General features: G+C 50.4%; 1 protein-coding gene across 15 annotated transcripts; it reads left to right on the top strand.

Moving 5' to 3' along the window:
• Nucleotides 1-17592: 17592 nt before the first annotated feature.
• Nucleotides 17593-107006, top strand: LCMT2 (leucine carboxyl methyltransferase 2). Of its 15 annotated transcripts, XR_004420799.2 has the most exons (21): nt 17593-17750; nt 18054-18178; nt 19422-19503; nt 19826-20006; nt 22250-22406; nt 22813-23002; nt 23602-23709; nt 25750-25840; nt 27673-27930; nt 29981-30211; nt 31229-31326; nt 33029-33216; nt 33418-33553; nt 35492-35772; nt 43621-43693; nt 44130-44274; nt 45015-45090; nt 94584-94635; nt 95169-95287; nt 95413-95471; nt 95698-95883. XR_004420799.2 is itself a non-coding variant. In XM_033086118.1 (14 exons), exons 1-14 carry the CDS (start codon nt 17619-17621, stop codon nt 35657-35659), a joined length of 2145 nt encoding a protein of 714 aa, XP_032942009.1. In that variant the 5' UTR covers nt 17593-17618; the 3' UTR covers nt 35660-35873. The 15 variants fall into 15 exon arrangements, 2 of the variants coding, with proteins under 2 accessions (XP_032942009.1, XP_032942023.1); XR_004420800.2 differs by lacking the exon at nt 45015-45090; XR_004420801.2 differs by lacking the exon at nt 45015-45090 and having other exon boundaries at nt 95212-95287.
• Nucleotides 107007-111044: the final 4038 nt, after the last annotated feature.

The raw sequence follows: 111044 nt of genomic DNA on the forward strand, positions 1-111044 counted from the left end.
ATCTTCAAATAAGTAGATCTGCTTCCAAACAATAAATCCTCCTCATGTGGTCTTTCTGAAAGAATCAGATCAGAGAGTATTGAACCCTGACAACTGACCAAACAAGCTAGAAATTTATTTCTCAGCTGATGGCCCAGTATAAAGCAGGGGAGATAGACAATCTGGATGAATTGGGTTTCACCTTGCAGCAGTAGCTTGAACTACTGCTTGTGCATGAAGAGCTCTCTCAGAAACCACAGACAAGCCTGTTTGCTCCACAGCTTCCTCCTCCTCCTGGATTCCCCCACAGCAGTAACCACAGCTCCCTCAGAGCAATCTTGCCCCAAACTGCGTTCCCACAGTGGGCAGGTTCCAGCATGCCGACCAGCCAAGGCATCTCCTGGTGCTCCCTTCGCAGCAGCAGCTCTCCTAGTGCAGCGGTCCTTCAGCACTCTGATTCCCACTCTGTATTCCAGCAGTCTGAAACTGCAACCAGTTTTGTTTGCTGTAGTGGAACTGAGGCCCCATACTGTGCTGTCCTTGGCTGAGGCATCAGACTTCCCTGTAGGAATAACTACTTGGAAAAGGTAGCAGAGAGAAACCTAGAATCCACAGAAATGAAGAGGCTGATTTCTATACCTGAGAAGCATGGTGTTAATAGCACAGGTGCAAGTAGGGTGTGGAAATTCTCATTTCTCTGATGGAAACAATTAGAATTTAATTTAAATTAGATTCTTACATTGTCTCTATTCCAGAATGGACAGGATGGGCATACATAACTGCAGCAATTGATAATGGAAACAATTTTTAATTAATTCTACCATATTAGAGGTGAAATAGTTGGTAAATATCCAGTGCAGTAGATATATTTAGGAGAGATTTCTTAAAAAGTGTTTTGAACAATTACTGGTCTGTTAGCTTGAATGCAATGGAACGAAAAACTGTCCTGGATGCAATCTTACAAAACAGACCAATTCAGCTCAAAAGCAGGATACATAATTTAACAGCCCAAGTAATTAACCATATGAGCAACTCAACTAACAATGTTGTAAATTTCTGCTGACTGGTAACTCGTCGGTGAAAACATCTGCATGGGGCTTTGCTTTGTGTTTCTTTTTGTTTTGTTTTAATTTTTTGTTTGTTTGTGTTTTGGTGGGTTTTGTTTGTGTGTTAGGGTGCCCCCCCCCCCCCCCCCAAATGTATGTTATTAAATCAAGGAAAAGATAATTCAGTGAAGTTCCATGATCTGTGTTTTACAGGATGACAATCCAATTCATAGTACTCTTTTTGTTGGTTTGGGAGTTATGACTGGTAGCAACTGCATCTGAGTCATTTAAATCCTACAGTTCTGAAGATAAACCCCACAGTTACATGTGTGTTTAGACTGTAGATCTTATAATTGCAAGACATAATAAAACAAAAGGGTCAAGAAGACTCAAGGATTAGAGTTTTCCAAGGATAAGAATATTCAGTGTTACATTATCATGGATTGCAAACAAAAACCACCCAGCCTTAATTATGTGAACATGTGTCTGCTATGTCCCATCAAAATCTGCCCTCTTTAAAACCATTATTCCATGTCCTGTCCCTGCAGGCCTTGCTAAAAAGTCTCTTTGTTTTTCTTATCAGCCCCTTTTAAGTATTGAAAAGCTGTGACGAGGTGTCCTTGGAGCCTCCTCTCCTGGCTGGACAGCCCCAGCTCTCCCAGCCTGTGTCCAGGGTGGAGGGTGCAGCCTTGGGACCATCCCTGTGGCTCCTCCACATCCTCCTGCTGTTGGTCCCAGAGCTCTGCAGTGGGCAGAGAAGGGGGGAATTGCTTCTGTTATAGATAATAACCAAATCAAGTCGAATTAAATAGCAAAACAGCAATTTTTATTTTTGCGACCGAAAATACGGTCCTGGGACGCCACAAGCGAAAACACGACAGTGCCGAGCCCGGGGTGGGCACTGGGTGGACACACACGCTGATCTGACCTCTATTGCATCAGACCCCCCTGTGTTCACACCCTGCTATTTCGGAGAGTCCAACTTTATACAGTTTTTTCTGGCTTGAGGTGAGAGTTTCCTTTGTTTCTGCTGCAAATTCTCATATTTAAATTAAATCCTTTTCTGGTGCTGCCCTGGACAAAAGTGCTTCCTGCATGCTGATGAAGGCTTTGTCTGCTCCTATTGATGTGTAATGAAGTGCTGTCTTCTCGCTAATGGGAGCCATCGGAGGTGATGGGTCCTTTGGCAGGTATTTTATCGGTGATCTCTTTCTGTCTGTGGTGGAGATCACCGGGCTAGGTCTGTTGATATGCTAATTACGGCCGTTGTCTATGGCCCCGGGTGCTTGGTGTTTAAGAGATTCTTTTTATTTCATTTTATTTCATACCACCTTTTATATAAACACGAATTATAACATATATCACACTTCCCTGCACCTGACCCAGACCTGATCCCTTTTCTGGGCTGCCAGCACACACGCCCAGCGTTTCATCCACTGCTGTCCTCAGTCTTGGCAGGACTGCTCTCAACCTCTCCATCCCCGGCCTCCACTGATTCCAAAGGCTGCCCCACTCCAGGTTCTGTGGTTCCTTAATGAAGGCAAAGTATGATCTTCAGCTACTGAACATTCTCCTTTCATCCTGGATCTGACAAACCTGAAAAAGTGTTCAAAGTAAAATCATGTGAGCAGGCAGCACAACAGTAGAGGAATGAGAAAAATCTGAGTTGTTTTTTAACCTGGGGAGGGAGGTTAAGATGATATTAGGAAGCATTTCCTTAGCAGAAAGGCTGGTCAAACACTGTCACAAATTTCTAGAGAGATGGTCAATGCCCCAGGCCTCTCAGTGTTTGAGAGGCATTTGGACATTGCCCTTAGTGCCTTAAAGCTTTAACTTTTGGTCAGCCCTGAAGTAGTCAGGCAACTGGACTGGATGATCTCTGCAGGTCCCTTCCCAGTGGAACTATTCCATTCTAATATAGAATAAGAATAATATCTTGTGGTTTCATTGCTGTCAAAGGTGAAAGACTCTTCTTAGCACTTTCCCAGGTTCCATCCCATGTCCAGATCTGTATTTATAAAGGCAATATTCAACATTACTGACCTAAGAAACCCTGGGACCTGCAGTGGTTTTAGCAGCCTCTGTCACAGCCACGGGACAGAATGAACAATACAAACTTTCAGAGCTCCGTGATTTTGAGAAACATTATCCTTCATCTGTCTTACAACTGCGATCTTCTGTTTTGTTTGTATAATTGATTATTTCTCAAATAAAGAAGCAAAACACAAGGGTTAAGTGCTGTTTACAGAAAATTAGCACATCTCACAGCACTTTGTGCCGGAGTGATTTTGTGCATCGCAGGTTTTAGTTGGCTCTTGCTGCCGCCGGTAGCCTTGGAGTCACAGAGCTCACTGTGCTGCAAAGCCACTACCTGTTGTGCAAGCACTACCTGCAAACTTCATCTTCCCTTCTAGAGCAAACGATTAGTCACATAAATTCTTTGAAATTCTGCACTTGAAATCCTCAGAGTATGTTACTTGAGGTTACAATAACAAAATAGGAAAGAACAATATAAGACATTTCTGTATTAGTGATGGGGATAAGAAAGAGAAGAATGAAACAAGACAAAGAAGTTATTTCCAGTTCCTTTCCTGTGGGAGGAAGCAGAGAGCTCTTACAAAGAAACAACTGAACACAGGAGGCGGAAAGAGTTTGAGGAATGAGCTAAAACAGGTCAAATTCATCTGAAATGAAGGACAAGGAGTAAGCCAAACTTTGACCCATTCTAAATTAGGAGATAGTAAAGTGAAAGTGGGAGGAACAAGTGCAGGAGGTGAGGGAGATCCTAGAAGTCTTTAAAGGCTGAGGACTTTCATTGCTTAGATTGTAGTGGAAGAGAAGGAGAAAATTAATCAAGAGTAGAGAACATAATAGCATGAAGAGAATAAGCCAGTGGAGAAGTGTGAACCATGGCTGAGCAGAAAAAGAGAAAGAGCCAGAAACTGAAAAAAGAAAGGCTGGCAGAGTGGATCTGGTGACAGCAAGACCAAAAAGCTGAACACAGCACTGCTCTGAAGAGAAGATGAAAGGAAGCAGAGTAGAGGGAAAGGCAGCAATGGAAGAGCAGCAGTGCAGTACTCCCCTGGCACCTGACTCAGTTCAAACAACACAAGTTATCCATTTAGAATTGAGACGTGTCAAATAAAGGCACTGAAGCTGCTAAAGGACTCAGCACATAAACAGGGAGACCATGAAGGTGCCAGAGACAGATCCATTTCTTACAAAGTGCATTTCAGAAACAGCAGGAAAAAGCAAGGTGATATTAAAATCAGTGACACGAGCAGTTGAATAAGCAGAAAAGGTGGAGGTAAATATCAATCAAATTAAGGGGGACAGAAGGAAGCAGAAACTCTTGCAAATGGATGCAGAATTTAAATTTATACTTACTATGGGAAAACAAAAACAAGGCAGAGAAAGGATCTAGCAAAGGCAATGGGAACCACTAACAGATAAGGGTAACAAGATAGAGAAATAGCAGCAGCAAGACAGAATGAAAAAAGCAAGAATGGCACATAAACAAGAACCCTCCCTCAAAGCATTTGAAAAATACTAAGCAGACAATTGCCATAGTAGGGCCTCAGGGTGGAGGATGTAAGAGCCTAAAATGAGGGTTGGGACTCTAGATGGGCTCTTTAAAATGCTGTTTATTGTATCCAAACGATGCGGCAATTCACGGGTCGTGGGTGACGAGAGCCCAGCCCAGCCCACAGCCTGTCAGCCCAGCTGTGGGTTCGCCTGAAAGCTCCCTCTAGTTCTGGTTACAATACATGGTTTACTTTTCACTGTAGATCATCTTAATACATGACAACCAATCAATACCTTTACTATTACCTATAGCCTATCACAACTACTGACATTTCCATATTCCCGTTACCATTTTCCAATCACAAAAGATTAGTGTGTTACAGTTTAAGCTAGAAGTTGTTTTTCAGTTTTCTTGCAGTGGAAAATTCTGAGATCTTTTCTCTACTTGCAACATGGTATTTTTGTTTGTCTGTGAAAATGTTTGAGGTGGATTTTTCCTTTGCTCACAGTCATAAAAGCCCCTTCCAACTCACTTGTTCTTTGCCTTCTTAGCCACCCAGTGAGACTGGCTCAGCATTTCTTTTCCTCTATATCAGAACTTGCTATCACTTCTATACCTTCTTCAGATTCTACATTCAAAGATCTCTCTGAAGACATGCATATCTGTTAAATCCTTATCCTTCCCAACATCAGGACTGTACCAGATGAAAAGTTTCTGATTACAGGGGAAGGCATAAAAAATTAAGACTAAACAGAATTTCATTAATGTATTCTTAAGGTTTTGTTAAAGTACAGGAGATGGCAAGAAAAGTACTAGAAGTTATAGCTATGTATTAACAGTCCACAAAACTAAAAATTTATCAAAAATTTATAAAAAGCAAAAATCTTTAGGCAGCACTCCAGCAAGGACCCTTTCCCACAGGATAACAACATGCTCCGTTCCTGCAGTCCCCCTCCCTGTGACAGACTGGATCAGGACTGCACTGTTTATCAACCGCTGCACTGCCAGCAAACTGTCTGCTCAGCACTGTGGCAGAAGATTAAAACCTTCCTTGGTGCTGCTTTCTCCTCTCAGAATAGAAAGTGCCTTCCTCCCCATTATGAAACCCATTTCCAGGCCAGAACAAAGGCTGGAAGTTTCTGGCAACTACAGATCTCACCACAAGAAAGCAGGGGCCAGCAGAATTTATATTGTTTCCTCCCTTGCCATCCATGTGTGGGGCCCCATGGTGATGACATTGTGGCTCAGATGCTATAAGGCCAAATTTATAGACCAGAGACTCCCTGGAGACTGAGTAGATGTCTGTGTCAGGTTAGGAGATCCTGGAAGCAGAAATAAGAGCAGCAGGAAACTGAGAGAAGATGCTGCAGAACTGGGAGTCAGAACATTGAAGAGGGACTTTCCCTTAGTCCCATTCATCTAAGCCTCCTGGGAATAAATTGGTATATGTGATTCTGGTTTAAATACCGTGTGGACAGGGAATTCTAGCTTGGGGAAAGCAGCACTACATCTGCTGACAAACACTGTAATACTGGTGATCCTTGAAACATAGGAAATTGGTTGGAATAATGTCATCTGCCAGCAGAGTAGAGGCATCATGGAGCTGGGAGCTTGACAAAATCTGCTCACAATCCAAATGCACATTGGATTTCATTTTCTGAAAGTCCTGTCATAGATCCATACTAATCAATTTTACAACCATTTTACAACCAAAGAGACCCTGTGCCCTCAACTTCTGAATATGGGGGAGACCTCAAACTACAACTCCTTTCAACTTGTAACCAAGAGGGGTTTGAAATGCTGATCCCAGAACACTGACATTGTGCCAGCAATCATTTTAATGAAATAAATGTAAGTAATGCCAATCCTTCTTGCAGTTGAACTAGATTATTACTGATCTCTTTCAACTGTTGTATTCTGCTTTTTCATATATGGTTCAAAACACCTTTTGGTCTGGCTGTTTCATTAAAGTGGAACCTCTGCTTTGTTGGTCACCTAATGCAATCACTAATTCCTGCTTTCCAGGACACAGACACCAATCTGTACCCATGAACTGTTCTGTAGCATTCTTCTAGAAACAGCCCTACAGCTGACAACCATCTATTGGAAAATCAGCAACAGAGTTTAAGTCAAAAGTTGATTAATTACTGCTCAGTGTTTAATCAGCTCTTCATTTACTACTGAAGAGCCCCATTTTAAAGACAGGGAATTGAGATAGAGGTGAGGAGGAAACAATGTAAGAGCCATATTTTTGAAAGCTTTCAAGTCACCAAAGAAACTGTGAAACAATCAGCGTGTAACTTGCATATTTGGAGAGAAGAACAAGGCAGGGTCTTTATCTCTTAAATACAAATGGAGCTCTGAGAGGCTTGAGTCTGCTGATCAAAGCAGCTGCAGGGACAGTACCACAAACACCAGGTCCTTAAACATAGGCATAAAGGTTACTTCTGGAACTTCAACTTCCCTCAGTGGAAGTTACAGGCTCCTGTCTTGCTCAAAACCTCTTTGAAAAAAATCCACACTGTCCAATAACTCAAACTGGTTTGGCCTGTTTAGAGAGCAGAAGTAAATTGAGCCAGTGTCTCTCTGAACAGCACAGACGTATCTGTAGCTCAGCAGCACAAGTGACAGTTTATCAGGAGTACCATGCCATGAGTACAATCCATGTTTATTCACAAAATGCAGGGAATCACTGAATGTAAACGCAACAGATACATTTGTAATGTGTCCTTAAAACAGGGAAAGCAGCAGGTAGCACAGGAGTTCTGTGAGAGGTGAGGAGATGAAGAGTGCTCCCACTGAGCAGAAGGAAGGCAGGTGGAGGTCGGCATCCCTTGATGCTTATGAGTGTCCTCATGCAAGAAGAGGTAATTTTCAAAGCTCTAGTAATTTTTCCAAAACTTCTGATTCCAGCAGTGCCTAAAATCAAGCTCTTGTCCTTCAACATGAAATGGATAACACAACTTTAAGAAGTTCTGAATTATGAACACATAGATTTTAAAAGACTACAGTATTGTGTAAGAATAAAACAGGGAAGCAAAATATCCAGGGATAGCAACGTGCCTCCACTGGTAGTATTCCAAACAGGCAAAAGTTACATTTCTTGGAAATGTACGTTGGCTGTAGAGGTAATGGCAGTCATCATTCCCTCTGACAATGTGTGGCCAACCCTTCCACTGTTCTGTCCAGGCTGATACTGACACAAACAATTTCACAAGACATGTCATTTTCATCCTATAAATATCAGCACACTGCTACTTCCCCAGATCCCCTGGTCCAAGTTCTCTGCAAAACATAAACAGAAAAACAAAACCCCCATCTTCAACATTCTTGTTCACCACATCTGCTCAACTGTTGATTCACATATCTACATCCTTATAATACCAGGCAAAACCTATCCCTCCAGGAGAGTATTTTAGCACATCCATATCTCACTTCCTCCTTCTCTACTGCAGTATTCACAAGGCAATAAAACAAACCATTCTTGAAAGTCCTCACAACTGTTTCCTGCACTTCCTAACTTCTGTGACAAGACACAGGATTATTGTTTCTTCTCTCCACTTCTGACATCACTGGCATTATATCTAAAGATATCTTCTAAAATTCCTTACCGTCACTGTTTTTGATGGAGACAAGGTTCCAAAGAACATTAAAGAATGAGAAAACCACAGTATTTTCCTTGACAGTGATGGGATTTTTTGGAGATGTTTACTTTCTTAACAATGACCAGGAAGCAAGTCTCCTGTGACCAAGTTCCTGTGATTGCATTCAGTGATCAAGGCCAGGTGGATGGGTTTTAAGCAACTGGGTCTAGTGAAAGATGTCCTTTGTCCCGGTTTAAAGGGACAGTATTGCCAGGAAAAGGGAATTCAGGAACTCGCAGGCACTAAAAAGGTATAGGTTGGGAATAACAGTTCTTTACTGAAATATTCATAAGACAAACAAAAACAGCATCAGCTATACGAAAGAAAAAAAAACAGTGACAGAACAGAATGGAATTCAGTCCCAGTCCCTTTGTCAGTCACCGATGACTCTCCGATGGACCAGGGCGGGCGGCTTCTTAGTCGCGGCTGCTGCAGGGGCAGGGGAGGGGGCCAGGTGGCCTCACCACCCCAGGTGGAAGAAAAGGGTGAGAGGAAGGAAACTCTGCTCACCGTGGGCGTCCCAGTTCCCAGTTGTTCAGAGGAAGCAGAAAACTTTAGCAGTCCAAATCCAAGAAGCCTGATCCCAACAGGAGAAACGGAACCTCTCTCCTCCAGTTCGGCCGGCGAGCTGTGTAGTTCTCCTACCCCCAGTGTCCTCTTACTTGCCGAAGACAAAAGCAGGACTCCACCTTTCCCTAATGGGCCATCATTGCTTCAAGTAGTCCTTGGTCTCCAGCTCTTAACGGCTAATAGGAGAGCCATCCCGGCTAGCTTAACATAATAATGGGAAAAAATTTCTAAACCTCGCCAACCCACAACATTATCCACCCCAAATTTTTTCCATGCTAACATACTACATTAAATTAGAACCTTTAAATTACATACATACATGCAGTTACAGACACAGTATCATAGGTAGTTCACCCCAGAACAAGGTCTCCTTGGGGTATGCATCGGGTTTCTCCATCCTTTTGCATCACCCACCAGGTACAACCTGGTCCTTGAGCAAAAACCACCCCACGGACAGGATTGTCTTTGCTGGAGGCAGAGTTTACCCAAACAGTTTTCCCTAGCATACCTCTCATGTGTACCACTGGAACCTTATCCCCATCTGGTGTTCCCAAGAGCTCAGATTGGGCAGGGCCTGCTCGGTTAGTGGAACCTCGGGTATTCACTAACCACGTGGCCTTTGGTAGATTACTTTCCCAGTTCTTGAAAGTCCCCCCACCAAGTGCCTTCAAGGTGGTTTTAAGCAGGCCATTGCACCGTTCGACCTTCCCAGCTGCAGGTGCATGGTAGGGGATATGGTACACCCACTCAATGCCGTGTTCCCTAGCCCAGCTGTTTATGAGGCTGTTCTTGAAATGAGTCCCGTTGTCTGACTCAATTCTCTCAGGGGTACCATGCCTCCAAAGGACCTGTTTCTCAAGGCCCAGGATGGTGTTCCGAGCAGTGGCATGAGGCACAGGGTAGGTCTCCAACCATCCGGTGGTGGCTTCCACCATGGTCAGCACGTAGCGCTTGCCTTGGCGGGTCTGAGGCAGTGTGATATAGTCAATCTGCCAGGCCTCCCCGTACTTATATTTGGACCAACGCCCACCATACCAGAGGGGCTTCACTCGCTTGGCCTGTTTGATGGCAGCGCACGTATCACAGTCATGGATGACTTGAGAGATACTGTCCATGGTTAGATCCACCCCTCGGTCTCGTGCCCACTTATATGTGGCATCTCTGCCCTGATGACCTGAGGCGTCATGGGCCCATCGAGCCAGGAACAATTCTCCCTTGTGTTGCCAATCCAGGTCTATTTGTGACACCTCTATCTTTGAGGCCTGATCAACCTGCTCGTTGTGTTGGTGTTCCTCATTAGCCCGACTCTTGGGGACATGGGCATCCACGTGACGAACTTTCACAGGTAGCTTCTCTACCCGGGTGGCAATGTCTTTCCACTCGTCGGCAGCCCAGATTGGTTTTCCCCTACGTTGCCAGTTTGCCTTTTTCCACCTTTCCAGCCAACCCCACAGAGCATTGGCTACCATCCACGAGTCAGTATAAAGGTAGAGCTTTGGCCACTTCTCTCTTTCAGCAATGTCCAGGGCCAGCTGAACAGCTTTGAGTTCAGCAAATTGACTTGATCCACCTTCTCCTTCAGTAGCTTGTGCAACCTGTCGTGTGGGGCTCCATACGGCGGCTTTCCACTTCCGGTTCATCCCCACGACGCGGCAGGAGCCGTCGGTGAAAAGAGCGTAGCATGTTTCATCTGCTGGCAGTTGGTTATACGGTGGGGCTTCCTCAGCGCGGCTCACTTGTTCTTGCTCCTCATCATCGGCGAGACCAAAATTTTCACCTTCTGGCCAGTTCGTAATTATCTCCAAAATCCCAGGGCGATTTGGGTTTCCGATGCGGGCGCGTTGCGTGATGAGGGCAATCCACTTGCTCCATGTGGCGTCGGTGGCGTGGTGGGTAGAGGGAACCTTTCCTTTGAACATCCACCCCAGCACTGGTAGTCGGGGTGCCAGGAGGAGTTGTGCTTCCGTCCCAATCACCTCTGAGGCAGCTTGGACTCCCTCATAGGCAGCCAAGATCTCCTTCTCTGTGGGAGTGTAGTTGGCTTCAGACCCTCTGTAGCTCCGGCTCCAGAATCCCAGAGGTCGGCCTCGAGTCTCCCCAGGCACCTTCTGCCAAAGGCTCCAGGACAAGCCATGGTTCCCGGCTGCAGAATAAAGCACATTCTTTACCTCTGGTCCCGTCCTGACTGGGCCAAGGGCCACTGCATGAGCGATCTCCTGCTTGATCTGGGCAAAGGCTTGCTGTTGCTCAGCACCCCAGTGGAAATCGTTCTTCTTACGGGTGACCAGGTAGAGAGGGCTCACAATCTGGCTGTACTCAGGAATGTGCATTCTCCAAAAGCCTATGGCACCTAGGAAAGCTTGTGTTTCCTTCTTGCTGGTTGGTGGGGACATTGCGGTGATCTTATTGATGACCTCAGTGGGGATCTGGCGCCGTCCATCTTGCCACTTTACTCCCAGGAACTGGATCTCTCGGGCAGGTCCTTTGACTTTGCTCTTTTTAATGGCAAAGCCGGCTCTCAGCAGAATCTGTATGATCTTTTCTCCTTTCTCAAATACCTCCACTGCCGTGTTCCCCCACACAATGATGTCATCTATGTATTGCAGGTGTTCTGGAGCCTCACCCTTTTCCAGTGCAGCCTGGATCAGTCCATGACAGATGGTGGGGCTGTGTTTCCACCCCTGGGGCAGACGATTCCAGGTGTACTGCACGCCCCTCCATGTAAAGGCAAACTGAGGCCTGCACTCTGCTGCCAGGGGAATGGAGAAAAATGCGTTGGCAATGTCAATGGTGGCATACCACCTTGCTGCCTTGGACTCCAGCTCGTACTGGAGCTCCAGCATGTCCGGCACGGCAGCGCTCAGTGGTGGAGTCACTTCGTTCAACGCACGATAGTCCACAGTCAATCTCCATTCTCCATCAGACTTGCGCACGGGCCAGATGGGGCTGTTGAAGGGTGAGTGGGTTTTGCTGACCACCCCTTGGCTCTCCAGCTCACGGATCATCTTGTGGATGGGGATCACAGCATCTCGATTCGTCCGGTACTGCCGGCGGTGCACTGTTGAGGTGGCAATTGGCACTTGTTGCTCTTCCACCTTCAGGAGTCCCACTGCAGATGGGTTTTCTGACAGTCCAGGCAAGGTGTTCAACTGCTTAATGCCCTCTGCCACTACAGCAGCTATTCCAAAAGCCCATCTGTATCCCTTTGGGTCTTTGTAGTAGCCACTCCTGAGAAAATCTATGCCTAGAATGGGCGGTGCCTCTGGGCCAGTTACAATCGGATGTTTCTGCCACCCCTCTCCTGTCAGGCTCACCTCAGCTTCCAGCAAAGACAATTCCTGTGATCCCCCCGTCACCCCAACAATGGAAACACGCTCTTCCCCCACATGTTCTGATGGTATTAGGGTGCATTGTGAACCAGTATCAACTAATACCCTGTATTCTTGTGGTTCTGATGTGCCAGGCCATCGGACCCACACCATCCAATAGACTCTGTTATCCCGTGCCTCTCCCTGGCTAGAGGCAGGGCCCCTCTAGCCCTGGCTATTATTCCTTTCCTGAACATACATAGTGGAGGTTCCTTCAAGTGGGTCTGACAGATCATCTTCCCTTCTGTAATGCCCAGCACCTTGGTCATGGGAGGTTGAGGCTACCTTCACTTTAGTGTAGCTCCCTCGGTTAGCATTTCCCTCCCTGAGTTGACGCACCCGTGCTGCCAAGACAGAAGTGGGTTTCCCGTCCCATTTTCCCATGTCTTCCCCATGGTCACGCAGGAAAAACCATAGGTCAGCTCGTGGGGTGTACCCTTTTCCACTAGCTGAGGGGCGTGGGGCTGTAACCTTGGGGTACGAGGCTCGCACTGGTGCTGCCTTGATCTTCCTGATCTCCTCCCTCATCTCACTTATGTCACCTCTCATGCCCCTCACCTCCCTGATCTCCTCCCTCATCCCCCTCATCTCCTGGACCACGGAAGAAACCTGGGCCTGCACTACGCCATTCATCATACTGTGAAAATCCCTAAGCTTGTTAGCAACAGAGCTCACTGTTTCTCGGTGCTCATCAGCATTAATCATTGCAATGAAGGTGGTGTATTGAGATGGCCCTCGGTTTGCCAGGTTCCACAGCATGTGACCTGTGCACCTGACCTTGTCAGGGTCATTGTCATGCTGTCCATCCCTCCCAAAGAGTACCTCCAGTACCGCCACCTCTCTCAGCTGTTGAATCCCTTCCTCAACGGTTTTCCAATGCACTCTATTATGGTACTCCTGCATTCTTTCTTTGTTGACAAACCTCTCTCTTACACTCATTAAAAGCCGCTCCCAGAGGGGAAGTGGGCCTGGCTCCCTTACGAATATTTGGTCCACACCTGAGTCCTGGGACAAGGATCCCAAATTCCTTGCCTCTGTACCATCCAAGTGCACACCTGTACCCATAAGGTCCCAGACCCGAAGTAACCAAGTTGTCAAAGCCTCCCGGCCCCGTCGTGCAATATCTTTCCGCAGATTGCGGAGATTTTCATAAGACAGGGACTCAGTGATGATTTCAACCTCTGGCTCCCCTGCTGGTTGTGAGGGCCCTCCTCTCTGGTCCTCTTTGTCTAGGTGCCTTGCTTTCATTTTAGACTTCCTAGTTTCTACAGGGGCGACTGCTGCTGGCTGTGAGTGCCCTTGCAATTCAGCTGGACCCTGGGCAGATGTAACACCTAGGGGTTCCACTACAGCATCACTGGATTCTCCCCCTTTATGGCAGGGCTTGTCACCAGCTGGGGAGAGGTACTCCTTCATCATCTGGCCCATCTCACTCATCTGCTTCACTAGAAGCCCCACCCACTCCGGGTGGTTTCTTTCTGAGATGGGCTGTGGGGCAGGGTCAGGCTCTGGGGCAGCATCCCTAGTCTTTGGGGCAGGGTCAGGCTCTGGGGCAGCATCCCTAGTCTTTGGGGCAGGGTCAGGCTCTGTGGCAGCATCCCTGGTCTCTGGGGCAGGGTCAGGCTCTGTGGCAGCATCCCTAGTCTCTGGGACAGGGTCAGGCTCTGTGGCAGCATCCCTAGTCTCTGGGGCAGGGTCAGTCTCTGTGGCCGCATCCCTAGTCTCTGGGGCAGAGTCAGGCTCTGGGGCAGCACCCCTATTTCCTGGAGTAGGTATCAGAGTTGTTATCCAGCTCAATCCCCCGTTATCTCTTAATGTTAAATAGGACAAGCCTATCAGTAACACCAGCCACTGTACGATATCATTAGCATTCAGAGGAAATCTGAACCCTTCAAAAACTGGTGGGGTAGACCCAAAAATTTGGGTGAGGGGTTGGGAGAAAATTTCCCCTGGTGTTATTCCCTCACAGTAGGTGCCATTATTAAAGTAATCCCAAAAACATGCATTTAGTGTGTGGTATCCCTGAATCCATGTACCCGCCGTCCAAAGGAAGTTAAAAATCCATGAATTCCTCACCTTATCAACCCATAAAGCAAGTTCGATAACAGTTACAGTAGCCTTAGTTACAGGGCCCATGCTTATGTAAGGGTTTGCAAATGGGAGATATACATGTATGAACACGTGCAGCCCAAACCAGATTAAACTGGACCACATGTTGCTAGCACACACAAAAAAAAAAAAAAAACCAGTCTCAGGCAACCGAAGAACTGTTATTCCTTAACCTCCTGCCACACGTTCGGGCGCCAAAATCTGTCCCGGTTTAAAGGGACAGTATTGCCAGGAAAAGGGAATTCAGGAACTCGCAGGCACTAAAAAGGTATAGGTTGGGAATAACAGTTCTTTACTGAAATATTCATAAGACAAACAAAAACAGCATCAGCTATACGAAAGAAAAAAAAACAGTGACAGAACAGAATGGAATTCAGTCCCAGTCCCTTTGTCAGTCACCGATGACTCTCCGATGGACCAGGGCGGGCGGCTTCTTAGTCGCGGCTGCTGCAGGGGCAGGGGAGGGGGCCAGGTGGCCTCACCACCCCAGGTGGAAGAAAAGGGTGAGAGGAAGGAAACTCTGCTCACCGTGGGCGTCCCAGTTCCCAGTTGTTCAGAGGAAGCAGAAAACTTTAGCAGTCCAAATCCAAGAAGCCTGATCCCAACAGGAGAAACGGAACCTCTCTCCTCCAGTTCGGCCGGCGAGCTGTGTAGTTCTCCTACCCCCAGTGTCCTCTTACTTGCCGAAGACAAAAGCAGGACTCCACCTTTCCCTAATGGGCCATCATTGCTTCAAGTAGTCCTTGGTCTCCAGCTCTTAACGGCTAATAGGAGAGCCATCCCGGCTAGCTTAACATAATAATGGGAAAAAATTTCTAAACCTCGCCAACCCACAACATCCTTGCTCTTGGCAGAGGGGTGGACTAGATGATTCTTGAAAGTCTTCTCTAACCTAAATATTCTGTGATTCTGTGACTGTATCTTATTTTATTAATCACAGCCTTTTTGATGACACAGATGTGTTTTGTACAGTATTTATGTTGTACACCCACGGTTCCATGAGCATAACTCACAAGTTGTGTTGTTTATCTATTTTACTGCACCACCCTTAGCCAGTCTCGCCCTATCACTGAGGCCTCTCTGTGATGTTACATTACAATAAAATGACTGAGATCTGAGACTCAACCATATGTTCTCCCAGATCAAATTCTTACTACATTTTCCCAGACTGGCAGATGAATCCAGCCCTCTACTCTTGCAATAAAGGGGAGCAACAGGACAGTATCCTTAATGCTGCAACCAAGGATTGTCGGTAGCAAGGCACAGGCCTCCTGCTCAGGAAAATACAGACCTGTAACTGCTTCACAGGTGCAAGCTGACAGAGACACCACGCTGATAACCAACTGACAACCTTCAGCTTGCACCCCAGTGGCTAAGAAAGCAGAACACGAAGGGGAAAATGGTTATGGAGGATCAGAAGATCTTGTGTTGGTGAGTCAGCCCATGGACTCAAATTGGTTCACCTGGAATTGAGGCGCCTTCATCCTGTGGAGACAGAGTACCCACGTGTGGGGACATTGTTCCCTGTCCTTCAGCGGGCTGGCGTGTCCCTCCCAGGCTGGGTACCTGGCTGTGACTCTCTGGAGCACTCCCTGCTCCTCCTTGGGGTTCTCTAACGTCAGCTCTGAGGTCAGGCAGGCAGGGCCCCCTCCCAAACACCACGGACTATAGATAGCTGCTGCAGCAAATGCTTTTCATTATGTACCTCCCCCTCTCAACCCAGCGCGGGTGGGAGCAGCATGGGGCCCCCCTGCTGCTCTGCTGTGTTTTCTGTTATTTGGGGTGAGCTGCACATTCCTCACATGATTTGAATGTCATGCAGAGCCCTGGGGGAATCCTTAGACGAGTGGGACATACAAGAAATCTGGAGATTTCTAGCTATGGCAGCAATCGGGCTCCAAAACTTCCAAACTACGAAGGACACAGAAACAAAAATCCCATCTGCTTTCCAATGAGAGCCTGCTAAAGTCGTGAGTGATTACAGAATTTTGTATCTGTGGCAGCTAAGATCAGACACTCACAGACCCAAGAAGGGCTGCACACTGCCTTCTCTTCCTTTACCACGGAAATCTGACCCACACTTCCTTCCTGGAGTGCAAATGTGGTACCTTGTATTAAGGACAGGAAAGTAATTTCCCAGCCTGCTCTGCCCCCATCCCCTCAAAACAATTTGGGTCTGCGTTAAACCCAAGATGCCCAGTTCGTGTTTCAGCGTCAGAGATTGCACAGAAGATTGTTACAGATCTAGAAACAGGACTGAAAGGACCTCAGTGGCCATTCCCAGCTTGCTGCCATGCATTTTATTCCACCACAATTTTTGGGCTGCTGGTGCAATTGGAAACCCTGCAGGTTCTGAAGGGCCAGCAGGACAGGTTAGCATTCCCTACACATTTTAACCTGTAACTAAAGCAAAATATAATTCCCAGAGCTATGACAAGAACAACAAAATGATGCACAGTTAGGAAAAGGGAAATCAAAGGAAAGGGAGACCTTCATGCCTGCGGGAACTGAACACACATCTAAAATACAAATAGAAGTACACGACCTCCTATAAAGTTCTGCATCCCATGCTGTAACTGTGGCCTCTGTGCTGGTACCTCAGAATCTGCCAGGAATCACCTGGAAGGCAACACTAATAAATTACACATCAGAGAAACTCTTTCAGGCGATTTTTTTATTAAATCTAGCACTGGGCTGAGGACTGAGCTTTATGGTCCCAGTAATAAATATACATACTGACCACTCTCTTTAAAAGTGACATTTTGAGACTGTAACTTACTTAGAGCAAAATACACTAATTTGTGGATTGCAAGACGTGTGGAGACACTGAATAGAACCGCATGTGCAACACCCAAGGCATCTCACATATCTCAGACTACCACGGCTCTTCTGTAACGCCCAGTAAAAATCCCAAAGAGCCGTAACATGAAACATTCACCACGGCTGCCACGGACACTTCTCTGCCCTGCCCACCGGTCCCCAGCAGAGCCAGCCCGGGCAGCCCAGCTGGGAACCAGCACAGCCGTGCAGCGTGCGGTCACCGGAGCCACCGCCACCCCGAACGCAGCCCGGGGGACAGCGCCCGGTGCCTAGTGCGTGGTGCGCGGTGCCCGGTGCGCGGTGCCCCGTGCGCGGTGCCCGGTGCCCGGTGGGCAGTGCCCGGTGCCCGATGCCCAGTGCCCGATGCCCCGTGCCCGGTGCGTTCCGCCGCGGTCCCGACGAGCGGCTCCGCCCGACGAGCGGCTCCGCCCGACGCCGCCGCCGCACCGGTGGGAGGCACCGGCAGTGCCGGGGCGGGTCCGCGAGGGGGCGCCAGCTCCGCCCCCTCTGCATCCGGTGCTGCGCTCCCACTTCCGGTCGGCGCGGCGTGCGCAGGATGGGCCCCGGGCGTCCCGACGCCGTGAGAGACACCCGGGCCGCGAGTGACCCCGGGCCGCGAGTGACTCCCGGCGCCGTGAGTGACCCCCGGGCCGCGAGTGACCCCGGGCTGCGAGTGACTCCCGGCGCCGTGAGTGATCCCCGGGCCGCGAGTGACCCCCGGGCCGTGAGTGACCCCCGGGCCGTGAGTGACCCCCGGGCCGCGAGTGACCCCCGGGCCGTGAGTGACGCTGGCTGCCCGCTGCCGCGGGGAATGGCCCGGGGAGCCTCGGCCCGCCCGCTTCGCAGAGCGAGGGGAAGCGGAGGCTGGGATGGAGAGGGGTTCGACGGTGGCGAGCACTGCCGTCTCCTCCCTTCCCGCGGCGGGAGGCCCGTCCCGTCTCGGGACGCGGTGTTGGTGGGAAGCAGCAGCGCCGTATCATTGTCCCGGCAGGTCCAGGGCACCGGCGGCAGCAGCGCCATCAGCAAGTGCTCGGCGGCTGCACGGGGCTATTTCCAGGACCGGTTCCTTCGGCTTCTGGCGGGGCGGCGGCGGCGGCGAGCGCCGCTTATCCACAGGTGAGGACAGAGAGCTTCGCCGGACGTTTCGCTGCTCCGGCTGCTGAGCCCCGGTGCCTGCGAGGCGTGGAGGGGATCTCAGCCTCTGGGACTGCGGTGGGGCCAGGAGTGACAGGACAGGGGGAGGAATGGCTTTAAGCTGAAAGAGAGTAGGTTTAGGTTACAAATAGGGAAGGTCTTCCCTGTGAGGATGGCGAGGCCCTGGCTCTCAGGTTGACCAGAGAAGTTGTGGCTCCATGCCTGGAAGTGTCCAAGGCCAGGCAGGATGGGACTTGGACCAACTTGGTCCAGTGGAAGGATTGTCCTGGGTAAAATATGCCACCAGACTGGTTCCTAACTCCAGTGTTCATTGTTGCTAAAAACTTTGTAATATTTGAAAACATACTAATAATGTAATAACACCAGTAGTTTTCTCATTAGTTCTCCAGAATGATACACTTTTTGTAAGGTATTTGGTGTCTCTGGGAAGCAATATCTTTTGAGTCAGTGATGTCTGACCAGGAGGACTTCTCCAGAGCTTTGTAAAACACAAGAATGTTTTAATGTGTGTTTGCAGAGGGCTCTAGGCTGATGACATGGAAATTACATAATTTGAGGTGAATAGTTTAATGCAATTCAAATAACTGTGAATTGCCAAAGGAGTTTCCTTCTGGGGAAAATCAAACAGTGGTGTTCAAGCAGAAGCTTGCTGGCATCCTTCCATGCCAGACTAGGTAAATGGTAAGTCCTTTTCATGAGTTAGTCTGACTTAGTTCCATTTATTTAAAAAACAGAGAACAGAATTCCTCTCTGACTTTGCTTTTCGTCCCTTTTTTGTTCTCTTCTCACTGCCTTAGCACGCACTCATTCATTTTGTTGTTATGGCATATGGTTTGGGGCAGGAACTGGGGCATCAGCCATCTGTATTGCCAGGGAGCATCCTCACTGTCTGGATTCATACATTTTCATTCAGCAAATATTTACTTATGCAAAACATAACAGCTCCAGCTGGGATATCTGCATGTTTTCTCTGGGTTATCCATTGTCCTGATGGTTAATATGCACACTGATTGCAGAAGATCTGTATTTATTAGCAAGCTCTAGAGATGACAAAATCATCTCCCAGTGCAGGTCTGTAAACAGGGAATTATTGGGTAGAAACTTAGAGAAAAAAAAATCTTTATTTTTTTTTTTAAATTGAAGTTGTCAGTGCTGGAGAAATCAGGTTCATGGACAGTGAGCACAACTGAATTTGCTCCTACAGGGGTTATTACATCCGTGCCCGTGCTGTAGATCACTGTGTTCAGGACTTCCTGCTGAAGACACAAAGACTATCCAGGAGACAGGTACATTTTCTCTGAGGCTTCTGGTGTCTCTCACTAAATGTGTGTGAAGTCTTTATGGCATCTGGGCAGTAACTCGTTAGTGCATCTGTTGGGATCCATTCCCAGCAGGGCACAGAAATCTGACTGGCAGTACTGTGGCTGTCCATGTGTCACTTCGGCAGAAGTATCTGGGAGGGGGCAGTATGTACACAAAATTCTTCTGCTTTTTGCAGGAGGTTGCTTGATTTTATCACTCTACAGATGATATCTAATGTTTTTCACATCTAGATGCTCAAGATGTTGCTGGAGTTGAGTATAACTTTTTCTGATACTTTCTCTTCAGATCCTGTCTTTAGGAGCTGGCTTTGATTCTTTATACTTCCGTTTGAAGGATATGGGCCTTCTGCATCACACTGTGGTATATGAGGTAGATTTCCCAAATGTGGCATGCCAAAAAGCTGCTCTGATCAAAGGAATGAAGGAGTTGTCAGCACTGGTGGGAGACACTGGAGGGGAAGGAAAAGGTATGGCATTGATAGAAGATTGTTTTTTGCACAAAATGTTTAGAAGAAGTAAACATAGCTTCAGCCTTCAGAAAACGAGAGATTATAGTAGAGGAGCTATGAAATTGTAGATGAAAAGGATGTTCATTTTATGAAAAATATTGAAACAGAACATTTGTAAGCATTGGGAGGTAACAAGAAGCCAGAATGGATTTGTCAGGAGCTGATTATATCAAACCAAGGTCAGTTTTTTTCTGTTGCAATTTCTGAAAGGATGTGTCCAGCTTGGAGCATACCAGTCCAAAACCAGTGGCAAACTGTAGCGTGTCCAGTGGGAGGTGATGGGGATGATGAAGTGATGGAGCAGGTGATGAAGGAGGGGAGGCTGAGAGAACTGGGTTTGTTCTGCCATGGGGAGGAGTTTGGGAGGAAGGTGAGACTTACAGCACTCTTCAGCTTACCTGTTGCGAGAGGTTAGAAAAGACAAAGCCACACTTTTCTTGGAGGCATAAAGCAAATAGTCAAGGGACAATGGTTGAAAGTTGCGAAAAAAAAGGAAATTCCAGTGATGTATAATTAAAATGTTTGGGGGGAAGTTGTGCCACATGAGTAGTTAAAAATGGGAACAGATTGGTTAGAAAGGTGATGGAATCTCCAGCCTTGGAGATAGAGCTTGACTGGACAAAGCTTTGAGCACTATGACACAGATAATTGCCTTGCGAAAGTATTTGGACCAGATGACTTTTAAATGTCCCTTTCACCCTAAGTTATACAATGATTTATGAGCTTAATGGGTAGGAGAGAAGATTTGACTCTTGAATGCCTTGATTCTAATAAAACATTAGTTATTTTGTCTACTGACTTTGTTATTTGCCCTCCAATGCAGGAGAAAATGAGCCTTGTGAAACTACTGCAGAATATTGGGCCAGCTAAGTGCTAAGGGACAAAAGGAAGAATGTAAAGTATGTGGATCACTAGAAGTTTCTCCCGCATCTGTTTTCCTGGAGCATTTCCAGTAATGCTCTAGATGATACACTATAGAAAATGAACCTGCACGAAACATGGGGGCTTGCAATAAGATGAGTGAGAGTAGGAGTTTGACAGAGTATACGAATGGTCTGGAAAACGTGGAATAAAATGCAGTAGGGGCATATGTAAACTGCTGCATTTAGATGTTATTAATCAATTTAAATATGGATGGAAGACAGCTATAGAGTGTGAGTTCCTAACTCCCAGGTCTTAGTGAGTAGCTCTTCCATGAGTTTATTAATTTTTTCCTGAATTCATTCACATTTTTGATATTGGCAGAGTCCTGTTGCAAGGAACTCTGTCCATACCAAGAATGTTCAGGTACTTAAAGAAATGGTGTCAGATAGCTGGAAACACCTTGTTATCTGTGACGAGAGGTCAGCAAAGGATGAATGCACAAGTTAGAAGAAATTAGAGCAGAACTCTCTGATGGACTTCTGAGAAAAGCCATTTTGCCTCCAGAAAAATCTCCAGTGTAGGTTGACTGTCCTCAGGATAGATGCAGTCATTGGATTACAGAGACAGAGTAGGTGATATCTAAAGGTACTTCACAGTTTGCTTTGTTAATGATGTGGTTTTGCCTGAAAAGGTCAACAGGCTGTAATTGATCATATTCTGATGGGGTGCAGAGGTATGATAATGCTTGCAGATCGTAAACTGGAACTTATTTCTGAGGATGGTGATCTGTGAGTCAGGTCCTGGTGTTTGCCAAGAGCTAGCATGTGCAGTTTCTGGACTCAGTGCCATTTTATAGAAATGAAATCTGTTTAACAAACAAATCAACTAAGCCTAGGAAACCTTAGAATGGTTTTCTGATTGTGAGGGAAGCCATTGAAATTCTATCAAATAAATGGTGCTTTCTTAGCCTAAAGTAAAAGGTGTATAAATGAGAGTCTGTTAGGTTTGATTTTGAATCAGTTAGTGGTTCTAAAAAATTCTCTTAAAGTAAATGTAATAAAGTTTTGTTTTTATAGTAGGTGTAATGATTCTATGAGAAATCTGTAGGTGAAATTTGCATTAGGAATAATGGAGTTCTAGACCTGCAGTTAATGGATCACATGGCACTATCCCTTCATGGGTCATGTGGTGATGGGGATTTTCTTGTACATGTTCCAGAGAAATATAATTGATGGACATAGCCTTGTGAGTGATTGCCCATGGCAATCATGTTTGTCTCTTTTGGTCTCAGCATTGCAGCAGCACCATAGTGAGGTTGTATTATTTTTGTCTCCCAGGAGCCGTTACCTTTTCTGGAGAGGATTATAAATTACTGGGAGTGGATTTATCAGACCTGTCTGAGCTGGAGAGAACTCTGGAGGAAGCAGGACTCAACAATGAAATCCCCACCCTCTTCATTGCAGAGGTGGTGCTCACCTACATGGAGAACACCAGGTCAGCTGGGTTCTCCTCTCTTACCCAGTGGTAAAGGGAAAACAGCAAGCTTCTTTCTGAGTGCATCACCTTGGGTTCTGAGACCTGTTCTCTTGGAACTAAAGCCTCGGGAATTCTTTATTTGGTGTCCCAAATATCTCCCTGCATCGTAATTACGATGGTCTAATTGGTGGATGAAGGAAAAAAAAAAAGAAAAATCTCAAATGAGCAGTTTTGAGGTTTTTGTTCTTCTCATGCCCTGAATTATCTGTGTAGATGGTGAGATGTTCAGCACAGCACTCTCAGCTTATTGCCACTTGTCAGGATGCCTTAACAGCAGCTGTATGGTGTTGCAGGAAGGTACACTGCATCTGTCGTATGATGAGTGGACCCTCAGTTTAATTTCTTATGGACAATCTCCCAACAGGTCAGATGCCTTGATTCAGTGGGCAGCAGAGCATTTCCCTCGGGCATGCTTCCTGGTGTATGAGCAGGTGCACCCAGAGGACCCCTTTGGACGTGTCATGCAGCAGCATTTCAGGCAGCTGAACACTGCCCTGCACTCCCTGGCACAGTACGCTGACTGTGAGGCTCAGCAGAGGCGCTTTCTGGGGAAGGTGAGCACCAGCAGCTCTAGGGTATGCATGAAGCATGGTTTAGCTGAGGAAGATTGGAACACTAAGTGCTTGGTCAGTGATTGGTTTAGCAAACAGGGCTGAGGCTGAGGTACTGCTTTCTCTGGTAGTATGACTCGTCATTAGAAGGTGCTTCCAACTGGCTTGCAGCCTACTGCCTGACGGGATTAATGGGTTCCTCTAAGACTTTTGATATGATAAATTAAGTTTTTAAGAACTTCACAGATGAGAAATCTATTTTCAGCAGTTTTTTGGATGCTCTTGCTATAGCTAGACAGTCTTAGTGGCTCATGCAGGTATTTAATTTAGGGTTTTTTTTTCCTGTGGGAAGTGAGTGTCCCAGTTTGAAAATACAGGGGTCTGCTAGGGAAAGCAATGCCTTCCCTTGAAATGGAGAAAGTAATCCCTCCCTCTGAATTAGTATAATTTTGAAATTAAGGGGCTCTCAGACAAAGTAGGAGGAACAGTTCTTTACTAGTATATCTAACAAGACAAACAAAACAACAGCAACTATGAAATTAACAAGAAAGTGAAGTTCTGTCCTTCCAGAGGTGATAACTGCAACGGATTTGTTCTTTTAGGGCTGGACTGAGTGCAGTATCATGGATATGAATGAGTTTTTCACCTGTTGTATTCCAGCAGATGAGCAGCAAAGAATGCAGACTCTGGAGCCTTTTGATGAGTACGAGGTAATCCTCCTTTTTTCTGAAGATCAGGGACCTGGCCTTGATATCATAAGGTATTTGCAATTTCTTATGGCTGCAATTCTGTACAGAGCTGCTGAGGCACAGGTGTTCATGGAGGCAGAAGGGACCTTAGGTCAGCTTAGTTAACTCAGAGGCCATGAGGTGCTCCTGGGGAAGCGGCATGGGAAGAAGGCTCTCCTTGATCTTAGAAAAGCTGCATGTTCCTTCCTTCCTTCCTGTGAGCAGTCTCTCAAAGAGACAGGCTTGCCATAGCAAATTACCTCGTAGTATGAAAGAAGTTGTACATGCTGAAAATTGGCATGTATTCAAGGGACAATTACTTTGATGAAAGAGAAATCCATTAAGGATGACTGGATACATAAATATATACCTGATGTGGTGTTCCTGACTGCAGTTGGTTGAGACCATTCCTGGGGAAAGCAGGTGGACTTGTCCTGCTCTCTTCCATTTCCATAGACTACTTTATTATATGTCATTGTTGGATACAGGTTTCTAATTTTAGATATTTTTTGGTCTGACTTTGTACAGCCCATTTGTGTATTAATGACTGAAATTCAATTATGATTCTGTTCTTTGCCATTTTTACGTTAACTGCTGGCAAAGTTTCTGGCTATTTGAAATCTAGAAATGAAGATAAGTGCAAGATAGTAACTTTGAGCTAAATATTCTGTGGAATACTTACTAGAAGTTTTCCTTTTGATTTTATGGTACTCTGTTTATAATTTTAGAAATTTAATAACTGTAGTATGAAAACAATTGAATGTACTTGAATTTATTTTGCCAACATGGTAGGACCTGCTCTGCTATATGAATGTGAAAGTGGTGGCAGATTTGCTAGGTGGTTTAGAAATGTCTGCCAGAATTGCAGGTCAAGGCCATTGCTCATAAAGTGTGAAGGTAAAGACGTGGTATTGCTTTCCTTACAGAGGAGGTTAATGTGCACGAGTCTGAGCTGGAAATATGCACAGGGTAAACAGTGTGATAACAGAGAGCTCTACAATTAACCTTTGGGAGAAAGATTAAGTAAGATCGAGATATTGTAAACAAGCTTGGTTAAATTAGGTAAGAAATATAAAATAGGTGCACCCAGTATAGAGGTAGACTATTTTTTAGAATAATTTTCTTAGGGACTAATAGTGGATTCTTCCATTTTCAGCATTTACATTAATTTCTGGATATCCCTTTTCAAAAGGTGCTTTTTACTTCTAAAATGGGTTGGGGCAATGAAGCTGATAACATGAGTTCTTGTGCCTTTTAAATTCATGCTTATGCTTGCTAATTGTATAGTTGGCTGAGTATATCCCACCCTATGGGAGTGAACACACTCAATTCCCTAATCTCTGATAAACACCAGAGTGAGCTCTCATTGCTGCTGACTTCCTGTGCATTCCTTTTGCTTGTGCTTCTGCCTCAGAATGTTTCCAAGGCCAGACTGAAAATGTTGTATTATTGTTCAGCACAGACCACGTTGCACCTTTTAACATTTGTGATTTCTTTGGAATCACTTATATTCCATGAACTTTAAGAACCTTAATCCCTCTGGTATGAAGACCTCACTCGTTTTTATGATAAGAACTGAGAAACATTAAGCTGATTCCAAAAAGAAAAACTTTCCCATGCAACGTATAGTTAAACTATATGCATGTTGGGTGCATGTCGGCCACATTAAAAGTTTATGTGAATTCAAAGAGCAGCTGGGTAACTTAATGGATGAAAAATCCTTCAGGGATTGTTCAATACAGAGACAGTTTCTCTCCTAGAAGATCTCTGGAATGTAGATTTTTGAAAGTTGGAGTGGGAGAGGTATTTACCCAGCAGTTCTTTCTCAGATTCAGCTTTACAACCCTCTGATTTTGACCATTGATGGAAACATTGCTAGACTGGGTTGGTATTTGATTTGGTCACTCTGTTCTGAGGTCCTTACTACTATTTGCTCTAAGATTTTGAAGGGGATTGTTTTTTGTTTGGTTCTTCCTTTCTTGGTTTATTTGTGTATTTTTTTTTACTTTGGGCTTGCTACAGGAATGGCATCTGAAATGTTCTCATTACTTTGTGTTGGCTGCATCAAAGGGGATGGAACCTTCCTGGACTCCGTTGTTACCCAGTATGACAGGTAAACACCAAGTACTGTTCACAGTATTCTTTTATCTCATGTAGGCGTCTCTGGGAGGTTTTAGGAGACACTGAAGTGCTGGAACGGGCAGATGGGATGCTGCTGTCTGGTAGCTTTCTCCACTCCTCCACAATAGTTCTGACATGAAGCTGTGCTTTGCTTTGTTATCCCTTGTGGGTGCCATTGTACCTGTTGAATTTCTGTTCCTGAAATGGTTTTCAATCTGTATGTCACTTATTTTAGATGGAAGAAAAGTGGTACAGCTGGGAAAAGCCAAGACCAAGATTGTGCTTCCAAGAGAAAAAGGATTTGGTGGCAGTAGCAGTCTAAGGAATTCCTGGTTTTGACTGCTTGTGTCCTTTTTCAGGGTAGAAAACAGAAGGTTATTTATACCCTGTTTTATATCACTAGTGTTCACAGTATCACACCACAAGTAGTTGTAGCTTCAAGAAAAAGTTGAAATCTGTGTTCTAGGGAGCAAGAAAAACAACTGAAAAAGGATAGGGCAGGATGGCATTCCAACAAGGCCACTGAATCCCTGTGTTGTATCTCAGTTAGATTTGAAGTTGTGAAATTGAAGCTAAATGAATGTATGATTTAATGTACTATGTGATTGTCACTGGTCCTTAAGTTAAATCCTTGAAGGCTCCTAAAGGCATAGTATCTATTTTAAATTAAGAAAAGAAATCTAATATTAGGCTTAATGAACTTTATTACATTGACAACATTTGATTCATTAGAGACAGGATTAGGGTCTTTCTGCTGCTATCTCTGTTGTATTCAAAAATGATAGCAAAAACCTTCAAAGTCTGGTAAATTGTCCATGCTTAGATATCTTTTACTGGGAATGCAAAAGATATGTCTAATATCAATAAATGCCCCTAGTTATCCTCTCAGATAGACTTGGGTCCCAGTTCAAGAGAGTGCAAGTACTAAATCTTCCAAAGAGATCGTGGTAACTATATTTTGTGACATGAAAAAACTCCTCTGTCTTTAAAAGATCAGTTTGTAAAAAGACATTTAAGCCCAAGGAGATGAAATTTCTTACTTCATCAAATGATAAAGTAGGGTCTTGTACAAAGCAACAATCAGTACAGGCAATTTTTCTGATTATGGCATACAAAAGATAGAAGCTGCTCTTCCTCCATCATCTTTTACAGTACAAGAATAAAGCCCTTGATTAAAACACAAAAGACAGAGATTCATAACTGATTAGAAGAAAACAATATGTAGGTGAGCCAGAGTCCTGTGCTGTAAGTTTGCTTCGTGTTAAGGGATGGAATATTTAGAGAGAACTGAAATACTCTCTTATAGTAGCACTATTGGAATTAACAGATTACTTGTCATGCTTAAAAATGTTATTTTAGTGCTTCTGTGAAGGTAGGATCAAAATCTGGCAAGAAACTTTGAAATCAGCTACCAGGTGTTTGTCCTTTTTCTGCTGTTCATGTAACCAATATTGTCTTAATCAGAGAGGTGCTCCTTTTGAAGGTACTGCAGTGATTCATATCTTGCTGCAGCAGTTTAGGACACTGCACTCACTTGGCCAGTCTTACATGCACCCCCATGAAAGCAGTCTCAGAATTGCAGGATCTGAGTGAGCAGAGTAGAAGTTACAGTTGGTACTGTAGTAGTTTTAACGACTACATCCTGATTTCTAGGGCATGTCAGATTATCTGTGTGCACAGAAACAAGTCAACTTGCTTCTCAATTTTTTCTTCTTGAAAAGATGAGTGGTCATCTTGAAAAGGTGACATGCTTAATCTCTTACTTAAAATGTAGTCCTTGGTTTGCATTTGTGCATAAGTTCTTTGATTCTCTTTGGCTTTCAGTTCCTCGTCATGCTGGTCCTGTTGGGATGGCTGGGAGTGTCCCTGCGGCAGTATGTGCAAGGCTCTCAGGAATTCCTGGTCTGAGACGTTACGGTCACCGCTCTGTTCTTATAAAACCCAATGTGGTTCTTACCACGGGAGGCTTTGGGGAGGAGCGTGGACAACACTGCCGCATGAGAAATTTCCATGTGCTGAGTAAGCATGCAGGCTACTGGGAAGCTGTCAGTGTGACACAGAATATTCCTGATAAAAGATGGGGTGAGTTCCCATTCCAATGGGAAGTGTGAGGGGGATACCTTTGTGCTAAAAGTGAAAGAAAGTCTAGTGAAGAAGTGATGTCATGGCACAGTGATGCTGGCTGTCACAGAGATCTGAAGGTTCTGGTTACTAAATGCTGTATCCTGCCCTTTGGTCACCACAACCCCATGCTCCGCCCCAGGCTGGGGGCAGGGTGGCTGGAAAACTGGAAAAGGACCTGAGGGTTCTGTTTGACATTGGTTGAACATGAGCCTAGGTGGACAAGAAGGCAAATGGCACCTGGCTGGTACCAGCCCAGTGTGGCCCAGAGCAGTGGTTATCCCTCTCTGCTGGGCACTGCAGTGCCCTCAAGTGCCATGTCCAGTTCTGGGCCTCTAAAAGAGAGATGTTGAAGGGCTGGAGTCATAGAATCACAGACTCAATCATAGAAGACTCATAGAACGGTTTGGGTTGGAAGGGACTTAAAGATCATCTAGCTCCAACCCTCTGCCATGGGCAGGGACACCTTCCACTAGACCAGGTTAATCAGAGCCCTATCCAGCATGGTGTGGAATATTTCCAGACAAATGGTAGCCACTTCTCTGGGCAACCTGTGCCAGAGCCTCATGACCTTCACAGAGAATAATTTGTTCCCAATATCCCATCTAACCCTGCCCTCTGGCAGTGGGAAGCTATGCCCCCGTGTCCTGTCACTGCAGGCCCTTTTCCAAAGTCCCTCTCCAGCTCTCTTGGAGTCCCTTTAGGCACTGGAAAGGGTGCTGAGGTCTGCCTGGAGCCTGCACTTCTCCAGGCTGAACAACCCAGACCCTCTCAGCCTGCCTTCAGAACAGAGGGGTTTCAGCCCTGTGATCAAGCCAGTGGACTGAATTTTTTCCAACAGCTCCATGTCTTTGTTGTGCTGGGGGCACCAGACCTGGATGCAGAACTCCAGGTGAGGTCTCAGAAAAGCAGCGTTAGAGGGTGAGGCTCATCTCCGTCGACCAGCTGGCCACATGTCTTTTGATGCAGCCTGAGGCACGCTGACTTTCTGTGCTGTGAGCACATCCTGCCGAGTCGTACTGAACTTTTCCACAAATACTCCCAAGTCCTTCTCCCCAGACCTGCTTTTGATACATTCTCTGACCAGTCTGTTTTTGTGCTGGGATTGCCCCAGCCCAGGTGCAGGACTTTTTCCTTGGTCCTGCTGAACTCCATGAGGCTGGCACAGTCCCACCTCTCCTGTCCAAATCCCTCTGGATGCCCCTCCCTTTCCCTCCAGCACATGACGGCACCACACAGCTCCTTGTCATTGGCAGATGTGCTGGGGGTGCCCTCGATCCCACTGTCCCTGTCACCAACAAAGATGTTATATAGTGCTGGTCCCTGTGGAGACCTGAAGAACAGCACTCATCCCTGGTCTCCACATGGACACTGAGCTGGTGACTATGACTCTTGGAGACTATCCAACCAGTTCCTAATCCACCAAATGGTCCATCTGTCATATACACATCTCTTCAGCTTGGAGGCTGGGTGCTGGGTGGGACAGTGTGAAATGCTTTGTGCAAGTCCAGGTAGATGACATGTGTTTCTCTTCCCTCATCCACCACTGCTGTAAGCTCATTATAGTACTGGCCAAGGGAACTGGTGGGCGGGGGCTCAGCCTGAAGAAAAGGAAGCTCAAGGGGAAGCTTCTCTCTCTTTATGACTACCTGTAAGGAGGATGTAGCCAGGTGGGGGTCAACCTCTTCTCCCAGAACACAAGGGACAGGATGAGAGGAAAGGGCTTCAAGCTGTGCCAGGGGAGGTTTAGGTGGATATTGAGAAAAATGTCTCTAAGTAAAGGGTCATCCATGCCTGGCATAGGCTGCCCTGGGTAGGTGAAGTCCACATCCCGGGAAGGGTTTAAAATCCGTGTGAAAGTGGCTCTTGGGGACATGGTTTAGTTTTGGCCTTGAGAGTGCTGAACGAGTGGTTGAGCTTAATAATCTTTAAGGGTCTTTTCCAGCTTTATTGATTATAAATTTCTTGGAAAAAATACCTGTGTGAACCATGACGTTTTGTATCTCCGCAGGTGAGAGGTTGTACCACACCGTGTCTTGTCTCTCAGACACTCTGGCCCTGGTGGTAGGAGGACGAACATCCCCATCAAGCACAGGCTTGGGAATGTTGTGGCTGAAGTTCCCCAAAACCTGTAATGCTTCAGGCCCAGATGACGTTGCAGTGGAGCTTGTAAGTCTACAGCCTGCTGCTGAAGCAGCAGCTTTGCGTTGGAGACACAGCACAACTGAAATGACCTTCAAAGGTAAAAAACTTGGAAAGAGTGGAAATGGCTTGTAGGTGTGCAGGATCTTGCACTTGACCTTGTTCATCTTCATGACGTTCATACTGACCACTTCTCAAGCCTGGCAGTAGGAAGGCGATTAAGAAACTTTGAGATCTCTTCTTGACACTTGAAATGTAGTGATTTTTAATTTTGTCTGCATAATCTCTGGTGGCAAGTAGGATTGAAACCTACTGTAATCCGTTCTGGAAGACTGATTCTTTGAGATTATATATGACTGAAGCTATTAATTCCTGATCATGCCAGAAATAAATTTTACTCTCTCTGAAGGATATTTTTTGGGCAACAGGATCCCTAGTTCTTTATCAAGTCCTTCAGAAGGAATGTTACTTTTCTAGTAGCAATTAACAAACACTCAGTAACTGTGAACAGCTCTAGAATCAGGTCCTGCAATAGCAAGCTGAAGGTTGGTCTATTAAAAGATCCTGGTTGTAAGGGGCAAAAACTTGAGCAGTGGCATCCAGGAGCTGAAAGCTGTCCTTTCCTAAGGTGTCCCATTCCTGCAGCTGGCAGGGAGCTCTCCAAGGGTAGCAGAAGGGAATTTTTAAGCAGTTGTTAGTCTAGTCTGGAGCACACTTTGCATTTGTGGAGCAGTGTTTAATTAGCACTGTAGCATAGTTTAACGTTCTGCGTTCCAGTCAGAATTTTATATCAAAAAAGCAAATGCTAGATGGGTAAATAAAATTTTATTAATAATACATTGGGTTTTGTCTTTGTCAAACTGTATTGTTTCATCTTATTTTTGCCTTGGTATTGCTATGTAGCTGAAGAAAGTGACCAACCCTAGTGTTATCGGCACAGTCCATTCCGAATCAGTGAAAGGACAGGGCATAGTGCAGTGAATGCATGTCCTTGACATCTATCCAAAGTACTATTGCCCCCTTTTTGTCAGCTTCCCATCTATGCAAACAGAAATTTTTGCTTTTGTGGCATACCAGATTCTGACTTCTGTTCCCACCTGGTTGTCTGTTTCCATAGGTGAGCAGTACTTGTTTGTGTATGGTGGCCGCTCTGCTGTGGAGCCTGTGCTCGGGGATTGGTATTTCCTGCACACTCCAGAGCTCTCCTACACTGCGGTAAGGATGTACTCCATGCTGATTAGATTCAGACTTCTGATAACTTCTAAACACCCAGCTTTTTAGTTGAATACAGTCTCTGCAAAATAGTGTTGGTTGGAAGGAACATCTGGAGTCATCCAGCACTCTTGATTAAAACAGGTCTCACTAGAGCAGGTTGCTGGGTGTATTGTCCAGGTGGGATTACCTCCATAGACGGAGACTCCACAGTCTCTTTGGGTAACCTATTCCAGTGCTCGACCACCCTGGTAGAGCAATATGAGGGGGTTTTATATTTAAGTGTATTTTTTTCTGTGTCAGTTTGTGCCCATTGCCTCTTGCCCTGTTCCTGGATGCTACTGAGAACATATTGTCTCTGTCTTCTTTCACCTCTCCCATCATGGACTTGTCTAGCTGCAAGCTGGATATTTTTGTTGAAGGATACTGTTAGAGACGGTATAAAAAGCTTTGCTACAATCAAAACCATCTCCACACCTGCTGATTTGCCTCAGTCAACTAGATTGCAGAATGTGTCATAAAAGGAAATTGAGTGAAAGAGGACTTACTCCCTCCTTTACTTACTGGCCAGCAGCCTGATGTAATTCTGTTTACTGTAACTCTTTGAGCCCAACCTTGTACAAGGCACCATTACAGGGTGAGAAATTCATAGCTGCAGGTGGTCACAAGCTAAACATAAATAAGCAATACCCCACTGTTGTGGGAGGCCTGCACTGTGTCTTCAGACATGTAACCAGGAATGTTATCTGGTAGACACATGAATTGCTTCTTTTTTTTTCTACAGTGTTCCTAACCTCAACAGAACTGTAAAATACCTAAAGCTGATTGCTGAAAATAGGTGGACAGGGTGTAAAACAGCCATATAAGGGAATGCAGCAAGAGTGACCAGGCCACATACCTCACAGGAGAGGGTTTTGAAGGTCTTCTAGCTATTAAATCCAGAGAAGATTGAAGACAGAAAGAAATCTTCTAATATCTAAAATACTGCTGCAGAGAAGACAAAAATTATTCTCCATTTTGAGTGGTACAGAGAATCAGCTGGACACTAAAGAAAGCTATTGATTGTGAAGCTAGCTGAGTCTGCAATAGACTACCTAAAGAGGTGAGAAATTCTTGTCACTGCAGACTTTAGGAAACTATTATATAAACATTAATCTATCCAGATGATAACAGATATAGTTTCATTTGTTTTAAGGAAAAGATATGGACCAAGTGGCCTCTAATTTTTTCTCCATCACTTATTTGCTGTGATATTCCTTTAAATACCTAATCTTACTTTTTTGCCTTTAGTGCTTGCACTAAGGATTTTCTTTCTGGATTTCAGTCCTGCATTTGAGCCCTTTATCCTGCTCTGTGGTTTGAGCAACTGATCACCTGCCATGCTGGGCACTGCATTAGTCCACGTGTTTCTAAACAAACTTGTAGTTCCAGGTGTATGTCTGAAGTAGAAAGCAGCATGCAAGAATGCGGATAAAGTTACCTCTAATAAATAAATACACCCTCTAAAGACTGATTATATTAAATGCACTGAGGGCCAGAAACAGTGTAAATGGAAGCACGTAGCAGTCCCTAGAGGAACATGTGGAGAAGGCTGGGTGTCAAAAACCTCAGCCACACAGAGAAAGGCATTTAAAAGCCTGGACATTAAGCAGACACTTGGCTTGGCAAACTTCAGCCTTGGACTTGGTTTTTTTTTTTTTTTTAGATTGCTGTTGATGGTCCAGTTCCAGAAAGCCGCCACTCTCACAGTGCCTGCAGCTGGGAAGGAGGTGTGCTGATTGCAGGAGGTCTGGGAGCAGCTGAGCTGCCCTTGGGTTCAGTTTTCCTTCTGAGGGAGCTCGAACATGGCTTTCAGTGGCAGACAATAGAGACACACCCTCCTCTTGTCCCAAGGTAAGAAGAAGGCATTCACAGCATCATAAAATAGTTTGATTTGGAAGGGACCTCTTAAAGGCCAACTAGTCCAACCTCCCTGCAGTGAGTTAGGGGCATCTTCAACTAGACAGGTTGCTCAGAGCATTCAACAGAGAATGTTCAGCCTGTCTCTACCAGCGTCCATTGCTAATGGAGTTCAGTCTCATTTTGAACTCACAGGTATTCACATACTGCACATGTGCATGAGGGAAAGCTTCTGCTCGTTGGTGGAGTGTGGTTTCATGCATCCTCTGTGCCAGGCGTCACTGTCATTGACTTAATGACTGGTCTCTGCTTGGACTATGTGATTAATGTGGTAAGTACTGAAATTTTTCTTTCAGGGTAAGCAATGTCCTGTGAAAGAACATGGTAACTTTATAGAGAGGTAGGATCTAATTCCAGAGTGCTGTTACCCAGCACAGAGAATGTAGCAGTGTTCAGAGAGGGAGAGACGGAATATGCAGAAGACTGGAACATGGAGCTGCTCTTTTTCAGACAAGGGGCAGCAGAACTGAAGTGGGCACAAGCATAGTCACTTCAGTTGGCTGTGGAGGAATGGAACAGGTAAACCACAGGCTAAGTTAGTGTTTTTGGAGGTCTGAGGTATAATTTCTTTGAGAACTTCTTTGGGGAAACCGCAGTGTGCTGTAGCTGTTGCCTGAAATACGAGAAAAAAGCGCATGGAAATACTGGAAATTCCACTGGAAGATAAAAGCTTCCTGTGAGGATGATTGAATGCTGAACAGACTGCTCAGAGAGCCTGTTGCATTTCCATTACTGGAGATATTTGAAATCTGACGAGGCAAGGTACTGAAAAGCATATTTGAGTTGAACCTGCTTGAACAGGGTGGTTGGACTGGATGATGCATGGAGGACCCTTCCAACTTTTAACTGTTTGGTGACTTGCTTCTATGAATCACTGAAGAACAGTCATACAGGTGGTGCCACACAGCAAGATTTTGGCATACTCCGGGCAAAACTTGGTCTACATCTCTTGAGTAGCCCTCATGTCAAATAATGCTGCCTTGAGTGAAAGAAAGACACAGATCTGGTGGATGAAGTCCATAGAAGGGCAACAAAGATCATCAGAGAGCTGGAGCTGATCTCCTGAGAGAGTTGGGGTTGTTCAGCCTTAAGAGAGAGAGAGGGCTATGGGGGTATCTTGGAGCCCCTTCCAGTGCTTGAAGGGGGACTTGTAAGAAAGATGGGGACAGACTTTTTAATAGGGCCTGTAGTGGTAGGACAAGAGGTGATGGCTTTCGTCTAAAGGACAGTAGCTTCAAACTAGGTATATGGATGAAATTTTTTATGAGGAGTATGGTGAAGCACTGCCAAAGGCTGCCCACGAAAGCTGTGGCTGCCCCATCCCTGAAAAGTTCAAGCCAGGTTAGATTGAGCTTGGAGCAACCTGGTCTAGTGCAAGCTGTGCCTGCCCAGTGCAGGGAGGTGGAGTGAGGTAGCATTTTTGAAGGTCCTTTCATCCCAAACCATTCTGTGATTCTGTAAGAACATTTCCTTTGTTTGACAAGTTTTTATTTATCTTTTATGTAAAGAAACAACTTTATTTTGGTAACTGCACATATGGAACCTGTCATTGGTGAAACCGGAATTTGTGACAGGTCAGTTTTTTATGGTGTACAGCATATGTGCATCTAGTTGGCCTTGCAGCATTTTGCTGAGGGTATAAAAGCATGAAATGTGCTTACTTGTAGCTTGGTTTTCAGTTATTGTCTGTAGCAGAAGTTATAAGTGGCCTCATATCCTTTAGATAAAATAGACTGCCCTTGTTGGACAGCAATGAGGACAGGTACAGTGATAATAAAGTTGTATCTAAAAGAATGTAACTTTTTTGTTTACACTGAATAATCAGATGCAATTGGATTGGTATCTTCCTTTGCTTATGAACTGTTTGCTTTGACTTAGGTGAAACTCTGGGCTTTAGAACCTACCAGTTACATAGGTAAGCTCTGGAGCTCCATGCCACAGGCCATGAATGTCAAAGATTTACATTGAATCAGAAACTAACTGGCTACCTTCTTGGGAGGAAAAGCATTAAGATTCAGGGAGTACAAAGACGTGTTCTTTCATTAAAAAAGCCCTGAATTGCAAGTTGGTGGGTGGGCAGGTGTAGTAGAGGAGTACACCTCAGGGGTTACTTGTTTCTGTATTCTCTATCTGTTCTTGCCGATATTCATTAGTGGTACGGTGGACCATGTCAAGTCCTGTATGTTCAAAATCTCCTTTCCTTTTTCAGGAGCACCTGGAGTGGCCATTAATGCTACACAATCATAGTAGTGTCTTTCTGCCAGATGAGAAGGAGCTGTTGGTTATTGGCGGTGGTGGAAACTGCTTCTCCTTTGGGACACACTTGAACCCAGAGCCTGTCTCACTGAGCCTCAGCAGCATCCTGATCAGTCACTGAGTGGGACCAAGCAGGGCTGAACCATGCACTGTGGGGAGACGTCTGTTCACTCTAGATCCAAAAGCAGCACAATGCTTCCACAAAGGCTTTGTATCCAGAATGGGTTTGTGAAGGTAGGATCAAGAGGGACAGTTAAAACAAGGGATTCACACCTCACTGGTTGTTCGTTTTTATGGCTCTTTGTGTTGCTGCAAATAAAATACCTCAAAAGCAACTGGCGCGGTAGTCCTTAGAGGTGAAGAACAGTGTGGTTTGGGTTGGAAGGCACTGTAAAGATCATCCACCCCTTGCCATAGGTAGGGAAACCTACTAGTCCAGGTTACTCCAAGCCCCATCCAGTCTGGCCTTGGACACTTTCATGGATGGGGCAGCAACAGCTTCTTGGGACAACCTGTGCCAGGGCCTCACCACCCTCACGGGCAAGAATTTATACCCAGTATCCAATCTAAACCTACTGCCTGTCAGGGAGAAGCTGTTCCCTTGTCCTGTCACTCCAGGCCCTTGTAGATAGTCTCTCTCCATCTTGTTGGCTCACTTCAGTTGCTGTGAGGCCACAATTAGGTCACTCGAAAGTTTCTCCAGGTTGAATAATTCCAATTCTCTCAGCCTTTCCTCACAGCATAGAGGTGCTCCATCCTATTGATCATCCTGGGGTCTCCTCTGGACTCTCTCCATCAGTTCCATGTCCTTCCTGTGCTGGGACTCCAGAGCTGCAGGCAGCACTGCAGGTGCAATCTCACTCACTACAGCAGGGCAGAGGTGAATTCCCCCTGGATGATCTTTAACCTTCCAACCCAAACCAGTCTGTGATTCCATGATGAGTGTCTGACTTGATGCACATTAGCTGTTGGGTGCAGAGAAACCATTAACATTTACTTCCTTTTCTTTTTCTTCTCTGTTTCTTTTCTCTCATTCAGTATTTTTGAAATTTGTTTCTATTTATTAAATTAACTCACCTTATGAGTTTCTTGCTCACTTTTTTTTCCCTACTGAATTGCCAGCTGGGGTTAAAGCACAAGACCCTTTCCCCAACTCCGCTGCCCTTCTCTGGACACACTCCAGCAACCTCAATGTCTTTATTGTTGTGCAGGGCCCAAAACTGAATACAGGATTTGAGGTCCAACCTCACAAGTGCCCAGCACAAGGTGCATGATCACTGCCCTTGTATGATGGAGTCCCAGGAAAGTGAGACAAATCATCTATTCAAAAGAGATTTATTTTATGAAGCAGTTAACCTCCTCCTGCTCTCAGTAATTACAGATCCAATAACAACTGAAAACAGATCCATGATGTCAGATGAAAGTGTTATGACCCGACTGACTTAAAGAATCCTGAAGGTTTCAGCAGGGCAACACAGAATGCATGGTCATTGTACCCAGGGCAGCAAGGACTCTCTCTTTGTATCCTGTGGGCTCCTGGGTATCCAAATGGGGGTTCTGACTGCCCTGGGATGACACACAGAGGGCTCTGGCTGCCCCATGATGTCACAGAGGGGACTCTGCCAGGCTATAAAAGGGGCCCCACAGGAGCAGACAGTGCTGGGCACAATGATCTGGCAGCATCTTGGCAGACAACAGCCTCAGCCTCTGCCATCCCACCAGGGTTAAATTCCCCTCGCTGGAACCCTGCAGGTCTCTGGGGAACTCACCAGCCTCTGCTGGTAACCTGGAGTGCTACAGACAGTGCCATGGGGCTCCTCAACATCTTCACCGTGGGTGAGCTGGTGGCACTCACCATGGTGGTGCTGCAGCTCATCCTGGTCACTGTCATGCTGCGGGACAAGTGTCTGTGGGTACGTGGTCTCTGATGTGCTGTGTGGGCTGGGCTGGGCTGTGTGGGTTTGGGGTGAGTTGGTGTGGCACGTGTGGCATGACAGTGTGGAGCTTTGGGGAGCTGCTCTTGTCTCACCCATCTGCGGCCCTTGCAGAGGATCCGTCACAACTCGAAGCATCCAAGCACAGCGAGAGGCCGGCTGGAGGGGCAGAGGAACGTGGACAGGGCACGGACACCATCAGACATGGAGCTGCCCCATGGCAGCTCCCCAGGCAGCTCCATGAGCTCCAGGAGGCATTTCCCAAGGTTCATCCGCAGCTGCTGGGACTCCCAGGCGCTCTTCGAGGAGCAGCGCAAGGAGCTGGAGGCACAGCTGGCCCAGTGGCGATGGGGCAGGGGGAGTGTCAGGGTGGTCCATGCTGATCTGCATGTTATGCCAAGGCTGCTGGGGGCCAGAGAGCATCCCCAGTGCCTTGGAGTGGAGTTGGCAAGGCCAGACATGAACAAGGTGACAGAAGAGGTCAAACATAAGGACGTAAGACCATGCAGCAGCGACAGCTGCATGATGCTGCAACACAGAAGATCTGTGGAGACGGCCAGGTTGCTACCTAGACTAGTAGTGATCATGAATCCCGTTGTATTGGAAAACAGCAGCAGCTCCATGGAGCTGGAACACAGCACTGCTGCTGGAAGGTTCCTGGGGCAGCTTCGTGCCCGCCTTCGGAGATCCCTGAAAGCCTGGCACACATGCCGTGTTCAGCGCCGCCGGTGCTTCAGCATCCGCTTCAAGTCCCACTGGTGGCGGCGGTGGTGGACCCAGTTGAGAAAAAGGGTGTAGTAAGAATGAGTAGGCAGGGAGGGGTAGGGGAGTAGGGGGTTTCAGGAACTGCCTGGGACAGCTGAATCCCTGGACCTCTACAGATATCTCTGTAGAGTCTTCCTGTCCTCTGGCAGATCCTGTCCTCTACAAGTTGGCTGAGGGTCCCCTCCTCCACGTCACTGATAGTAGCAGGATTGGTATCAGTGCTGCCTAGAGGAGCTCCACTGCTGACCGGATACCAGCTGAATTAAACTTTCCCCCACCACCCTCTGGGTCTGGCCATCCAGACCCTTTTATGCAGTGAACAGTGGACCTGTCCGAGCCATGGGCAGCCACTTTCTCCACAAGAACAGTTTGGGGGATGGTGTCAAAAGCCCAGGTAAACATCATCCCCAGCCTTTCCCTCTTCCGACAAGCAGGTCACTTTGTCATAGAAGGAAAGCTGTGGACAATCCAGGAAACTTCATTGCACCCTGATTTAAGGGTAGAATAAAGGACCCTGGGAACTACCAATCTAGCAGATTGGTAATCTACCAGCCTTCCCTCTGTGTCTGGGAAGATTTCCACTTTGGGATCTGCTCTTTCCCTGATTCTTTCATCACCACTGTAAATTCCTAGACAGCCAAATCATTCCCTCATATACAGGGCTACCCCACTGCTTCTGCTTCCTTGCTGAGCCTTTCTGAAGAGTTTATCTCCTCCCAATTGCAACACCAGCCTATTTGCTGGCAGGATGATGTGAGGAGCAGCAAAGGCCTTGACGCTCGGCACTGACTGAAACATCCCAGGGTTATCGACAGTCTTTTCAGCACAAACCACACCAAACCAAACCACACGCCCATTGGAAGAAATTGAACTTTTCCTGCCCAGCTCAGCATTTATCTCCAGCCTTTATTATTCTGTGTTGTGTATGTCCTGCTCAGGTCCCACACCATCACAACATATCCTCAGCACTCCTTTGCCCATGAAATGTCTGGGAACCTCCATCAACCTCCATCAACCTCCAGAGCTGGGCAACAGCAGTCTTGTGGAGCCACTGAGGAGGATGGTGATGGAAGTGGAGGATCTTGTAGAGCCAGACAGGAGAAGCAGCTTCATGGGGCTGTGCAGCACCGTCAGTTGCTTTGGGTAGAAGTGATTCCCCAGGTCTTCTGCTTTCCCCTTTTAAAAATGGGGGTAATATTTCCCTTTTCCAGTCATCAGGGACTTTACCTAACTGCCACGATTTAAAAAAAAAATTATAGATCATTTCTTAGCAACTTCTGCTAGCTCCTCAGTACTTGGGGATGTATCTCTTCAGGTCCCATGACTTGAGCACATTCAAGTTCCTTAGATGGTCTTGAATTTGATCATCTCAGTGGGTTCAGGGTGTTCATTCTTCCAGTCCCTGCATTCACCTTTCTCAATTTGAGCAGCATGGCTGAAGCACTTGCCATTGAAGACTGAGGCACAGAAGTCCTTGAGAACCTCAGTCTTCTCTTTGTCCAGGGTAGTCAGGTCTCCTGTTTCCTTCTGGAGAGGGCCCACATCACCCAACTCTCTTGCTTGCAACATATCCATAGAAACCCTGTTATCTTTAATATCCCTGTCACTGCCCTCCCCTTAATGTTCAACCACAAGCTCTCAGCTGGCTCCTTGTACTTCCCCAGGCAGAGTTCCATATCCATAGAGGGCTACATCCCCTCCTCATCTTCCTAGCCTGTCTTTTCTAAAAAGCCTAAACCCTTCCATTCCAGTGCACTAGTCATAGGAACCATCCCACCGTGTCTCCATGATATTCTGCTTTCCTCTTCACTTGTCGGTCATTGCCAGTGCTTTCTTTTATTCAAATAAGAAAATTGCAGAGGAGTTTGTTTAAAAATGGCTTTTCCATTTGGAGGAGATGAAAGAACCTGAAACTGCTTCTTCTGCTAAATCCATAAAGGTGGGATGCTGTATGGAGCTCACTGCTCTAACTAGCTAGTAACTTCCACTGATATTTTAACTATTAAAAAATATTACTTTTATAATGAGTGTGTGTGTATAAAATACAAAAACCTGTTGAGCTTTCCCCATTCTATGAAACTTAGTTCACGCACCTACATCCAAGGCCATCTACATTTGGCCATGGCCCCACCTTTGGCTCCTGGGTTTGTGGTCCCACCCCCCTGACACAGCTCCCTCCACCTTCTGAGGTGCAGCAGCCTCAGGTGTGGCCAGTGAGGATGAGGAGGGTGCAGGTGCTGCTGGGGCATGTGTGTCACCTGGTCCTGGTGCAAATTGCTGCCGGAGGGGCGAGCCGAGGGCTGGTTCCAGGGAGTCTCTGAAGGAGCGATGGTGAGAGCATCTCACAGGGCCTGGGGAGTACCTGCAGCATGGCTCAAGGAAGGGGCGCAGGGACAAGCCCTGTGCCAGGGGCAGCGCCGGAGAGGAGAGCAGCGCACCGACCCTAACGCACCTGAGCAGGTGGGGCAGGGTGGGGGTCACCAGGAAGTTCTTTTTCCTTTCATCTTTTGATTTCATCTTCCCAGTCCATCCCACTGGCCCCAGAAAGATAAGGTTTTGTGGGGAAGAGGGTTTAAATTGAGGAAAAAAAATCACCTTTTCTGTTTCAGTCTGTGTTTAATTTGAGGTTAAACACCCTATTTAATCTCTAGTATTTATTAAAAGTGGAAAAAATATCTAACAGTTTTGAGGTCAGTATTGTCAGGTTTTGTAGTCTAAAAAGCAGAGATGAGGGCAGGAACTTTCACATGGATTTTAGTTTTAGGGAAGGACATTTATCCAGGCAGTGTATCCTGGCACAAGAAGTCAGTCACTGCCCTTTCTGAGCATAACCTACAGGAACAAATAATTTTTCCTCTGTTGACTTTTAAATAGCTTAAGCATGTTCTGTAATTACTAAATGCAGGCTAAAAAAATCTTTTCCACAAATCTTCAGAACATTTTATGGCTTGCATTAAACCTGTTGACTATCTTTATGACTGGACACTTATTCCCAATCCACACTACAGTTCCTTATGGATACTGCCACCAAAGTCAAGGAGATTACTTAAATACAAAAAGAAACTCTACCAGAAAGAAAAAAAAAAAATTAAAAATAGAAGTAAAGCTCCCACTGTTCACCTGGACCATCATACAGCTGCAGCAACCAAGGCAGTCACTGCCAGGCCTCTAGCAGGTGCTGGATACGGAGAAAATTACTTCCATGGAAGGAAAACTTTCTGTAAAACAGCCAAAATCAAGCTCAGAAATGCTGTGCAGCCAGGTGCTTTGGCTTCCTAAAGAACACAAACATATTTTATGATTAGCTGCTGCTGACTAGCAGCATGACTGCACCCAGTCAGTGCTCTGTCCCTTCCTTACAGGGACAGCCTTGGCCCCATGGCTCCCAAAGGTGTTTCCTCTGCCCTTCCAAATAACAAAGTACTTTGCATAGAAATCAATATAGCTTAAAAGGAATTCTTTATTGGTATTTATTTGGTGTGTGTGGGGAGGGGTTATATAGATTATATAAATATAAAATATAAAAAATAGAAAAATGGAAATAGAAAAATCTCAATATATTTGTAGAAATGTAAAATAGAAACAGATACAAGTAACAGATTCATATAAAAGATATAGTACATAATATACAAAATGCAAATATAATATATAATGTAAAACTGGAAATGTGAGAGTAGAAATATAAAAATATTTTAGTGTAGTTTAAATGTTTGATTTGTTTTATTTGTTTAGAGGCAGATGTTTTATAAAAATAGAAAAAATAAAAATATAGAACTATACAATAGATACAAACTTAAAATTATAAATGCAAATATGCATAGATAAATATGTGTAAGTATATATATAAATATAAGGTATGAATAAGGATATATGTAGGATATAATAGAAATAATAGATATCCTTTTGTTATAATATAGAGATAATATATGTATATATAATATACATACATAATATAATAATATGTATTATAGACCTATAATATCCTCTATATTATAGGATAGCTATACATACACCTAAATATAAGTTACATACATAAATATGAAAAATATAAATGGAAAAATATATTTACTAATAACTGAAAGGTTTGGTGGTTTTTTTCCGATTTGGTTAGAGGAAGTGCTTTTTAATAAATAGAATTATAAACATACAAATATATAAAGATATAAATAGACATAAAATAGAAATAAATATTAGTAGTATAAAGATTTGGTATATAATAAATAGCAAAATAATATTGTGTGTATGGTATAATTGAAATTAAATAGAATATAATATATGTCTGCATTATGAGTAGAAATTCAATATGAAAAAATGGATATAGGTTTTTTAAAATATATAAAGGGGGGGTTTTTTTGATCGTTTTTATTTCTTTCGAGGCAGAGGGTATTTTTTAGTTTTGGTCGGGGTTTTTTTGGGATTCCTGTCGGAGGATTTTTTGAAGGACTGGGGACTCTCGTTTGTGCGCCCCCAGAGCCTCGCAGCCCGGGCTGAGCTGGGCGGCAGTGTCGCCGCCGTGTGGACACGGAGCGGTACTGCAGCCATTGCTGAGGCGGTGTCGCCGCCGTGTGGACATGGATCGGTACTGCAGCCATCCCCCCAGCCAGCGCCCCGGCAGCACAGGCGCTTGGTGGACGCGGGGCGGAACGGCGCGCATCCCCTTGTCAGGACGGCGGGAGCCTCCGGGCGCCGGCAGCCTGCCCCGCGGCACGGCCGCACACTCGATCGGGCAGTCCCAGCCAGGACCCCGGCCGAGAGAGGCGGCGTCGTCGCGGCATGTCGCCGCTCGAGCGGCGGCCGGAGCCGTTTCCGGCGCCGCTGACCCCGCCGCTCGCGTCCGCGTGCTGGGAAAGACGGCGGAAAATCGCGCCGAGAGCGCGGGATCGGCGTCGGCTCCGGATTCAGGAGGGTGACTTAGAAAAGCGCCATTGGGAGGGGCCATCAAGGGACCACAACAAAGCTGGCGTGGAGGCCGGAAGTGGCCTCTGCCAGTACCAAAGATGGCGGCAGGAAGGGCGGAAACTATGTTATGCCACTCTCGGGATGTGGTCTCGGTCACCACCGCTCGCCTGACCTTCTCAAGAGGGCGGCAAAAAGAGCGGGAAAATGTAGCAAGGACCCCAATGCGTGTCTAGTGCGCTGCCTGAGCGTGACCCCGGCACCAATCCCCCCCGGGGCAATTTCCCGCGGCGTTTCCAAGCTGCGGACACAAGGTGTGGGCTCAGCAGCACCTCGGGTGAGCAGGATTCGGGCGGGCGCCGACAGGCAGCGACGTGGGCGCCTCTCTCTGCCGGGGGCCCTGGCAGCGCAGCAGCTGCTCTGCTGAAATGTGGCGGCCGCGGGGGCTCGGGGCTCCCGTGCTGGCCGTGCCCTGCTCCTCTTCCAGGCAGCGCCGGGGGCATGGAGAGACCTCGGAATGTCTGCAGGGGTGCAAGAACGCTTCCAGGACTCGGCCCCGGGTGAGTTTGTGCTCTGCCGCCCTATCGTGTGCCCGTGTTGGTAGTCTTACATTCGCCTCTTTTTCGGGTCGTTTTGAGAACTGGCTCCGCGATGCAGGGTTTGGCATGAAGCTGCTGTTAACGTTTCCTTTTTCTTTACATCTGTGGCCTGGTCTCATACACTGAGAAGTGAAAAGCACGCGAACTAGTACATTTTCCTTTTTACGAAAAAGTGATCTGCTTCATGGAAGAAGTTTTTTAGCTGAATGCACTGTATGTATTGCATGGGAAATGTGCGTCTGTGGCTGTGCGTGCAATCTTTTGCTAGAAGTTGTTTCACTGAGCCGTTTGTGGCTCTTGCAGGGATCATCAACAGCTGCAGTATCGGTTCTGCAATTGGGTACAAGGTGCGTGCTAACAAGAGTTTTTTGTTTTGTCTTTACCCTTCTGTTTCCAGGGAAGAGCACGTGCGGGATGAGGCCGGAGAGAGCGAGCAGAGGAGCGGCCTCGGGCTGGAGAGGGGCAGGAGAAAGGCAAAGGGACCTCCCTGGGGTCACCAGGGCCTGTGGGGAACAGAATGGACACTTGGATGAGCAGTGGAGGTGAGGAGTGGATCTGAACTCATCTACAGGGAAATGAGGAGGGGATATTTAGGGGGGAAAAGCTGAGGTGCTGAGTTCACTCACCCTGGCATGAATTTTGTTTAACAAAGAGGAACCAGAGGTGAAGGTCAATCCGAAGTCAATCCTCCTTGACTTCAGAATTCTGTGATAAGTTTTAGAAGCTGCCAAATGGGGGGTTAAAAATGCATAAAAATGAAACCAAGAGCATTTATGGGGTTCCTGGGAATCCATTACATTGTTATTGTAGAATTCTTAACAGAGTTTTGAGCTTCTGATGACAACAATGCCATTCTTCCTTTAGATTAATCTAAAGGATTGGGATTTGAGGTGTATCTGGATTTTAAAGCTCTCATGGTGGCCCTGACACTGCACAGGAGCTGGTAGGAAAAGCAGAGTCAGAGCTCCTGGGCAGGCACAGGGTGTTTTTCCCAGAGTGGATTGTGGAGGAATAGTTTGGGACTTGGATTGTCCCTGTGGGTGATCACAGCCCAGGTGTTGTGATTATTATAATTCCATGCATTTGACTCTCAAAACTTCCCAGCCCAGGGGCTTGAGCTGACAGGGCAGCACACAGATTGTTCTCTGTGCGGCATCCAGATTTGGGGTTCCCTGTCAGCTTTGCTGGTTCCCATGAATTATCCCATAGCCCCAAATTCCCTGCGCAATTCCCACTGCCATAACCTCACAGTGCCTCATGGATTGTGGTTATTCCCATGCAGAGCTGCCCCTCGAACACCAGCTGTGCCAGGAAGAGGCAGAGCTTCCAAGGAAGCTCAGCAGCATCAACAGGAACAGGTGAATATTCCAAAGAATTTATTGTTTAAAACCCTCATCCACCAGCCCCACCCATGTCCCTGGGGACTCTTGACAGAGTTGCCTGGAATTCAGCTGGTTTAACCCCCATAGCTCGGGCTCCAGGTGCTGTTTCCAAGCAGGAGAAGGCAGGGTTGGAGGCGCTCCCAGCCCGTTCCAAGGCACGGCCCCTGTGCCCACAGGAGAACAACTCTCCCTGCAGAAGCTCAGTTCTTTTCAGAGCCTCAGCAGTGGCCTCTGCAAGTTCTTTTCCCTCAGGAAAGGGGTGCACATGCCTGCCTCCAGCACACCTCCAGTGGGACCCACCTGCAAAACCTTTCCATCCCTTCTGCACTTCCAGCTGGCTCCCTGAAAAACTCCCAGCTTCATCCACACAAAAATCCGTCCCACCTAAAGCTTTGCTGAAGGCGTCTCTGCGGGTTGTCGCTTGGGATTTGATATCTGTGAGGGAAGATTGCCTTGGCTTTAATGCTGCTGCTGGGTGATGGCCTCAGGCTGGAATTGTCTATGTTCCTGCTCCGGGCTGAGCGCTGCCGGCACTGCCAGGGCAGGCAAAGGCTGCGCCTCGCCCGGGGCGGTGCTGTCCGGGAACTGCGGGTGTCCGGGACGGGCTTTCCCTTAGAGCTGGGCGTGGGGAAAGGTGCACAAGGGCCGGCTTCAAAGTACTGCTCGTGGTCAGTGCCATACTGCCTGAAACTAGTTTTCTTTTTTCCTTGGAATTTCCTTGGAACATCTTCCACCACCAATGTCGTACGTGGTCAAAAGTAGCTTTGCCCTTACTGCTGCATATTTCTCAAATATCTTGATTTTGTATTGCTGCTTAGTGTTTAATTTCTATTTCAGTGGTGTTAACTTCCCATTTCACTTGTCTAAAGACTTCACTATTGCAGAATTACTTCATGTGATTGGTAAGACTTGGGAGTGTCTTAGAAGGGAAACTTAGCTTCTAGGAGTAATACAGAAGGGCATTTCAGAGCAGAGTGTGAAGTTGAAGTGAATAAATTGCAGAGGAAGTGTTCAAAAGCTCTGCTGTTTTCTGAATGTGCCTGTCAGGCACAAGGCTGGGTCACAGGGGTTTACCCTGATGGCAACACAAATAGCAGACCTACGTGTGACGGGAGAAGTGAGCTCTGTGAAGTAGTTAAGAATGCTGCAAGGAAACCAGGCAGGAAAGATCTGGGGTTACAGTGTGTTACTGAATTTGGGCAGAATAGGAATGCAAGGGCTTGGCTTGGCACAGTGACAGTGAAAAAGGCAGCACAGCTTTCTGTCTTATCCAGATCCAGTATGTTTTAAGTCTTTTACAGACAGGATCCATCTCCAGCTTGGATCCAATTCTCTGAGCTGAGACACGTGGGGAAAACGTGCTGAGAGAGAAATGGCGTCTGAATGGATTTTCTTTTTTTATCCACAGATAGAAAACAGCTCCCATGAATTTGCACGTTAAGTTACCCATGTATCTGGAGGTAAGCCAGTCACTGCTGCCTGATCACTTAATCTCTAATCATTCTGTGTGTGGGAGTGTTTGGAATGTGTCCCTTGGAGTAACAGGACTCGTCCCAGACCTCTCTCTCGTTTGTGCACTGTGTGTGGGGTGTGGCATTTGGCCCTGTAAGGGACCCTTCAGAGATGTCTCCTCTGGAGAGGAAAAGCTGAACAATTGTTTTGTGGGCCCTTTCAGCTGACAGCTTTGGATTGCATATGCTGAGTTCCAAGTACTCATTGTTCAGTGGAAGAAGTTTACTTCCATAGCAGTTTACTCTTCCTTTTTCAGGAAAGGGAGATTTGATCTCCCTTAATGGGAACATCTGAGAGAATAGGAGGGAACTGAGGAGAAGGTGCTTGAAATGGCACAATATTAGGGACCTGTAAGGTATCTGGTGATCACACTTGAGTCAGCGTGGGATGTGTGTCAGAAGAAAAGGCTCAGGACTGCAGGAGGTAGACAGAGCCCCTGTGGGGTGTTCCATGTCTTGTGACATTGCTTACAAATTGCAGAAAAGAAGCAACTGAGCAGTGGAGATGTTCCCTTGCTGCACAGGCTGCTGCAGGAGCCCTCTGAGAGGATTGCCAAGTTCTTTCTCATGGATGGGGACCTGGAGGAGATCAGCAGTGATGTATGTATATCCTCACTTCTTAGAGTTCATGGAACTTTTCTCAATGCCCAGAGGTGGTAGTGCCTTTCTTGTCTCCTCCTTGTTAGGTTGCTCAGTACATTTCATTTCATCTTCCGTTTTTGGAGTTGATTGTGCACAGAAGAAATGAAGAGGAGCAGCAGGAGATTCAACAGGCAAAGTCAAGGTAAACAGACACAAAATGAGGTGTCCCAGAGTCCAGGGCAATCTGCACAACTGTAGCCAGGCTCATGAGGAGAACATACAGATATGCAGAGTGCGGGTAGAGCACCGTGATGGAACGCTGAAGGGATTGGGAGGGTTTACAATCCTTTCCCTGTCTTAAAGGCATTGCAGTGTTTTTGTAGTTGGAAGAAATGATTGTGCGTTTTCCCGTGTTTTCTGTTTGACAGGGAACTGAGAAGTGCTCGGTGAGAGGCTGCAGGGTCGGGCTCATGGCCTCTCCAGGGATGCAGTTTGGGTCCAGCCCAGCCCCACCAGGGCACAGCAACTAAGTGCCAGGTCCTTTCTGGCCGAGTTGTGCTCCATGTTAGATTATAGACATGTAAATACAATAAATCTGTGCGCAGTTCATTGTCCTCCTGCAGTAGTTGGTGGTTTTTACCTGGAATCTGTGACTTACCTCAGCCAACTTTGTCTTATGCAGGTAACAAATACTTGTGAGGGAGGAAAGGAATGTGCAGATGATGTTGCTTAGAAATTGTGTGGAGTAAATCAAATTGTAAAACTTTAGACTGCCCAATACCGGGAGGGGAAGGGAACAGATAGAGGTGAAATTTATCAGGGGCTTTATAGAGACAGATGTTAACTGATGAGTCCCAGGCCGAGCTGTGAGCGTGACCCTTTCTGTTGGAGCTGGTGGTTTTTGGACACGTTCGCCAGCCACACTCTGTAATAATTAGTCCTGGGCTTTGCTCCTGTTTTTCTTTCAGCCTTGTATCCAACTTACACTCTTTCTCTCTGTCCAGTGTCTTTTGTGCTCCTTTTCTGTCCTGTGTGCTCCTGTTCCCTTTCACTACTTCACTGTCTCTTGTTCTTCTTTCTCTTTCAAGTAATAAATCCTTCATATTTATTAAATAAATGTTGCTCAGTCCCTCTCCTGGTTCTGTCCTGCTTTTTGTCTCCCTTGCTGCCTGCATCTTTATCTTTCCTTCTTTCTTCTTCTCCTTTTCCCTTTGCCCTGCACGGCAGGTGTATATCTTTGTCCCTGTCGCTGTCCTTGTGCCCGTACCTGTGTGCACCTGCTGCGCAGAGCTCGTCCCTGAGCGCAGCGCTCTCTGGGTGAGCCTCTGTGCTGCTGGCCGTGCCTCTGTGTCTGCATCCCCGTGCCGCTCGTGGCCCGTCTGGGAGTCCTTGGTGCCTTCTTTGGGGGTGAGGAAGAAAGGCTGAGGGGAGGGGGTGTCTTTTGGGGCACCGTGAGGTCCCTGGGAGAGGAGGGAGCCACGCTGCGGGGCAGGAGCAGGTGAGTGGGAATGGGGGGTGGGTGGCGCTGGGAGCCCTCCCGCAGAGGGACCCGAGGGGGCCAGAGCCTGCACAGGGCGGGGTGGGAGTAGAATACACAGAAAATATCAATATAAAAGCACTTAAATAGTGCTTTACAGGAATATTTTATTCGCTTTTATTTCATTGGTGGGGTGTTATATAGCTAGTATAAATATGAGCTATAAAATAATAGGAAAATGAAAATATAAAAATATCAATATATTTGTAGAATATACATATTAACAAATACAAGTAACAAATTTCTATGAAATATATACTAGTATAATAATGCAAATAGCATCATATATAAGGAATACATATAAGTAATGAGAATAGAAATATGAAGATAGAGTTTAAATGTTTTATTGGCTTTATTTGGTTAGAGGCAGAGGTGTTTTTTAGTCTTGATCGGGGGTTTTTTGGGGCATTCATTTGGGAGGATTTTTGGAAGGGATTTAATTGGTTGGTTTTTGCCTCCTCTGCCCCGCGAGCCCGGGCTGAGCTGGGCGGCAGTGTCGCCGCCGTGTGGACACAGCGCGGTACTGCAGCCACCCCCGGGCCGGTGCCCTCTCAGTGTCGCCGCCGTGTGGACACAGCGCGGTACTGCAGCCATTGCTGAGGCGGTGCCGCCCTGGGTGATTGGGCGGTGACCAAGGGGGACGGCGGGGTCGCTCCGCGGCTGCCGAGCGCGGGGAGGGGGCGAGGGGCGGGAGAGAGCGGGGCGGTGTCTGTCAATGGAGGGCAGAGGGGGACGGGGAGTTGGGGCTGCAAAGGGACGCCGTGGCTGAGAAGGATGACAGCGGGGGGCGGGGTGGGTGCTGCGGAGGTGCCTTTTTCTGCTACTGTCGGGGACAGAAAAACAAACCAGGCTGACGGTGACGCTCCTTTCAGCAAGGCTTGGTATATGTTTGAGCTATTATTCCAGCAGGGTTTTTTGTGTTAATGCTGCTTTTGGTTGTGTTTGGTTTTCCATGCATTTGACTCATTGTCAGTGTTTCTCATACAGTAGGAGTGTTCCTCCTAGTGTTTTTCACTCAAAGCAAACAATTGTGGTATAAAGCAAGAATAATCTCAAAAAGTGGTTTGGGTTTTGTTTTGGATATTTTTAAATTTTTTTTTTTAACCCAACACTCTTTAACTTTACTACTGTGAGTTTTAAAGTTTTCTCCAAAAACTTGGCGTGATTTTCCCCTTTCTGCCCCATTGGTAGGCACTGTTCTCTTAGAAAAGCTTCTACCCTCCACCTTCACTGTCCTGTTTTGAAGCAGGATGAAGTGAGGACAAAAATCCTAACAAAACTCCAAAGCTTTGTACAGCATGAGTCACCGACAAGAAGTGGAAGGAGGAGTTATTCTGAGGCTTTCACATCTTGCCTATTGCTAGGAGACAGTTCTGGGCACCAGAGCTCCTCAGGCTCCCACAGCTGCCTCCTCAGTGCCATGGCATCCAGGGTGGTTCATGGAGCAGCTTTGGGGGAGACAAGAGAAAGGAGATTGGGATGGGAGCTGCTTTCCATTTTTTAATCTTCCTGAGGCAAATGCAGAGTGGAGGCAGGCAGCTGCAGGTGCCAAGGGGAGCATGGTGCCTGAAATGTCACCCCAGGCTGACCCTGGGCACTTGGCTCTCTGCAGGGAGCGGGGTAATGATGTGGTTACACCACATTCCCCATCTGTAGTGCTTGGGAAGGTGCAGAAATGCAGCACTGCCAGCCAAACCTGGGCTTGTCCCTGGTGATCAGCAGATCAGCACCTGCCAGCACTCGAGTGCCACAAGGGCAGCCCACGATCAGCACCAGCCTCACCACCCCTGACCCCAGGGTTTAAAATTCTCGGTTCTGACCTAAAATTATTCCCTGGATGCCCAGTTTTCATAAGGTACCTAAGGGCTGCTTGAGGCTGGGGTTGTAAATGGACAGATCTCCTGGGGTTGTCTCATGGGTGGGCAGAGGCTGGAATAAACCGAAGCTGTCATGAGAACGTGGGGATTTGTCACCCAGAAGGGAGCTGCTGAGACAACTGTGCAGTATCTCACACTGTGTTTTTTACACCAATGCCAGATGGCCAGGAATGGGATCCCCCACGTTCTCCTCCCAGTCTGAGAAGACAAGAAAATAAACAAGGAGAATGTCTCTGCTGATGGCATCTGTTGGCTCCCTCATAAGGTGAATCACTGCTTTTGATTGCTGAAATAATTAGGAGTTCTTTCTAACTGGATTCCCATGTTAACCCTTCCTGTGCCGCAGATCCCAATCATCCTTTTAGTTCCTGGCAGGGGATTGGAACTGGATGAACTTTAATAGTTGGTTATATAAAATGAAAAGAGAGAACTCTTGGTGTAGATAACTGTCAGTCGGGTGAGATAACCTGAGAAGGGCTCTGGCAGGTCAAGACACTTCAGTGACAGTTTTTGGGAAGAGAGAGCAGCCAGCAGATCTGCCTCCCCTGATGGGTGTCTGAAATGGAAATTCCAGCCCTCCCTCTTGCAGCACATTTAAGTGCAAGTTCACTGCCCTGGTGGGCACCTGGATTTTTTAACTGACCTCTGAGAAGTACCTGAGTCAACCTTTTGTCTCCATTTCTATAAATGAAAGCCCAGACAGGGACTGGCTGCAGGCAGGAGAGGGAAGGACAGACTGACAGCTGCCCCTGTTCTCCAGGATCTCCTTAGGGGCAGCTCTGGGTGATTCTGAGGTGGTTCAGGGTTTGGTGAGGGATGCTGTGCTGGTCCTACTGGGTTTGGGTGCTGATGCTCTGCAGGAGCAGGGCTGGAGCCCCACTGGACCACGGCTGGGCTGGGTGGGCTGGCACAGGGAGAACCCAGGGTGCAGAAGGCCTTGGCTCCAGAGGGAATTTCCAGATTTCCAGCTCAGGAACAGAGTCAGTGCCCTGATGGCAATGCCAGCCCAGCCTGGCACAGCCCAATTCCTTCCCAGCCCACATGGCACAGACCATTCCATGGAAAGCCATGGACACCTGGATCCTGCACCATGACAGACTGAACTCAAAGCAGCAGAATGATGTTTCTCTTTGTTACAATCATTCAAATTATACAGAATTTTTGCTAATTCTGCTCCAGATCGGCACTGATTGCCAGGAATGAGAAATGGATTGGGTTTTCCACAGAGCTGTGCTCCAGGTCAGCTGGAAAACACGGGAAATGGCAGGTTAAAGGCAGTTTAACACCAATTAACAGGCCACTTTATAATAGATTAGCATTCGGAGTCTGTTCAATGGGTAATTACAATAATTAACTCTCGGAGCTTGCCTGCACTGAACAGGAATTTGGGGCCTCTGTTTACTCTGGGGAAGGCAGGAACTGATATGGATCACTTGGAGTGCTGCAGCCAGCCAGGATGCCAAGGACACTAAATTTGGGTTTGCTCTTGAAATGTGCTCACAGGTGACATCCCCAGGTGGAGGGGATTCTGTCAGGGACTGTTTTAGTCCTGGCTGAGCAGAGCTGAGATTTAATGTGAGATTCCATGTGCTGCTGGGAGAGGCACCTGTGCTGCAGAGCAGCCTCTGCAGCCCTAGATGCATTTCCCACCTCCTTGGGCCAGTTCTTCTCAGCATTCAGCACCTGTAGCCGAAATCAGAGCCCCAAATAAATCCCCTCCTGTTGGGAGCACTGATGGTGAGGAGTTTTGCTAAGAGGCAACTCCATGCTGATGCTCAAAAGAGTTCAACATGCAGCAGGATGGTGTCCCAAATTCTTTGGGAAAGCTCTGAATCCTTCAGGAAATGCTGTGGTTTCCTGTGGGGCTGGAATCAGGGCATGAAGGCAGCAGGATGGATCTGCTGGCTCTGGGAGCCTTGTCCTGCTGGGTTAAAGGTTGTAAAATCTCCTTGGTAATTCTCGAGTTCCTGTTGGGTTGATGCGTCTCATTTCATTTCATTGACCTTATCTCTTAAATACTGTGAAATCTGCTGAGAAATGCTAAAGGTGAGCTCTGGTTGCGGTTGTTTTTTTAAATATTCAGGCAGGGGCAGAGCTAACACAGCAAGTGTAGCCCGTGTGTGTATGGCTTCACTGCTGCATTAATTAAATCAATTAATAAAACCACTGGATTGTGAGGCACCAGCCCTGGGAGCCACAATCCAAATCTTCCTCTGTATCATTCAGGGCCCAGGATCTGTTCTGGCTGTGCGGAAAAAGGGTTTCAAAATCAAAACTGGGATTTTAAGAATTTTATTGCTCAGGTTGTGTGGCTGGATTTTTGTCATCCAGGCTGTTCCAGGTGCAGCAATGGGCCAGGCCAAATGCAATTTGGGGGAAAAGAATTTGGCAGAAAAATGAGAATAATTGGTAAAGCTGAAGAAGGGTTCAAAATTCCTCAGTCCAGGGGGAGAGCCACTGCTCAGAAAAACCTCAGCCTTGCTCAGAAAATTAGAAATTTTTTTCCCTTCAACATTAACAAGAACTTTTTCCTTCTCCTGCCTGTTCCAGGACCTTCCCTTGCTGCTCAGCAGAAGAAGAACCCTCTGCAGAGCCCCTTCAAGCACCAATAAATCCTGCAAGGCACTCTGGGGATGTGGAGCAGCTGTTTGAGAGCACAGCTGCTCACAGCGTCACTGTTACCCACTCCTGGATTTTTAGAGCCAATCTCTCTCTGTGCTTGTGTTAAAGAACATTTTCAATCCCTGAGGTGCCCTGGGTGAGCTGGAGATGTCTCCTGCTCAGCATCGCTCCTGGGGAGGAGCTGCTGCTCTGGCACTCTGAGGTGTGTCCCTGATGGAGGAGGGTTTGCTGGGCTGGAAAAGAGCCAATCTGAGCTGTTTGGTACGGTAATCGTAATAATGTTTATTTAATTTTAGCTGTTATCAGCACCAAGATGGATCCTTGGCACTGGGACAATAAAGCAGCTCGTGAAACAGGGAGATCTCTGTGATGCACCAGCACAAAGGAGCAGGGCAGGTCCTGGTGCAGGTGAACAAAGCCTGCAGAGGTGCCAGGGGCAGACATTAACCCTTAAAAACCCGGAACTGATGTGCTGCTGCTCTCTGTGCCACAGAACAAATATTCCAGAGGGTTTGGGGTGCTGTCCCAGGGACTGCAACATCTCTGGGCCCCTGTTGAGATGAAAAACTGCAGAGAAAACTCCCCAACAAATGTCTTCATCATACTTAACATTCAGTGGAGCAAAAGGAGAATAATGAGCACCGTAGCCATCCCAGGTTAGTAATTACCACCGTCATTATTAATTTTCCAGAGCAATCTTGTCAAATAAGTCATTATTATCTCAATTCCTTAGCCAGGACTGATTGATTCTTTCTCCCTGTTGTGACCAATTCCATACAATGTCCGAGTACAATATAGAACCATAGAGCCAGTGTAATTCTAAGGCAGGATAATTCTAAATAACCAAATCCCTTGCCTTCAGCTCTGTTTAGATGCCTTACACTACTTCATGGAAATAAATACATAATCCTGGCACTCCCCACTCTCCACAGCCACGGGAATTCCAGTGAACAGGGATTGCTGTCAGCTTGGGCTCTGCCCTCTGTGTTCCAGTGGTGGATCTGTGCTGTCACCAAGCAGGAGCTTCACAGAACACAGGAGCTCTGCAGGAAGTGTTGATCATCCTCAGCTCTTCCTGATGTCAATTTTGACCATTTTAAAGGAAGTTTCTGTTCGTTTGTCTGTCTGTGCAGGGTTGGGAGGCTCTAAGTGATGTTTTTTAGCTCTGTCCATTATTTCTGTTTGCAGTTGAGTGTTAGCAGACATGAGCATGAAGGAGTTCAGGGCAGGACAAGGAGAGGGGAGGCTGTGGGGATGGGAATTGGGCTCCTGCCTCTCTGGAAAGAGTGAGGCACAACAATTACCCTTCCTTTAGAGGAACTGGAACCCACTCCTTGAATTTCCCTTGAGCTGTGGGGAAGGGGAGGAGGAGGAGACTGCAGTTATTTTACAACTTTGACCTTTTTGTCTCCCAGGCTTCAAACATGATCAGACTGGAGAGGGAAAGGAGGAGGCTGCAAAGTCAGGAAGAGCAGCAGAGGAGCTGTCAGGGGAACCCTCAGCACTCTAACTTTTCTTTTCAGGCCAGGGAGATGTGATGGTTTAATGCTGAACCATAGGGAGGGGGGAGACACTCCCTGTCCCTGGTCCCAGCCTTGGCTTTGCCTCCCTAAAACCAGCCCTAGCCCAGCAGGGATTGTGGCTGTGCTGACATTTAAGGATATTGATATAGGTTGCTCTGGATTGGATTGGATTGGGGGAATTAAAAATATTGAATTGGACAGTAAATAAAGGAGGAGAGGTCATTACCATCCAGCACTCTTTAATTTCTGGTTATTTACTGAGGCAGTTCCACTTGAGTCCATTAGTGCGGAATTCAAAATTCACTTCACAGCCCCTGGAAGCAGAACTTGGCAGAACTCTTCCCTGGTGGGTGTCAGGATGGAAATCCAGTGGATTTCCAGTAGGATTCTGTGTTTGATGTTGTCCATGGCATTCAGCCCTGTGTCACCACCTCCCCTAATGGCTGTGTCCTGTATTGTTCCTCCACGGGTTAAAATTTCAGGATTTCCAGATTTTAATGGGAACACCCCATAACAAAATCAGACAAGGACATGATGAAGTAGAACAGAGACCTCAGAAACAACCTTCCTTCTTCCCAACCTAGAAACAACCTTCCTTCTTCCCACCCTCACAAACAACCTTCCTTCTTCCCAACCTAGAAACAACCTTCCTTCCTCCCACCCTCACAAACACCCTTCCTTCCTCCCACCCCGTCCCTCCTCCCCAGGGCAGGGGGTCCGGGCAGTTCGCCCCCGCTCTGTTACCGTCACTCCAGCCCCCAAGGTTTCTCCTGCTGCGTACAGAGGGGAGTCCTTGCACTGATCCACCGATTTTTAAGGTATTTTTAGGGCTATTTTAGGATTAGAGTATTTTTATGGTTTTTTTAGGGTTTTTAAGGTCTTTTCAGGGGCATGACACAGAGGCTGAGGGGCAGAGGGAGAGGGCTGGGCAGTGCAGGTGAGGGGTACGGGGTACGGGGTACAGCTCAGGATGCAAGGTGGGGCCCAGGTGCACCAGCCCTCACCCTAAAACAGCAGCCCAAACAACACCCTTTCCCCAAAAGCAGCCAACACAGCGACCCTAACAGCTCTGGAGCCCTCCTGGTGGGACTGGACAGCAAACCCCACTCCGGGACAGTGACAGAACCCTCAGAGGACACCCTGGAAAAGGTGAGGGATGGCATCTGTGGGCTGGAGAGCAGCAGGTGGGGCTTGGAGGCTGAGCTGCTTTTTTTCTGAGGTTTATTTCCCGTACTTAGAAGTGTATTTAGGGGATTTTTGAAGTTTTAAAAGAAATTTTCTGGGATTTTGTAGGGTTTTTCAGGGCTGTTTTAGGATTCTTTAGCATACTTTTAGGGTTAAAGTCGAAAGTGATACCCTTTGAAAACGTGGAGATTTAGGACTACACTGCCATGGTCTGGAAGGGGGCCAGTGGCAGCCTGGGGCTGGGAGAAATCCTGCTCCGTTCGGAATTTCAGCTGTCCCGGGGATACGGCCCACGACACAAACTGTGCCCGATTTCCCTGTGAAAGAAAAGTTTGTGCTTACGGTTATGTGGCCAGGAGCTGGCTCCTGCCTGCTAAAATTCAGAACGGATCAGGTATCTCCCAGACCCAAGCTAACACCACTAAGAACTCTGGCTGCCTTTGGGGTGACAAATGCCTCCTCCAAACTGCTATCAGGAGACAGGGAGGGGTGAGCACTGATCAAAAGAGAAAAGGGCCAATGTTCTTGTCCAGGGTTCTGCCCGCTTCTTGGGGGTTGGGCTGTCCTCCTCCTTTCTCTCTGGAATTGTTCCCATTGTCATGGTAAGAAACTCGTTGGCTCCACCCGGGACGATGCTCAACGACCGCAGGAGGGGCAGGGCGGACCCGGGGCGGGGCGGGGGAAGGAGGGAACGGCCACTCGTGCGCTGGACTCGCTCTTTCCACCCTGCTCGCCGGAGCGAGATGTGCGGGACTGCGCCCTCCCCCAGACTGCCATCCCAGCGCGGGGAGCCACGTTCGCCACCGCCCTGCTGCTGTTCCCCGACCCAGCTGCCACCTCGGGACACCGCGCCGAGCCACAGGGGAGCAGAGCGTTCCTCCTCCATGCCTCCCCGTCCTCCGGACACCCTGCCGAGCCGCAGGGGAGCAGAGGGTTCCTCCTCCATCCCTCCCCGTCCTCCGGACACCCCGCCGAGCCACAGGTGAGCAGAGGGTTCCTCCTCCATCCCTCCCCGTCCTCCGGACACCGCGCCGAGCCACAGGTGAGCAGACCGTTCCTCCTCCATCCCTCCCCGTCCTCCGGACACCGCTCCGAGCCACAGGGGAGCAGAGCGTTCCTCCTCCATCCCTCCCCGTCCTCCGGACACCGCGCCAACCCGCAGGTGAGCAGACCGTTCCTCCTCCATCCCTCCCCGTCCTCCGGACACCCCACCGACCCTCAGGTGAGCAGGGGATTCCTCCTCCATCCCTCCCCGTCCTCCGGACACCGCGCCGAGCCACAGGGGAGCAGAGCGTTCCTCCTCCATCCCTCCCCGCCCTCCGGACACCCCGCCGAGCCACAGGGGAGCAGAGGGTTCCTCCTCCATCCCTCCCCGTCCCTTTGCCGCTGCGGGGGACCCGCCCTGTCCCACCACCGGCACCGAGAGTGCGGAGACGCGGCCGCGGAGCACGGGGACCGAGTTCCGAGTACGGCTCTGTTCTGTCGCTAATTTTAATAGCTAATGTTGGCTTTGTTAGTCTTGTAGATATATTAATAAAGTGTAAGAGCCTAAAATGGGGGATGCAGAATTCCACACGGGCTCTTTAAAATGCTGCTCATTGTGTCCAAACGATCCGGCAATTCACGGGTCGTTGGTGACAAGAGCCCAGCCCGCAGCCTGTCAGCCACTGCTGTGGGTTCGCCTGAAAGCCTCTCTAGTGCTTTACAATACAAGAGATGCTTTTCATTGTAGATAGTCTTAATACATGACAACCACTCAGCTCCTTTTCTATTACCTATGGCCCGTCACAACTAACATTACCGTATTCATGTTACTATTGTCCAGTCACAAAAGTTTAGTGTGTTACAGTTTAGGCTAGAAGTTACTTTTCAGTTTTCTTGCAGTGGAAAATTCTGAGATCTTTTCTCAACTTGCAACGTGGCATTTTTGTTTGCCTGTGAAAATCCTTTTGCTTGGTAAAAACATCTTTTGTTCGAGGTGGATTTATTCTTTGCTCAGAGTCACAAAAGCCCGTTCCAACTCACTTGATCTCTGCCTTCTTAGCTACCCAGTAAGGCCGGCTCAGCAATTCTTTTCCTCTACATCCACCTTGCTATCATTTCTGTACCTTCTTCAGATTCTGCATTCAAAGATCTTTCTGTTATACATCCGTATCTGTGAGACCTTCCTGTCAAAGCCTTATCCTTCCCAACAGTAAACAACCAACCAAGGCACGGGCATTTTGTCCTTGCTGAGTGCAGCACCACCTGTTCTCCAAATTCTCAGCACTGATGAATCTGAACAAGAAAATGCCTGCTCCTTCACTTCTCCAGCTCTCCCCCCACACTTCCCCTGCTCTCAGCCTTGGTGTGCCAATGTCCTGCTTCCATGTAATGTCTGAAAGAGTTAGGAATGAAAATGCTGGGAAAGGGCATCAGAGCAGAAATGTGAAAGCTGGGACCCTCTGACTTCTGCAGTGGACTTAATTTTCTTTTCCTCCTCTCTTTCAGGACAGGAAAAAGCATGACACTCCTCCCATCTTTGCCAAAAGCTGTGGTGTTTGAGCAGCCAAAGCCAGGAGGCTTAAGCACCAGGGCTCTGCCCTGGAGGCCTCCTGGTCCTGCCCTTGCTGTGGGGTAAATGAGAAAGCTGCAGGGCCCCTCTTTTCCTCCCTGCTGGGATTAACTGCCTGGGAAACCTGGGATCTGGGTGAAACTCCGGCTCTCCTGGTGTTCAGGGGTGCAAGGTCTGAGGGACTGCGTTTACCTGTGGCTTTGCAGGTCAGCAGGAACAAGAGGAAATGGGGTGCCAGAGCCGTGTGCCATCAGGCCGTGTTTCCCTCTGAGGACAGAGAGTCCGGGCTGAGGTGAGACGGGCACGAGAGCCGGGATGAGCAATCCAGGGATTCCAGGGAGCTCGGAATCGCAGCTGCTGCCGGAACCGCGGCCTTAGGTCCGCTCCTGCATCTGTGCCCAGCGGGATTTGTGCTGGAGAGAGAGGTGCTGTCGGGAACAAAAGGTGGAGTAAATCCTCTCTGGGGATGTGCAGCAAAGGACGGAATGGCATGGAAGGAGAGAATGTATCAACTCTATCACTGCTTCTCCCAAAATTGGGGTGGAGCAGTGATTGAGGTGGTTGGGATTGGTCTGTGCCTGTTATTCTTTGTGCAATTTTAAATGTACTGTCCAGTATCTTTCTAACAAAAGCTGACAAAAATTCAGGTTAAGCATTAGAACTTGGCTCCATTCACTGCAAAAACTTACAAAGGCTGCAGGACTGGGGTGATGATACTTATTAATGATACTTATTAATACAGAGTCAGATTTCCCTCAGTGACTGTCAGGCCTGACTGGCTGACAGGTGTGAGTTTGTGCTCTTCTCACTGGGGAATTGGAAATAATTTCAGTATAATTAGAAATTTCAGAAAAAAACAGCTAAAAATGTCACCTCTGCCCTCCCCAAGTTCTCCCAGTTTTTCCCATATAGGAGGTGCATGGAAGTGAGGCAGGGAAATGACATGAGGGACCAGCTGTAAATTCAAAGGCAGCAAGAGAAGATGTACCAGCACAGGGCAGGAAAGGAGAGAGGTTTCAGAAAGCATTTCTGTGGTCTAATTGATAATAATTTCTGATTCCCCAGGGAGAAGAACACCAACTCACAGCCATTCAGGCCTGGCAGTCCTCTGCAGTGAGAGCTCAGCACACATCCACAGAGGCAAGTCCAGCATCTGAAAGAAAAACCAGAAGAAAAAGGTGATTTCTTGTGCTTCCAAGTTATTTCAAGTTCTTAAAACTCAATCAACATTTCCTCTCTATTTTGCTTGGCTGAATCATGACCAGTGGGCACAGGTCAAGGCATTCATGCAGCTGTAAGCCCAGGGTGATTTAGAGGGGACACAAGAACTGTTTGTGTAGGAACATGCGAGGGGATGTCAAGGGGAGTGAGGTCTTCCTGGCTCCCTTAAGAGGCTTTTTACTATCAGCAAAAGAGCAAATTGTGTCTTGATGTGCAGAGGTGTTCCTTTAGAGGCACTGCTGTTATGGGATGAACATCATTAAGTTCAAGGGTAATGGTAATAGGATGAGGCAAAGAACTGGGAAAACTGGCAGAAATGGAATATATCAGGCCCCACAATGGCATGCAAACAAAAGAAACAAGAGAAATCCTGCCTAGTTTTTTATCTTGTCTGGCCTTGCTTTCTTTGCCAAGTTACAAGGTCTCTGTACCTAATTGTGGGTCAAGGTCTTCCCCTTCCCCAGGAAAGAACTGGGCTGTGCAGTCCTTGGGTCACAGCACTTCTGTATTTGCCTCTTGTTGTTTGACCCTCCCCACCCTTGAATATCCGAGGGCACGGAGCTCCACTTTGTGTCTGTACTAAAAAAAACCTTGGGAGTGATAAAATATGATCAATTCAACAGGAAAAACACCACAACAAATTCAAAATACCCCAAACCCCCCGCAAAAACCAAAACAAAAACCATCCAAACCAGCTGAATTTCATGCATGATCGGATAAAGAATGCTTGGATGCAGCATCAAAACCTTGATGTCAACCAATTAATGCAGTTCCTCAGCTAAGAATTGCATTTGGAGAAAGTAGAGGGTGAACAGCGTTTATAAGACATTGAGAAGTTTAAATGGTTCTTAGAAAAAGCAAGCAGATAAATACCACTGATGCCTCAATAAAATCAGCAATTTTAAGGTGTAAATAAGGCCTGAATAAGGTTGGCAATTATAAGGTATAACACAATAATATAAAATAAAGTATTAACAAACCCCTTTGCCTTACTGCGTACAATTCAGCTAACTTCTTTGCATGTATTATAAAAGAAAATAAAAATTGTTTTAACTCTGGTGATGTGAAGTGTTAAAACACTTCAAAACCATGCTTTGCGTATGAAAATGGTAATCCCAGTCCTGTCCTAAACAATGGGATTGAAAACCATCTCAGAAAATCGGTTTTTGTGGTATTGCCAGGCCCTCTTTGCAGACCAACAATATGTTTATATTCTAGAGTTAGGACAAGATTGAGATAAGAGCCCATTTTCAGTTATTTCTTCTAACAGAAGTGATAGGTTTTACAATTTGCCAGTTGCTGAAATGCTTTGTATGAAGATTAAAAAGAAATATTTCCTTTGTGTGAGAGCAAAGTATTTCTGTGTAATATTTGGGGCTTTTTTCTTCTGTCAAATGATATTTTTTTAAAATTGCCTTTCTAGAACTCTCTTCTGAATGAACCAATATCTGTTGTATTTTTTTAATGTTTCTAAAATGCAAGACAATCCAGCTGTTATGCTGGCTCTGTGTTTGCCCTCTGTTTATGCAGTGTGGAGGACCATCCATCATCTGCCCTGGACTTCAGAATGATGACATCTGGACTTCATCCTCACAATGCTGTAGCACTGACACTTCAAACAAACTCAGAAAATGATAAAAAAAAAGGGCACAACTTACAACCATTCCACAAGCATAATATCTGTGTGCAAACAAAAGGCTAAATTTGGCTGGAAATAATTAAAGTTTTGGGGTTTCTTTTTTTGGTCTTGCTTTGGGTTTTCCCCCCCTCTTCCCTCTTCCTGGTTTTAACTTCTTGAACTTTTGAGTTAAAGCAGCCTGAAGGCATGAAATTACAGATGGTGCTCACTCATCCTAAAATTGAAAACTTCCTCTTTCCAAAGGTAATTGTTTCCAGTTGATACTTGCCACTTGAAGGAGGTAAGTCAATCATTTCTAGAAGGAAAACAGCTCTTATATTCCCGAGAAGGAAAACTCCCTGAAAAGATCTGTGTCCTCAGAAAAGGGACTGCATCTTCTTTCCTTCATCTATAATCTAATTTCAGGTGTCAAATCCACACACAGAAACTTTGGCAGAAACAGGTAAAAGTAGCAAGAGTTTCTTGATATTTATAGACTATGAATGCAAAAACATAACTGGGAAAAGCAGATAATATATTTGAAAATATTCAGTATTTCAAAACTTACTTAAAAAGGCTGGTCTTGGAGATCTAGAGCCTGTAGCCTTTCTGAAAGGTGGAGTTTCAACAGCAGATCATGGAACAACTGCAAGAGTATGCAAAGACAGTAGGCCATTTACAGTGTGCTTGGTTATGTTTCTAACCCACATTGAAAAGAAATCCTGGATAACACTATCTATTTAAATAAACATCGTTACCGTCAGAAATATCCATTAGGTTCTTTCAATGACTTCTGATAAGCTTCTTGAGGGCATGCTGGCTGGTAAGGACGTTCTCATTATTTAGCAGCTCCAGACTGGGAGTAGGAATCTTTGGTTTTTGTCTTTACTGCTCAGCACAGATGCAAGCCCAGACCTTAGAGGGAAATGAACTGTGCCTCTTCTCACTGGGTTTAATAAATATATGCAGACAGTAAAGGCCTGCCAAGGTTTAGGAATCCTGCATTTATTTCAGGTCTGAAGAATATCTCCTTCAGGGTTACAAATTCCTTTCCCTCTGAACATTCTCCTTCACAGTTTCCTCTCACTGCCTTTTTCTCCCAACTCTTCTCTCCTTATCCCAGGCTTGTATTGTCCCTGTTTGCCCTCTTGGAAAAAAACAAACAAACAAATTACTGACAGCTTCAATTTGTGTCTTTCAAACACAAGTTTGACAGCTTTTATTTGTGACTTTGAGTTGTTTTTCAGCTGTTTCTGTCTTCTGACAAGCAGAAAAGCTGCCCTGAGTGCATACTTGCAAGTGATACAAGCAGTTTTGCATGCAAGTTCTCAGAAAATTTTCTGTGGCTGAGATTTGAATACCAAGACTTAAATCTGATGCTTAATTTGAATCATCCCAGTGAGCTGGACTCAATCAATAGCTGCCTTTGCTTGATTCAGGAACAAACACTCTCCAGGTTCTTCCTCTTCCTGTAAAAACAAGGTTATTTCCTCCTGTCTGTTTGCACCTCGGTTTACTTCAGCTGAATCTGATAAGGGATTTTAGGACATGTGAAATTAGCAGCAGCTACCTAAAATTTGTATTCTCTCAGGGAAACCAGGTCCTTGTATGTCCCGTTAATGACTCAATTTTTTTTCAAGGCAAGCAAGGAGGAATGAGACCCAAAGTACATCTTTGCAAAATTATTATAAAATGTTCAAGGGAAGGCATAAGAGCTGTAATTCTAATAAAAGAGAGGGGGGGAAAGGGGAAAAAAAGGAAATAATAGAAAAGGGACTACAGAACCTGCTCCAGTAACGGGAGAGAAGGACTTCACACACTAAACCTCCAGGTTCTGTGAATCTGGGGCTCCTGAGGTATTACAGGATCTGTCTCAATGCCTGATTTAATAAAACTCAGCTGAAAAACTCCTTGTGCTTTTCAGTACTCCTGTTTTGGAATTGATGAAGGGTTTGCAGGCTGGAAAGCTTCTCCATGTTTTTTTTCTCTTGCTGTGCCACTGCTCTAGGAAAAGCTGTTATCTCCTGCAAATCTTTCTCCTCAAAAAACAAACAAACAAAAGTAAGTGTTAAAGAAGTACACATAGCTGTAGTATATCTTAACAATATAATTTAAATCGTTCTTTTAATTAAGGTTCCTTGATGCTGAAACTAAAAGCATAATGTTTAACATAATTTAAGTTGAAAGCTGAAGACAAAAACCTGAGAGTTTTACCTCTTGTGCTTCCAGTTCTCTCCATCCCACCCTAGGGAGGAGGAAGTAGTTTTACTGGGAGAACTAAATTGGACAATACCCTTCCCAAACCATGACACAACCCTCTAAAAAAGTGATGTCTGCAATTTTGCTTTTTGTGTCTGTAGTTAAAGACAAAATGAGCAGAACTGCATTAACTGAGCAGAGAGTGTTTGTTCTCTGTGAAAATTGGTGGTTCCAAAACCATACAGGTAGTAGGTAGGTAGGGTGATCAAGTAATATATAGAAAATTTGCCCATGAGTCACAGAATATTTGCAGAGAGATTGAAAATCAGTTTCAAACAATGCAATTTAAAAAGTTGTGGCAATGAGAATCTCTCAGAGTAATCAACAGTCTGATGATTTTCCACTGACTCATACTTAGCTCTGGGAAAGAATAAACCCATTTTGCCAAAACTGACCCTGGATTAGGCTGTTGTTTACTCCATAGCTAGGGACATCACCTGCTGCAAAAAACACTACAATTCAATTGTACTGGTGAATGCAATAGTATTTGTGAAATAAAACTGCCTTATTAGGATATTTAGCCTTCTTGGATCTTCAGAGAATCATTAAACAAAGTAATTCCCTATCACCTCAGTGAAAAGGAATTAATGAAAGAGCAGAATTATCAGAAAGGTCGGAAAGGAAATGGTAGACTGCAAGGGACTCGATAAATATTTTGAAAGAAAAATCTGATCTGTAAGGACCAGAATGAACGCTGAGGGAGAGGTGAGTGCCCCTAAGCCATGCTGAGGGAGTATGAGGGACACGGAGGGGAGTGGCAGGTGCCCCCGAGGGATAACAGGTCCCTGAAGGAATGGCCCATTACCGTTCTGCTGCTGAGGGGAGGCAGACACCATTCGTGTAGCCGACAGGGACGGGCGGGGCCCGTTTTCAGCCCGGCAGCGCCGGCCTCGCACCCCGCTCTCCTCAGAGCCAGGAGTGGGAACTCAGCCGCGCGTGTCCGCCACGGGAGGGGGGTCGGCCCCGCGGCCCGCACTCGCGGGGGCGGCGATCCCGCGCCCCTGGCAGGCAGGGGCGGAGACCCCGCGGCCCCGCGCCCGTCATAGGCGGGGGCGGTGACCCCACGCCCCTGGTACGCAGGTGCGGGGACCCCGTAGCCCCACGCTCTTTATAAGCGGCGGCGGCGAGCTCGGAGCCCTCACAGACGGTGCCGGCTCCTCACATGCAGTCTCGTGACTCTCGCAATCCGCGGCGGCGGCCACTCATGCACGCGGCGCCGAGGCCCCGCGCGCCGCCGAGGCCCCGCGCGCCGCCGAGGCCCCGCGCGCCGCCGAGGCCCCGCGCGCCGCCGAGGCCCCGCGCGCCGCCGAGGCCCCGCGCGCCGCCGGCTCCTCAGGCGCGGCGGCGACCTGGCAGCCCTCACAGGTAATCGCGTCCCCTCACGCGCGGCCCTGCGCCCTTCACAAGCGGCAGCGTCCCCTCGTAAGCAATGGCGGCTCCTCACGCGCGGTCCCGCGGCCTCTCACCCCTCACAAGCAGTGGCGCCCCCTCACGCGCGGTCCCGCGGCTTCGCGCCCCTCACACGCAGAGGCGGCGACCCCGCGGCTCCGCGCCCCTCACACAGGCGCGGCGGCCCCTCACAGATGGCCCTGCGCTCGTCACATTCGATGGCAGTGATACTCAAACCTACCGTGTCCGCCTTGAGCGGCGAGGCGCCACGCATGATCCGTGAGGCAGCCCCTGGGGTGAGACATGGCGGCCATCACAGGATTGCCCAGTTCATGAGGAGAAAATGCAAGTCACAGGAGACACGAAGAAAGGGGGAGGTTTGCTGGAACACCCTGGAGTCACCTGTGTTGCAAGGAATGAATATTTTGGGGTAAAATTGAGCAGTTTGGGAACAAACGCTGCTGTAATGGGGGGGAAATGGAGTGGACATTTTTGGCAGGAAGATCTCTGCAGATGTCTAGGGGAGACAGTTGGGAAAATTCTGAGGTAATTTGGGGAGGATGGGCAGAGAAAATTTTGTGGTACAACCTGAGGTAATTTTTAAGGCTCAGTGAGGGAATAGGAGTGTCAGTGAGGGGAGTGGCAGGTTCCCCTGGTGTCACGGAGGGACGAACACGTCACTGAAGGCATGGCCCTTGGCTTGTGCTGCTGAGGGGAAATGAGAGTACCTGAGGGGAGGTGGGTGTGAAACCCGAAACTGGACAAGAGAATAAAATACCTTGTCTTTCTGAGAGGATGTGAGTGTCACTGAAGAATTGCAAAATGCAGTGTGTGCTACTGAGGGAGCCTGAGGGTCACTATAGGATTGGTGTGGGCACTGCATATTGCTGAGGGGATGTAGAGGTCACTTGGAGGGAAGCAGGTGCTCTGGTGTCGCTGAGGATCTGTATGTGTGACTGGGGCTGGGGTACATGCCCTCTGTGTCTCTGATGGGATATGAGGACAGTTGGCAGGGGGAATGCGAGTTTACTACCTGCCCTCATGAGCATGTTATGGGTGAGCTGTGGATAAATTGTTTGAGTATGTTTACCCAGTGAACTGTAATTGTTGTCAGTATTTACCATTTGCTGCTAATGTTTTGCTTGCCAGTTGTCTCATCTATATGCCCTTTCCCTTCCAGGTAATGGCGCCTGTGAGGAGGCTGATGTTATCGAGGTGTATGCCAGTGAAAGGAGTGCAAAGGACACTACATGGCGCTAAAAATGCCTTAAAACAGCAAGCCCAGTCTTCCTACGGACGCCGTGAGGACGGAAGGCCCAGCTCTGCCTCAGGACAAAGCTGCACTCGTCATCCTTCACATCGTCGAAAGGGAGCAGCAGTGGTGTGTGCAGCCCTTCGGGTTCCCCACCCAAAGCTGACCTCTAATAAAGGCCTTACAAAGGAGCAGGTCTCCTGGCCCGTTTGTAACAGCTTGGGGGCTCGTCAGGGATAGGCCACACCTGAAGAGGACCGAGGACAGGACGACGTCACCTGCCCTGTTGGGCCTCCGGGGGACAGGGGGCCGAGCTGGACCCAAGAGGACAGCTCGGGACCTGCAACACGGTAAGAGACCGGTGGCGTGTTTAGGAGGCGAGCGAGTGCTGCGTGACTGAGACAGGGGCCGGTTGCTTGGACTCCTGAAGCGAGAGTGGACCCCTCAGTACCGCGGTTCCGGACTCCCGCGAGGGGGCCGGCCGGGAACAGGGGGAAGCGTGTGAGGCCTACCAAGGCCTAGGGAATGAAAGAGGCGTCTCCTAGGGGGACAGGCAGAGTCTCACTCCTCCAAGCCTACGGAGGAAATTAGGTTGCTTGCTCAGGGCTTGTGCTGCACAGGTGGGTGCTACGAGTGGGGTTGGACACTAGGGGATGTGAGGATCTCTATGGACACTGTGAGCGGGAGATGGGGAGTGCTGCCCTTTTCACCATTCTTACCGTTTAGGATACCGTCTTCAGAAGGGGTGAGGATGAAGACTAGCTCCACAGACTCTGGGCTGGGTACATTTTGTCTCAGGGAAAGGTCCCTGGGGTAGAGGAGCTAGTACCTCACAGCTTTGGTGGCCCTGGCAGGAAGGCTGCTGGCTGTGAGAAGGTCCTTCTGATCATCAGGATCAGAAGGAAGGTCGGCCGATCTCACTGGTCCTGGGCTGGGCACCTTCACCCCGAGTGAAGGTCCCTGGGATGTGAGGCCTGGTACCTCATAGCTTCGGTGACCAAGGAGGGTAGGCCGCCGGCTGTGGGCTCCGCCTTGGCATTAAGGTTGTTGGGGGGGAAGTTTGGGCTGTTGAGTTGCTGATCTGTAGATTTTCAGTTTGGGTAGGGGCAACTTAAAATTTTGGTAAAGGAATAAAAACTATAATTTAGAAGGACCGAAATAGAACAGCAGTGGTGTGTGCAGCTCTTCGGGTTCCCCACCCAAAGCTGACCTCTAATAAAGGCCTTAGAAAGGAGCAGGTCTCCTGGCCCATTTGTAACAGCTTGGGGGCTCGTCAGGGATAGGCCACACCTAAAGAGGACCGAGGACAGGACGATGTCACCTACCCTGTTGGGTCGCTGGGGGACAGGGACCGAACCGAGCTCAAGAGGACAGTCGGGGACCTCCAACACAGAGGAGGGCCGGGATTGGTAAGAGACAGTTGGCAGGTCTCCAGGCCAGTTTATAATGGGCATGCAGCTGTGCCTTGATGGACATGAGAAGTGGATGAAGAGTGGACCGGCGAGGCAAGAGTGATCTGGACAAGCGCCAGCTTCGGGCTCAAGAGGACCGGCGAGGCAAGAGCGAACATGGAGTTGAAGAAGGAGCACGAGTGGCCCTCTGGGTAAAAGGGCTTGATGGCATAGCCAGGGCACCTTGAAGGTGCCGTGGCTGACTTTGCACTGGGCCCCCTCCCTGTGTGCAGGGCTGGGTGTTTGCTGTGGTTGGCATTTTGCCATTGTGCTCCTTTGGCTGCCCGGAGACGGGGGCAACCCTGTAAGGAGGGTGAGAACCCCTGTCTCCGCACCTGAGGGGGGAAACGGAGCTCCCCAAGCCCCCGACCCGGCCGCCCTGTAAGCAGGGCAGGGCTTTTCCCTTTCCCCAGCCCTTGGCAGCATTCTGCCTGCTGCTGGTCCCTGGGCAGCGTGACCCCCTGTAGTCGGGGCGCGTCACAGCCTTTGTCCCTGTTCCAGGCCTGAAGCGCCTCAGCACGTCGAGGCCCCTGTGCCCTCCTGGCAGTGCAGTGCGGGGCAGGTCTGATGCTTTGATCTGCCACTGAGCAGTAGGGATGGCTCCCTTTGAGCAGGTTGGCCGCACGGACCTTGCTCCCTCTTTTGGGACTGTCTCCCCCTCCTTCCCCTGTCTTCCCCTTAGCTTGGTGCGAGTGAGCGAGTGTGATTGTGCTTTAGCCCCCCCTTTAGATACAGAGCAGGTTAGCTTGGACTTCCCAGGAGAGAAAGAGGAGTTCTGTGCGGCCACAAGCAGGTCCCCAAAATGCTCGGGTGGAGAAAGCGTCCGGCCTCGCCCCTGCTTGCTGAGGACGGCACAAAGCGGCTTAGGGGCAGCGTGACCCGCCTGTAGGCAGGGCCTGGGTCTGGGCCTAGGGTGCCCTTTGTGCTGGTGAGCCGGCAGCGTGCGGGCCCTGTAGTCAGGGCCCGTGCCAGGACGTTGCCCCAGGAGGAGCCCCTTGTCCCTTTGTCCCACGGAGCAGCCCCAGGTCCCTGTAAGCAGGGCTGGGGAGACTGCTTTAGCCAGGTGACAGGAACGGCTGCTCCCAGGCCTTTGCCCGGGAGCAGGTTGAAGAAGTGCTGGTGCCACCTTGTGTGGCAGCCTCGTAGAGGAGGCTCGTAGGGCTCCTGCCGCCGGCCGTGTTGCCGTGCTGCGCTGCGCTGCGGCTGGGCTCCGGCCTGTTCCTGAGTGGGACGCAGGCCGGAGCCTGTGCTCCGTGGTGCTTGTTGGGGGGTGCCGGGTTGCGGGGGGCGGCCCCGTAAGTGGGGTTGTGTGCGTCCCCTGGCCTCGGCGGGCGGTTGGAGGGACCCCCTCAATCAGGGGGTTATCCCTGGCCCCGGCCTTTCAGAGGCGTGGGGCCAGGAGTGGTGGGGCCGGGCGTGTGCCCTCCCTGTCCTTGGGGCTGGGCTCCCGGCCCCTCGGGGCGCTTCGGCTTTAGGCCGAGATCCCCAGTGCCCGAGTGTGGAGTCTGGTTCCTGTCACCGTGGGGGAAGGCCGAGCTCCGTGGCTCCCTGGGTGTGGACCGGCCTGTAAGCAGGCTATGGGTCTGGGAAGCCTTTGTGCTCCCTTCAGCTGGCAGCCTGTGTTGGGCGCCCTCCCCGTTAGTGGGGAGTGGCCCAGATGTGGAGAGAAGGAGCCTCCGTAGGCCTTGGGGAGCAGGGCCGCCCTGTAAGTCAGGGCCGGTGCTCTGGAGTCCCCGGGCACTTTGCAGTCTAGGCAGCGGCTTGGGCCCCCTGTAAGCAGGGCTGCAGCCTCTTGTCCGCTGCTTTGCAAGCCCAGCATCTTTTGCCCAGAGGGTCTAGCTCCCAGCACGGCGTGGGACTTCGGCGGACGTCGAGGTGGTGAGTGAAGCTGAAGTTGGAGGCTTTTGGGCAGCTGTGGGGGGTTCTGAGGGTGGTGGCGTGAGGATGTCGCTGTGGGGCTGTTGAGTGGCGGCTCCTTTGAGGAGCTGGAGCTTCTGAGGGCTGAGTGTGTCGTTGTCCATTGGCAGAAGGTGTGGGACGACGAGGCAAGTGCTGACGCGTCGGGCTCAAGAGAGGACCGGCGAGGCAAGAGCGAGCGTGGAGTTGAAGAAGGAGCACGAGTGGCCCTCTGGGCAAAAGGGCTTGATGGCATAGCCAGGGCACCTTGAAGGTGCCGTGGCTGACTTTGCACTGGGCCCCCTCCCTGTGTGCAGGGCTGGGTGTTTGCTGTGGTTGGCATTTTGCCATTGTGCTCCTTTGGCTGCCCGGAGACGGGGGCAACCCTGTAAGGAGGGTGAGAGCCCCTGTCTCCGCACCTGAGGGGGGAAACGGAGCTCCCCAAGCCCCCGGCCCGGCCGCCCTGTAAGCAGGGCAGGGCTTTTCCCTTTCCCCAGCCCTTGGCAGCATTCTGCCTGCTGCTGGTCTCTGGGCAGCGTGACCCCCTGTAGTCGGGGCGCGTCACAGCCTTTGTCCCTGTTCCAGGCCTGAAGCGCCTCAGCACGTCGAGGCCCCTGTGCCCTCCTGGCAGTGCAGTGCGGGGCAGGTCTGATGCTTTGATCTGCCACTGAGCAGTAGGGATGGCTCCCTTTGAGCAGGTTGGCCGCACGGACCTTGCTCCCTCTTTTGGGACTGTCTCCCCCTCCTTCCCCTGTCTTCCCCTTAGCTTGGTGCGAGTGAGCGAGTGTGATTGTGCTTTAGCCCCCCCTTTAGATACAGAGCAGGTTAGCTTGGACTTCCCAGGAGAGAAAGAGGAGTTCTGTGTGGCCACAAGCAGGTCCCCAAAATGCTCGGGTGGAGAAAGCGTCCGGCCTCGCCCCTGCTTGCTGAGGACGGCACGAAGCGGCTTAGCGGCAGCGTGACCCGCCTGTAGGCAGGGCCTGGGTCTGGGCCTAGGGTGCCCTTTGTGCTGGTGAGCCGGCAGCGTGCGGGCCCTGTAGTCAGGGCCCGTGCCAGGACGTTGCCCCAGGAGGAGCCCCTTGTCCCTTTGTCCCACGGAGCAGCCCCAGGTCCCTGTAAGCAGGGCTGGGGAGACTGCTTTAGCCAGGTGACAGGAACGGCTGCTCCCAGGCCTTTGCCCGGGAGCAGGTTGAAGAAGTGCTGGTGCCACCTTGTGTGGCAGCCTCGTAGAGGAGGCTCGTAGGGCTCCTGCCGCCGGCCGTGTTGCCGTGCTGCGCTGCGGCTGGGCTCCGGCCTGTTCCTGAGTGGGACGCAGGCCGGAGCCTGTGCTCCGTGGTGCTTGTTGGGGGGTGCCGGGTTGCGGGGGGCGGCCCCGTAAGTGGGGTTATGTGCGTCCCCTGGCCTCGGCGGGCGGTTGGAGGGACCCCCTCAATCAGGGGGTTATCCCTGGCCCCGGCCTTTCAGAGGCGTGGGGCCAGGAGTGGTGGGGCCGGGCGTGTGCCCTCCCTGTCCTTGGGGCTGGGCTCCCGGCCCCTCGGGGCGCTTCGGCTTTAGGCCGAGATCCCCAGTGCCCGAGTGTGGAGTCTGGTTCCTGTCACCGTGGGGGAAGGCCAAGCTCCGTGGCTCCCTGGGTGTGGACAGGCCTGTAAGCAGGCTATGGGTCTGGGAGCCTTTGTGCTCCCTTCAGCTGGCAGCCTGTGTTGGGCGCCCTCCCCGTTAGTGGGGAGTGGCCCGGATGTGGAGAGAAGGAGCCTCCGTAGGCCTTGGGGAGCAGGGCCGCCCTGTAAGTCAGGGCCGGTGCTCTGGAGTCCCCGGGCACTTTGCAGTCTAGGCAGCGGCTTGGGCCCCCTGTAAGCAGGGCTGCAGCCTCTTGTCCGCTGCTTTGCAAGCCCAGCATCTTTTGCCCAGAGGGTCTAGCTCCCAGCATGGCGTGGGACTTCGGCGGACGTCGAGGTGGTGAGTGAAGCTGAAGTTGGAGGCTTTTGGGCAGCTGTGGGGGGTTCTGAGGGTGGTGGCGTGAGGATGTCGCTGTGGGGCTGTTGAGTGGCGGCTCCTTTGAGGAGCTGGAGCTTCTGAGGGCTGAGTGTGTCGTTGTCCATTGGCAGAAGGTGTGGGACGACGAGGCAAGTGCTGACGCGTCGGGCTCAAGAGAGGACCGGCGAGGCAAGAGCGAGCTGCAGAGGCGTCGGCTTCGGGCTCAAGAGAGGACCGGCGAGGCAAGAGCGAACGTGGAGTTGAAGAAGGAGCACGAGTGGCCCTCTGGGTAAAAGGGCTTGATGGCATAGCCAGGGCACCTTGAAGGTGCCGTGGCTGACTTTGCACTGGGCCCCCTCCCTGTGTGCAGGGCTGGGTGTTTGCTGTGGTTGGCATTTTGCCATTGTGCTCCTTTGGCTGCCCGGAGACGGGGGCAACCCTGTAAGGAGGGTGAGAGCCCCTGTCTCCGCACCTGAGGGGGGAAACGGAGCTCCCCAAGCCCCCGGCCCGGCCGCCCTGTAAGCAGGGCAGGGCTTTTCCCTTTCCCCAGCCCTTGGCAGCATTCTGCCTGCTGCTGGTCCCTGGGCAGCGTGACCCCCTGTAGTCGGGGCGCGTCACAGCCTTTGTCCCTGTTCCAGGCCTGAAGCGCCTCAGCACGTCGAGGCCCCTGTGCCCTCCTGGCAGTGCAGTGCGGGGCAGGTCTGATGCTTTGATCTGCCACTGAGCAGTAGGGATGGCTCCCTTTGAGCAGGTTGGCCGCACGGACCTTGCTCCCTCTTTTGGGACTGTCTCCCCCTCCTTCCCCTGTCTTCCCCTTAGCTTGGTGCGAGTGAGCGAGTGTGATTGTGCTTTAGCCCCCCCTTTAGATACAGAGCAGGTTAGCTTGGACTTCCCAGGAGAGAAAGAGGAGTTCTGTGCGGCCACAAGCAGGTCCCCAAAATGCTCGGGTGGAGAAAGCGTCCGGCCTCGCCCCTGCTTGCTGAGGACGGCACGAAGCGGCTTAGGGGCAGCGTGACCCGCCTGTAGGCAGGGCCTGGGTCTGGGCCTAGGGTGCCCTTTGTGCTGGTGAGCCGGCAGCGTGCGGGCCCTGTAGTCAGGGCCCGTGCCAGGACGTTGCCCCAGGAGGAGCCCCTTGTCCCTTTGTCCCACGGAGCAGCCCCAGGTCCCTGTAAGCAGGGCTGGGGAGACTGCTTTAGCCAGGTGACAGGAACGGCTGCTCCCAGGCCTTTGCCCGGGAGCAGGTTGAAGAAGTGCTGGTGCCACCTTGTGTGGCAGCCTCGTAGAGGAGGCTCGTAGGGCTCCTGCCGCCGGCCGTGTTGCCGTGCTGCGCTGCGCTGCGGCTGGGCTCCGGCCTGTTCCTGAGTGGGACGCAGGCCGGAGCCTGTGCTCCGTGGTGCTTGTTGGGGGGTGCCGGGTTGCGGGGGGCGGCCCCGTAAGTGGGGTTATGTGCGTCCCCTGGCCTCGGCGGGCGGTTGGAGGGACCCCCTCAATCAGGGGGTTATCCCTGGCCCCGGCCTTTCAGAGGCGTGGGGCCAGGAGTGGTGGGGCCGGGCGTGTGCCCTCCCTGTCCTTGGGGCTGGGCTCCCGGCCCCTCGGGGCGCTTCGGCTTTAGGCCGAGATCCCCAGTGCCCGAGTGTGGAGTCTGGTTCCTGTCACCGTGGGGGAAGGCCGAGCTCCGTGGCTCCCTGGGTGTGGACCGGCCTGTAAGCAGGCTATGGGTCTGGGAAGCCTTTGTGCTCCCTTCAGCTGGCAGCCTGTGTTGGGCGCCCTCCCCGTTAGTGGGGAGTGGCCCGGATGTGGAGAGAAGGAGCCTCCGTAGGCCTTGGGGAGCAGGGCCGCCCTGTAAGTCAGGGCCGGTGCTCTGGAGTCCCCGGGCACTTTGCAGTCTAGGCAGCGGCTTGGGCCCCCTGTAAGCAGGGCTGCAGCCTCTTGTCCGCTGCTTTGCAAGCCCAGCATCTTTTGCCCAGAGGGTCTAGCTCCCAGCACGGCGTGGGACTTCGGCGGACGTCGAGGTGGTGAGTGAAGCTGAAGTTGGAGGCTTTTGGGCAGCTGTGGGGGGTTCTGAGGGTGGTGGCGTGAGGATGTCGCTGTGGGGCTGTTGAGTGGCGGCTCCTTTGAGGAGCTGGAGCTTCTGAGGGCTGAGTGTGTCGTTGTCCATTGGCAGAAGGTGTGGGACGACGAGGCAAGTGCTGACGCGTCGGGCTCAAGAGAGGACCGGCGAGGCAAGAGCGAGCGTGGAGTTGAAGAAGGAGCACGAGTGGCCCTCTGGGTAAAAGGGCTTGATGGCATAGCCAGGGCACCTTGAAGGTGCCGTGGCTGACTTTGCACTGGGCCCCCTCCCTGTGTGCAGGGCTGGGTGTTTGCTGTGGTTGGCATTTTGCCATTGTGCTCCTTTGGCTGCCCGGAGACGGGGGCAACCCTGTAAGGAGGGTGAGAGCCCCTGTCTCCGCACCTGAGGGGGAAAACGGAGCTCCCCAAGCCCCCGGCCCGGCCGCCCTGTAAGCAGGGCAGGGCTTTTCCCTTTCCCCAGCCCTTGGCAGCATTCTGCCTGCTGCTGGTCCCTGGGCAGCGTGACCCCCTGTAGTCGGGGCGCGTCACAGCCTTTGTCCCTGTTCCAGGCCTGAAGCGCCTCAGCACGTCGAGGCCCCTGTGCCCTCCTGGCAGTGCAGTGCGGGGCAGGTCTGATGCTTTGATCTGCCACTGAGCAGTAGGGATGGCTCCCTTTGAGCAGGTTGGCCGCACGGACCTTGCTCCCTCTTTTGGGACTGTCTCCCCCTCCTTCCCCTGTCTTCCCCTTAGCTTGGTGCGAGTGAGCGAGTGTGATTGTGCTTTAGCCCCCCCTTTAGATACAGAGCAGGTTAGCTTGGACTTCCCGGGAGAGAAAGAGGAGTTCTGTGCGGCCACAAGCAGGTCCCCAAAATGCTCGGGTGGAGAAAGCGTCCGGCCTCGCCCCTGCTTGCTGAGGACGGCACGAAGCGGCTTAGCGGCAGCGTGACCCGCCTGTAGCCAGGGCCTGGGTCTGGGCCTAGGGTGCCCTTTGTGCTGGTGAGCCGGCAGCGTGCGGGCCCTGTAGTCAGGGCCCGTGCCAGGACGTTGCCCCAGGAGGAGCCCCTTGTCCCTTTGTCCCACGGAGCAGCCCCAGGTCCCTGTAAGCAGGGCTGGGGAGACTGCTTTAGCCAGGTGACAGGAACGGCTGCTCCCAGGCCTTTGCCCGGGAGCAGGTTGAAGAAGTGCTGGTGCCACCTTGTGTGGCAGCCTCGTAGAGGAGGCTCATCGGGCTCCTGCCGCCGGCCGTGTTGCCGTGCTGCGCTGCGCTGCGGCTGGGCTCCGGCCTGTTCCTGAGTGGGACGCAGGCCGGAGCCTGTGCTCCGTGGTGCTTGTTGGGGGGTGCCGGGTTGCGGGGGGCGGCCCCGTAAGTGGGGTTATGTGCGTCCCCTGGCCTCGGCGGGCGGTTGGAGGGACCCCCTCAATCAGGGGGTTATCCCTGGCCCCGGCCTTTCAGAGGCGTGGGGCCAGGAGTGGTGGGGCCGGGCGTGTGCCCTCCCTGTCCTTGGGGCTGGGCTCCCGGCCCCTCGGGGCGCTTCGGCTTTAGGCCGAGATCCCCAGTGCCCGAGTGTGGAGTCTGGTTCCTGTCACCGTGGGGGAAGGCCGAGCTCCGTGGCTCCCTGGGTGTGGACCGGCCTGTAAGCAGGCTATGGGTCTGGGAAGCCTTTGTGCTCCCTTCAGCTGGCAGCCTGTGTTGGGCGCCCTCCCTGTTAGTGGGGAGTGGCCCGGATGTGGAGAGAAGGAGCCTCCGTAGGCCTTGGGGAGCAGGGCCGCCCTGTAAGTCAGGGCCGGTGCTCTGGAGTCCCCGGGCACTTTGCAGTCTAGGCAGCGGCTTGGGCCCCCTGTAAGCAGGGCTGCAGCCTCTTGTCCGCTGCTTTGCAAGCCCAGCATCTTTTGCCCAGAGGGTCTAGCTCCCAGCACGGCGTGGGACTTCGGCGGACGTCGAGGTGGTGAGTGAAGCTGAAGTTGGAGGCTTTTGGGCAGCTGTGGGGGGTTCTGAGGGTGGTGGCGTGAGGATGTCGCTGTGGGGCTGTTGAGTGGCGGCTCCTTTGAGGAGCTGGAGCTTCTGAGGGCTGAGTGTGTCGTTGTCCATTGGCAGAAGGTGTGGGACGACGAGGCAAGTGCTGACGCGTCGGGCTCAAGAGAGGACCGGCGAGGCAAGAGCGAGCGTGGAGTTGAAGAAGGAGCACGAGTGGCCCTCTGGGTAAAAGGGCTTGATGGCATAGCCAGGGCACCTTGAAGGTGCCGTGGCTGACTTTGCACTGGGCCCCCTCCCTGTGTGCAGGGCTGGGTGTTTGCTGTGGTTGGCATTTTGCCATTGTGCTCCTTTGGCTGCCCGGAGACGGGGGCAACCCTGTAAGGAGGGTGAGAGCCCCTGTCTCCGCACCTGAGGGGGGAAACGGAGCTCCCCAAGCCCCTGGCCCGGCCGCCCTGTAAGCAGGGCAGGGCTTTTCCCTTTCCCCAGCCCTTGGCAGCATTCTGCCTGCTGCTGGTCCCTGGGCAGCGTGACCCCCTGTAGTCGGGGCGCGTCACAGCCTTTGTCCCTGTTCCAGGCCTGAAGCGCCTCAGCACGTCGAGGCCCCTGTGCCCTCCTGGCAGTGCAGTGCGGGGCAGGTCTGATGCTTTGATCTGCCACTGAGCAGTAGGGATGGCTCCCTTTGAGCAGGTTGGCCGCACGGACCTTGCTCCCTCTTTTGGGACTGTCTCCCCCTCCTTCCCCTGTCTTCCCCTTAGCTTGGTGCGAGTGAGCGAGTGTGATTGTGCTTTAGCCCCCCCTTTAGATACAGAGCAGGTTAGCTTGGACTTCCCAGGAGAGAAAGAGGAGTTCTGTGCGGCCACAAGCAGGTCCCCAAAATGCTCGGGTGGAGAAAGCGTCCGGCCTCGCCCCTGCTTGCTGAGGACGGCACGAAGCGGCTTAGCGGCAGCGTGACCCGCCTGTAGGCAGGGCCTGGGTCTGGGCCTAGGGTGCCCTTTGTGCTGGTGAGCCGGCAGCGTGCGGGCCCTGTAGTCAGGGCCCGTGCCAGGACGTTGCCCCAGGAGGAGCCCCTTGTCCCTTTGTCCCACGGAGCAGCCCCAGGTCCCTGTAAGCAGGGCTGGGGAGACTGCTTTAGCCAGGTGACAGGAACGGCTGCTCCCAGGCCTTTGCCCGGGAGCAGGTTGAAGAAGTGCTGGTGCCACCTTGTGTGGCAGCCTCGTAGAGGAGGCTCGTAGGGCTCCTGCCGCCGGCCGTGTTGCCGTGCTGCGCTGCGCTGCGGCTGGGCTCCGGCCTGTTCCTGAGTGGGACGCAGGCCGGAGCCTGTGCTCCGTGGTGCTTGTTGGGGGGTGCCGGGTTGCGGGGGGCGGCCCCGTAAGTGGGGTTATGTGCGTCCCCTGGCCTCGGCGGGCGGTTGGAGGGACCCCCTCAATCAGGGGGTTATCCCTGGCCCCGGCCTTTCAGAGGCGTGGGGCCAGGAGTGGTGGGGCCGGGCGTGTGCCCTCCCTGTCCTTGGGGCTGGGCTCCCGGCCCCTCGGGGCGCTTCGGCTTTAGGCCGAGATCCCCAGTGCCCGAGTGTGGAGTCTGGTTCCTGTCACCGTGGGGGAAGGCCGAGCTCCGTGGCTCCCTGGGTGTGGACCGGCCTGTAAGCAGGCTATGGGTCTGGGAGCCTTTGTGCTCCCTTCAGCTGGCAGCCTGTGTTGGGCGCCCTCCCCGTTAGTGGGGAGTGGCCCGGATGTGGAGAGAAGGAGCCTCCGTAGGCCTTGGGGAGCAGGGCCGCCCTGTAAGTCAGGGCCGGTGCTCTGGAGTCCCCGGGCACTTTGCAGTCTAGGCAGCGGCTTGGGCCCCCTGTAAGCAGGGCTGCAGCCTCTTGTCCGCTGCTTTGCAAGCCCAGCATCTTTTGCCCAGAGGGTCTAGCTCCCAGCACGGCGTGGGACTTCAACGGACATCGAGGTGGTGAGTGAAGCTGAAGTTGGAGGCTTTTGGGCAGCTGTGGGGGGTTCTGTGAGGGTGGTGGCGTGAGGATGTCGCTGTGGGGCTGTTGAGTGGCGGCTCCTTTGAGGAGCTGGAGCTTCTGAGGGCTGAGTGTGTCGTTGTCCATTGGCAGAAGGTGTGGGACGACGAGGCAAGTGCTGACGCGTCGGGCTCAAGAGAGGACCGGCGAGGCAAGAGCGAGCTGCAGAGGCGTCGGCTTCGGGCTCAGAGAGGACCGGCGAGGCAAGAGCGAGCGTGGAGTTGAAGAAGGAGCACGAGTGGCCCTCTGGGTAAAAGGGCTTGATGGCATAGCCAGGGCACCTTGAAGGTGCCGTGGCTGACTTTGCACTGGGCCCCCTCCCTGTGTACAGGGCTGGGTGTTTGCTGTGGTTGGCATTTTGCCATTGTGCTCCTTTGGCTGCCCGGAGACGGGGGCAACCCTGTAAGGAGGGTGAGAGCCCCTGTCTCCGCACCTGAGGGGGGAAACGGAGCTCCCCAAGCCCCCGGCCCGGCCGCCCTGTAAGCAGGGCAGGGCTTTTCCCTTTCCCCAGCCCTTGGCAGCATTCTGCCTGCTGCTGGTCCCTGGGCAGCGTGACCCCCTGTAGTCGGGGCGCGTCACAGCCTTTGTCCCTGTTCCAGGCCTGAAGCGCCTCAGCACGTCGAGGCCCCTGTGCCCTCCTGGCAGTGCAGTGCGGGGCAGGTCTGATGCTTTGATCTGCCACTGAGCAGTAGGGATGGCTCCCTTTGAGCAGGTTGGCCGCACGGACCTTGCTCCCTCTTTTGGGACTGTCTCCCCCTCCTTCCCCTGTCTTCCCCTGAGCTTGGTGCGAGTGAGCGAGTGTGATTGTGCTTTAGCCCCCCCTTTAGATACAGAGCAGGTTAGCTTGGACTTCCCAGGAGAGAAAGAGGAGTTCTGTGCGGCCACAAGCAGGTCCCCAAAATGCTCGGGTGGAGAAAGCGTCCGGCCTCGCCCCTGCTTGCTGAGGACGGCACGAAGCGGCTTAGCGGCAGCGTGACCCGCCTGTAGGCAGGGCCTGGGTCTGGGCCTAGGGTGCCCTTTGTGCTGGTGAGCCGGCAGCGTGCGGGCCCTGTAGTCAGGGCCCGTGCCAGGACGTTGCCCCAGGAGGAGCCCCTTGTCCCTTTGTCCCACGGAGCAGCCCCAGGTCCCTGTAAGCAGGGCTGGGGAGACTGCTTTAGCCAGGTGACAGGAACGGCTGCTCCCAGGCCTTTGCCCGGGAGCAGGTTGAAGAAGTGCTGGTGCCACCTTGTGTGGCAGCCTCGTAGAGGAGGCTCGTAGGGCTCCTGCCGCCGGCCGTGTTGCCGTGCTGCGCTGCGCTGCGGCTGGGCTCCGGCCTGTTCCTGAGTGGGACGCAGGCCGGAGCCTGTGCTCCGTGGTGCTTGTTGGGGGGTGCCGGGTTGCGGGGGGCGGCCCCGTAAGTGGGGTTATGTGCGTCCCCTGGCCTCGGCGGGCGGTTGGAGGGACCCCCTCAATCAGGGGGTTATCCCTGGCCCCGGCCTTTCAGAGGCGTGGGGCCAGGAGTGGTGGGGCCGGGCGTGTGCCCTCCCTGTCCTTGGGGCTGGGCTCCCGGCCCCTCGGGGCGCTTCGGCTTTAGGCAGAGATCCCCAGTGCCCGAGTGTGGAGTCTGGTTCCTGTCACCGTGGGGGAAGGCCGAGCTCCGTGGCTCCCTGGGTGTGGACCGGCCTGTAAGCAGGCTATGGGTCTGGGAGCCTTTGTGCTCCCTTCAGCTGGCAGCCTGTGTTGGGCGCCCTCCCCGTTAGTGGGGAGTGGCCCGGATGTGGAGAGAAGGAGCCTCCGTAGGCCTTGGGGAGCAGGGCCGCCCTGTAAGTCAGGGCCGGTGCTCTGGAGTCCCCGGGCACTTTGCAGTCTAGGCAGCGGCTTGGGCCCCCTGTAAGCAGGGCTGCAGCCTCTTGTCCGCTGCTTTGCAAGCCCAGCATCTTTTGCCCAGAGGGTCTAGCTCCCAGCACGGCGTGGGACTTCAACGGACGTCGAGGTGGTGAGTGAAGCTGAAGTTGGAGGCTTTTGGGCAGCTGTGGGGGGTTCTGTGAGGGTGGTGGCATGAGGATGTCGCTGTGGGGCTGTTGAGTGGCGGCTCCTTTGAGGAGCTGGAGCTTCTGAGGGCTGAGTGTGTCGTTGTCCATTGGCAGAAGGTGTGGGACGACGAGGCAAGTGCTGACGCGTCGGGCTCAAGAGAGGACCGGGGAGGCAAGAGCGAGCGTGGAGTTTAAGAAGGAGCACGAGTGGCCCTCTGGGTAAAAGGGCTTGATGGCATAGCCAGGGCACCTTGAAGGTGCCGTGGCTGACTTTGCACTGGGCCCCCTCCCTGTGTGCAGGGCTGGGTGTTTGCTGTGGTTGGCATTTTGCCATTGTGCTCCTTTGGCTGCCCGGAGACGGGGGCAACCCTGTAAGGAGGGTGAGAGCCCCTGTCTCCGCACCTGAGGGGGGAAACGGAGCTCCCCAAGCCCCCGGCCCGGCCGCCCTGTAAGCAGGGCAGGGCTTTTCCCTTTCCCCAGCCCTTGGCAGCATTCTGCCTGCTGCTGGTCCCTGGGCAGCGTGACCCCCTGTAGTCGGGGCGCGTCACAGCCTTTGTCCCTGTTCCAGGCCTGAAGCGCCTCAGCACGTCGAGGCCCCTGTGCCCTCCTGGCAGTGCAGTGCGGGGCAGGTCTGATGCTTTGATCTGCCACTGAGCAGTAGGGAAGGCTCCCTTTGAGCAGGTTGGCCGCACGGACCTTGCTCCCTCTTTTGGGACTGTCTCCCCCTCCTTCCCCTGTCTTCCCCTTAGCTTGGTGCGAGTGAGCGAGTGTGATTGTGCTTTAGCCCCCCCTTTAGATACAGAGCAGGTTAGCTTGGACTTCCCAGGAGAGAAAGAGGAGTTCTGTGCGGCCACAAGCAGGTCCCCAAAATGCTCGGGTGGAGAAAGCGTCCGGCCTCGCCCCTGCTTGCTGAGGACGGCACGAAGCGGCTTAGCGGCAGCGTGACCCGCCTGTAGCCAGGGCCTGGGTCTGGGCCTAGGGTGCCCTTTGTGCTTGTGAGCCGGCAGCGTGCGGGCCCTGTAGTCAGGGCCCGTGCCAGGACGTTGCCCCAGGAGGAGCCCCTTGTCCCTTTGTCCCACGGAGCAGCCCCAGGTCCCTGTAAGCAGGGCTGGGGAGACTGCTTTAGCCAGGTGACAGGAACGGCTGCTCCCAGGCCTTTGCCCGGGAGCAGGTTGAAGAAGTGCTGGTGCCACCTTGTGTGGCAGCCTCGTAGAGGAGGCTCGTAGGGCTCCTGCCACCGGCCGTGTTGCCGTGCTGCGCTGCGCTGCGGCTGGGCTCCGGCCTGTTCCTGAGGGGGACGCAGGCCGGAGCCTGTGCTCCGTGGTGCTTGTTGGGGGGTGCCGGGTTGCGGGGGGCGGCCCCGTAAGTGGGGTTATGTGCGTCCCCTGGCCTCGGCGGGCGGTTGGAGGGACCCCCTCAATCAGGGGGTTATCCCTGGCCCCGGCCTTTCAGAGGCGTGGGGCCAGGAGTGGTGGGGCCGGGCGTGTGCCCTCCCTGTCCTTGGGGCTGGGCTCCCGGCCCCTCGGGGCGCTTCGGCTTTAGGCCGAGATCCCCAGTGCCCGAGTGTGGAGTCTGGTTCCTGTCACCGTGGGGGAAGGCCGAGGAGCTCCGTGGCTCCCTGGGTGTGGACCGGCCTGTAAGCAGGCTATGGGTCTGGGAGCCTTTGTGCTCCCTTCAGCTGGCAGCCTGTGTTGGGCGCCCTCCCCGTTAGTGGGGAGTGGCCCGGATGTGGAGAGAAGGAGCCTCCGTAGGCCTTGGGGAGCAGGGCCGCCCTGTAAGTCAGGGCCGGTGCTCTGGAGTCCCCGGGCACTTTGCAGTCTAGGCAGCGGCTTGGGCCCCCTGTAAGCAGGGCTGCAGCCTCTTGTCCGCTGCTTTGCAAGCCCAGCATCTTTTGCCCAGAGGGTCTAGCTCCCAGCACGGCGTGGGACTTCGGCGGACGTCGAGGTGGTGAGTGAAGCTGAAGTTGGAGGCTTTTGGGCAGCTGTGGGGGGTTCTGAGGGTGGTGGCGTGAGGATGTCGCTGTGGGGCTGTTGAGTGGCGGCTCCTTTGAGGAGCTGGAGCTTCTGAGGGCTGAGTGTGTCGTTGTCCATTGGCAGAAGGTGTGGGACGACGAGGCAAGTGCTGACGCGTCGGGCTCAAGAGAGGACCGGCGAGGCAAGAGCGAGCTGCAGAGGCGTCGGCTTCGGGCTCAAGAGAGGACCGGCGAGGCAAGAGCGAACGTGGAGTTGAAGAAGGAGCACGAGTGGCCCTCTGGGTAAAAGGGCTTGATGGCATAGCCAGGGCACCTTGAAGGTGCCGTGGCTGACTTTGCACTGGGCCCCCTCCCTGTGTGCAGGGCTGGGTGTTTGCTGTGGTTGGCATTTTGTCGTTGCGCTCTGTGTTAGATGATGGACATGTAAAAACAATAAATCTGTGCACAGTTCATTGTCCTCCTGCAGTAGTTGGTGGTTTTTACGTGGAATCTGTGACTTACCTCAGCCAACTTTGTCTTATGCAGGTAACAAATACTTGTGAGGGAGGAAAGGAATGTGGAGAAGATGTTGCTTAGAAATTGTGTGGAGTAAATCGAATTGTAAAACTTTAGACTGACCAATACCGGGAGGGGAAGGGAACTGATAGAGGTGAAATTTATCAGGGGCTTTATAGAGACAGATGTTAACTTTCGAGTCCCAGGCCGAGCTGTGAGCGTGACCCGTTCTGTTGGAGCTGGTGGTTTTTGGACACGTTCGCCAGCCACGCTCTGTAATAATTAGTCCTGGGCTTTGCTCCTGTTTTTCTTTCAGCCTTCTATCCAACTTACACTCTTTTATTTCATTGGTGGGGTGTTATATATCTGGTATAAATATGAGATATAAATAATGGAAAAATGAAAATATGAAAATATAAAAATATCAATATATTTGTATAAATAGAACATATTAACAAATACAATTAACAAATTTCTATGAAATATATACTATATAAATAATACAAATATCATAATATATAAGGAATGCATATAAGAATGAAAATAGAAATACAAAGATGCAGTTTAAATGTTTTATTTGGGTTATTTGGTTAGAGGCAGGGTTTTTTATAGATAATATAATCAAAAATATAAATATACAATAAATATATACAGACTTGTAAAATTAGTAATATAAATATATGGGCATATATAAATATAAAATAAAAGTACATATATATGCAGGATATAACTAATAGGATATATTCTTCTATCCATGATAGAGATATATAAATTACAGATGTAAATATGAAAAACATAAAGAGAAAAATATATTTAAATATTGTTTGAAATAAAGGGGTTTTTTTTTTCCTACTTGGCGGGGGGCAGAGTTTATAAATAAATAATATTTTAAAATATAAACATACAAATATGTAATGCATAAAGACATAGCTATACGTAAAATAGAATTCAATATTAGTAATAGAAAGATTTTCTATATAATAAGTAATAGAAATAATATTGTATATATGTTAGAATAGAACTAATCTATAAATATGTATAGATTATGAATATAAATGAAATAAGAACAAATATCTATATCTATATATTATATTTCAAGGGTTATTTTTGGTTTTATTTGGTTAGAGGCAGAGATTTTTTTAGTTTTGGTCGGCCGTTTTTGGGGGCATTCATTTGGGAGGAATTTTGGAAGCGATTATTCCATTCGTGGCTTTTTTTGCCTCCTCTGCCCCGCAAGCCCGGGCTGAGCTGGGCGGCAGTGTCGCCGCCGTGTGGACACAGCGCGGTACTGCAGCCACCCCCGGGCCGGTGCCCTCTCAGTGTCGCCGCCGTGTGGGCACAGCGCGGTACTGCAGCCATTGCTGAGGCGGTGCCGCCCTGGGTGATTGGGCGGTGACCAAGGGGGACGGCGGGGTCGCTCCGGGGCTGCCGAGCGTGGGGAGGGGGCGAGGGGCGGGAGAGAGCGGGGCGGTGTCTGTCAATGGAGGGCAGAGGGGGACGGGGAGTTGGGGCTGCAAAGGGACGCTGTGGCTGAGAAGGATGACAGCGCGGGTGGGGGGCGTGGTTTACGGCGGAGGCGCCTTTTTCTGCTACTGTCGGGGACAGAATTGAATGGGAGAAGACATTTATTTGCCCTTTAAGTTGAGGTGACCGCTCCCTGTTGCCTCAGGGGTTTACCGAAAGGAAACTCCAGCTTTTCAAGCATTTAAAAGGTTTAAACCCAGCTGTGCTGCTGCATTTGACAGCGCTTCTGCCCGGCCCTTGTGCCCGACGAGACGCCTACCCTTCATTGCCCGGGGAATTGCTGGGGTGGGACGGGAATTTGGCTGCTTCTGGGGACTGACGGAGCCGAGCCGAGCCCGTCCCGCCGCTCCGCTCGGGCGCCGGAGAAGACCCCCCGGGCTCGGTGCCGGCCCCGCAGGACGGGCAGGAGCGGGCGGGGCTGTCCCGCTGCGGTGCCGCCCCTCCCCGCCGTAGGAGCCGCCCAGGGATCGGCTTTCCCGCCCCCAGCCGCGCTCCGCCCGCCGCCTGGAGCCTGGAGCGCTCTCGGCACCTCGTGGCTTGTGCACTCCGCGAGCGAAAGGCGCCTCCCGACCGCGTGGAGCCACCGGGCACGGGGCGCTGCGAGCGGCCGTGGCTACCTCGGACACCCCGCAGCGTGGAGCAGCGCCCGGGGCGCTCGGGGACCCCTGTGACCGGTGAGTTTCAGACTGTGCTTGCCAAAGCCGCGAAAGGGGAACAGAAGAGGAAAACTCGCTGGCGCTTCCCGTCCGCCTTTTGTCTGGGGGCCATGTTGGTTCTGCTCTTTTAATAATTCAGCTGTAAATGCTATGTGTCTGGGTGTGTCCAGGTGTTCCCGAGTGCTTGTGAGAATATAATTGCAGAACACAGCACTGCCGGTATAGTTCGTTGGTTCTTACCAAGAATTGGAAATAAGCATTTGTGTCTGTGCTGTGAAGAGCAGGGTCCCATATATGTTACCTGATGAATTGATTATGTAACAAACTTTGAACAGGATCTCCTGCTCAGCGAGGACTCCTGCAGACTATTTCTACAACTGCTAAATCTGAACACTTTCAGTCCTTTATAAAAGCTGCAAAAAGCAGTGAAGAGTAAAAGCATATTTTAATGTTCAACAGGCTGCTTTAAGAAGCTGCACCGCACGGCTGCTAAAGGCTTTCTATAGTTCTCTTAAATCTATGAGGTATTTATCATAATATTTAGCTACTGAGTTAGAAACTCTCATCTCTAAAGTGCCTGTAAGAGAAAAGACGTTGCATCTTTGCTCGTTTATGCTTATGGGTATAGCTCAATAGCTGTTAAGCCTGACATCAATTAATTCCTTGACCAAGCTCCTAGAACCTACCCAGGAATTGTTGCTGACACAGCAGGTATTTCTAAACTAAAATTTGTATGTATTTAGAGTTGAAAGTACGTTGCAGTTTACAGATAGAAGCCATGTAATTGTGATAATGTTTTATAACCTTCTCATACGTAAAGAATATTTAGTATTGGCATAAATTGTCATTGATAAACAACTGAGGTTCTCCATTTCTGGAGAAAAAAAAATCAGTTTTACTTTAATAAAATGTAATAATTACAAGGTGATTCCTACATTCCAAACTCTGTTACTCCTTGTCCTCTTAAAGTGCAAAACAGTTGAAGGAATGCAACAGAATTACTAAACCTAAAACATTCTACATGAAACATTTAAACCTTGTTGTAGCTCCTTCATTGAAAATATCTGAGTTCTTTGTTCTTTTTATTTCAAACAGTCTCGATCTATCTGTGGACTACCTTTTAGCTAAGCTATGAAGAGTTGGAAAATAGGAACAAAATGAGTTTTGGCATGATGTGCATTACTGTGTTTCAGTAACCTTCCTGTTTATCATCAGGTGAAAATAGAAGAAAAAAAAATTATTCTGAACCTGATTTCATTTTCTAGTATAAAATGTTGATTTCTAGCTCAAGGAGCATCTTAGTTTAGTCTACAGTCAGAAACCTAAAAGAGAATCAGAAATTACAGCCCCTGTCATACACGATGAAGTTTTTTATAAGTAATATAATCAAAAATATAAATATACAATAAATATATACAGCCTTGTAAAATTAGCAATATGAATATATAGGCATATATAAATATAAAATAAAAGTACATATATATGCAGGATATAAGTAATAGGATAAATTCTCCTGTCCATGATAGAGATATATAAATTACAGATGTAAATATGAAAAACATAAAGAGAAAAATATATTTAAATATTGTTTGAAAGAAAGGGGGTTTTTTTTTCCTACTTGGCGGGGGGCAGAGTTTATAAATAAATAATATTTTAAAATATAAACATACAAATATGTAATGCATAAAGACATAGCTATACGTAAAATAGAATTCAATATTAGTAATAGAAAGATTTTCTATATAATAAGTAATAGAAATAATATTGTATATATGTTAGAATAGAACTAATCTATAAATATGTATAGATTATGAATATAAATGAAATAAGAACAAATATCTGTATCTATATATTATATTTCAAGGGTTATTTTTGGTTTTATTTGGTTAGAGGCAGAGATTTTTTTAGTTTTGGTCGGCCGTTTTTGGGGGCATTCATTTGGGAGGAATTTTGGAAGCGATTATTCAATGCGTGGCTTTTTTTGCCTCCTCTGGCCCGCGAGCCCGGGCTGAGCTGGGCGGCAGTGTCGCCGCCGTGTGGACACAGCGCGGTACTGCAGCCACCCCGCAGCCCAGCCCGGCCGAGCCCAGCGGTGCTGTCGGTGGCCATTATATTCCGCGGGTGCAGGCACTGCCCAGCGAGCTCCTGCCCGGCCCCGCGCTCCCGTCCGTGCCCGTGCGATGGCCGGGCCGCCCGCGGGACTCGGCGGCAGGAACACACCGAGCTCTGCGCGTTTAACGCGAGGCGGCTCCGCCTTCTCCCGCGCGGCGCCTCGGCGCGGAGCCGAGCCGGGCCCTGGGGGCGTAGCCAGGCAACCCGAACGCAGCCGAATGCAGCCGATCAAATCCGAAGTGGCAGTATACCGAGTGGAGCCGATAAAGGCCGAGTGTAGCCGAAGTGCCGAATGTTGCCGAGGTTACACGAACCCCGCCCGGCTCCGCCCAGCGCAGCACCCGAAGCTGCCGAGCTCAGCTGAGCCGCGTTATTGAAACAGCACGAGCAAACCCGCACGGGCTCAGCAGCGAGCCCGGCACAGGTAGGCGGCTTCTTGTCTATGAAAGCAAAGCATTTCTCTCCTGACTTCCCTGCTAAATAGGGTGTGTCAGAAAAGGCTTTTTTTGTAGCATAAGATAAATGCTCTTGCATGAGGTGTTGACGGTCAGTTGTTTTACCAGTTCAAAGGGAGAAAACCAAACCAGGCTGACGGTGACGCTCCTTTCAGCGAGGCTTGGTATATATTTGAGCAAGTATTTCATCAGGGCTTTTTGTGTTAATGCTGCTTTTGGTTGTGTTTGTGTTTCTGTGCATTTGACTCGCTGTCAGTGTTTCTCATACAGTAGGAGTGTTCCTCCTAGTGAGTGTTTTCCACTCAAAGCAAGCAATTGTGGTACAAAGCAAGAATCATCTCAACAAGTGGTTCGGGTTTTCTGTTGCACTTGGCTTTGGGGTTTTTGTTTCTTTCTTTTTGTTACCCAATAACACTATTTAACTTTGCTACTGTGTGTTTCAAAGTTTTCTCCAAAAACTTGGCATGAATTTCCCCTTTCTTCCCCGTTGGTAGGCACTGTTTCTCTTAGAAAAGCTTCTGCCCTTCTGGATGTAGGCTGTCTTCCCTGTCCCTGCAGACTCTCCCTGCTGAAAGGCTGAGCTAAGGGCAGGATCTGTAAAATCTCTGACCCTCCACATGTCCCTCAGGCCTTCAGGTGCCTCCTTAGAGCTCATCAGGGGCAGGGCCTTGTGGAGCTCACAAGTGTGAGACTGCCCGAGAGGGAGAAGGAGTTGAACCACAAGACAGTAAAGCTTGGGGGGGGGCATTTCTGTCAGGTCCTGGAACAACAGCTGTTGTCCTAAACATCAGGTTTTGCTGTTGATAACCTGGAACCCCTGATTTTATTTTATTTTTTTTTAATTTTTGACCTAAAAGCTGATGTATGAAGGAAGAGGGACCTGCTTTAAAAACCCCAACAAAGTTCTTGGGTTTGGGGGATGAGGGTTGGGTAGAAGGTGGTTGTAATTATTTCAGTGGAATTCATAATAACGGAAGATGGTGCTCTAGAATGAACCTGCTCACACTCACCTATTGGAGGTGTGTTTTGTTTTGTTATGATTTGGTTTGTTGGGGTTTTTTTTCCCTAATGTACTAGAGGACTAAATTTTTTGGAAGCTTGCTAGAGTTAATTGCTTGTTAGAAACATAAGTTCAGTGACCTCTGTTATGATTTGCCTGGCAATGATTCAAACAGAATCTAGCGAAGTGAAGCAGGGCTTTAATTGTAGCTGATGCTTTTAAATTTAAATGAAGCTTTGTTTCCTAAGGTCATTATGATACCGACTGCAATTTCTTTGCTAAGCAAGTCAGATCCAGAGATGTTTTAGATTCCCCTGAAAAGATTCTCATTTAGGTTACAGGAATGAAAACACATGTCTGTTGAGGGGTTTGCCCCAGGTCACCCGAATTTATTTTTGTTATCTTAGCAGAGCCAATTTCCTTAAGAAAATGCGATTCATGATGGAGAGTTTAATCGGAGGATATATGCAGCTAACCCTCTTCACAAGAGCTGTTCCTGGTTCTCCAGCTCCTGCTCCTGGACCCCCCTGGTCACTTAGTGCTCAGGATATTTGAGGGCCCAGGTGATTTCTGTTCCTTCTGCTTGTTTCACTTGCAGGTGTTTCCCAGTCCAGCATGCTGAACCTCCAGCTCTGACCATGGCATGTTCTTTGTTCCAGCTCTGGCTCTGAGATGTTCCAGTTGATGGCTGCTCCAGTTCCTTCCAGGTCTTGCTACATAACTTGTGTCTCTTATGTAGTCTGTGTCTGTGTTCTGTCGTTTGTGTCCATTGTCTTGTGTGTCGCCTTTGTCACATCTCGATGCTTTATCAGCATCATTCCAGGCCATGCTGGCCGGACTCCACTCGTGTACTTTCCTGCATTGGGCTGATTCTGGCATCTTTACCTTTTTGCTCTTAGAGACAGAAAGAAGTACACAAGAGGTTCTCATCCATTTTCCGCCTCAGCTTTGCTAGTGCCTTCTTTTCACGTGCCATTCTCTTGGCCTTCTATAGGGAGTGTGTTAGACCCTCCTTATGTGCCTTCAATAGTTCCCTAGGTTCTGTCTTTTCAAAGAGTATTGGGCTTGAGACTTGATCCTCCAGAGAGTTATCTCCAGTCCTCACTTATCCTGTATGTACCTGCCTTGGCTTATGCTGTAGGTACCTGTACTGGGTGTGCCTGTCTTGGCTTATATTGCACGTACCTTTCTTGTACGTATCTATACCGTATGTACCTATCCTGCACGCACCTTTGTTGTGCCACTGACACTCAGTGCTGCCCCTGCTCTGGCACGTGGTCACGGGTAGGTAGAACAGTTACAAAACTTAATTGTTCATCTCTGTTCTATGGGGTTTGGGGTAGAAAACGTGTGGGGATAACCTCTAGCTGTCAGGGAGCCACTTGCTGACCACCTCCTGTTGTCTCGCAGGTCCCTGAGGTGGGTTCCTATCTCTGCAGTCACCGATGCTACCAATTTTCCTGGAGTCTGCCGTTTGATGTTGAAGAGCAGCAGCTGGAAGATGTGTTGAAACATCCTGTTCGGTGTAGTGTTTCAAGCAGGGCTTGCAGTCAGCATGTCAGCTGAGGAGTGTGTGACAGTGGGAGCGCGTGAGTGTCCGTGTGTGTCTGGGAGAGTTTGTGTCTGTCTGCTGCTGCTCGTGTCTGCCTGTGCGAGTGTGTGTGCTGACTGCTTCTAGCCTTGTGAGTAGGATTTTTGCCTTTCAGGTGTCCTAACTCATTTTTAAAATGAAAATAAAAAGTCCCCAGCCAATGGGTTGGGTTTTTTGCCCTCAGCTGGTTTGTTTTTCCTCGGACCCAGCTGATGAGGTGCCGTTCACCACCAAAGTTTGTTGGTGGACAGTCCCAGTACCGGGGTTTTTGTCAGGCATTGTGGAACCCAAAGAAGAGATTTTGCCCACCACCCCCGTTTCAGAGCAGCAAGGTGGCAAAGCAGAGCAGCCAGCCATGCCTCAGCCAGTGCCCACTGCCTGAGGGGTAAGTGCCTTGGAGCAGTGCGAGTGAGGTGGGCTGAGGATCCATGGAGAGAAGGTTTCAGGCCACCAAAGCCATGGAAATCTGGGATTTGGGGAAGACAGGCTGCTGTGTTGTAACCAGCACAGTGACCAGGGCTGGGTTTGAACATTGCACTGGGTGAAGGGGACAGGGTTCAAGGCATGTGGCAAAGCAGCTCAGAACACTCCTCTGGAGATGATTGATCTGTCCACGTGCCTTGTTCCCTGCCGTGTTCTACAGCATGGATTTGGAGACCCCGGATTATTGCGCTGGGGGTGGCTTGGGTTGGGTGCCTTTGAAGTGTTGGTGTTGTACCAGCTGCTACCAGTGTGCAGCTGGCTGCAGAGGGAATGTGTTCCTCATATATGCATCCTGTCCTGTCCCAGGATCCAGTCTGGGATAGCCCTAGAAGCCACATGAGAAGAATTTGGAGGCTCTTTTGTAAGGAAGTAATCCACAGTTTGAAGTCTTACCAAGTAATTTGGCAAGATCTGCCTTAGTGGGAAAAAGGGGGATCATTGGACTAAAAGCAGGATATGAGGTAATGCAGAATAATTGGAAAGCTTGGTTTCTTCTTTGTTTGGGATAGGATGATGGTTATGGAAAAGGGTTTACCCGCAGCTCACTGAGTGTTTTGTTTCTTGTTTTAGGGTATGCAACATCTGCTTGCAGCTTCATATCCCAGCCCCAGTGATTTCCGGGTCCCCCTTTTCCCCAGCCCGTGATTTCAGCTCTTGGTTATCCCACAAGCTTTATTCAACTGCCTGCTCTGCTCCTGCAGCTGGGCCTTTCTCCATCTCTGCCATCGGACTCTTGTGCAGCTTGGAAGGGCAGCGTGTGCGTCGTGGCTCCAGCTCTGCAGCCGTTCAGCTCTCATCCTAGAGCCTCCAAGCCCACCCCACGGTGAGTATACCAGCCCCACAGTGATTCCCCCTCCCGCCCCCATGCCAGCTCCCGAGGCACTAGGCCACCCCACAGATGTTTCACCTTGGGTGACACAGTCCCTTTCTTAGCATGACAGTTTCCTTGGCGGAGCCACTCACAATGCCAGCACCACTTGGCATTTTCCAGCCACACGCACACTGACTTCTAACTCCAGCCCCTACTGCGGCCCACTTGCCCACCCATACCACAATCAAGTGTGGGTGGCCTTTCAGGCCCTAGCAGTCCTCACTTGCCCTTCTCAGCACTGCCCGTCCCATCCCATGGTAGGCACAAGACGCAGCCCCCAGCATGAACAGCGCAGGCCCTAACCAGCGCACAGGGATCCCCACAGGCCCAGCGTCAGCCCTTGCAGCGTCTACCCTGCTTGCAGCTCTTTATCCCAGCCCCAGTGATTTCCGGGTCCCCCTTTTCCCCAGCCCGTGATTACAGGTCTTGCTCAGCCCACAAGCTTTATTCAACTGCCTGCTCTGCTCCTGCAGCTGGGCCTTTCTCCATCTCTGCCATCGGACTCTTGTGCAGCTTGGAAGGGCAGCGTGTGCGTCGTGGCTCCAGCTCTGCAGCCGTTCAGCTCTCATCCTAGAGCCTCCAAGCCCACCCCACGGTGAGTATACCAGCCCCAGAGCGATTCCCCCTCCCGCCCCCATGCCAGCTCCCGAGGCACTAGGCCACTCCACAGATGTTTCACCTTGGGTGACACAGTCCCTTTCTTAGCATGACAGTTTGCTTGGCGGAGCCACTCACAATGCCAGCACCACTTGGCATTTTCCAGCCACACGCACACTGACTTCTAACTCCAGCCCCTACTGCGGCCCACTTGCCCACCCATACCACATGCAAGTGTGGGTGGCCTTTCAGGCCCTAGCAGTTCTCACTTGCCCTTCTCAGCACTGCCCGTCCCATCCCATGGTAGGCACAAGACGCAGCCCCCAGCATGAACAGCGCAGGCCCTAAGCGACGCCAGCGCACAGGGATCCCCACAGGCCCAGCGTCAGCCCTTGCAGCGTCTACCCTGCTTGAGCTCTTTATCCCAGCCCCAGTGATTTCCAGGTCCCCCTTTTCCCCAGCCCGTGATTTCAGCTCTTGTTTATCCCACAAGCTTTATTCAACTGCCTGCTCTTCATTGTGCCTTCTGGATCGATGTCTTGTTAGCCGTGCCAAATAATTCTCCTTCTCTGTGCAGGATCTTTGTTTGACTTCTGTCTGTGGTTTGAGCTTGCCGTGTGAACCCATGTTTTTAGTTCCCACTTGATAATCCTTACTTTACTACACACCCTAGATTCCCTATACCATCCCTTCATGTTTTCATCTCCAGCCACACATTTCACCTCTCAGCTCCATGTTCGCTATCCCATCCCCAAAGCAGTTGGTTCTCAATCCCTACCTATCTCTTGTCTTCTCCAGCTCTGCTTGCTCAGCTCCAACTCCTCAGCTTCTCACTGCCAGCAGCTAAAATCTGTTCCTGCTTCTCCTGCCGCCCGGCGCTGTTGGTAAGGTCAGACATGAGTGATTGTCATCACTTCACCATCTCTAGAGTGGGGTCACGTGCCCTAAGGGGATCCCAATTCTGAGGACACTTGAGGCCTGATGCCCTGCAGTTCGCTCCCCACCCTCCCCCCAGCCCCCTGCCAGGTGTCAGCCCAGCAATGGCCCAAAGGCCCCCCTTTACCTCCCCCTGGTAGGCCGTGTTTGAGTGCCAGGTTTAGAATCTTTACTAAATTAAAACCAGATAACCAGTAAAAAATAGCCTAGTAAAAAAAATAAGACCAAAATAATGAAGTAGTTTAATAAAGAAGAAAGCTGTGATCATGGCAAATAACATAAAGTAACAGAAATTCAAAAAGGCAGGTTTATCCTCAGTGTTTGAAACATTCCTTTATACCCAGAAGCCCCACAACACACGCTTCCCGGCCCTCAGTAACAGCAGCTGGTCGCCCTGCGCCGCTCCAGGAGTCCCGCTCGAGGCAGCGCCGGCCCGGCCAATCCCAGCCCGCCCCTTCCCGCCGCGCTCGGCTCCGCGACCCCCACAGTCCCCTCAAGCCCCGCTGCCGTGATGGCGCCTGCTGCCTGCCGTCCTCCCGTTTCCCTGGCACAACTCCCGCCTGCCCTTCCCATGCCCCAACAGCACCTGCCCCCAGTAACAGCAGCTGGTCGCCCTGGGCCACTCCACGACTCCCACGGGTCACCCAAGCCGTGCAGGGCACTGCGTAAAGAACTGGGCACCGCCGGCCCCGGCAGACGCGGGAGCCGCTTCCGTGCTCACCAGCGGTCGCCAGACGAGCATCCGCGCAAGTCCCGTCCTGGCCCTGCGGCGCTCCTGGGATGGCGCGCTCGCCGCCGCCGCCGCCGCCTCTCGCCGCCTTCCGACGCTCCTCACTGCCTTCCGCCGTCGCTCTTCGCCGCCGTCGAACTGCTGGACGCCCGCTGGACGCCCGCAATTTATGCCCCAGCGCCGGCCAGCCCAGCCAATCACAGCTCGAGGCAGCGCCGGCCCGGCCAATCGCAGCCCGCCCTTTTCCCGCCGCGCTCGGCTCCGCGACCCCCGCAGTCCCCTCAAGCCCCGCTGCCGTGGTTGCGCTCGCTGCCTGCCGTCCTCCCGTTTCCCTGGCACAACTCCCGCCCGCCCTTCCCAAGCCCCAACAGGACCTGCCGAGGCTGCGGTAGCGGGGACAAGGCTCCGCCGTCTCCCAAAGCGGCGGCGGCGCCGGCTGGAGCAGCGCCTGCGGCGAACGCGGGCCTGGGGCCGGGACTGAGTGGGCTGAGCTGGGCGGGGCCGCGCCCGGATTGACAGGGCGGCTGTGATTGGACAGGGCGGAGAAAGGCGGGCCGGGATTGGCGGGGTTTGGATGCTGCGGGCCCGCGGCGGCGCGGGGCGCTCAGCCGGGCGGAGCCGGGGCTGCTCGCAGGGTCCGCGGCTGCGCTGGGTCCCGCTGGGTCCCGCTCCCGAGACCCCCCTCCCCTTTCTCCCACTCTTTCTCGTGCCCAGGTCCCGGCTAAAAGGCCACCGGAGCGCCCTCTCGGCACTCGGGGCAGGGGCAGCCTGGGGAAAGGTGCGGAAGGGCAGGCTTCAAAGTACTGCTCATGGTCAGTGCCATGCTGACTGAGACTAGTTTTCTTTTTTCCTAGGAATTTCCTTGGAACATCTTCCACCACCAATGTCGTACGTGGTCAAAAGTAGCTTTGCCCTTACTGCTGCATTTTTCTCAAATATCTTGATGTTGTATGGCTGCTTAGTGTTTAATTTCTATTTCAGTGGTTTTAACTTCCTATTTCACTTGTCTAAAGACTTCACTATTGCAGAATTACTTCATGTGATTGGTAAAACTTGGGAGTGTGTTAGAAGGGTAACTTTGCTTCTAGGAGTAATACAGAAGGGCATTTCAGAGCAGAGTGTGAAGTTGAAGTGAATAAATTGCAGAGGAAGTGTTCAAAAGCTCTGCTGTTTTCTGAATGTGCCTGTCAGGCACAAGGCTGGGTCACAGGGGTCTACCCTGATGGCAACACAAATAGCAGACCTACGTGTGATGGGAGAAGTGAGCTCTGTGAAGTAGTTAAGAATGCTGCAAGGAAACCAGGCAGGAAAGATCTGGGGTTACAGTGTGTTACTGAGTTTGGGCAGAATAGGAATGCAAGGGCTTGGCTTGGCACAGCGACAGTGAACACGGCAGCACAGCTTTCTGTCTTATCCAGATCCAGTATGTTTTAAGTCTTTTACAGACAGGATCCATCTCCAGCTTGGATCCAATTCTCTGAGCTGAGACACGTGGGGAAAATGTGCTGAGAGGGAAATGGCGTCTGAATGGATTTTCTTTTTTTATCCACAGATAGAAAACAGCTCCCATGAATTTGCACGTTAAGTTACCCATGCATCTGGAGGTAAGGCAGTCACTGCTGCCTGATCACTTAATCTCTGATCATTCTGTGTGTGGGGGTGTGTGGAATGTGTCCCTTGGAGTAACAGGACTCGTCCCAGACCTCTCTCTCGTTTGTGCACTGGGTGTGGGGTGTGGCATTTGGCCCTGTAAGGGACCCTTCAGAGATGTCTCCTCTGGAGAGGAAAAGCTGAACAATTGTTTTGTGGGCCCTTTCAGCTGACAGCTTTGGATTGCATATGCTGAGTTCCAAGTACCCATTGTTCAGTGGAAGAAGTTTACTTCCATAGCAGTTTACTCTTCCTTTTTCAGGAAAAGGGAGATTTGGTCTCCCTTAATGGGGACATCTGAGAGAATAGGAGGGAACTGAGGAGAAGGTGCTTGAAGTGGCACAATATTAGGGACCTGTAAGGTATCTGGTGATCACACTTGAGTCAGCGTGGGATGTGTGTCAGGAGAAAAGGCTCAGGACTGCAGGAGGTAGACAGAGCCCCTGTGGGGTGTTCCATGTCCTGTGACACTGCTTACAAATTGCAGAAAAGAAGCAGCTGAGCAGTGGAGATGTTCCCTTGCTGCACAGGCTGCTGCAGGAGCCCTCTGAGAGGATTGCCGAGTTCTTTCTCATGGATGGGGACCTGGAGGAGATCAGCAGTGATGTATGTATATCCTCACTTCTTAGAGTTCATGGAACTTTTCTCAATGCCCAGAGGTGGTAGTGCCTTTCTTGTCTCCTCCTTGTTAGGTTGCTCAGTACATTTCATTTCATCTTCCCTTTTTGCAGTCGATTGTGCACAGAAGAAATGAAGAGGAGCAGCAGGAGATTCAACAGGCAAAGTCAAGGTAAACAGACACAAAATGAGGTGTCCCAGAGTCCAGGGCAATCTGCACAACTGGAGCCAGGCTCGTGAGGAGAACATACAGATGTGCAGAGTGCGGGTAGAGCACCGTGATGGAAGGCTGAAGGGATTGGGAGGGTTTACAATCCTTTCCCTGTCTTAAAGGCATCGCAGTGTTTTTGTAGTTGGAAGAAATGATTGTGCGTTTTGCCGTGTTTTCTGTTTGACAGGGAACGGAGAAGTGCTCGGTGAGAGGCTGCAGGGTCGGGCTCATGGCCTCCCCAGGGATGCAGTTTGGGTCCAGCCCAGCCCCACCAGGGCACAGCGGCCAAGTGCCAGGTCCTTTCTGGCCGAGTTGTGTTCCCTGTTAGATTATAGACACGTAAATACAATAAATCTGTGCGCAGTTCATTGTCCTCCTGCAGTAGTTGGTGGTTTTTGCCTGGAATCTGTGACTTACCTCAGCCAACTTTGTCTTATGCAGGTAACAAATACTTGTGAGGGAGGAAAGGAATGTGCAGAAGATGTTGCTTAGAAATTGTGTGGAGTAAATCACATTGTAAAAGTTTAGACTGCCCAATACCGGGAGGGGAAGGGAACAGATAGAGGTGAAATTTATCAGGGGCTTTATAGAGACAGATGTTAACTTTCGAGTCCCAGGCAGGGGCAGGTGAGTGGGAATGGGGGGTGGGTGGCGCTGGGAGCCCTCCCGCAGAGGGACCCGAGGGTGCCAGAGCCTGCACAGGGCGGGGTGGGTGTAGAATACAGGGAAAATATCAATATAAAAATACTTAAATGGAGCTTAAAGTAAGTGTTTTGTTGGGTTTTATTTGATTAGAGGCAGTTTTTAAAGAAATAATATTAACAATATAGAAATAAACAAATATGCAATGTATAGATATAGATATATAAAATCATAAATATGTATGCAACTATAAGTATATGTAAGAGCAAATATATATAAAATATAAATTAGTTATATATGTAGTATTTACTAGAAATAATATTGTATATCATAAACACAATGTAGATATGTAAATATAAATTACAGCTATAAATATGAACAATATAAACATTAAAATATATTTAAATATAGTTTAAATCAATGAGGATTTTATTCCTATTTGGTTAGAGGCAAGGATTTTTAATGAATATATAAAAAATATATGACATACAACAATACAAATATACATAAAATAGAAGTAACTATTAGTAATGTAAAGACGCGCATAAAAAAAAATACTATATGTATGTTATAAATTATATTGAATATATAAAATGTATAGATTATGAATATGAATATAAATGAAATATGAAAAATAGATAAGATTTTTTAATATATATCTAAAGGTTTTGGGTGGGTATTTTCCCTTTTAGCTTTGTTGTTTTAATTTTGGTCGGGGTTTTTTTGGGGGCATTCATTTAGGAGGATTTTTTGAAGGATTGTATTCCTTGCTTTTCCCCCCCCCCTCCGGTCTCTCCCCAAAGTCCCCCAGCCCGGGCTGAGTTCGGCGGCAGTGTCGCCGCCGTGTGGACATGGAGCGGTACTGCAGCCATCTGCGGGCAGCGCCCTCTCAGTGCTGCCGCCGTGTGGACACAGCGCGGTACTGCAGGCGTTCCTCCAGGCACCGCCCCGCTGGGTGGTTAAGGGCGGGGAGGGGGCGTGCCCACAGCCTGCTGGAAGTCAAGATGGCGGCCGCCGCCGGATCCCGGGTAGGAGCGAGGAGAGCCTGTCGCCGCCTGCCGCTACTCTCTTGCCCACCACCCGACACAGGCACGGGTGACCCCACATCCCACGTCCTAGTGCCAGGAATGAGGGTGGAATAGCGCGCCCAGACTTGCGGGATCAGTCGGCGTTAGCCTGTCTCGGAACCAGGTTCAGGGAGCACACTACAGACGCCGTAGTGAGGGGCGGGGGCCTGCCAGGGTAGCACAACAGAGAAGGCGACTGACCATAAGTGGCTTTCGCCGCACCAAAGACGGCGGAGGACCAAAAGCGTGTTCTGCCACACTAAAGATGGCGGCAGGCCGCACGTGGCTTTTAACACACCGAAGATGGCGGCTGATCGGAAGTGAGTTTTTCCACACAGAAGATGGCGGCAGCCAGGAAGTGAGTTTTTTTGTGCCACACCAAGCATGGGGGCGAACCGGAAGTTGCTAATTGCCACATCAAGTATGGAGGGCATCCGAAAGTGACCAATGCCACACCAAATATGGCGGCTTTCCCGCCCCCCAGCCGCGCTCCGCCCGGCGCCTGGAGCCTGGACCGGCGCCGGCACCACGAGGCTGCTCCGCCCCGCGAGCGAATGGCGCCTCCCGACCGCGTGGAGCCACCGGGCGCGGGGCGCTGCGAGCGGCCGTGGCTACCTCGGACACCCCGCAGCGTGGAGCAGCGCCCGGGGCGCTCGGGGACCCCTGTGACCGAAAGTAACGTATTTTAATTGTATATATACATTTAGTTTTAGTTCCAGTAAAGTATAGATGGTGACTGTGCTCTTTAATAAATAGTGGTATTTATATTTGGTTTTAATTCAGTATTTTATTTTTTGGTGGTATATAGTGTGTTGTTTTATTTTTTGGTGTTATTGACTATGTGCAATTTTGGGTTTGAATAAAGGTCGCTGTATGGATGGCTTTGTATTTGAGGTAGGATTAATTGAAGTAGGTTTTTAAAATGGACTTTTTATATGTGTGATGGGGATTTTGGGTAGGACCGGCTCTGCTGCTGGAGTTTTGGTTGTGAATTTATTAGATGGCTTTTGTTAGATGCAGTTTTTAATATTTTAATATTTGAAAGTTTTTTTTTAATGTAGTGCTTTTAAGATGGTTTTCCATAATATAATGTGTAGTATTATTTTGTTCATACATGGTGTATGATAAGGTCTGTGGTATTGGTAAGGTTTTCTTTGAATTGTGTTTTATTGTTGGGGTTTTTTTTGTGGGGTGTTGTTTTTAAAGGATATGTTTCTAAGGTTTACGATGGTGTTATGGGCTGTAGCATAAGGCAGAGGATGGATTTTTAATTATTTTGTGACGACTTTTATTATTGTGAGTATGTAGCGGTTGTTTTGGTGGGTTTGAGGTCATGTCATATAGCTAATTTATTAGGCTTTTTAAAATATTATAATTTGAACATTATATATGGGGTGTTATTGTGTGTTGTTTATGTTGGTTTATTATTATATCATAGGGGTTTTATTTATTTGGTTTGTTTGATTGTAGTACATGTTTTATAGTTATGGATAATTTGGGAGATACTCTTCATGGTTAAATTTATCTTTTGATTTTGTGGTTATCAGTGGTATTTTTGTTTTGATGGTTTGAGGCATAATGAGTTCATTGAGTTTGGAGTAATTTTAGTTTTGTGTTGTTAAGTTAGGTTTATTTGTGCTATTTTTAATTTTGTAGTTTGATTGATTGGTTTGCTGTTTTTGTGTCTTTTATTAGTTTTATTTTAGGGAACATGGATACTTATAGGGTGGATTTTTTAAGTAGGGGTTTTTTCAGTTTCTTTTTTGTTTATTTTCGTGGTAGTGTTTTTTTTTATTATTTTCTAGTACTTTAGATTCTTTTAATGTTTTTACTTATTTCGTTTGTTATATGAGGGGCATGTGATTTATGACTTTTTCCATGGGGGACATGTGATATTTCACTTATTACATGGGAGGCATGTTTTATATCACCTATTATATATATATGATGAGTAGTAGGTCACTTATTGTATTTATTCTGTCCACGTGTGTCTGTTTCTGAGTGTCCGAGTGTGCATGAGTGTGTCTGAGAGTTTCTGAGGGTGCACGTGTCCGGCTGTGTCCGTGTGTGTCGAGGTGTTTCCGAGCGTGTGTGAGAACACAGTTGCAGAACGCAGCATTGCCAGCATAGTACGTTGATTTTTACCATAATGGGAAATACACCTTTGTGTCTGGGCTGTGAAGAGCAGGGTTCCTACGTGACCTGAAAAATTGATTATATAACAAACCTTGAACAGAAACTGCTGCTCAGACTATTTCTGCAACCGCTGGTTAGCCTCACTGAATCTGAAAACTTTCAGTCCTTTAAAAGGCTGCAAAAAGCAATAACTGCCACGGCCGTATTTTAATGTTCTACAGACTGCTTTAAGAAACTGTACCGCATCGGCTACTAAAGGCTTGTTTCAGTTCTCTTGAAGCTACAAAGTATTTATCATAATACTTAGCTACTGTGTTAGAAAGTCTCATCTCTAAAGTGCCTGTAAGAGAAAAAACGTTGTATCTTTGCTCGTTTGTACTTATGGGTATAACTCAATTCTTTTGTTTAAAGCTGATTTTAATTGTCCGAAAATCTGATTCTCAATTGATGAATCTAGGGATGCTTTTATAACTACTCTGCCTATGTGAGAGCTGCCTCAGCCTGGATGAGTGTGAGGATATCTCGCTCTTCCTTAGGGCTTGGAGCGTGGCAGGGTGCAGAGCTCACGGTAAATCTTGTTTAAGCACTTCTAATATCAAAGCGCATTGAAACAGAGACTTTGAGGAAATAGCACACAAAAGTCTATTGCAAGCCTAGGTGCAAGCTGTCCTTATTAAAGATCCACGTTGATGGATGTTTTGTCTAACTATTCTGAGGCCAGAATGTGTCCAAAGCTTTGTTAACCCCTTGTCTTCTGCTTGGTAGGGACAGCGTCTTAGCCCAGGTCTCGGGAGCTGTGTGCACATTCCTCCCTGGAGCAGGGAACCCCCGTGAGGAGGAGCCAGAGATGGGGGCATCGAACCAGGTAAGGATCTGTTTCTATTTGGTCATTGTTTTTGCTGGCTTCAGATGTCAGAGCCGCAGCGATCCTCCAGATATCTCGAACCAGCCCAACTCCAGGAGCCGGGTTCACTGCCGGAGACGCTGCACTGCCGCCTCTCCGTTCCAGATGGTTACGGTGACTGGGGAGCCCCCTTTGTCCATCTCTCCTCCTACCTGGGACGCTGCCGACACCATCCCGGCTCTCGGTGGCTGCGCGGGATGCGCCGTGCCTCCCCCACCACTGGTACTGGGCAGAGAGAGAGAGAGAGTGTGTCTGCGACTGAAAAAGAGACTGAAACTAAGTTACTGTTTTTGTTTTGTCAGTAATTTTTATAGCTGCTGCTGTTTCTGTTTGTTTGGTTAAATATATTAGCAAAGAGCTGTTTTTCCTTCCCCCCATATCTTGGCCTGGGAGTCCCTGATTCCAAATTCATATAATGAGGAGGGAGGGGGTTTACATTCTGCATTGCAGGGAGGGATTTTCCTGCCTTTCTCAGCAAATACCTGTCTTTGAAACCAAGACACCAGGATGGACATGTGTGGTCTCAGACAGAGATTCCCTGCGAGGAAGCGGAGCCTTTGCCTCACCTGCACAGCTCAAGTGGATGTGACAGAATTGGTGTGGCCTGACAAGGCATGAACGGCTCTCCGTGTTCTGCAGTGCCTCAGAACCTCTCTCTGGCAGGTTTTGGAGGGGTTTCTCTTTGGGATTTCGTGTGATGCAGCACCCCAGGTGTTCCTTTGTGCAAAGTCCAGGGGTAAAGGATTGAATAACTGACGAACGGCGTCTGGGAGGAACATGGTTGTGTTAAAATTAAGCAAAGAATGCAACAGGAAAAATGAGCATCCTTTTAATGTCTGAAATAGTGAGGAATAAAAATGATGGGGAAAGGCAGTTTTCTGTTTGAATTGGTGACACCTGGATAAAATCCCACAGTGAGCAGAAACGTGAAAGCTGGGACCCTCTGACTTCTGCAGTGGACTTAATTTTCTTTTCCTCCTCTCTTTCAGGACAGGAAAAAGCATTACACTCCTCCCATCTTTGCCAAAAGCTGTGGTGTTTGAGCAGCCAAAGCCAGGAGGCTTCAGCACCAGGGCTCTGCCCTGGAGAGCTCCTGGTCCTGCATGTGCTGTGGGGTAAGTGAGAAGGCTGCAGGGCCCCTCTTTTCCTCCCTGCTGGGATTAACTGCCTGGGAAATCTGGGACCTGGGTGAAACTCCAGCTTTCCTGGTGTTCAGGGGTGCAGGTCAGCAGGAACAAGAGGAAATGGGGTGCCAGAGCCGTGTGCCATCAGGCCGTGTTTCCCTCTGAGGACAGAGAGTCCGGGCTGAGGTGAGATGGGCACGAGAGCTGGGATGAGCAATCCAGGGATTCCAGGGAGCTCGGAATCGCAGCTGCTGCCAGAACCATGGCCTTAGGTCCGTTCCATCTGTGCCCAGTGGGATTTGTGCTGGAGAGAGTGGTGGTGTCAGGAACAAAAGGTGGAGTAAATCCTCTCTGGGGATGTGCATCAATTGACTGAATGGCACGGAAGGAGAGGATTTATCAGCTCTGTCACTGCTTCTCACAAAATTGGGGTGGTTGGGATTGGTCTGTGCCTGTTCTTCTTTGTGCAATTTGAAATGTACTGTCCTGTATCTTTCTAACAAAAGCTGACAGAAATTCAGGTTAAGCATTAGAACTTGGCTCCATTCACTGCAAAAACTTGCCAAGGCTGCAGGACTGGGGTGATGATACTTATTAATGATACTTATTAATACTGAGTCAGATTTCCCTCAGTGACTGTGAGGCCTGAATGGCTGAGAGCTGTAAGTTTGTGCTCTTGTCACTGGGGAATTGGAAATAATTTTAGTATAATTAGAAATTTCAGAAAAAATCCAGCTAAAAATGTCACCTGTGCTCTCCCTAAATTATCCCGGTTTTTTCCGGCTACGATCTGTACGGAAGTGAGGCAGGGAAATGACAGGAGGGACCAGCTGTAAATTCAAAGGCAGAAAGAGAAGATGTACCAGCACAGGGCAGGAAAGGGGAGAGGTTTCAGAAAGCATTTCGGTGGTCTAATTAATAATATTTTCTGATTCCCCAGGGAGAAGAACACCAACTCACAGCCATTCAGGCCTGACAATCCCCTGCAGTGAGAGCTCAGCACACACCCACAGAGGCAAGTCCAGCATTTGAAAGAAGAAAAATAAACAGCAGAAAAAGGTGATTTCTTTTACGTCAAAGTTGTTTCAAGTTCTTAAAGCCCAAGTAACATTTGCTCTGGATGTTGTTTGGGTGAATCACGGGCACTGGGCAAGGGTCATGCCATTCCTTTAGCTGTCACAATCCGGGGTTCTGCCTGCTAAAATTCCAAATGGATCAGGATTTCTCCCAGACACAAAGTGCCACCACTTAGAACCTTGGCTGTTTTTGGAGTGCAAAATGCCTCATTTAAACTACTGTCAGGAAACTGGGCAGGCAACTTTTCTTTCAGAGCAAATTTGGCCACCTTTTGGATCCAGCATCCCGGGCCTTAGACCGGGTTTCCACCTGCTACAAGTCCAAACGGGTCGGGATTTCTCCCAGACCCAACCTGCCAGCACATAGAATTCTGACTGCCTTTGGAGTGCCAAATACCTCATTCAAAATGATATCAGGACACTGGAAGGGTGAATTTTCATTCACAGGGAAAGAGGCCACCTTTTGCATCTAGGGCCCTGTCACGGTGACTGTGCTCTACCCGCTGTAATTTCAAACGGATCAGGATTTATCGCGGCTTCAAGCGGGCTCCATACAGAGTCCTGACTGCCTCTGCAGTACAAAATACCTCTTCTAAACTGCTATTATGCTTCTGGGAGGGGGAGTTTTGGTTCAGAGGGCAAAGTGCCAATGTTCTTGTCCAGGGCCCTGTTCCTGAGACGGGGCTTCCGCCTGCTACAACGCCAGACAGATCAGGATTTCTCCCAGACACAAGCTGCTAGCACTTAGAACCCCGGCTGCCTTTGCAGTGCAAAACAGCTCTTCCCTACTGATGTCACAGAACTGGGTGGGTGAGAATTACTTCACAGAGAATTCACTCTTTTCCTTGTTTTTTTTTACAACCCAGATAGCCCTGAATAGAGGTGTCTGTGACACTTACACCATTCTTCTCATTCCTATTCTCATCCATCCTAGTTAGTTACACACATAGTAAGTTTTTGCATTCACTAAAGACTAATTATGCCACCTAATAAATTCTCTATATTAGCTAGCTATGCTGCTGAAACGCAAAGTTTTATTTTTGATGCAATTTTTGCCCCTTTTTCTGAATGCACCTATTGCAAAAAGGGAAGTATTTGCATTTCCTATAAATTTTTTTGTATAGAAAAATAGCTCACCTTTCTCTTGCAGAATTTCCTCATCTCGAATTCAAGTCTGAGCAGCCAAAAAGCCAAAGTTATTCTGAGGCCTTTTATACCTTGTGGGATTTGCTCCTCCTTTTCCTGCAAACCAGGGGTGGTCCCAATCAGGGGTATATTAACGGCAGTCTTTGCTAGTGGCCTCCATTCCCTCTCTCTGGGTATCAGCTAGGATAAGGGTTCTCCTCTCATTTTAATGCAGAGGATGTTTCACCTTATCTCAGTTTGTTTTTTAGCAGATGCTTTTGGGCATCTAAAGTAGAGGCTTGAAGATTCAGTGAAGAAAATAGCATTAAATACACTGAGCATTTAAGTTCATAGTTTTGGGTTGTGTGTTCGGAGGTAATGAGGTGCTTTTGTAATTTGTAGTTGTGTTCTTGGTTTTTTTTTGTTTTTTAGGTAGAATACAGCTTCCTGAAATTTTAGGTTAAGTATGATACCTGAGATTTTTTTCAGCTCTTTTGTCATATGACAAAAGGCATCTGACCTGTGTTAAAGATGTTTGAGGCTGAAGCTTCAGGTGAGTAAAGGGAGGACTGTGACCAGGAGAGGGAGGGTGAGCAGGCTATCCAGTTAGGAGTGATCTTAGAGCATGGGTGGGGGTGGTTTGAAGGCAGTACGGTGTAAAATGTCCATTTGTGGGCCCTCGAGACTTTTCACAAGCGCGGCAGATGTACTTGCACATCTTACAGCGCATGAGCTCACCCACCTCACTCACAGAAACGCCACCTAACTTTGTCTCTTCCTAACCCAGGTACCCACCATAACAGCCACAGCCTCAGGCTCTGGCTGGAGCTGGAGACTCAAGGACCCCAGCACGCTCAGGAGAGGGCGAGGAGCTGACTGGTGGGGATTTGGCCCACAGAACACTGCTCTTCCTGGGAGCTGTGGAATTATGTGGTTTTGGCTAATGTGCTCCTCAGAGCATACACTGATGTTTGGTTTTCTTTAGTGTAGGTGACGCAGAGAGAGGAGCCCGGCGATGGCAGCGATGTCCCGGACATCGAGGGAGCCTCGCTTCGCACCCAAACCGGATTCACCTCTCCGGGTGTCTGACAGATAAGCGGAGGGCTGTGATTCACAGAGGGGATGACAGAGGGGTGCTGGGTCTGGAATTGTCAGGAGGGGTTTTTGAGGCAGCTTTGGAGCTGGGGATGTCCAAGAAGCAGCCCCTCAGGCCCCATAAGGGGAAGAGTCTCAATTTGATCTCAATGCTGAGTTGCACAGGGCAGAGCAGTTCCTCTGGGTGTCACGTCACTTGTCTATTGTGCAACCTGTGTCTGTGTGTGTTGCATTGCCTGTCTCTTGCCTTAGCCCTTTGAGGGACCTCTCAGAAACCCTGGGCTCATCCGTAGCATCTTGTGCTTTCTGCATTCATCAACCTGGCTGTGGTGCCATCAAACCTTGGTCTCAGGAGCTTGGACAGGCATCTGAATCTTTTCTCTTTGGAAAGCATCCAGTCTCATCTCTTAAGGTCTTGCTCTGACCTGTATTGCCAGCTGTGCATCTGAAGGATCCATCAAAAGAGATGAGGAATTAGAGGAATGGGAAGATAAGAAGAGGATTCTCAGGCATCCATCTCTGCAGTTCTTGGAGCAAATCATTCTGCTGGCATCTTTTTCCAGCCTTGTCAGCTTGCTGTCAGTCTTCCCTCAGTGATCTCATTTTGCATTCTCTCAGTCCTCGTGGTCCTTCTTGCTGAGTTTTTTCGTCCCCCTGTCCTCCCCTCGTTTGTCATGTCCTGTGTCACGGGTGCCTGCACGCATTTGGTCTGGAGCTGCTCTGCCCTGATGCATAGTCAAGATAGGACAAGGTGCAGGGACTTGCGTTTTGTACTGTGGGGTGGTGTTGGACTCTAGATCAGATCTGCAGATTCACTCAAGATGTCTGGGGCTGCCCAGCTATTATGCTGGGCTTTAAATTTTGTTCTAAGTTCTTTTTACCTGCAGTTTTCTGGGGTTTTGGGTAGAAAATGTGTGGGGATATCTCTTGGCTCTCAGGTAACCACTTATTGACCTCCCGCTTCTGTCTCGCAGGTCCCCGAGGCAGATTTCCGGTTCTCAGCCGCCACCTTTCACAGAACCTGTCCCTCGATGTTGAGGACCAGCAGCCAGAGGATGCGGTCAAGCATCCTGTTCAGCGTACCGTTTCAGGTAAGGGTTGCAGTCCGCTTACCAGCTGAAGATTGTGTGACCGTCTGTGTGTGAGAGTTTGTGTCCGTCTGCCACCGCTAGCGTATGCCTGTGGGAGTGTGCGTGGTGACCGGTTGTAATTTTGTGCGTAGGAGTTTTGCCTTTCAGGCTTTTCAACCAATTTTAAATTTAGAATAAAAATTCCCCAGCCAGGGTTTTTTATTTTTGAATTTCCTCCCTGGCTGGAGTTTTTTTTTCCCAGGTCCCGGCCAGTCTGTGCGGTGAAGTTCATCACCAAAGTTTGGGCGCAGAGCGGCCAGGGACCGGGGTTTTCGTCAGGCAGGGCAATATTTGAGGTTCCTGGGGAGCACAGAGAGCCGTGGTGTAATTGGGCGCTCGAGACAAGAGCGGTGGCAGGTGAGCCGAAAGTTGTGTGCGGTGGATAAGGGTTATGTTTTATGGGTTCTGATTTTCTTCTCATTTTATTTATGCAGGAAATCGAACTGTCATCAACTGTTGTGGTCCAGAAGGACGATTATGTTCTGTTACTATGTATGAGGTTTTATTTTGTTTTAGCAAGAGGCAGAAACCCCCCAGTGATGCTGCAGCCGTCCCAGCCTTTAAATACTTTGGGGATGTGCTTGCCAGCATTCCCGAAAGAGCACTGGGAAAGCACCAGGAAATCACAGAACCGTTTAGGCTGGAAAAGAGCTCTGACATCACCGAATCCAAGCTGTGCCCATCCCCACCTTGTCCCCAGCCCAGAGCCCTGAGTCCAGGACAGCTCCAGGGACCCCAAACCTCCCCGGGCAGCCCCTTCCAGTGCCCGGCCTCCCTTTTCATGTGGGAATTCCTCCCGAACTCCCCTGGTCCAGCTCCCATCCCATTGCTGGATCAGAGCCTGACCCTATTGAATTTTGGGGTTGTCACCACATCCTCCATCCCGTTTTTCAGGGCAGTGACAGCGAGTACGAGGTGGACCCGGGGCACCAGAAGGGCATCTCCCGGGCACAGGCTTACAGCTACACCGAGAGCGATTCGGGCGAGCCCGAGCACACCCCGCTCTCCCACAGCACCTCCACGCAGCAGGGCAGCCTGTTCCGCCCCAAAGCCAGCAGGACTCCCACCCCCCAGACCCCCGGCAACGCCCCCAGCAGCCAGCCCGGGACCCTGTACTGCCCTCCCAGCAGCCTGGCCCCCGGCTCCAGAGCTCCCCTCGCTGGGTTTTCCTCTTTCGTTTGATATTTAAACAGAAGGGGGAAAATAAACCAACAGGAGAGGGGGGAAAAATTAAGGGAAAAAAAGAAACGAAAAGAAAAGCCCCAAGAAAGTAAGAGAAAAGGGAAAAGCAGCAAGGAGGAGGAAGGGGAGCAGCCCCAGGGGTTTTCTGCTTTCTGGGCAGCACCGGAGCTGGATGCCAAGGTCAGGTCCCCTCCTTGGCCAAAGTGTCACAGACTCCTCGGGGGGGGCTCGGGCTGTGCTGACATCACCCTTGGCACCCATGGGGGCCACCCCGGACCTGCTGCTGGACTCCAGTGGGTGCTGGGGGCTGGGTGAGGGGCTCCTGCCGTGCCAAACCCCGGCCCCTCCACTCGTGGCTCCCCCAGGACATGGGGACAAGCGGTGACACAGAGACCCCAAACTAAAGAGGGCGAGAGGAGCTCTGCTGATCTCAAACCTCTGGACTTGAACCCTGCACTTGGCACCCCCACAGCCTTTGGGGGAAGGATCCCAGGGCACAATTCATTCCCCCCCTCCTTGGTGCCTGGCCCAGCACAGCCCCCCCAGGAGAACCCAGGACTGAAACCCCCGGAGAGCCCCAGTGGGTGCACGTGGTGCTCATCCCCTCTGACTTTGCACCTCGGGGGCTCTGGGGAGGACTCGGATGAAGCAATTGGAGCCTCCCCTTGGCGTTTCTGGGGTTTTGGGGGTTTTCAGTGGGGTTTTGTGCAGAGGCCTGAGGGCATTCGGGGGTGTGGATGCCCGGGGGGGTCCGTGGCCATTTTGGGGTTTCTGCACAGCACAGCCCCCACAGTGCCTATGGGTGAGCCAGCACCAGCCTGGCAGGGCCGTGGCACCCGGCCTGAGCCGAGGGAGATGCCGATAACCATCCTGAGGACAAGAGTGTCCCCTCTCTGTCACCTTGCTCTGCCACAGAAAGGGCCAGTGCCCCGTGTCCGTGTGTCCTGCTGCCCCACTGGGCTCGTGGCAGCCCTGTGGCACCAGGGAAGGACCCGGGGTGCCAGAGGTGCTGGGTGGAGCCCAGAAGGGTGCAGGGAGCTGTGCTGGCCGTGTCCTGCATGTCCCCGTCACAGAGGGGGCTGGAGCTGCTGGGAAATGGGGGGTGGGACAGGACAGCCCTGCCAGCAGCAGCCCTGGCACTGGGGATTCTCCTGGGCTGGGTCACAGCCGCCCTCTCCTGCTCTGCCCTTCAGGCCTGGCAGGAAAATCCAGGTGAGGCGTTCAGGTTTCATCAGCTGTCACCGGCTGGGGCTGGGGGTGGGGAGGGCTCAGCACAACACCAGGTCAGTGCCAGGGGCTGCACAGTCCCTGTCACAGCACCTGGGAGCCACATCCCAGGCCAGGGGCTGCCAGGGGAGCGTTGTGCAGGTTTTGGGGTCCCTGCTGCTCCCCCTTGCACTGGGAGGGTCGGACTGCACTGGTGGCCTTGCTGCTGAGCCACAGTCACTCTCTGTCCCCTCACAGTGTCCCCAGAGCAGCTGGCACTGCAGGTGGGTGACTCCTCTGACCCACCTGGGCAGCACAGCACCCAGGGCTGCCGTCCCCTCCTGGGGAGCCCCCAGACCCCACTCACGGGCACAGAGGGGATTCTGTGCCTGGCTGGACAAACCCTGCTCCTCGTGTGCAGCACAACTCCAGCCCCAGCCATCCCTGCTTGTGCAAGAGGGACCTTCCTCCCACGGGGCATGGGACACGGAGCGGCCGGAGACACGGGGCAGAGCAGCTCTGGGGAGTTGAGCAGCACAGGGGAGTTCCCAGAGCAAGGAATGCTCCTTGTGCAAGGGATGGCACCCGTGCAAGGGACATTCCGTGTGCCAGGCAGGCTCCTGGTGTCGGGGCCGATCCCTGGCTGAGGGCTGTGAGCTCGGACACATCTCCCATCCTGGGAAGGGGGGGATGCAGCCCTGGATCCCATCCGTGAGGGATCTGTGTGCGCTTTGGGACAGCCCAGGCGCTGCTCACCTGCCCTGACCCAGCTCATCCCTGGCTGCCAGGAGGAGCCCGAGGCTGCAGCCACACCCGAGGCAGGTTTGGGGCTGGTGCTGTGCTGGGAGGTGACACTGCCGGTGCGGTGAGGAAGCTGCAGGGAGATCCTGCCCACGGCACCCAGCGTGTCCCGGTGCCCACCTGGCCAAGGCGGGGGCGGGCAGAGCATCCAGCCGGGATCCTCTGGGCAATGCTCCGCCCTGGGTGAACTTCGGGGAAGGGGCTGAACCCCTCGGCTGTGCCTGGGGGGTCTCTGGGGTTACTGGGGAGGTTTCTGGCAGCAGCCAGCGCTGGGGATGGGGGATTTTGGGGGTGTGCTTTGTTCTGGCACCCTGGGGTGTCTGGACAGCGATCCCCAGCGTTCAGGGAGAGCTCCCCGCTGGCTCGGCAGCGTCGGCAAGACAAAGCTGGCAGGCGCTGGCAGCAGGAGGAGGGGATGGGGCTGCCGGGAACTCGGGCGCTTTTCCAGCAATGCCCCGCCCACGCGTGAACCACCCACAGGTGAACCGCCCACGGGTGAGCCACCCACAGGTGTGAGCTGCCCACAGGTGACCCACCCCTGTGTGAACCACCCACGGGTGAGCCACCCATGTGTGAACCACCCACACATGTGAAAAAACTCGCGTGGAAAAACTCGCGTGGGTTTTCCACGCATGGAAAAACTCGCGTGGAAAAAACTCGCGTGGGTTTTCCACGCGTGGAAAAAACTCGCGTGGGTTTTCCACGCGTGGAAAAAACTCGCGTGGAAAAACTCGCGTGGAAAAAACTCGCGTGGGTTTTCCACGCGTTGAAAAACTCGCGTGGAAAAAAACTCGCGTGGAAAAAAACTCGCGTGGGAAAACTCGCGTGGAAAACCCGCTCGAGGAAAGCCCACGTGTGGATCACCCACCTGTGGAAAAACCACGCTTGAACCACCCAGGCGTGAACAACCCACGCGCGAACCATCCAGGTGTGAACAACCTTCCCGGCGGCTCCCACCAGCCGGGTGATGTCAATCCCTCCCGACTGCGCTGTCTCAGCCATCTCCACGCTCCCGTGACAGCATCCGGTGAGGCGAGCAGCGCTGTCCCACCAGCCTTCCAGCACACACTTTGTCTCCACGTGAGTGGGTCGAGAAGCCGCTGGGGGCTGGGGCAAAGCCTCCTCCTCTTCCTCACCTCCCAGAAAAAACCCGCTGCCTGCGGGGATCCCACGCGTGGATCCCACTCAGGGATCCCGGAGGGAAGAGACAGGTGAGCCGCCACCCCCGCATCCCTCCGGGAGGGGCCGAGCCCCCACTCCTGTCCCCTCTCGTGTCCCCTCTCGTGTCCCCACTCCTGTCCCCACTCCTGTCCCCACTCCTGTCCCCTCTCGTGTTCCCCGCTCCCGCCGCGCGCCCTGGGCGGGGCAAAGGTTCCGCCCCCCCGCCCCACTCGTGTTTGAATGGAGGGCGTGGGACCGCCCCGTGACGTGGCACGGTGCCATTGGCCGGGCGGGACGATGATGTCACCGCCGTGGGCGGGGCGCTCCGTTCCGGCGCGGCGTGGCCATGGACCGGCGGCGGGACCCGGGCGAGCAGGTACGGGGGGGGACACCGGGGACTCCGGGAGTCGCGGCGGGCTGGCGAGACTCGGCCCCGCTTGGCCCGGCTCGTCCCGGCTCGTGGGGGGAGCTCCCCGCGCTCAGCTCGGCTGTTGTCCGGCGGGCGGGCGGGGTCCCCGGCGCTGCCGCTCTCCGGTACCGGGCAGAGGGGGCGGCCGGGACCCCCCGCCCCATTCCCCGCCGGGCTGTGGGGCCGGTGCGCGGCGCGGGTGGGCGAAGGGTCGTCGGTCACTGGGCGGTCACTATGTGGTCACTGTGTGGTCAGTGGGTGGTCACTGGGCAGTCTCTGGGCGGTCAGTGGTTGGTCACCGTGAGGTCCCTGGGAGAGGAGGGAGCCACGCAGCGGGGCAGGAGCAGGTGAGTGGGAATGGGGGGTGGGTGGCGCTGGGAGCCCTCCCGCAGAGGGACCCGAGGGGGCCAGAGCCTGCACAGGGAGGGGTGGGTGTAGAATACAGGGAAAATATCAATATAAAAATACTTAAATGA

Source organism: Catharus ustulatus, chromosome 2 (genome assembly GCF_009819885.2).
Source record: "Catharus ustulatus isolate bCatUst1 chromosome 2, bCatUst1.pri.v2, whole genome shotgun sequence".
NCBI lineage: Eukaryota > Metazoa > Chordata > Aves > Passeriformes > Turdidae > Catharus > Catharus ustulatus.

Bases quoted from the DNA above. Each gene is read 5' to 3' on its own strand.
- LCMT2 (XM_033086118.1), top strand. From the start codon at position 17,619: ATGGGCCCCGGGCGTCCCGACGCCGTGAGAGACACCCGGGCCGCGAGT. The intron at 17,751-18,053 runs GTGAGTGATCCC...TTGTCCCGGCAG, and splicing joins TGCGAGTGACTCCCGGCGCC to GTCCAGGGCACCGGCGGCAG. The intron at 27,931-29,980 runs GTGAGTTCCCAT...GTATCTCCGCAG, and splicing joins TATTCCTGATAAAAGATGGG to GTGAGAGGTTGTACCACACC.